Below are 144,179 nucleotides of genomic sequence, written 5' to 3' on the forward strand. Positions count from 1 at the left end.
CGTGACACCACATGCCCACAGCCCACTTCCCTACTTTAATGTAAATATAAATCTCATTAGGTTAACATTGCAAAATGTTAATCATCTGTTAGCTATCTATGCTTTTAATTGCTGCAGGTTAGTCGTCCATATTCTTACCCATCAAAAAAAAAACGGGAGGGAAGAAATCAATACATATATATATATTTACTGAACCTAATGAAAACCTTATTTCTACATAAATACACACATAAACACTGTTTTAGTGTAGCTACCTGGCAAATAAGAATCACAACAGTTATGTAGGTCAGTCAAGTGACTTAATTAAAGAACCAAAAAAGTGGGGCAGCAGTAGAGAGCAAGAGGAATTGGCGAGACACAGATAGAGCCACAGAGTAACAGCTGGGCTCTTAACTTAACCCTCGAATGCTCCAAGGTCACACAAGCAGCTGACCCTGTGCCCTGACCCTGAACTTCCTTTCGTGTCTGGGAAGGGATGTAGGCATATGCAAAGTAAGCAATTGCTATTTACAATGGCCACGTAAAAAAGTCAACTCCTTCTTTCCTTCTAAAAGAATATATGTTAAGATAAGACTGTTTTTGAAATGTTCACAAAGACCAAAAAGACTTTCAAACTACCCATGGAGCAAATTTTAGTTAAACTACATCGATTTTGATTGGCAGAGAGATCTACATATCTACATATGCAAATGCTAATAATAAATGGATTAAAAACATGCACTACATAAATTTGAAACATGTACAATAATCGAAATGATGGTTAGATAATGAGATATTTATTAAACATAGGCATGTTAGTGCTTTGTAACTCTCATTAATCCTCAGTAGAGAAGACTTACAGTAGTGCTTAAGATTTCTGTACCATGACAAGCTGCACACATGGCAGGTGATGGAACCGCTGTTTATACACCAATCAGCCATAACATTAAAACCACTGACAGGTGAAGTGAATAACATTGACTATCTCATTACAGTGGCACTTGTCAAGCGGTGGGATATATTAGGCAGTTCTCAAAGTTGATGTGTCGGAAGCAGGAAAAATAGGCAAGTGTAAGGATCTGAATGACGTAGACAAGAGCTAAAGTGTGATGACTTGAAAACTGGGTCAGAGAATCTCTAAAACAGCAGATCTTAGTGCGGTATGTAGTGGTTAGTATACACTGATCAGCCATAACATTATGACCACTGACAGGTGATGTGAATAAGACTGATTATCTCCTCATCATGGCGCCTGTTAGTGGGTGGGATATATTAGGCAAGTGAACATTTTGTCCTCAAAGTTGATGTGTTAGAAGCAGGAAAAATGGGCAAGTGTAAGGATTTGAGCGAGTTTGACGAAGGGCCAAATTGTGATGGCTAGACCACTGGATCAGAGCATCTACAAAACTGCAGCTCTTGTTGAGGTGTTCCTGGTCTGCAACGGTCAGTATCTATCAAAAGTGGTCCAAGGAAGGAACAGTGGTGAACCGGCAACAGAGTCATGGGCGGCCAAGGCTGGCCCGTGTGATCCGATCCAACAGACGAGCTACTGTTGCTCAAATTGCTGAAGAAGTTAATGCTGGTTCTGATAGAAAAGTGGCAGCAAAAGGGGGACCAACACAATATTAGGCAGGTGGTCATAATGTTATGCCTGATTGGTGTAGCAACAGTGGCTCAAGGAAGGACTACTGGTGAACCAGCAACAGGGTCCTGGGCACAGGATCCAAGGATCACTGATGTGTTTGAAGAGTGAAGGCTAGCTTGTTTTGTTTGATCCCACAGAAGAGCTACTGTAAAAGTTCATGCTGTCTATAATAGAACATACTGTATCGGAACACACAGCTTGCTGCTTATGGTGCTGTCTAGCCGCAAACCGTCAGAGGGCCCTTACTGACCACTTTCCACTGCGGAAAACATCTACAATGCACATGTGCACATTAGAATTGGACCAGCAATGGAAGAAGGTGGTTGGATCCAATGAAATTTTTTACACCATGTGGACAGCTGGGTGTGTATCCGTTACTTACCTGGGGAAGAGATGATACCTTGATGCACTATGGAAAGAAGGCAAGCCAGTGGAAGAGAATGTGATGCACTGGGTAATGCTCTGCTCTGCATCATATACACACCAATTATCATGAACCATTTCCTAATTTATGTAAGTGTTGCAACAGCAGACCAATTAAAGAAAAGCGTTCAGCAGACTGCAGTCCAAGATCCGAGGAAGATGTAAATAAGGAGAGGAAACAATAAGGAGAGAAAATATTTCAGTGAGTTACAGCTGCTTGTATACAACGTTTATGAAAATGAAGCTGAATGAAATAAAATAAAATAAAACGTGACTATTAAAATTTTAAATGAAATAAAATGAACGATTAACACATTTTCACTGATGGTCCAAAAGGTTTGCCTTTTGCAACCAGGTTTTCCAACCTTTAGATCATGTCTATTTATAACTAGGTTTTAATTCATTTTAGAAAAAAAAAAGATCAGATATAATTCTCAAGATTTGACTAAATATAGATGTGGCGATTTTCACAGTCATATAAATAATTGCTCTGGATCGACACAAGAAAAAACAATAACAAAAGATTTATCTCTAGCTCACATTGCCGATTTCCACTTAGTCTCTTAGTTAGTCTCTTTTTGAACAGGAAGTGACAAGGCCAGAGCAGCCTTTTAGTTGAAGCTTCACTTTCACTGCCCGCTCGACATCTGGGAATGTTCCACTGTACCCTAGCACCAGACAGGACTCGCTTTACACCTGGTTTCCGGTGCTAATCTCTAGATGACAGATGATTGCAGTAAAACAGCCCCATGTAAGCTCTCCCCAGAGCCTGGGAGAGAGAGAGAGAGAGAGTTGCTGCAGTCTCCTCTGCTAGGGCAGCTTTTTTTCATCCTTGGACAATTTGCCAAGCAAATGATGAACCTTAATCTGAAGCAGTGCCAAAAAGTACACACAAGAGGGAGGATATAGGAAACAATGACTGTAGCCAACAGACAAACTTCAGAGGAGCTGATACCTGTGTCCTTGGTGATCAGAGAACATCTGCATGCACATGCCCCCACATAAGCACAGGGGTCCGTGGTGCACAAAGACACCTGATCCAGAAAACAGGAGGAGCCCAGGCTTTGGTAAATATCATGCTGTTGATTCAGCTTTTGGAGTTCATCACTCTGGGCAAGACAAAGCAGCATGGGGTGTTGAGCTCATCCCAACCTCTATGTACATCTATTAACACAGCACCAATATGAAATATAATGCTATACGGCATTCCATATATTTTATCTAGTTCCGCATACATTTTTCAGCCTATGACTTTTCTAGTTTAGATTTGTTTAATACCAAAGGTAAAATTAACACAAGCTGACTGTCTGAAAAACTCAATTTTTTTAATGCTAAATTAATTTTGCTTGCTGTGTTCACACAAGATGAATCATTTTTTTGAGGGGGAATCGACTCTGTAGATCTGGGTTTGAGTTTTGAATGCTTGACACAAATAGTACAGTAGTACCCCGTTTATCGCGGGGGTTACGGTCCAAAACCACCTCCGATAAATGAAAATACACAGATGCCACCCCCAAATGCTTTATTATTATTATTATTATTGTTGTTGTTGTTGTTTAAGCCGTAAATTACCCTCCCACACTCTTAAAACACACACAGAGAACATTTGCAAGCATATAGCGTGATGAATTTGGGGTAAATTCACAGAAATATCACATTTATAGTGAGTACTGTATGTACAGCAATGCAATGTACATTACTGTATAGTAGCGTAGCCTATGCTTAATTTTTCAGTACAGTAATTAAAGTATTTACGAAACCTATAAGAATACGCAAAATTTTTCTGTTCTAAAGTACGTACAGTACAGGTATTAATTCTGATGAGCCCTTCAACACCATACATACAGTATGAGAGAGAGAGAGAGAGAGAGAGAGAGAGAGAGAGAGAGTGAGTACTACCCACCACCCACTAGGGAACCACCTGGTAACTCGTTAGTCAATTTCAACCGGCCCGAGCCGCTATACAAAGTATGCTTCCCTTTCCCCAACTGCACGCATAGCCATCAGCCAATCACAACCGTGATTAAATGAATAGGGCATTCCGATTGGCCAACAGGGTTGTCAGATTGGCTTGAAGATTTCCAGCCCAACCACAGCTTAAAACCCGCCCATTTCAAAAAATACCAGCCCAAAATAACTAATACAATAACAAACAGTTATAACAGTTAATAACTTTGTGATATCGGCTTAACGAGTAGAACGATTACAACAACCCGCTAATCAAGACTGAAGTCTGACTGGACAGGACTCTCCTGAACCTTATTGGCTAAACTGAACCATATAATTAAAACGTCAACATTACACATTACACTTTACTGTAAAGTTCGTTTGAATTATTGAATGAAAATTAATAAAATATCTATTAATAAAATGTTTATAGTCAAAAATAAAAACCCGCCAGTTGCATCAAAAACCTGCCCAGATTTTATCAACCCGCCCAATGCATTTTTCCCGTTGAGAGGTGACCAAAAGAATCCCAAATGGGCGGAAACCCGTCCAATCTGGCAACACTGTTGGCCAGACGTTCAGCCATACTGTATTTAGATTATCAGCATTCCCGCACCGCGCTTTCCTAAACAACGCTACGTGTTCTTTGTCTCTTGAGTACATACGTTATACGTTATACGTTGTTTTATATATTATTAACATTTTACTTCATTTTAATTAATGTTTATATTTTGTAATTGATAAGTATATATATATTTTTTTTATCAATAAATTACCTTATTTCAACCTAAAAAACAAGTCATTATAAGGTTTGCGGATACCGCGATATACCGGGAAAATCCGCGATATAAATTAGTTATGTTCCAAATAAAAATCAGCGATATACCGGGACCGCGATATATGAACCTCGAAATAGAGGGGGATTACTGTATTTAATATATGTATGTATATATATATATATATATATATATATATATATATATATATATATATATATATACACACACACAATATTTGGCCAAAAGTTTGTGGGCACCCATATGTGGTTCTTCCCCAAGTAAGATTTCCCTGCACTGGAAGTAAGAAGCCCAAACCTGCTCTATATGACAAAGGTCCTGGGAACAAATCAAGGTCCATGAGGACATGGTTAGCCAAGGTTGTCATAGAAGAAGTGACCTCAACTACACTAAACACTGTGGGGGAAATTGGAACACTGACTGCAACCCAGGTCTCTTTACCTGACATCATTAATGCACTAGTGGCTGAACAGTAAAGCAAATCTTACCAGAAAGAACGGATGCTATTATAGCGGCAAAGATGTACTGGTTTGGTGTCCATAAGCTTTTGATGGATAGATTAATAAATCTAGCCATGCATGAGTATTAAAGATAGGTATGGTTCAACCTGGTACCATTTGCACTTTCTCACATTCCACAAATAAATGAAATAGAAATATTATTTCTATGACAACAGAAGTTATGTCATAAGAGCACTGTAATGTAAAGAGTTTCCATACTTTAGACAAGGTTTTGTTGCCATTTCCATCAAATGCATTTTTAGCCTGAGTGAGATGACATCCATAACACAATCCAACTAATTCATCATGAATTATTATCGATAATTGCTTTATTATTAGAATTTTGTCAGTTGGTTGTTGCATATTACATCTAAGATCACAACAGTGATTGCATTCTATAATTCTTTAAATCATAACCTTAGCTACAGATGCATGTGAAGGCCAGGTGAAAATTTAACACACGTCAAATGAAGCTGCAAATGAGGAATGGTCTAAACCAGACCTCCAGAAAGGTTGAGTGTGGGAAGCCTCTGACGACTGACGTATAAATATTCTTGGTGATTTACTGTCCATGGCTTCATATGCAGGAGCAATTATCTTGATCCTCCTCACTGTCACAAAGCTGACCAGAGTATGTCATAGAACACTCAAGTTCATGCAGAGCTCTAATAAGGCAGGGGAGGAACGCAGGGTGATGAGGAGGAGAATAAAGAAAGGCATGCCGATAGCCCAAGCCTTAAAGCACTGGCATCACTTATATTGATCAAATAAGCAGAAAGTTGTTTGGGAATACACACAGCTACAGAGAAAAAGAGAGCGATAAAGTTGGGAAAAGTAGAGAGGGGAATGAATAGGTTGGCAAAAGAAAGAATACCTTCACATAGACTAAAAATAATTACCTGTCATATAAGCAAGAGAATGTGGAGCAGCTGGTTTAGCTCAGTGAAATATAACAGCCTGGAAAAATAATATCACCCTCTTTACATCTCCTGCTCTTCCTTCACACACCTTGTCTAATGGAATAACAGTAACACCAAACCCTATGAGACCGACAACGACCCTTCAACATATCATTTATTCACTGAGTCATTTATTCATCATCGGTATTTGATTTATCCTGGTCAGGATTACAGTGGATCTGGAGCCTATTCCTGGAAGCAGGAATACACCCTGGATGGACACTAGTCCATCACAGGGCACCATGCAATCACCCACCCACCCACCCACACACACACACACACACACACACACATCCTAACAATCTAGAGTAGCCAATATAGCTTCTAGCATGTTTTTAAGAGGAAACCATAAAGAAACTCAGATGAAGCAGACAGGATCAAAGCAGGGACCCTGAAGTCCCATGAGAAAACAAAGCTACCCAGATATACATGCCATATAGGCAAGCGTTATATGTATGGTGTAACACTGTGGTGGACCAGGGCCAGGATGAGGAATGCATCCACGTGCAGCTGAGGTGTGGTATGGCATGGTGTTGAGAGCAGCTGTGGAGAGGCCCAGCCTTGGGGAGGACTGCAGTCATTCCTCAGCTCCCTCCGAGACACATTCAGCCATCACACCCCATGACAAAACAAACAAGATCTGTGATGACTGGAGCATGGCCAGCTTTCTGCGGCTAGTGGAAGAAAAAGAATAAATAAATGGTCCTCCATCAGAGACAAGAATCCTGCCCAGAAGCTATTAGTGTTCCGAGAGCTATATACCCCCACTGCCGTCACCCAAACCCCTGTTTGTTCCATACAGTGTGCAAACAAATTAAATTACTCTCAGATGGAGAAATTGTGGCTTTTTGACCCATCCCACCATATGGAGAGAAATATGGGGGGGCTATATTTGTCCTCTGACCAAAGACACAGTATGTGCTCCTATATAAAGACTATGATATTTCTCCCATGGGTGTAAGCGAGTCACTACAGTTCGCCATCCAAACTCTGTCCAGGCAGAGAAGAGACCTATTAAAGACTTGTCATGTGTGTCACATCTCTCTATGAATCTGTGGGTGGGAATTCAGTTGGGAATGATTTTAGTCTTAGTTGTGACTACAAATGATGGCATTACAGCTGCAGTAGTTTACAATTTGCAGCAGAAGTGCCTAAAGGCTATAAATAGGGCCACTGACAAAGGCTAGGCAAGTGAATCTTATTTCTGTGTTTTGTAAGATAACTGGCTATAAATTGCCGTTATTACTGTTTTGCTATTGCCATTTTGACAAATGCTTCCCTACACTACGAGTTTGCACACAAGCTCTCAATGAAGCTGAATATTTGTGTCAGATTATAATCATTGTGTGGCAGTCTGGGAAAACCCATCAGAGATGCTGTAACTGAATTCAGCCAAAATAGAGGATTTTGGAGAAAATTTTAATCCTTTATCAAGATGCTACAGAATTGTTTTTTTGCCATTTAATATTTTAACTTTCTGAAAAGATTTTTCTTTGGGAAAGGAATTAGTTTAACTTGCAAAGATTTTGTCGGGAAATCAGTTTAAAAATCATGGTGGTAAAAACAGTCAGTCTGTAATGATACTGTATCTATAATCCTGGCAGCTAAATATAATTTACTTACACTGAGAGTGTAATGCTATGATCAGGTTGGTGTTCAGCTACCTGCTGTAGCAAAATGGTTGTAATCAGTTCAGCTTGCTATAAAAACTCAAAATGTCTGAGAAGGAATTAAATCTTTAAATGTAATTTTCAAAATTAGACTTTAAAATATTACATTTACTTCAGAATACATTTCACATATAGCCTATGTCCTCTTCTGAAGCAACTTACATTTATCCCTTGCTCATGGGCTTTGGTAATCTGGTGGTCCAAGGATTTGAAACCACAACCTTCCACTCAGTCATCCAACAACTTTTTATAGGGCCCAAAGTTTGTGGACACCTCACCATCACATCCATTTGCGCTTGTTGTACATCCTATTCCAGATTTAGTCCACCTTAGTTGTTATAATAACCTCCACTTTTTTGGGAAGGCTTTCCACTGGATTTTGGAACATGACTGAGGATCAGCCACAGGTGTATGAGTGAGATCCGTCACCATTTTTGGGCGAGGAGGCCTGGGGTACAGTCTGCGTTCCAATTCACCCTAAAGGATGTCCAGGACAGGGCTTTTTGCAAGCCATTCCAAGTCTAAACCATGTCTTTGTGGAGCTCGTATCGTGCATAGCTATAATGTCATGAAGGGAATTTGTAATATTAGAGCATACAAAGAAATCCTGTACAATTTTGTGCTTCTAACTTTGTGGAAATGGTTTGGAGAAGCTCTACATATGGCTGTGATGTTCATAAAACCTTTGGCCACATTGCGCATATTGTAAAAAATGTCAATATTTAAGAATGTTAAGCATTTTTTTAGGCTTTCTCCACACATTTGATTAAATATGAGTTAAACTTATTTTTAGTAGAGAGGAATTTACAGTGTTTTTGGCTTCAAAACACTGGAAACTTCAAGTCTTACTATAAATTACTATTACATTGGAAACTTTGTCTTACTATAAATAGCTACAGTGAAACTCATTAAAGTTAAATGAATAAGAAATACAGAATAAGGAACGAAAGTCAGTAATGAGTCCAAGGAATTTAGTGGGTTAAAATGTATTTTTAGAATGTTTACATCTTCATATCCCTTTGGATTTATACACCTATTACTACATAGAGAATCTCTCTCTCTCTCTCTCTCTCTCTCTCTCTGAAGATGTAAAATGCATGTACTGTATATACAAGTCTGAATCGCTGGACTTTTTAAACAACAACATTTAAACATTTTCTCTATCCTTCTTGAATGAATTCCACTCCAATTAAGAAAACACTGGAAGAAACATCACACACCTGTGGTTTCAGGCTTCTAGGCAATTTATCTGTGTTATGCTAACATGGCTAACACTTTACATTCAGGGCTTAATGCCAGGTCTTAAGACTGGAAACTGATATCTGAGGAGGGACTTCCCACAGCATTCCAGGGTTCTGGAGGTGATGATTAAGATGGCATAAACAGTGTTCTCTCTTCCGTTCCATAGGCCAACAGTTCAGTCTGGGTTTGGAAAGTTTTTCTTAAATGACTTCATTTTTTTAAAACCTTCATACAAATACAGCAACCACCAAGAGGGAATAAGGAAAATAAGCTTTATACACACTATATTACAGGGGCAATCTGCACAGGTTCAAGGCAGAGAGTAAATGGAATATTCTTCAGTATATATCCACTTCTTTCATCATGAAGCTCAAGTGACCAGAAGCTAAACTCCGCTGTTAACCTTTACTTGTAATTTATATACTGCAATCACAGGAGAAAGGAATAATAAACATGTGCACATGCTGTGCAATTATGATACATTTCCTCTGAATTATCCATAATTGTATTCAGTATTGGTAGAGATCTAAACACACCGCTGCATTTACAGCTGAAGCGATGAAGTATGGCTAAAATTATCGACACATGTTTTACCTGCAAACAGAAACATTTCCTGTAGAGATGCCAATTGATTGAAATGATATCACCTGAAAAAAATGTTTTAACTGTATAAACGTTAGACATTTACACAGAAATCACATTAGTGTCCATAGCACAGGTACCAGGATCGGGTAAACAAGCAGAGAAACAAACAAAAAAAAATGCTAAAAACTAACAGAATAGAAATAGCCTTTATTTGTCACATATACATTACAGCACAGAAAAATATCCCATCCTGGGAGGTTGGGGTCAGAGCCTCTGGAAGAGAGAGGGTTATAGGCCTTGCTAAAGGGCCCAGCAGTGGCAACTTGGTGGTGCTAGGGCTTGAACCCCCAAGCTTCCAGTCAACGACCCAGAGCCTTAACCACCGTTAACCACCAGAGCCATCAACGCCCCTGTAAATATTTAGTGTAAATGTTTAAGCTTAATGAGCGCTCTGATTTGTTATTGGTGGTGTTGGCTTTTCAGAAGCATTAACATGCAGGTATTCGGACCGACTAAGCAAAATAAAGTGAAAACTTTCCCAGTAGTGCAATGCTCAGTGTCCTCACTGAGAGAAAACAAAGACTCTATCCAGAATGAAATCATATCTTTTACATGCGATGAGAGAACACCACAGCTCATAACCAAAATGTAGGCCAAACAACATGCTGACATTTTGCTAAAAATGCAAATTAGAAGAGAGAAAAATGAATATTCTTCTTACACAGAGAATTCACACAGGCTTTCTTTTCCCTGAGTGTGTAGCTATTAATGCACTTAACTAGCGAGCTCATCTTTTGTTATTATAGTATTTTAACTATTACTTTTTAGCCTAGTCAATTAAATTTCCAGGCAACAAAAACAAGGAACTGGGCCAGACTTTGTAGGCTGTTACTCACCTGGTGGACTAGATAATGAAAAGTATTCACATATGCCACATATTCCTCTCTCTCTCTCTCTCTCTCTCTAACTAAAGGTGCACTGTCAATTAATTTCTCCCCCATGAGTTAAAGATCTCCCTATGAGGAGTGCAAGAAAAAGTTGTAAGGTAAAGCACTTTAAATTGGGTGAGACTGTTTATTAAGAGGAGGCGTTTAGAAGATGCCATGAGTTGCATTGACTGTTGAGGAAGGAACGGGCCTGTATTAAGATGAAAGACGGACTAAGCAATGCCTCATTTGGCTGCTCCCTCAGGAGGGCAGGGAATGCCACAGTGGGCATCTCACATTTATCCAGCATCAGCAGCTGCGTGTCCTCCCTACACCCCTCTCATCCCCTCCCTGCTGGGGCATTCAGCAGATCTTAATTTCACTTCTGGCTTCGGTGCTACAGCCTGGGCTCCAGCCACACAAAGGCCAAGGTTTCAAGTTGAACGTGAGAACCACCTCATCTCCTGACCCCCATCTACATATGAATAACCATAAAGAAATGATGGTGCTGAAAGAGGGGTGAGTGCAAATGAGAGAATGATAGAACACAGAGCAAAGCGTGCCTGCCATTTTCGAATCACAGACAGGATTCCCCCCCCCTCCTTTTTTAGATTGAAGTTTGCTCAGAGAAGAAATGAGCTGTGGAATTATTCATAGAAAAACATTGCTAAAGTTTAGTTGCATTCAAGATTTTCATACATAATGACTGAAGAGAGCTTAATTTGTCACTGACCGAGCAAGATATTTGATATTTTTGAAATCTTTTAAAAACCTTGCTTCAAAAACAAAACATCAAAAAATGAATTACAAGATGCTCTATTTGAGCTACAAGATGCTTTATGAGCTACAAATCATTGCCAGGACAAAACAGTCATTTAGATCTTGGCTCCAGTCCATCTTGAAGGACACTGCCTGTTTCTTGGCCAAAAGCTTGCCTTCCATTAGATCATTTATTGCCCCAGAAGCTAATCTGTAGGTAGAACTTAGATTGACCCCATTCATCAGGGGTCCATGTGCAGGGCTTCTGGTCTGTTGCTGGGGCTTGAGACAGAGAGGAAAAGTAATGAAAAACACTTGAACTGACCTGACTTGTTTCTCTCTGTGCAGTTACAAATGGGCCCCCGATTGTGTTGCTCAGCTCCAGCTGTGAACAGAGACACAATGCTAGTCATTAATGCAGAACAAACGTGACAGCATGTGTAACAAATTAACCTGGAAGTCACATGACACTGGAATGACACAATAAATATATACAAAGCTAATGAATATGTCGTGCTGATTGTTTGTTGCATCTGATTGGTCAGATTGTGGTCATTAACTTTCTATACCGGCAGATCAGACAACAGTGTCAGCTACGAGGCTAATCACAGGTGTATATTACGGAGCTGCAAGATTTTTTACACGATTCTTGCTAAAATCCATTACAAAATTTTGTTCTGTTTATTTTATTTGCATTTAATAAATACGTCCAGTTCAGGATTCATAACATCAGCTCATAGAGCAATATAAAATGATCATAATTGTTCTTCCATATGGCCATATTAATAGGAACACCTGTATACTGCAGTACAAAATCGTTCAAATACAGACTAATGCTTCAGTTCATGCTCACATCAAAACACTGACTTTGTGGCATTGAATACGTTTTCTTTTTCCTCTTTCTGATATTTTAACCTGTAGGATTTGGTGCACTGCACTGCTGCTACATGATTGGTTGTTTGGATGAATGAGCAAGTGAACAGTACTAGATATTAGATACACATACATATCTAAAACAAACTTCTTGACATGGGTTCTGAGATATTATTTGATTACGGTATTTTTAATAGGACATGTATACCCTTACACTTTGTTGGTAAAAGTGCTAAAGACAAGAAGGATGACAAAAATGTGTGCTTCATTAGAAACCATGGCCACAATGTGGAAAGCATCTCAGAGGCATTTTAGTCCGCAGGCTCATCATACAGATGTTTAAATAATCACAGAATGAGAGATGCACGCTGAATACATTGGCATAGGAGACAATATTATGATTGCGGTTTCCTGTAAATTACTTCCTGATGCAATAATCTGATATTAATTTATATCTATCCAGATCATGGTAGAGATATGAAAACTTTAAAACATGTGACATAAATTAGAAATGAATAAGAAAATCCTAGAGGAATCCAGAGGCTCATTAAATGATGGAAGTAAATGTGAACTAAATGACAGGGCGATTAAACGATGCACTTTTATAAGACATTTGCAATAAACAATGCAAAATATAACACTTCATTTCTGGCATTTGGCAGACACCCTTATCCAGAGTGACTTACAATTTATCTCATTTTATGCAACTGAGCAATTGAGGGCTAAGGGCCTTGCTCGGGGCAGCTTGGTGATCAGTAGTCCAACATTTTTTAAGCTATTCGTGGAAGACTTGAAGTTCATGTAGGTATGCAGAAGAGGGCATATAGCACTTTCCTCTATATGTGATTAGCTGACCCTGAGACAGAGCATGAGCAGCAGTTCAAAAATTATTTAGAAGGCTTCACATGTTAGCTTTTTATTAGCTGTGGTATTACAGGGGGAAAAAGTATGTCATGTTCTTCAATCAGGGCTTAGGGCTTAACAGGTTTGCTTTGCGCCTCTGAAGTTGGGGGATCAATTCCCACTCTTGTCCTTCCTGTTCTCCCCATGCCTCGAGGATTCCTCCGGGTACTCTGGTTTCCTCCCTCAGTCTAAAGACATATGTGGTAAGCTGACTGACATCTCTAAATTGTTAATAGTGTGTAAATTCGTGTGTGAGTGTGTGTGTGTGATAGTTCGATGCCAAGCATTGCCACCTGATCCAGGATCCCCCCCTCTATCTTGAGCAGCACCTCTCCTTCGATAGACTCCAGGTTCCACACAACCCCAGTACAGAAAATAGACAGATGGATGGATGGATCGATGTTCTTTAATAAATGAAATGGTAAACTGGCAAAATGCTATGGTTTAAGAGAAATAAAACACTTAGGGATGTGCTTTTATAAGAAAATAATCAATGGGATGGTAACATGAATCCGCTTCAATGCAGGCTGTAATACAGCAACCTGCCATTGATTTTTTTCTCTCTCTTATAACTGCACTCAATGTTGTGTTTTACTCCTTCCATAATGTCCTGCCATCTTAAACAAACAGTTTTCTTATAAATATACTCTAGGTCACATTCAAAAATAGTTTATATTTGAAAGTAAGGAAGGTTGTAGAATGTCGTATACAGTTAAAGCCTGCATGAGTGTTTATGTGAATTCAGGTAACATGACAACCAAAACTAGTAAGTGGAGATATATAGGGTGTGATATATTTTTTCATTGTTAGTCTTTTAGGATCTAGCAGCAAAAACAGCATCAATCTGCAGCCTGACAGGTTATTATTGTCCTCTCCTGCTATTACCCTCTCCTGTTTTTCCTCCAGCTTGTCAGCCCAGAATTACAGTAGGGTGCACTCCCTTATACTACAGTGATGAATGGCTGATGTTATCTGAGACTGAGAAAAACCTAACCCTAGGCTCCTATAGGCAGGGAGCATCACTGTAAAGATCTAAAACAAACCTATGTGATCGTATGTGTCTGTAGTAAGCACACTGAAAATGAAATCTGTAACAGCAGCATGGTGATGAACTAGTAGTCCCAGGAAAGCTATATATAGAGCATCGTTAAACGGATTTAAGGATCCTCCTTTCTGTCTGTATCCCTTTATCGCTCTCTCTCTCTCTCTCTCTCTCTCTCTCTCTCTCGGCAGTGCATTATTATGGCCCAGAGCAGCCTCCTCTGTCATTATTGCCCTGCACAGCTTTTATCATCCCTATAAATCTATTCCAGCAGTGCTTGCCTATAAAGAGGCAACCAGTGAATATCAGCTGTTCACTTCACCCCACAGAGAGAAAGCAATGGTAGTTAAAGGCACTCTTATATAGACTATTAGCAATGTCAACCATTTGTCTCGAATGAAACCTGGTGGGAATGATTACTGCAGCTCCCATCACATTTAACTATTCATCAAGATATAATTGAAAGGCAACTAAATGCCCACTGAGCACAGTCTGTTCAACAGGGCAGCAAGGTGAAACTTAATTAGATGTTTTCCAAGATGCTATTTTAAACATGAGACATGTCAAAGTTTAAGCGAGCTAATGGATCCAGCCTCCAGATGCTCTGTGCAACGAATTTTGACTTCTACTCAGCTTTTACAGATTTATACTCCAATTTCTCTGCATAGATTTTTAAAACAGAATTTAGTGAATAACTCAAAAGTGTGATTATTAACTTTAGAGATAAAAATCTTTGGATTAATCTAACAAGCTATAATTACTGGTCGTGAAGGACGTATGTAATATAAGATAGTAAAAGGTAGCAAAATCAGATCTGTGAATTGCTTCTCAACTTCATGCAGTTGTATACACACAGAACAATAGCAGTGTTTCCGCTTGCATTCGTTTTTATTAACCATTTTACCATTTAGCTTTTAAATCCATCATTGCGACAGACGGAAGCAGTGAAGGAACAAAGAGGTCAAAACAAATATTGCTTTTTAGCGAGATTACATCATTTTACTAGTGTGAGAAAGGAAGCTCCTTACCATGCCTAATACCAGTCACATAGGAAAGGCTTACCTTCCTACAGGGCTCTGTGCCCTCACATTGTATGCTTTTAGCGTAATAACTTAACTATATCACTCTATATTCAAAACACATGGCTGACATCAGTGAGATGATGGTTGATGCTCGTGAGATAGAGCAACAGAGGTCCGATCCTCCATAGTTTGGACTAAAAGCTGAAAAACTGACTCTGTACACTGTCTACTGGGAAAATTATGATCTTATGTTGTTTTCTGAAGCCAGCAACCAAAGCAGTAATAGTCTGAAATAACATTACAAAACATACACTGATCAGGCATAACATTATGACCACCTGCCTAATATTGTGCTAGTCCCAGTTTTGGACTCAACTATATCCCTGAAGGTGTGCTGTAGTGTCTGGACCCAAGATGTTAGCAGCAGATCCTTTAAGTCCTGTAAGTAGCATAGGTGGGGCTTCCGAGGAAAGGACTAAAATGATACTTTTGATTGATACTGACCACTGCAGACCAGGAACACCCCACAAGAGCTGCAGTTTTGGAGATGCTCTGATCCAGTCATCTAGCCATCACAATTTGTCCCTTGTCAAACTCACTCAAATCCTTATGCTTGGCCATTTTTCCTGCTTCTAACACATCAACTTTGAGGACAAAATGTTCACTTGCTGCCTAATATATCCCACCCACTAACAGGTGCCATGATGAGGAGATCATCAGTCTTATTCACTTCACCTGTCAGTGGTCATAATGTCTCATTGGTGTATATATAGCTGAATAGACTAGTTTATGTTAGCCCTATGTGTACATTGATGTCAAGGACAAACACTGTATCATCTCTTAATTGTCCTCTTAAATCTTTGCCTTAATTCTCAGAATTCCCTGTGATCTCATTACATATATTTTATAAGTGGACAAGATGCTGTTCCTGATAGATCAGGGTGCACCATAAAAAACAATGCAAGGATTCTAGACACTAGATAAAGTAAAATGTAAGACATATGTCAGACAAGTGCTCTGTATACAACTCCAACCACTGAATAGAAGCCAGTAAACTGTCAAATAAACAGAACAAATAAATAAGTACCCTGCTGTAAGCAATCACAGTGAGACTAGTGAGGCTTCACAATGGTCCCTGATCACAAATCTACTCCCTGATGCTTTGTGTTTCTCTTAGGGTTGCAGGACAAAACAAACTATGAGATTAATACCTCCAATCCAGCAATTCTGAAGACGGTTGCTTCATTCTGCAGACGCCTGTATTAGTTTCTATGGGGCAGCTGATTGCTCTTTGCCCCAGGACACAATGCAAAATTGTGCTTGTCTCTGACACTCAGAGAAGGGGAGCACGAGAAGTGACAATTTTGTGGCTTTTAGAAAATAGGGCTGCATACAGTGTGATGTATGCTCTATCAACAGGGGGTAAGGACTGTGGTGTAAAACCAAAAGAAACTGACCTCCCCAAATCCACAGTGCCTATTATCTATTCAGGGTTTTCCAGAGCGTATACACAGAGCTCCTATACATTACTGTAATTTCAGAATAACCCATGCAGCTGGTTAGTGATGCTTTCTGACATCTCAATAGACAGACTCATTAATTCACTGCTGATCTTTTCATTTGGGAGATCATTCACCAAAGATGGAGAAAATTTCTGGAGTGTTCTCACACCTACCAGACTCCATCCATCAGGCCATAATGGATACAACACCAGGACATCAGTTTTACTAGCCTTAAAGCAGGTACTATTTATGTCATTAATTTATGACAATGAATTAGTTTATATTGTGACCAGTAACATAGTCCAATCCATGTCCTATAAGATTTTTCATCAAGCTAAATGCTTTTTAATTCATTTATTTATTATATCTTATTTGAATATTTATAAACAAGAAAAAACATTTAAACATTTATAACTGAACTGGCCTGTTTAGCAGAATCTTGTTGCTTGATGTCCTCACAGCGGTATCTGTCTATCTGAAACTCCTTACTGCAAGAAGGTCATCTGACCCATTCAAACCTTATTTACCATGGAGAATGAGACACTCCAGATCCCATGAATATCACCAGACAACAAAGCTAACCACTTGTGAATGTCAGAAATGCCTAGAAAATGGTCTCAGCTTCTTCTATGAATGTGAAATCGCCTTCTGGATCACATCCAGTTCTCAAGACACCTTACTGTCTAATGTTTGATTGTCTAGAGCTAGGTCACACTGACCTCCACTGTCAAGAAGTGCTTGGAGCAGCTAGTTAAAACCCATGGAACTGCATACTGCCTCTCCAAATCTATTGAGGATGCCACTGCCCTAAAAAAAATACCCAAATAGGTGTGCATCAGTGTGCTTCTTCAGGGCAATGGCATTCTCAGTTGACTTGCCGGAGTGGTATAAAGGTCCATGGTAGCAGGTCTCTGGTTGTTCATCACTGGTCTTGTCAAACAAACCATGAAGCTTAAAGAACTGAAGTTGAGGATCATGGATTACAGAAGTCCTGATAGACAGATCTCATCTGGTCAGAATCTGTAACGTGACCTCTTCCATAGTGACTCTGGGGCCCAAACAGTTGGCTTGATCTACACCATATTAACACAGACGGCCCCCACAGGTCTGTACTCAGCCCCCTTTTGTACTCTCTGTTCACCTGTGACTGTGCTGTTCAATACAGCTCCCATGTCATTGTTACTTTTAATGATGATCCAACTATCAATTCAGCAAAATAAAGTACATGATAATAGACTACAGAATGTTCCATGGCAAAGTGCATGCCTCCATCAGCAGGGCTGTCATCAAGCTGCTCAGTATACATACCACAAATGACCTAATCTGGTCCCTCTAAAGCTAAACTATGACTATTTGCCTACCAGAGAGAATTACCTCATGAAGTATAACCTTAACATCCACACCAATTTCTAACCCTATACCACTGACAACATCCTGCACAGGTGTATTGTTTTGTTTATGGCAGTTGATATGTCGATACACCCACAAAAGTAATGCTCTTCAAACATTGTTGAGAATAATGACGCAGCTGATTACTAGGCATACAAGACAGCTACTGGAAAATAGTGCCTGGAAGATCCTTGAGGCTTGGCTAGCCAGCTAGTTTCTTAATGTAGATTTTAGGAAGCTACTTAGGGATCTTTATGTTGGCCAAATAGCAAGCAAGACATTTTGTTTTTTTGGTGACACCCCTAATATTTCATACATACATATATACATAAATATATACCTACACTATATTGGCAAAAGTTTTGGGACACCCCACCAAATCATTGAATTCAGGGGTTGGGCTCGACCCCTTAGTTCCAGTGAAAGGAACTCTTAATGCTTCAGCATACCAAGACATTTTGGACAATTTCATGCCTTGTGGGAACAGTTTGGGGATGACCCCTTCCTGCTCCAACATGACTGTGCACCAGTGCACACAGCAAGGTCTTGACTGGCCTTGAGTCATGACCTCAACCCCATAGAACACCTTTGGAATGAATTAGAGTGGAGACTGCGAGCCAGGACTTCTCATCCGACATCAGTGCCTGACCTCACAAATGCACTTCTAGAGGAATGGTCAAAAATTCCCATAAACACACTCCTAAACCTTCTGGAAAGCCTTCACAGAAGAGTTGAAGCTGTTATAGCTGTAAAGGGCGGGACAACTCCATATAACATTAATGTGCATTTAAAGGCAAATGTCCCAAAACATTTGGCAATATAGTGTATGTATATATTTACGTGTACATGTATGTATGGGAGTATTAGGGTTGTTACCAAAAAATCTAAAAGTCTTGCTTACTATTTGGCAAACATAAGGATAGATGTCACACAAGCCTAAAGTTAATATCTTCACTTTAGACAACCTTTTTACTGCTTAGAATTTGATCAGGAGCAAGGGGATCAGCTTCTGGGCACTGTGAATATTTGGTGATGCCATTTGGCATGTTCAACACTCCCTTCATACTCCAGGCATTTGTTAATTATGTCCTCTGGGGCAAGTTTGTCATAGCCAACATGGAAGTTATGAAAGATCATATTCAGCATGCTAGATTGCTCATTAAAGCTGCAAAGTGTGAATTTCAAATTCCCAAAATGTCTGTCATGGGGTCATTAGTAGTAAAGAGAAGGTTATCATGGATGGCACAAAGTTGGAGAAGCTACACGACAAAACATTAGGGACCTCTAGAAGTTTTTAAGATTCATCCATACAGGATACATACAAAGATATTCTAGATAATTATGTCCTACTGACTGTGCCAACATCTGGCAACACACATACAGTTGGGTATATAACGGGTCTAAAATTACACAATCAAGATGTGACTGAAGTGTAGACTCCCCACATAAATTCATTAAATATTGCATTAAATATTTAGGAATTACATCCATTTATTACATACTCCCAAATAACGTTACATAAACCTAACTTTTACATAACGCACCAATTCAGCTGAAGAGGCAGCCTGAAGCAGGAAAGTGAAGTTCCAGACTGAGGTCCAAGTAGATATTTATATTAAAATAAAAAAGCTAACACTTCAGCTATATTGGTTATCAGCTCTGTTAGCTATTCTAATATTAAAAATTGAGAAACAGCAAACAGCTAGGTAACATGAGCTAATTAGCTAGTCTGTTATTATGAAAACTATTTAGCTATATTAATTTTAATTCACTTCATAACTCAGTTAAAATCAACAGTTTAAATTGGTTCAGTGTTGCAGACTTCGTCTTGGGAAGTGGTAGCTCAGTGGTTAAGGAGTTGCACCACTAATTGGAAGGCTGTGAGTTCAAATCTGATGACCATCTAGCTGCTTCAGCAAGGCCCTTAATCCTCAGCTGCTCAGGTGCATAAATGAGATCATTTTAAGTCGCTGTGGATAAGGGTGTCTGCCAAGTAAATGTAATTCTTTTTTCATTTAATGCAAATGAGTAAGATGATTAGTAGCTGTCATAGTGTCAGACTGATCCTGTAACAATCTATGTTGGAAGTAGCGGCTGACATTGCTCAATTAGCTGAAAACAATAGGCTGATTAAAGAAGACAGCAGATTAAAATATTCTCTTCAAATATGCACATGCATATGTGATTTCCATGCACTTTTTCGAAGTCTGACAATGTTTTTTAGGTGATTCTTGTTCATATAGTTCTGGATTAACTTTCACATAAATGGTGCTAAAATAACACATGACGAGTTGTTGTTGTATTGTTTGCCTAGTACGCTAATTATTGCAGTCAGGCCCACTTGACATAGGACTAAGTATATTGTATAATTTTCCCTAACATTAATTTGACACCCCTGACTTTAGCACAATAATGTCATGGCAGCATTGTACTGCTTCATTTTCATAGCCTTTGTTTTTGTGTGTTCTCTTTAAGAGACACCAATCTCCACTTGTATCCATTTCTGCTACCAATCAAGAGGATTTCCTAGAAAAGAACTGCCTGATGAGGAAACTAAAGAATGGGTCAGCAACACATTGAAATGTTTCAAAGCCATGAGCTCCCTGAGATAATCCTTGGATGATGAGGCTTCCAACCAGGCTGGACATATCATCCACCCTCCCTAATTACTTGTTTGTTTAGGACCCCCTCAGTTCTGCATGCCACGCTTTAGGATAGTCACGTGTTGAAGAGTAGGTTCTGTTATGGTAGTGCCAAATGGAGTACAGAACAACACTTCCCAGCAGTCCCAGTGCATCACATGATCAAGTCACATGCTTCACTGATCACCTGTACCTGTTTCACACCGATCAGGCATAACATTCTGAGCAGTGCCAGGTGAAGTGAATAAGACTGATTATCTCCTCATCATGGCACCTGTTAGTGGGTGGGATATATTAGGCAGCAAGGCAACATTTTGTCCTCAAAATTGATGTGTTAGAAAAATGAGCCAAATGGTGATGGCTACACAACTGGATTAGAGCATCTCCAAAACTGCAGCTCTTGTGGGGTGTTCCCGGTCTGCAGTGGTCAGTATCTATCAAAAGTGGTCCAGGAAGGAACAGTGGTGAACCAGAGACAGGGTCATGGGCGGCCAAGGCTCACTGATGCACGTGGGGAGTGAAGGCTGGCCCATGTGATCCGATCCAACAGACGAGCTACTGTTGCTTAGATTGCTGAAGAATGCTGGTTCTGATAGAAAGGTGTCAGAATACACAGTGCATTGCAGTTTCTTGTGTATGGGGCTGCATAGCCATAGTCCAGTCAGGGTGCCCATGCTGACCCTCATGCACCACCGAAAGCGCCAACAATAGAAACGTGAGCATCAGAACTGGATGGAGCAATGGAAGAAGTTAGCCTGCTCTGATGAATCACGTTTTCTTTTACGTGGATCACATGGATAGCCGGGTGTGTGTGTCGCTTACCTGGGGAACACATGGCGCTAGGATGCACTATGTGAAGAAGGCAAGCCGGTGGAGGCAGTGTAATGCTTTGGCCAATGTTCTGCTGGGAATCCTTGGGTCCTGCCATCCATGTGGATGTTACTTTGAGACGTACCACCTACCTAAGCATTGTTGCAGACCATGTACACCCTTTCATGGAAACGGTATTCCCTGATTGCTGTGGCCTCTTTCAGCAGGGTAATGTGCCGATCCACAAAGCAAAAATGGTTCAGGAATGGTTTGATGAGCATAACAATGAGTTTGAGGTGTTGACTTGGCCTCCAAATTCCCCAGATCTCAATCCAATCGAGCATCTGTTGGATGTGCCGGACAAACAAGTCCGATTCCTGGAGGCCCCACCTCACAAATTACAGGACTTAAAGGATCTGCTGCTAACATCTTGGTGCCAGATCCCACAGCACACCTTCAGGGATGTAGTGGAGTCCATGCCTTCGATGGGTCAGTGTTGTTTTAGCAGCAAAAGGGGGGACGAACACAAGATTAGGCAGGTGGTCATAATGTTATGTCTGATCAGTGTTTGTCATTTAACTTATGAGTTCATGTACTTGCAATGGCTGCATGATGTCTAGATGTCATCAAATGCTGGGTTTCCTCCATTAATATGCTTTGCCAGGCCTTTCACAGCATCCACCTTCAGTTGCTGCCAGTTTGTGGATCTTTCTGCCTTCAGTTTTGTTGTTAGTAAGTTGATTTTAGGCGACTGACTTGGCCATTTAAGGACATTCCACGTCTCTGCCTTAAGGAGCTTTTGGGTTGCTTTTGCGGTATTTTTTGAGTCTTTACCCATCTATACTATGAAGCACCATAATATCGGTTTTGTAGCATTTGACTGAATCTGGGCAGAAAGTATAGTTCTATACATGGCATCCTGCTACTTCTATCAGCAGTCACATCATCAGTAAACACCAGTGACCCAGTTCCACTGACAGCTATACATTCACTGCCTCCACCATGTTTGACAGATGATGCGATAAGTTTGGATCATGAGCCTTTCCTTTCCTCATCCGTACTCTTCTCTTCTCATCATGTTAATCTTGGTTTCATCAGTCCAAAGAGTCTTGTTCCAGAACTGGCTAGGCTTTTTTCAAGCAAAATCTAATCTGGTCTTTCATTACTTGAGTGTTACCAGTGGTTTGCGTCTTGTGGTAAACCCTCTGTATTTACATTCATGAAGGCATGTCTTGATTCTAGACTTTGATAAAGATATGCCTACCTCCCTGAGAGTGTTCCTGACTTGATTAGATGTTCTGAAGGAGGGTTTCTTCACCAAGAAATGAATTCTGCAATCATCCACTTTAGTCTTCTGTGGTCTTCCATGCCTGTTGGAGTTGCTGAGCTCGACAGCACATTCCTTCTTTTTAAGATAGACCATATAGTCGATATGGCCACTCCTAAAGTTCTCCAGCTATCTCTTTGATAGGTCTGTTTATTTTTTTCAGCCTTGGTCTCCTTCACTTGCATCAACACCTCTTTGCACCACACATTAAGAGGTCCCATAAACAGCTATCAAATGCTGATTCAACACTTGGAATCAACTCCAGATCTTTTATCTCCTTTATATGTAAGTAAATAATGGCTACATCTGACTATAGAACTGTTTATCAGTTAATTTCCTAATTACTTTTGAGTCTGTGAAAATAGAGGGACTATGTTTCTTAAACGGTTAATGAAAATTTTTTTTGTTAAATCCGTTGACATAAAAATTGCAAGTCTAAATATCAAACACATCTTGATTACTGTGGTGATATTCAGACACCAAATCACAAAAATTGTGTCGCTGTCCAAATACTTACGGACCCAATTGTATATGGAATCCAATTTTAATGAAATTCTCCAGACTAAAACAATTGTTCGGCCACTAAAGGATGAGTTACTCAGCTAATTCAAACTATACTTCATACTATACTAATATTCGTAGTACAAAGTGCACAGACTGAATCCTTATTCAGCTACTAAAGTTAAAAGGCCATCAAAATATTGTTCTATGGGTCATCTTAGGCCGCAGCAAATTCTGAAAGCCTGGCTTACAGCTTCATTTATCTTTGAGGAACAGGCACCAAATGATCTAATCACCATAAGGTAAAGAACAAGGGTTTGTCATGAAGTTGTAGAGTGGCTGTGTGTAAAATCTCTATAATCCTGATCTAATAAACAATAACTCTGTAACACTGACGCTGTGACGTCACATACGGAAAAAATCATTTCTTCTGTGCAACAGTTCTACAAATAACTATAGCTATTTTACAAATAATAATAAATCACACTGAAATAATTACTTTAGAGATATTTCACATTAACATCTAAAAGCAAGTGTGTCACACCCACACAGCTACAGTCAAGTGAAATATCTATTAGTTGTATCACAGATCACAGCTCTTCACACAGAAAGATCTGAGAACATCTAAAAAAAAAACAAACATCTGAAGCACTGAACCTTATTCTGGTGTAAATGTTCCTAGCATGTTCATGAGTACACCCATCTCACTGCACAATGGGTTAATCTACCCATTTTTGCTAACACACACACTGCAGTCTCTACAAAGTTCATGATTCAGGTCAAATACTAAAACAAGAAGTTTCCTTTAACACTCCCCCCACCCAAAATACTGACCAAAATGGGTTTGTTTTTCTCTCGCCTTCCTCCTCATATTTCATACCTTCTGGTTTGAAGTTTCTCTCTCCCAAGTCTCAGAGGCAGATGCAGTAGAAGGGAGAGAAACCTCTTCAGACACTTGTTTTGTATTTCCTTTTTTTTTTTTCATTTCTTTGTCCCTTTTCAGATGAATCCACTGTCCATCCCTCTTCCCACTCAGCAGGATGTAAAAAAAGATGAGGCACACACTGAGAGAGAGCTAGACAGTGGAGTGCTACAAAAGAAAATATCTACTTCACCTCCCTATTTAGAGGCTGGGTTTCAGGGGAGCCAAGCAAGCCTGAGCAAGCATGTTCTGAAGTAAAAGACACACTTTTATACACATAGGACTTCCTATTTTTCAGTCTCTGGGTCCCACCTCCTCTCTGCCTCTGTCCCTCCCTGCATCTCTCCTATACCCCCCTCTCCCTTTAAACAGGCTTCACATGCTTAATAGGATTCAGCAAAACAGCTTGGTGTAAAATGCAGCCTGAATAACGGGTGGATAAAAATGATACACTGATTAGTCATTCAATATATGTATATAGTCAATTCATGTGGTCTAGTGAGAGATTAAAACAGACTCTGGCTTTACCACAGCCTCCGATGCATTCTCCCTGCACAGCTGACGAAGGAATTTTGACCAAAACGTTTTATTGCACTGGAATATTTAGGTAATATACAAAACATTACATACTACTGCTAGTTTTATTACTGAAGTACATTGCAGTTATTCTTTGTCATTCTTTGTCTCGGTAATGGACATGTTAATAAAAAAACATTTATAACAAGATCGAAACGTTCGCCTCACACCTCCAGCGTCCTGGGTTCGAATCTCGCTCCCGCTCACTGTGTGTGTGGAGTTTGCATGTTCTCCCCGTGCTTGGTGGGTTTCCTCCAGGTGCTCCAGTCCAAAGATTGGAGGCTCTAAATTGCCCGTAATGTGTGATTGTGTGTGTGTGTGTGTGTGTGTGCTCTGTGATGGGTTGGCATTCCGTCCAGGGTGTATCCTGCCTTGATGCCCGATGACGCCTGAGCACAGGCTCCCCGAGGATAGATCGGATAAGCGGTACAGACAATAAAATGAAATGAAATGAAACAAGATCGAAATGATAGAAATATTCTTAAAAGTAAATGTGCATTTAACATCCGGGGTCATATCCCTGAATTGTAAAATCAAGCCAGGAACCCAGTGACTTCACTAAACTATTGCAATCATCATTTGTGGTGCTTTTCCAGGCTTGTTCTGCAGCTTCTTTTTGGCTGTTGTTTATTTCGAGGGGTTTCTCCTTCTTCAGAAGGTTAAATGATGCTCAGCTGGGTTAAAGGTTTGATGATTGACAATCTAAAACCTTCCACTTTTCCCTATTGTTGTGTCTTAGGTCAACAGTTTGAAAGCATTTCTCTGTACACTAGCAGACAGAATGTTTCTGTAGAATTCATCCTGCTGCTACCATCATGAGTTACATCATCAATAAAGATTTAGTGAGTCAGTTCCAGAAGCATCCATGCAAAGCCCAAGCCATGACATGACCTACACCTGACTTCACCGATGAGCTTCTAGGTCTTCTAGGTCATCTCTGTATTAATTCCAGCCTCTGCTTCCTTTTCACTGCTGATAAGTGGTTTGTATCATGTTCTACGACCTCATTATTGTGGCTTCTTCAACGGTTTGAAGTCTTCTTCATTATGATACCTTCATCCCTGCCCTGTGGAGGTTGTTGATGATGTCACTGACTTTTTCTTCACAGTTTTCAACTGCTGTTGTTTTCCTTGACTGACCTGTTAGATGTCTGTTTGTTAGTCCACCAGTGGTTTCTTTCTTTTCTGTTTATTGCATATGCTATGCTCAATTCTTCTATAATGCTCTGATTGATTTCTGTCTTTTCTTGGCTGCAGAATGGCTTACTTTTCTCCAATAAACAGCTCTTTAGTCTTTATGTTGGTTTATTCTATTTGTTGCCACCTGAGGTTGTTTGTTTCTAGAAGACGGTGAGGCAATTGCCCTGATTAATAAAAACATGCTGTACTTTCTTTTTAGCTAAAACCTCAAGTTCAAATCACTCATTCATCTTTAGTATCTACTGATACCTGATAGACCACTGATAGACTGGTCAGAGTAATCCATTAAAGTGGATCTGGAGTCTATCCACTGAAACTAAGGACCCTGAGGTGTCAAAACTACCTGCTGCTAGTCTAAATATTATAACAACTGCCTCTTGCTTTCATGTTACACTTCATTGCAATTAACATAAAAACACAATTTGTATTTTCTGTCCATTTAGAGCATGCAGGCAAATTTTGGCTTCAAAGAGAGTCTGAAACTATTTCTTGACAGCATTAATCTAAACCTGGCGACCTGAAATGTATAAATGACATGCGGGTAATTACAATAATCGTAAGTGTCTGACTGGTAAACACATCTGCAAAACATAAGCTTGAGTATAGATAGAACATAAACTATACAGACACCCTTCTCCAAACCATAAAGTGACAAGTGGTGCAACTAAGGAGCCCAAACATTTTCCAGCGTTACAATGCCTCAGTGTGAGGTCCATACAGACATGGTTTGCCAAGGATGGAGTGGAGGAACTCGAGAGTCCTGCACAGAGCTCTAATCTCAACCACACAACAACAACACCTTTACTCACTAATGCTCTTGTGGCTGAATTCCCACAACCAAGCATTCTCAGAAGATGGAGTTCATTAAATCAGCACATATGAACATGATGGTTGTGCGTCCACAAACTTCTGATCATCTAGTGTAACTTTTGAGTCTAAGTTACAGACTTAACTATATCTGTTGTGCTACAGTATAAACCCTTCCACTGAAGCTGCACTTTTTTTTTTTTTACTCATTTTATACTATTCCAGAGCCAAAATAGAATAAAAGTCAAAAAAGTTCTATCTACTCTATCTAACTGGATTTTTAATATATGGCAAATATTTGAGTTTTATCAGCATCCCCTCATTCATTTCTGATGAACACCTTTGGGATGAATTAGAGCGGAGACTGCGAGCCAGACCTTCTTGTCCAACATCAGTGCCTGACCTCACAAATAGTCTTCTAGAGGAATGGTCAAAAATTCTCATAAACACACTCCTAAACCTTGTGGAAAGTCTTCCCAGAAGAGTTGAAGCTGTTATAGCTGCAAAGGGCGGGACAACTCCATATTACATTCATGTGCATGTAAAGGCAGATGTCCCAAAACTTTTGGAAATATAGTGTACTTATAGTATTTTTATACCATGAGGATTACACAGTCACTCTGTGACTGACTGGCTAAAGTTTTAAAACATTATTTACACTTACACTGGAAAAAACTCTCTCAGCTTTGCATATAAGAACTTACTAAAAGAAAGAAAGAAATGAAAACATAAAATGTATTACATAAGCCAACCTTTGCATCTAATACATTCGCATGTTATTGAACATTATTTTCTCCCACTAGCTTCACATCTGACCACCTGCTCCACGCAGAGCTAATTATTTTAGACAAATGCCTACTTTCTGCATTTTTTCTCTGGTGCTTGTTTTCTAAATTGTGTGATGAGAACGCTGCATGGAAACCCTACCTTCTGTATTTTAAAAGATTTCATATAAAATCTTCGAAGCAATGTGCAAGTAAACCTGTTAGTGGGTGGGATATATTAGGCAGCAAGTGAACATTTTGTCCTCAAAGTTGATGCGTTAGAAGCAGGAAAAATGGACAAGTGTAAGGATTTGTGCGAGTTTGACGAAGGGCCAAATTGTGACGGCTAGACCACTGGATCAGAGCATCTCCAAAACTGCAGCTCTTGTGGGGTGTTCCCGGTCTGCAGTGGTCAGTATCTATCAAAAGTGGTCCAAGGAAGGAACAGTGGTGAACGGGAGACAGGGTCATGAGTGGCCAAGGCTTATTGATGCACGTGGGGAGCGAAGGCTGGCCCGTGTGATCCGATCCAACAGACGAGCTACTGTTGATCAAATTGCTGAAGAAGTTAATGCTGGTTCTGACAGGCCAGGGCTGTTTTGGAAGTAGAAGAGAAACCAGCACAATATTAGGCAGTGGTCATAACGTTATGCCTGATCGGTGTATTTATGTAATATATTGAGTTTTGTCCTGCACACTAATGGACTCTTTTTACTGTCACATCAAAACAAGTTGACATCATTTTCTAGAAGCGTGTGTTCTTTTAGCCTGCCAATTTCATCACTTCCTTTCTCTATCCCTCTCTCTGACCTTAGTTTGTCACTTCACAGCTGCTCATTACTCACACCAGTGTCGATGTACACACAATAATCGGCTCTTATTAATCAACCTGGGTCTCTTTATGTGCCGGACCACTTGAAGGGTAAGTGCTTGAAGTGCTTGCACGGTAATTCATATTTTAAATTCTAAATCTACTTCATATTAAAACTAGAAATTTTTGACCACATTTTTTACACACAGTTATAAAAAGGAAATAATTTAATAATCACACTATATGGTTATCACACTAATCTAATATCGTCTCAGGGAGTTTTTCCTTGCCATCATCGCCTCTAGCTTGCTCATTAAGGATAAATTGATAAATGTATAATTTATGTCCTGAATTTATATATATATATATCTGTAAAGTCTCTTGTAGTCCACTGTTAAAAAAGCTATCCAAATAAAATTTTAAGCAATATATATATATAGCAAAACTATATATAGAAACATCAGACCCTATTTTACTATTATTACTTATTTCTATAACATAAATCCAAGTTCAGTTCTTTAAAAACCTGTTTTTTTATTCAAGCATATTATAATTACTGGTTATTTATGAAAGGTATATACATTTTTACTTTTCAGTGGAATATGCATGAATGTAAGTGGTTAAGCTGGACACCATTGCTGTCGGTTCCCTCTGTCTGACTGCAGGAAAGAGGAATTAAAAAGTGGAGGGCTTTGCTTCGCCGGCAGATCTGTCAGAAAGGTCAAAGGCCACAGGCAACAAAGGCAGATGAGAGCACTTGCACTGAAGTGAAGGTGGTGCGCAGACTGCACCAGAACAATGCGGCCTATAGAGGTGAGGAAGGGGGTGGAGGCTTGTCAACAAGGTGACCAAAATAAAAGCACTAAACTCAAGACACTTCAAAGCCTGAACATAAAGCCTATTAAAAGTTTTAAGAGACCCTAGCATGTAAGCAGCCAGTGCCCTAAGCCCTCAGCCCTATTAGTCACTTTTAATGTCTACTCTAAGCAGTCAAACAGGCGGGATTGTCTCTATACAAAAAACTACACGCCGAACAAAGCTGGGAAATTTACTGCTTTACAAAGGTTAGGTTCCACAACATTCAGTGACCTAAGAACCTCATTAAAAATATATACATTCAGGGCTAAAATGAAGTTGTTGTTATTTGGCACATTGAAATGCAAAACTTAAACTTCCGTTACTAATTATTAATTTAAAAACATTTCTTATTTCACATATTGTCTCACAATATGTTATTAACAACGTATTATTTGGAAGAAAATAAAGTGCACTGAACACTCTATTTTAATCACGAACATGCAATTTGTAATGAGATGCTTGGCTCGGTGAATGTTGTAGAACTAGACCCTGTGTAAAACTGTTAAATTCCTGGCTTTGAAAATTCTGCATTTGAATGTGCCAACTAACAATAACTTCAGTTTGTGAAAGCCCAGGAAAACCTTTCACGTGGTAAAAATAGTGAAATAACCTGCTGTATAGATAAAAAGGCCATTGAATTTACTTAATTCAAATTATCTCTGCGTAAACTCAATCACCTGAGCTGAGAATCAGTCCCGCAATACTCATGTTATACTTCAGCCACAATTCTACTACACTTTTTAATTTCCCAAATTTAATATTATAGTTATCTTTCCCATCAGCGCCAACAGCCTTGTAAGATTTCAACTGTTTTACGTTAACGCCTAAATGTGAACTGATCACGCTCGCTCTACATCATTCGATCTACTCATTAGAAAGTTTAGTATAAGCAATGAAATCATGTTATGTTGAGACACATAATACACAGATTACTTAAACTCTGACCAAATATTTCTCAATTTTTAGAAATCAGGATTTTAAAATTGGGTTACCACCAAAACTGGAATTCTACTGAAAGAAACCAGATCCACTTTTATAAATACTGTCGAATTTTAAAAGAATATAAAGTTAACAGTAGGAAATTTGTTATTACTTTGATGATCATCATCTATATCTGATACCTTATCAAAGTCACCTGCAGTATTTAAATACAAGCCTAGTAATCTCTTATCTGACTCAACTGACCAGATGTCTGGTTATTAGTACACCAGTTGTGGTTGTTGTTTTTTTGTTCTATTTTGGGACAGTACAAATTGTCGTATCGGCTCAGCCTCTTTTCTCAGCTTTAAAATGACTTACTTTACTCCAATAGGCAGCTCTCTGGTCTTCATGTTGGTTTATCTTTTTTTCAACAACAGTTGCAGTTTTCATAGGTAAAATAACTCAAACCGAGAGACATTCGGAGCTATTAATTGTTTAAACTATCAATCTAACAGGACCCACCTGAGCAGGAAAAAACCCCTGCCAGTTACATGTTCCAATATTTGTGGTCACTCTTCCATGTTCTATGCTGTGTAACTCAACTCGATGTAAATAACAGGAAATGAAAGCTGATCTATCATCTCATTTTTATCTTTTGATCTCAATCCCAAATGCCTTCTGTGTAAAGGAAAGAAATAATTGGCTTTGCTGTTTTAATACTTCCAGTGTGGACTGTATTACAAATGAACGAGCGATCAATTTCAATTCCATTTCATTATGTTTTATCCGGCAGTGACCATGCAGTGTGAAAAGTAATGAGGAGCAGATCTGGGCAATAAATGCACAGCAGGTAAATATTGTATATGTGGCGCTCTTACTTACACTATATACACCGATCAGGCATAACATTGTGAGCAGTGCTAGGTGAAGTGAATAACACTGATTATCTCTTCATCATGGCACCTGTTAGTGGGTGGGATATATTAGGCATTGAAGTTGATGTGTTAGAAGCAGGAAAAATGGGCAAGCGTAAGGATTTGACGAAGGGCCAAATCGTGATGGCTAGACCACTGGATCAGAGCATCTCCAAAATTGCAGCTCTTGTGGGGTGTTCCCGGTCTGCAGTGGTCAGTATCTGTCAAAAGTGGTCCAAGGAAGGAACAGTGGTCGTGGGTGGCCAAGGCTCACTGATACATGTGAGGTGCGAAGGCTGGACCGTGTGGTACGACACGCTTTTACTTGCCGCCACCAGATCTGCTGATTTGTGACAATATCAACTGTTAAAAGCGCTGTACAAATTGAGTAGTTTGTCTACATTTTGAATTTTGTTCAAAATGAGACTTTGATATATATATAACATATATATATATATATGTATAACCTTATAGGAATAATAGTTAGAGATACATGAAGGACAAGTTGCTGTCTGTGACTAATATGAACAATCCTGCCAGAAATGTGAAATACATCATAACAAGTTTACTGTGTCTGAAATAAAATGAGTTTTATATTATTATATTATATTATTATATACTATATTATATATTATATTATATATTGTCCACAGTTACTCACTATGGTGCCCCAGGTATAGATTAGGTTTAATTTACTTATAAATGAACTAATTTACTTAAATATGAAAACATTTTGAGTCCCATTAATACCTTCGATTTGTAAAATGTGCCTAAAATTTTTTATCTAAGGTGGTATTATTTCATATGTTAATCAGTCAGCCAATCAGAACACAGATTATTTACATTAAGAAGTTGGTCGTGTAAGAATTAATTTTATTTCTTGTACATGAATTCATACAGAAAGGCTTAATGAAAGTATGTAATGCAAGTAACGTGTCCATTAATTGACTCAAAAAATATAACATTTGTTAGTTAGAGAAGTGAATAATGAAGAACTCCAGTGTTAGAGAGATGGCAGCATTGCAGCACTGAACAATAAATAAATAAATAAATAAAACTGAAAAATGCAATATAACATTGTAAACTAAACGTAACCTCAAAACAGCTCCTTCAAAATGTACACAGATTAAACGTAACAATCATGCGTATCTGATCAGTATTATTCGCTCCATGCTCTTTGTCGCATTTATTCACTGACTCCAGAGTGAAAAATTTGCTTCACAAAAATCAGATCACTAAACCGAGGAATAGCAAATTGCAAGGAACCATATGCTGTTGCTCTGTCTGTGTGCAAGAACACAAAGTGATCCAGCACCGCTGCCGTAAATCTTTACTGCCTCCTACTGGCACTGACTGGAACAAGCGTTTAAAGCTTTGTAGATTACTAGCAAAATCTGGGTTTGCTGGTACTGCTTGGGTCAGTGCACGTTAACAATTTGCCATGTAAAACAATACATAATCTGTTAAAGGAATTCAGAGTAACTAGGAAGCTGTGGGTTGTGATAATTAACCAAAATGTGTTTTTTTCCACACCCAGGCATATGCAGATTAGACCAATGCTCTAACGTAAAAGTATACAAAAATATTACACAGGTTATCAATCATTCATTTCTCAATTAATTTACTAGTCATAGGAGATCACAGTGTGAAAACGATTCAAAACGTTTTAAATCGCTCACCTGTTCACGTTGTGAATGTCAGCGACAGCCTCCACAAAGTTCCACTTGAGCGAGCGAAGCAAATGAGTTCCATTACAGCATTGACAGCCATAACGTGTGATAAACAAACATGAAAACAGGCTGCATAACTAACCTTTAAAGTCAGATAAAAAAATGCAATTTGATAAAGAACCTTTCTAGCCAGTAAGAGCCACAGGATATCTTCTTCACCGCAACCTAGCGCTTCAGAGTCTTTTCACTCGTTGCTCTGAAAGGACTTATATATGTCCAGTCTTTAGGAGGGCATTTTCTCCTCCACATTCTCCCTTTTCTTTGACTGGAGCTGAAATCAATGGTCACGCAATTAAGGGCCATGGATCTGTCAAGCAAAGTGCATGGGGTGGAAGGTATTAAACAAATACCCAATAAGAGGTTCAATAACAGCAATAACCATGTTGAGTGGTGACTACAGAACTATCAAAACCAGACTAGACATTTATGTGTCAGGTGGTTTATTTCTGTTGAGAAGCAATTTCCAGTATTGGCAAAGGCCATCAATGATCTGTCTGGCGGTTGCGTATTGACTCTGTACCGGGGGTAGCCGAGTCAAGCACATGAAAGTTATAGTCCCTTTCAAACAGTTTAAAGATAGGAACACGTGCTTAGAATGGGAAAAAGGAGTCTCTAGAGGCTCCATCACTGATAATTAGCAATCAATCACAAATTAGTTTAAAAGCTTGAAAAGAACACTGAGAGCATTATTAGATTGCAGGAATTTGGAGGTCTCGGATAATGCCTTGAATTTTTAGAGGACTGAATGACCCCGGCAATTTATCGGCCACCAATCACTGCCATGAATCAAAGCTAAATCCGACTGCCCATACACTGAAATACTACAGGTGTCAGATGAGAACTATAGGGAGAAAAGGGCTGTTAACATCTTGTGTAATTAGTCTGTGAGGATTTTTACTAAAGTGCCTCAGGTTCATTACAGTGAGATTAAAGATCCTTCAAATCTTTACAACCGTAGGGCATAGCGTATATTACGTACAGCTCAGAGAATAAAATCAGTCCTCAGATCCCTGTATTCTTTTATTAAGATTATAATGCATCACTGTCTGAAAATACTCTCACTGGCCACTTTAATAGGAACACCTATACCCATGTTTATGCATGAATTATCTAATCGGGTTGTTATGTGGCAGCAGTGCACTGTATGAAACATGCTTTTATTTACTATGGGTTATTTATCACAGCTGGTATAATTGGCAAAAATAATATTAGTGATTACTGTAATCTTAATTGGAAAGCCACTGGTTAATTCAGGCATTTAATTTGAGAACTCTATGCCAAACATGAAATAAGATCGTTTTGCATTTTAACAGAGCTTGAAAAATTTTCATTGGAATTGAAAAATTCCAGCCAAGAGTAGCAGAGCTGGTCATCCTTTTCCTCTTATATAACTCCACAATCTCAAAGCATAGCCTAGAACAGAACCAACTAAATCTGGTTGTGGCATCCAGTTACATTCATATGCATTAAGTCCCAGTGCTGTTCCTGGGATGTATTTATTGTACATTTATTAATTAAACAATACATAAATATTTTCCAAAGCCACCATACTGGTCCTGGGACACATTTAAATTGAGCTGTATGTTTAAATGTATTTAAAGCAATGTATAATTGAGTAACACCATGACGTAGACTAATTGAAAATAATTCTAAGCTTTTTATTCATTTATTTATTTAGTTAATAGCCTAGCTCAAAAGGCCCAGCAGTGCCTCCACTTTCTGCAGAGTCTGAAAAGAGCCAGACTTGCCCCCTCCCATCCTCAACACCTTCTACACAAGGACAATAGAGATCAAGCTGATTAGCTGTCTCACTGTGTGGTACAGGAAGTGCACAGGGTCTGACCACAAGACCCAACAGAGGATTGTGAGAGCAGCTGAAAAGATCATCAAGGTCTCTCTACCCACCATGGACGCCTCAACCAACAACCGCTGTATCCACAAAGCCACCAGCGTTGCAGATGGCCCATCCCACCCCTTTTCATGGACTCTTCACCCTCCTGTCATCTTCCAGACGGTAAAGAATCATCTGCGACACCAGCAGTTTCCTCCCTAAGGCAGTCTGATTACTCTTTACACACCCTGCTGCCTCCCAGTGCTCACTTGCGCTAGCCAAACACCTAACCCAGTATGACTCAATACTTGTTGTTGTTGTTGTTCTACATCGACTGCTCCCTGTTTGTGGTCACTACAACGGACCATCCGATGCGCACTCTTCCTGATGCAACCCTCCCATTTTATTCTGGCTTGGAACTAGCACTGATAGTTAACCCCTCAGTGGCTGGGTTTATTGCTGCTGGGCCACCATTGACCCCAGTTTGACTTAATACATTACTGCTACATGCCTATTGCTGCTACAGTTTACATTAATGGCACATGTTCAGGATTTTTAGTGTCCTGTGTATTTATTGTTTTGTTGTGTGTATCTATTTTCCTGCACTTGTCTCAATGTATGTAGTCTTGAATACTGTATGTGTTGCACTGTCATCCTATAGAAACATTTCATTCCACTGTATGCAAACTATTTAGAAGAATGACAATAAAAACCCCACTTGACTTGATTTCATACAGTGCAAATGATTTCTGTTTAATTTTACTCAAGTTAGCAAACTACTGCTAAAATCTGTTGTATATTTACAGACATAACATAATTCCAAGCGTTTAATTCATCTGTTTGTTTGCCTTCCAACAGGCATTAACCATTAACCATTTGTTTATCTTTTACAACGATGTTCTGACCGAATTAGCTAAATCTGAGGCTGTTATTTTTTTAATTGATGAACACTAAGTGCACATGACCAACAGAATTAAACACCTCAGTGACTCTAAGTGCCCTTGCGGTGTTTAAATCCCTCTATAATTTTCCAATTAGTTTTATTTCCATCATTCCAGACAGCTACATGAACGCAGAATAATGATTTCCTGTCCAAGCCAAAATATTCTGCACACACTGCCTCACAGAATTAATATTTGCCCCCTAGCGATTTAGACGCCTGCACCAGGTTCTTAATTAGGTCAAGTCTTAAAAATAAATGCTCAGAAAATATCAGTAGTATCTTCAAATTCTCCAGTTCATATTTTTTAATAACTGCTTTGCCCTCGGCATATGAAAGTTCACTGTGCTAGGTGCAAACGTTTGTTTGAAATCCTTAAAAGAGCGTCTCGCTCTTGAGCGCAGGATTATGTTTGTTTGCAAAGACATCCTATACAATCTAGCTTGTTGTGTCAAAAGACTGACACTTAATTTGTTCTATATAACTCTTTCTGGGATTTATAATGACACAAGTTTTGCGTGATTAGTGGTTTCACAGTGGGGGGCATGTGCAAAGGACTATTTCTCTTCGTACATTTGAAGAGTTCAGCGTAAGAAACGCTTCTCAGCATGTTTTAACCCTGCTATTATCCTTGGGGTCAATTTGACCCCATTCGATGTTTAATGTCTCTAGTTATATGTTTGACTTTTTTTTTTGCTTCATAATTTAATGTGGACAACCAGGTAAACATAAAATTATCATGAAAATACACCGATCAGTTATAACATTATGAGCACTGAGAGGTGAAGTGAATAAGACTGATGATCTCCTCATCATGGCACCTGTTAGTGGGTGGGATATATTAGGCAGCAAGTGAACATTTTGTTCTCAAAGTTGATGTGTTAGACGCAGGAAAAATGGACAAGCGTAAAACACATAAAATGCATTCATCTGGTTGTTTTGGATAATATTGAGGTCACTATAACAATCAATTTTATAATCTTCAAGAACATCCATCTGCTTTAGAGCCCTAACTTAACATATGCATATGAGTGGAGGAAAAAACCTCATTTCACAGAGACCCTAACGAACAGATATGTCACTATCCTTGATAACAGAAACAGATATGTCATAAATAACATCTGTACTTAGAAATAAAATAAAAGCATTAAAAACAATAAAAAAAATGTGGGACAATCTTAATGTGGGACACCTTTGTGGGCTTTGTTGGAGATTTTGTGGGTTGCCAAATGTAATTTTATGGTGCAAATTCTATAGTTTGACACATTGAAAGTTTCTGCTTATGCTGTGATTTTTACTTTATAAATAATAGTTATAATATTTATATTTGTAATATACACTCACTGTCCACTTTAATAGAAACTCCTGTACACCTGCTCATGTATGCAATTATGATAATTCAATCATGTGGCAGCAACACGATGCATAAAATCATGCAGATACAAGTCAAGTGCTTCATTTACTGTTCATAGTAAACATCAGAATGAGGAAAAACGTGATCTCTGGGACTTGGCACGGTTGTTGGTGCCAGATGGGCTGGTTTAAGTATTTTAGAAATTGCTGATCTCCTGGGATTTTCACACACAACTGTCTCTAATATTTTCACAGATTAGTGTGAATTGTGTGAAGGACAGTTTCGTAGGTGTAAACACCTTGCTGATAAGAGAGGTCAAAGGAAAACGGCCAGATTGGTTTAAACTGCGAGGAAGGGTATAGTAACTGATATAATCACTTAAAGAATATTACAGTATGGAACCTAATGTGAAGAAGTAAGACTTTTGCCTACTTAATTGTTGTACACTGATCAGTTATAACATTGTGAGCAGTGACCGGTGAAGTGAATAAGACTGATGATCTCCTCATCATGGCACCTGTTAGTGGGTGGGATATATTAGGCAGCAAGTCAACATTTTGTCCTCAAAGTTGATGTGTTAGAAGCAGGACCGTTTTGGCAAAAAAAAAAAAAGGGGACCAACACAACATTAGGCAGGTGGTCATAATGGTATGCCTGATCTATGATTATTCATTGAGGCACCAAAATAATAATCTCCAATCCTGATATAGGATACTTATCAGCCTTTTGGATTTTGCATGCAGACCAAACAAAACCTTTGCATTAAAAATGTGCTCTTCTTCCAACCAAAACATGCCAATACATTATTCCCTCCATTAAAGAAAGACAACAGCAGCCCTTTCTCCCTGTAATTACCCAACACTTAAATAGCAGGATCTCAGAATATTTTTTTTTTACATTTAAATGATTGCTCGGGTGCTTGTTAGTGAAGTGTCTTTATTTACTTACAGAACTTAAGTAAATCACAAAGCAGTGCCTTAATACAATGTTATAATTTGATCAAGTTAATATGCATAGCATTATTATCAAAAGTGCTAAAAGAGTTGCAGAAATTATTCTGCCAATCATGTTCATTGAAAGGTCAAGTAACAATTTTACACAAGACTCAAGACGTTTTATGCTTCTGTCCCCAAACTCATTTGTGTAGAAAGTCTGGGTGAATTATACCATTTGTGCCATCGATCTTACCTATTAAGAGTAATTACCAATGCCCTGAGAATACCCTGCATCCAAAATAACCATACCACATATTTAAATAAATACATCCATCAGTTTATTGTCCCTATTCCACGTGTAAACGTAAAATTTGATGTTAATGTCCCAGAGGTTAATCACATAAGCACAAAAATGTTGATTAGAGTTCTAGTGCAGCTAAGACAGCAGAATGCACAGCCCTCCAGAGTGGTTAGCACACAGGTCAGGGAATGTCATTCCTGCTGTAGAGTCTCTCTCCAGCTGAAACTGTGATTGGGTCCATGTGTGAGAGGGGGGATAGGTGGATCTACCAGCTGCCACACACCAGTGTCTTGCTCTTCACATGAACATAAACCCAGATAAGGGATCTGGGAGGAGAAATGAACACATTGCATCATTTCGGCAGGACAGAACACAGCAAACTGGAAAAGATGTCTATTAAAAGCCAGACTGGTCATGAACAAATCAGCTGGCGTATCCCAAACTAAAAAAAAACACGCAAGATATAGCATAAGAGTCTAACCAAGTGTTTACTGTGGAATACTCTGAGCATCTTTGATGCATCATACACCATGGGCTATTTTCCAAAATGAAATGTCTGTAGAGAGGTTACATTTAAAAAGGTCATCAACAGGTAGGGATAATATTCTGAAAGGAAGGGGGGGAGTGAGGGAAGGTGTGAGGGAGGAAGGAAGGAAGGAAGGAAGGCAGGAAGGAAAAAAATAAAGGAAGGACGAAATGAAGGAAAAAATGAAGAAAGGAAAAAAATGAAGGAAGGAAGGAAGGAAGGAAGGAAAAAATGAAAAATGAAGGAAGGGAAAAATGAAGGAAGGGAAAAAGTTTAAATTAAGGAAGCAAAGAAAGAAGGACAGATAGATAGATAGAAAGAAAGAAAGAAAGAAAGAAAGAAAGAAAGAAAGAAAGAAAGAAAGAAAGAAAGAAAGAAAGAAAGAAAGAAAGAAAGAAAGAAAGAAAGAAAGAAAGAAAGAAACACACCTTCCTGACAACTTGGACAAACTCTTTGGCATTTTGTGGGGTGAGGCCCCGGAGCTGGCGTGTGCAGCCCTCTAGAGATGAAGCGTGGCCCACGATGAGAATGTTTCCTATCAACAAAAACACAAGCACACTGAGCACCTAGATATACCACAACCATACAATGATTAAGGAAACACACTTACTCAGCACTCACCCTTATTTTTGCAGGCTGTCAGTATGTCTTTGGTCACTCGGTAGCTGCGGCTCATGTAGGTGTCATAAGACTCAGACACATTTATTTTAGTGATGGGTATATGAGGTCTGTGAATATAAAATCATTTGTTTGATTCGTCTGGTATTAGCATGGTATGTAGATATAAAATACTAAATATTCAGATGATTTGTCTGTACTTGTATGTTGTGTCAACACTGAGATTGGCTGCAGCAAGGCCTACAGGAGATATCCATGCAGGCAAAGAATTTCCAGAGACCCATTTAGTCCATTCAAACAACCCCGGCTCCACTCGCATCTTCAACTTCCCTTCCTGCTTCATACCTGGACATGGAAAGGCAGAAAGAGGGCAAAAACAAAAAGAGGGTAAAAATATTTTCTTTGTATAGTCAACCCTTGAATTGAGGTATTGATTACACTCAATGCCATCAATAACTATATTTTAAAAGTGTTCACATATTTTACAAACAAAAAAACCCCCCATAAAATAAGGTATATTGTATATTAATTTGATCATGGGATTGTCTCACATTAGGTCAACATTTTAAAATATAACCTATAGCGCCACCTTGAGGAACAATATTAGTTTTGAGTTTATCTTCTAGGTGGACTGATTAGATCAAGTCAAGTCAAGTCAAAGAAGCTTTATTGTCACTTCAACCATATATAGCAGATGCAGTACACAGTGAAGTGAAACAACGTTCCTCCTAGACCAGAGGTGCTACACAGAACACAGACAAAGTACAGTGACGCAGACAAACATAGAGCTATAACATAGAGATAAAAAATTAAACTATAATTTAAAAATTAATATTAAACTAAAAAAAATTAAACTATACTTAAGGTGCAATCTTTAAGACATACAACAGAAGTGCACAGGAAGACAAGACAAGACAAGACAAACAACATATAGGCCGACTTTGTGCAAAGACCAAGACAATGTTAGACAATGAAAGAACAGCGTATACAGTGATCGCAGTTATTGCAATTATTAAAGTGACACATGTAACAAGACTAATATAAATATGAATGTAAAGTGAAATGTAAAGTGGCATGTGCGTGCAAACTGGATATCCATGGTTTGTTACTTGCATTCACTAACACTATGGTTTTACATTTTTTTAAAAATTTTTCTTCCATTTTATTTCCAGGTAATTACACATCAGCATCAGGTTACACTACAGTAGGTGGGTTGGTTCTAGGTGTGTATGTGAATGCATGTGTGCATAGTGCACTTTAATGTACTGGTGTCCCATCCAGGGTGTACTGTACTCTCAGTTCATGCCCAGTATCTCTTGATAGTCTCCTGATCCATGTGACCCTTACAGTGGCCGAAAAGTGCAAAAAAAAAAAAAAAACATATCCAAAAACACAAGGAGAATTCAGACAAAGTGGAAAAGGTAGGTATAGTTTGAGAATGCAATTCTTCCCTCTAATTGGACGAGACATATGTCACACAGGAAGTAGGAAATTGTGCATCTAACATTATTTCTTGTACATGTGTGGAGTTCTGCCTTCACTTTAAACCATTTTTTATTCGATTGTGCAACTTTAAATCATTTAGAGAAAATAACAAACATATATATTTATATTTATCAAAAAGTGGAATTCATTCAGTGCTACTGTGAGGAAGGAGGTTCATATGGCGTGATTTTGGATATACTGATAGCGTATCACGGAGTAAAGATTAGTTTGTGATCTCTAAAAACACACCAGGTATGTATGGAAGACCAAACTATTCCAGATTAAAGGATGTAAGGAGCGCTATAAGAGCAGAGCTGTGTTCATACACACACCAATCCACTTTCTACTGCTGCAGCTACTGCTGGACTTCCTGTAGATCCTGAGTGGCAGATGTCTCGTCCAATCAGAGGGAAGAATTCCGTTCACAAACTATCCCTATCTTTTCCATGTTGTCTGAATTTATTTCTGTACTTTTTTATTATTTATAAATATTTCAGCGGCATTTCAAATGAGTTACAGCTTAATTTTTTGGGAGATATTCAAGTTACAGTTACAGAAGTCAATACTGTTGGTAATAAAAGCATGGGTCCATTTCTCTAAGCCTTGTTGGGATATATATTATCGAATCTAGCTGTGTTTTAAGACACTAGATTTGTTAAAAATCTTTTAAAACACAGAAATTTTGAGCTAGGTCTGTGGTTTTCAGGGACTATTTGGACTAACTGTTCCTATTTTTTGCCAAATAAAATATTCAGTGTATTTGGAAGCCGAGAGGAACAATTTTTTATTCATCTAATTCTTTGTTTTTTTAATCATGGATGAGACACACAGATTTTTACAGATGAGATGAGTGGACCATAATCATTTGACAAGATATCAGATATACATACCATACATATGGTTAGTCATTTTGTTATTATGTAGGATTATGTCCAAATGGGAGCTTATAAATTATTGGATAAATGGAGCTGATGACCCTGACCTTCAAAATACCACTGAAAAACCTCCACAACATTTCAACTTGGCTAAAAATATTCTGTATTCTACAGAACCAAAAGCTTTATTATGACAAATTAACACCAGAACTGATGATTGAAACATGCCATAATACCCATATGTACACTGATCAGCCATAACATTATGACCACCTGCCTAATATTGTGTTGGTCCCTCTTTTCGCTGCCAAAACAGCCCTGACCCTTCGAAGCATTGACTCCACTAGATCCCTGAAGGTGTGCTGTGGCATCTGGCACCAAGATGTTAGCAGCAGATCCTTTAAGTCCTGTAATTTGCGAAGTGGCCACTGCAGACCGGGAACACCCCACAGGGGCTGCAGTTTTGGAGATGCTCTGATCCAGTGGTCTAGCCATCACAATCTGATCCTTGTCAAACTCACTCAAATCCTTACGCTTGTCCATTTTTCCTGCTTCTAACACATCAACTTTGAGGACAAAATGTTCACCTGCTGCCTAATATATCCCACCCACTAACAGGTGCCATGATGAGGAGATCATCAGTCTTATTCACTTCACCTCTCACTGCTCACAATGTTACGCCTGATCGGTATACACTTCTATATAAACAAATTGCAAATTAATATACATTTAGTAGGTAAAAATAGACTGTGATTTTTTTTTTATACATCACTGTAGTGGGTAGTAATATTTAATGAAGTTAAGTTACCTTTGAGAATCTCGTGAGTTGTCTGGACACAGCGGAGGCTGGGTGAGCAGTACACAAAATCAATAGCAGTATTATTCTCCAGTAACGCCTCACCTGCAACACAAATTCAAACAATGAAAGCTTCTCTGAAAAAAATAAATAAACATATACAAATAAAAATCTGTAGAGGAAAAAGTTTTCACATACCCACAGTCCTTGCTTGTATTGCTCCAAACACTGTAATAGGAGCGTCCATGTCATAATCTCGGTTTCCACCCCAAGCAGGCAGGAAAGGAGGCATATTCAGGTTACTTCGCACATATCTGCCTGCAGAAAGACCAAATTAGACTGAAGTCATGTGTATGTGTGAGTGAGAGACTGTTCCACTACCTTTGGCATCTGAGCACTGTGCGAGCCAGTGTTTCCCGAACACCACATCCATCCTCTCTCCATGACGACATACAAACAGGGTTCTTTTAGGGGACTGAGGGTGACTGTTAACTCTGAGTACCTGTACCAACACAATGTATTTTGCAGTCAAAATGTGAGCACGGCAGGGTGCATAAAAAAAAAAAGTGATTCAGGTCAACTTTTTTCCACCCTGACTGTGAAATTACAACACACACCGATCAGGTATAACATTCTGTGCAGTGCCAGGTGAAGTGAATAAGACTGATGATCTCCTCATCATGGCACCTGTTAGTGGGTGGGATATATTAAGCAGCAAGTAAACATTTTGTCCTTTGATGTGTTAGAAGCAGGAAAAATGGACAAGCGTAAGGATTTGAGCGAGTTTGACGAAGGGCCAAATTGTGATGGCTAGACCACTGGATCAGAGCATCTCCAAAACTGCAGCTCTTGTGGAATGTTCCCGGTCTGCAGTGGTCAGTATCTATCAAAAGTCCTGTAATTATTCTTTAAGGATCTGCTGCTAACATCTTGGCGCCAGATACCACAGCACACCTTCAGGGATCTAGTGGAGTCCGTGCCTCGATGGGTCAGGGCTGTTTTGACAGCAAAAGGGGGAATAACACAATATTAGGAAGGTGGTCATAATGTTATGCCTGATCGGTGTATATAACTAGGTTATTGTAAGTTTTTTTACTTTTATAAAAGGTTTCTGATTGTTTGTCGATTATTTTTCCTATGTAGTAATTTTACGTTGAGGGTGGAAAAGGTTCTGACATGATTTATCTTGGTTTCAAATTTTTACATCACAAAAACCTGCCATTTTAACAGGGCTCTGTAGACCTTATTTATTTCACTGTATATGTGTGTATAGAATACAATGCATTAAACATCGTAATTCTTATGTTATCTGATAATAAGTGATTTTAATGGTACCTGCATAGGTTGGCAGACCACATTCATAATAGATGAGTCTCCAGCTTTTGAGTTATCTAGGCACTGAATGCTGAGCAGACCATCCAGTGTTCTGCTCTCTTTGTTGCTTTTTTCCGAAGGCAAGGCACTGAAGAACGAATGCGACCTGTGTGTAATGAAAAAGAGTAACCTGACCTCGAGACAGCTGACAGCTTCTGATATGATATAAAACTTTCAGCAACACGGGGTCAATAAGAAGGTTGATTTAGTGTCTCTGTAGAATTTCTGTGCATATTTTCCCTCATATCTACATGAGATGTGTCCGGTTTCTGCCCAAGATGGACTGGCTGGAATGGTGCTGAGGTGTGGATGTGAACGTGTGTGAATGAATATCAAATTCTAATTTTATTGGTCACCTACACAGTACAACATATAGAGAAATACTTTCTGTCTCTGACATAAATTGTAGGATAATAATAATAATAATAATAATAATAATAATAATAATAAGAAGAAGAATATGGACAATAGAAAATAGAAATAGAATTATATATGGAAAAATCATATAGTATGTGTGTTTGTGTGTGTGTATCTTTCCCGATATAGTGTACCTTTTGCTGTGTAGAATTGTTTGTACAGAGAAAATTCATACAGAATTGTGTGTGTGTGTCTTTCCCCATACAGTGTATCTTTTCATGTGTACAATTATTTGTTGAGAGAAAATTCATATAGAATATGTGTGTGTGTGTGTGTGTTTGTGTGTGTGTCTGTGTTTGTGTCCTTCCCTATATAGTGTATCTTTTCCTGTGTAGTATTATTTGTAGAGGCAAAATTCATATAGAATCTGTGTGTGTGTGTGAATTGATGTGCCTCTCATGAAAGCCTCTCCAGATCGATTGTTACTCTAATTCGGATAGAGTGTTTACAGAAAATAAACAAATGAATGAATGAATAAACAAATTTCTTTTCTAAGTGAAATCATATTACCCGTTACTAAGTAAACAGAGATTGTGGGTGTCAAACATGCTCACCCATGGAAAACCCAAGTGTCACACTCGTCAGCACGATTAATGTAATTTTCAGGAAGCAGCCCAGAAAGCCCAGTGCTCAGAGAGGTGCCATACAGCCATCCCTCACTGGTGCTCATATGCTCCACCGGAGAGGTGAAAATAAAGTCCCCTGGTATCAGTTCCAGTTCATCTTCATTCTGAGGAACGTAAGGGTACATCACTTTCAGAGTCTGGAAACAAAGAGAGAAGAACGTTTAGACATGAATTGTGTAGACTTAATCTAGGTCAAATAAACCCAGAATGATTCGAAGAGAATTACTCTCCGTAAAATACCTCATGATTTGCAAATCTGATGTCCCGAGAGAACAGAACAGCAAGCCAATCACAACTGAGCTTGACTTCAATTCCTCTCGCCAATTTCTCCAAGGAAGCCAAATGGCTGCTTGGAAAGTTGTAGGCTAGAGTCACATGCAGCTGCTTCTTATGTGGCTCCACTTGTACTTCTGTGAGATGATGAGAAGTTTCCATTAGCTCACATCCTTTCAAACTCATTTCCTTTCCAATGTAGTGAAGCTGCACAGTGATCATTCAAATCAGTGAACAATTCATTATTATGTCATTTATCAAGTTGGGAATTTTTAGGTAGAAGTCATTGGATTTAGAGTAGTATTAATTGGACTGTCCTTCTTTAGGGACTGCTAAGAAGAGAGAAGGGTAAAAAAAAAAAAATCACTTTTTCTAATGTCTCTGAATAAAACTAGAAGTTTTGAATGAGGTTGCCAAATACTAAACTAAAATATATTTAATACATTCAATTCAATTCAATTTTATTTATATAGCAATTTTAACAATGGACATTGTCTCAAAGCAGCTTTACAGAACATAAGAAATATAGTACAAAAAGTTCAAGATTAATATTAGACTTATATTAAAATTAATTTGTATTAATCCCTAATCCCTAGTGAGCAAGCCTGAGGCAACTGTGGCCAGAAGAAACTCTCTTAGATGGTAAGAGGAAGAAACCTCGAGAGGAACCAGACTCAAAAGGGAACCTCATCCACCATGTCATTTGGGTGACAGGTGTGAGTGTGATTATAAATTATTATAAACAACAAAGAGTGTGATTATAAATGATTATAAACACCAGAGAGTGTCATTATAAATGATTATAAACCACAGAGAGTGTGATTATAAATGATTATAAACCACAGAGAGTGTGATTATAAATGATTATAAACACCAGAGAGAGTCATTATAAATGATTATAAACACCAGAGAGTGTGATTATAAATTATTATAAACACCAGAGAGTGTCATTATAAATGATTATAAACACCAGAGAGTGTGATTATAAATGATTATAAACGCCAGAGAGTGTGATTATAAATTCTTATAAACACCAAAGAGTGTGATTATAAATTATTATAAACACCAGAGAGTGTGATTATAAATGATTATAAAGACCAGAGAGTGTGATTATAAATGATTATAAACACCAGAGAGTGTCATTATAAATGATTATAAACCCCAGAGAGTGTGATTATAAATGATTATAAACACCAGAGAGTGTCATTATAAATGATTATAAACCCCAGAGAGTGTGATTATAAATGATTATAAACACCAGAGAGTGTCATTATAAATGATTATAAACCCCAGAGAGTGTGATTATAAATGATTATAAACCCCAGAGAATGTGATTATAAATGATTATAAACACCAGAGTGTCATTATAAATGATTATAAACCCCAGAGAGTGTGATTATAAATGATTATAAACACCAGAGAGTGTGATTATAAATTATTATAAACACCAGAGTGTGTGATTAAGAAAAATGTCCTTTCTAGGGTCATATACAGCCAGTTTCTCTTTACACCCTACGTTGTACCTGCTTTAGCTGCAGCTTCTGCGGCAAAGTCAAAAGCAAATTTCTTCAGGGTCTCAGCCACCTGCTCCTCAACGAAGAGGCCTATAAAATTGGAAGAGGTGTAGAGCTCTAAGGGCAATGGGCTAGGGAAGCGGCCTCTCCACTGGTTAACTGTAGACTGCAAAGCCCCACACAGAGCTTCCACCTTACTGTCTGCACACTGGGCAAGAGAGAAATATCAGAAATATGATAACGTTATGAGCATACAACCCATGATAATGGGGTACTACTCAAACTAACACCATCAGTAGTTTGAGTAGAACCAAAATATTGCTACAGATATGTTACCCTAGCAAAACCGGTTAATAGTAATGTTACGTTTTGGTATAATAGTACGAATAAGCAAATTATATGGGAAAGATCTCCTCAAACCTATAGTTGATATTCAGTTATCTGTTATACACCGATCAGCCATAACATTAAAACCACCTGCCTAATTACATGTAGGTCCCTCTTGTGCCACCAAAACAGCACTGGACTGGACTCCACAAGACCTCTGAAGGTTTTTTGTGGTATCTGGCACTAAGAACTTAGCAGCAGATCCTTTAAGTCCTGTAAGTTATAAGGTGGGGCCTCCGTGGATTGAACTTATTCAAGAGTTATTCAGTTGTTATACACTTCACGTCTCAGCGGTTTTAATGTTATGACTGATCATTCTTCTTGCAGAATAGTGGCCAGGTCACTACGTGATGCTGGTGGAGGAAAACGTTTCCTGACTCGCTCCTCCAAAACACCCCAAAGTGGCTCAATAATATTTAGATCTGGTGACTGTGCAGGCCATGGGAGATGTTCAACTTCACTTTCATGTTCATCAAACCATTTTGTCACCAGTCTTGCTGTGTGTATTGGTGCATTATCATCCTGATACATGGCACCGCCTTCAGGATACAATGTTTGAACCATTGGGTGCACATGGTCCTCCAGAATGGTTCAGTATTCCTTGGCAGTGACGCGCCCATCTAGCACAAGTATTGGGCCTAGGGAATGCCATGATACTGCAGCCCAAACCATCACTGATCCACCCCCATGCTTCACTCTGGGCATGCAACAGTCTGGGTGGTACGCTTCTTTGGGGCTTCTCCACACCGTAACTCTCCCGGATGTGGGAAAGACAGTGAAGGTGAACTCATCAGAGAACAATACATGTTTCACATTGTCCACAGCCCAAGATTTTCGCTGCTGGCACCACTGAAACCGACGTTTGGCATTGGCACGAGTGACCAAAGGGTTGGCTATAGCAGCCCGGCCATGTACATTGACCCTGTGGAGCTCCCGACGGACAGTTTTGGTGGAAACAGGAGAGTTGAGGTGCACATTTAATTCTGCAGTGAGTTGGGCAGCTGTGGTTTTATGTTTTTTGGATACAATCCGGGTTAGCACCCGGACATCCCTTTCAGACAGCTTCCTCTTGCGTCCACAATTACTCCTGTTGGATGTGGTTCGTCCTTCTTGGTGGTATGCTGACATTACCCTGGATACCGTAGCTCTTGATACATCACAAAGACTTGCTGTCTTAGTCACAGATGCGCCAGCGAGACGTGCACCAGCAATTTGTTCTCTTTTGAACTCAAATATGTCACCCATAATGTTGGTCACACTAAATTGGTCAGTGTTTCAGTTTCATTGTCCAACCCCTGTATATATATATATATATATATATATATATATATATATATATATATATATATATATATATATATATATATATATAAGTCAGCATTCTGAAACCAGAGAACATATAATGGACCTCAACATACATGACATAGGCTGATAACCTAAGCTGCAGTATAAACTGGAGATCAGCTGTCATCGTTACACACTGAACCACAATGCTAGCCTATATACATACAGCAAACGGAAAAAGCTCACCATGAAGAACTGACAGAGAGTGATGTGAGGAAATATGTTGTGGGCTTTGTTTTTGCCGCAGGTGAGGCGTGACTGCTGCCAGAAATGAGACAGCTGGTTTTGAAGTGGGCCACTAGGCCGTAGGTACAGTACATACTCTCTGGGTAAGGGGTCATCTAGAAAAGGGTCATCTACATGGGAGAAAAGCCTGCAGAGGGAAGATTAAAATAACATAACAGTATCATTAGACTATATCAAGTAAATGATGGTTATGTTACTATAAATATTCATTCATTCAAATTCATTCACTCATATTCACTATACAGTCAAACACTTATTCATTCCTATTGTCACTTTAGATCTACTGGCATTCTGGGAGAATCCAGAGAATCTAGAGGAAACTTACACAGACATGGCGAGAATTTATTGTCATCATGTCAATTTCTTTACATAAATCCCAATAAACTGCAATATTGGAAGACTACACCTCTAAAACATCTCCGTCCATCATTCAGAGTGAATAAAAGTGGGCACTGCTGCTTTTAATTGGCTCCAAACGTGTCTACAACTTCTAACAACTATAGAAGAACAATAGCTCTTTATAAGAACAGCATCGGAAGGCATCAGATCACAAAATCATAGCTTTTGACCTACGAATGATCCTGAAAAAATGTTCAGTAATTTTGTTTCAATTCAAGAATGTTATGCCTGATCGGTGTATATAATAATTGTTTTTTTTTTGTTTAAATAATATTTATGCATTCAAAGGCAAAACTCAACATTCACATTCACATGTGTATTTTACTTTTAGTCCTATTGTAAAGCATCAAAAGGCACATTTTCCTAAGATTTTTTGTATTAAATGTCAGAAATGCACTAGACTGAACAAGAATAATGTTGGGCTGTGATCCTCTAGGAACGGTATGACGTGACACACGGTATTGCCAGTGGGAGGCAGCAGAACACAGTAGGAAGGATCCAATTTGAGGGCGGTATGTATTTTGTATGATTGCTTACAGCAGTAAGGAAATGAAAAAGGGGTCTTACCAGTCACATGCAAGTTGTACATTCCTGCCTCCTGTAGAAACCAGCGCCTTTAACCTGCAATCAACATGGAGAGATAGCAGCACACATTAAATGGGCATCATTCTTTCATTCTAAGAGAATGGTGTGAAATAGCCTGATGTGTTTTGTTTTTGTTTTGCTATGTTTGTGGCCACCATATTGATTTTCCACATCTATTATCTGTCACGTCGCATTAATTCTAACCCCACACATCAAATGAGCAGCGTAAACAGAACAGACATGAAGTATATTGATGTTTCTTTGGCATATTGTAACACTGTCTCTTTTTCTTCTTGCACATGGCTTATCATGGGAGGGGTTCATGCTCGAGCTGACTAAAACTGTGTAGGCGGACATGAAGCTACAGAGCCAAGAAGTGATACTCTGTGTTCCATGATGTGACTCACAATCACAAAGACATGACATACAAGCGCTTGTATACAGTGTTTTAACTTAATGTGACCAAATTGAGAACATTAGATAGAGAGGGCTGTAGGATGAATAAAACAGCGCTCTGATGTTTTCGCATCAGTGTGTGGAAACAGTTAAGCTATGTGGGAGAGAAGATGAGTATACTGTTCCCTTGCATTGTAAGATAAAATGCAAAAGATCTTCTTTGGTCACTTACTAGCATGTGATATGATAGCAGATCAAATTCTAGAGTGAGAAAAGTCTAAAATTAGAAAAAAGCATAACACCAATAGAAGGTATTTTATTTGAACTGCATTTTATAATAATAAAATATACTATTCCATACCACACGGAAAAATAAAGCAGTCAACTTAAACTGAACCGACAGCGTCCGAGCTTTATTCTTTAGATCAACTGAAAAACAAGCCCTATATTCATACCACTCTTTCCACTACGACGTCTGACTGAACTGCCTCGGTTTCAACAGGGACTTGTATCATGGTGGATGTTGTATATCTAGGATAATTAATGCTGTCTGACCTGATGCATAATGAGATAATTAGCAAAGAATGATTTGAATCATGAGAAAGTGTGTCATATCCAGCGTCCTAGTAAAATAACAAGGAAATGAGCTTTACAGCGTATTAATAGCTGAACTTTTTTACGTCTTTTGCAGGACACTTTTGTAGTGGTATTAACATTTAACTGACAATGTTGAAGCATTTGTTAACATGAACAAACTTAATACATGAACTGTAGAGAAGCATAAAAAAGTGTTTATCCCATTCATAAGTACAATTACACTGAGATAACTTAATCAGCATGTTCGCACTAGTGAACTTTCCCAAGAAAATTTCCCAACTTTTGAGATCAGAGTTCAGTAAGTTATCCATATTCACAAGCATCATTTTTGCTAATTATGCTATTAGAGCTCAGTTTAACATTTATTAATGCTAACTATTACAGATTAAGGAAGCTTAATGAAAAAGCTCATGTATATACATATTATAGTCTATCTCTAATAATGCTTGTGGTAAGCTTCAACAATACTAAATGTGGTTGTTACTTCCTTTCCAGACTATATATTATTAGTATGTTAAAGTAACCCATTGCATGAGTGTGATATGATTTCATGCATCCATATAGACTCTCATAGTGGCTTTACTGACTGTTGAAGTGAAACCCCACAGTTTGCCATGGCTTCCCTTTCAAGTCTTGTTGCTGCTGAAACCAAGCCTAACCCTACAGGGTTCAATTCTTCAGCAATAACCCACCTTTTGTTTTCTTCAAGCCTAACCGCTTTTAACCTAGTACAGACAGTGTTCCAAGATAGTGTACATGCTACGCTGAAAGCCGGTGGTGTAATGTGAATGATAAAACAGTGGGTTGCTACTTTTCATATGGCTAATTTAAGAAATGCAAGCAAAACAGCTGTGAGTCAACTATTCCTTAAATCACATGTAGATGTGACAAGCAAAAAGGTAAAAAAAATTTTACACAAAAATTGTGTAAAATATGCAAAAAGGGGGGACATTTCATTTCATTAAGCATGGAAAAGTTCAATTAAAGCACAAGGATAATTACATAATTACAACACAGGAACATCAGTAATTTCTCATCTGCCTCTAGACCACAGCGGTAAGCTAACCATAATGCAATGACGAAAAAGGCCACACTTCCTGATTACTCTGAGAACTCTCTTGGCCTGTTTGGGCTAAACACAGAAACATGAAATCAGATATAAAGTAGATGAAACTACAGTTAGCAGTGTATAAAGGGACATACTCAACCTCTAACCAGTGGTGGAAAAATAATCTAATAATTCACGTGAATAAAAGTAAAATGAATGATTTGAACAACTAACCAAGAAAGGTAGTATTATCTGGCTAGCCAAATAAGGGTTTTACTATCTTGTAAGGTTCCTTAGCTAGCTAGAGCTAGCTGGCTCATTTTACATCATACATGTTTCTATAGCTACACAGTTAGCTATCTAGCAAGGATGCAACTAATACATCGTTGTAAGATTTGCCTAAAGGCTGTAGAAGCATTTATAGATATTTAACACAACATAACCAAGAAAAACTACCGAAGTGGCATCTTCAGAGCTTTCAAACTGTATAGCATCAGAGATCTGGCTAGTAGTCTGGCTCACTCAGCTAGCTAATGCAAGACAGATTATCTGTCTCCACTGCATCAGGCATTGCTGCTGCTGGCTAAAAACATTTAGCTGTGTAGACTTTGCATAGAAAACTGCTTCTAATTATTTAAATTGAACTAATATTAGAAGAATCACTTTCTTACAGTCTTTATGGGTCTATAACTATAACTGCATTGTTCACTTACAGATACGTGTAACCAAATTTAATGTTTTAAGGAAATGTTAAAAGAGTAAAAGGAAAAAGTATTATGATTTATTTCTACTCGAATGAAATTCCCATATGAGCAACCTAGCAAACTGTACACTGTTGAACTAAATACTAAATTTGCACACAATTTCTGAAATATAATGAGAAATCAATTTTAGGCAAGAGTCATAGATCAGCTGTTCTATAATAAAGAGTGTGAAATATTCTAAAAGGATATGAAAGGGGTCTTCTGCAGTGATCTAGCACTCGAATGAGGGCTGTTCGTCAAACAGTTTCCACTCGCGATGAACAGAGTAACCACAAATGGGGGGGGGGGGTGTTATAATTTTCCGTTCATATAACAAATCAAAAAAGGCTGTGATCAGCGAATGTCCTCGTGAAAACTTCCGTTTCTGTCTACCAATATGGAATAAAAAACATAACAGTGTACCGAGTTACGTGTTCACACAGGAACGTTACATCTGAAAGTCTATCAACTCTAACGAAGATTTAGAATTGAGATTTTTGTGAAATTAATTAGTCGTTTGTAAATACAAATAAAACTTAATTTAATTGAATTTTTTTTTTTTTTAAAAACCTAGGTTAAGGAATCATGCAAGAGATCCATTCAGTCACCTAGAGTTAAAATCTTTGTTAGAATTTTTTATTAAAATTGCCAAGGTTTTACTCCAGTGTCAGACACTAAGGGTTTGAGGTGTAGACACACAAAGTCTTTTGGAAAATCTGGTATTTTGAAGCATTTGCCAGAAAATAAATGTAACTTGAGAGTTTGGGTTAAGCAAACAATCAAATCTCCCAAAAATAAAGACTCCTGCTAACTTTTTTTTTTATTATTATTATTAAGTATGTAACTTTGTAAGAAGGGGCAGGAAAAAGCAATCAAAGCTTCTCTCTTCGTGGAAATGGTTTATTTATTTATTTTCATTTATATGTTTGTCAGCAATTTGAATTATTTACTTAAATTAATGGGATATTAGGTGGCAAATGGCAAATCTAGCAGGGTTTAGAGGTCTCTTTTACATAATTTTGTTTGCAAATATTATTGAAGCTAACATTTAATCAAAAGTTAGACACATTATTGCCTTTGGAAGTTTTACACAAAAAAACACAAGGTGCTGTATTGAAGTGTTTTGTAATGGATTACACTGAATGTTATAGAAATTAAATTATTTTTAGCAGGATTTTTTTTTCCATTTTTTTTTTATTTTATTAACAATTTTCTATTATTATTATTATTATTATTATTATTATTATTATTATTATTATTATTACATTAGTAATGGGTATGGAAAAAACTTCTTCCGTTCGTCCGTATGTATACGTTAAAACACCGTCTATACGATTTGCTAGTCATCTAAATTAGCTGCCTACCTTCCTGCTAACAAAATATAAACATAGGAGCGTCAGTTTTCAGTCTGTTGAAGGTATTGCAGATTAGTATTTGACATAAACTTATTCAGTGTGTACAATCATTTTGGAAATCGTGTTAAAACATTCATTTGCATTTACCAAATTAATCACAAAACTTGCCCAGAACTATGTATTAGATAGACACCCGATTAGCTTTGAACAGCTAAGGCAGCATAGTACACTATTAGGGGCCATCAACACCAAAAAACTTTGCATCTATAAGCATTGCTTTATATGCTTATAGATGATATTTGTATTAATTGCACATAATGTGATCGAAAAGAGCGTCTATCCTCATTAGAACCTGGCTGAACAGATGGTTTGACATAATTTGTCTCCATATGCAAGCCTTGTGAATACTGTGCTCTACAGATGGAGAACATGAACATAATTTCGATCCTCCTGTGAACCATAAAGCACACGATTAAATGACTCCAATTGCACTCTGCATCTGTAGCAACAAAGTGTTTTTTAAGCGTTTTTAAATTAAACAAGGTGACGTTTGATTCATATTTAACTAATATCTGCTGGAACAATGCCTAACTCACAGTTTGTTGGATATATATATTATATATATATATATATTCCAGTGTGTAGTTAGAGCTTGCTGACCTTCACTCTACGTTTACGTTTATGTCTTTCCGCCTCCACGCAGCTGTCCATATAGACACTACCACACCTTCTCCCTGCTGCTCTTCAGAAGGGAAATCTCTCGGCATCAGGCCCGGCATCCTTATGCTTCCTGTTTAAAGCGATGCTTTTTGATAAATGAAAGAGCAGTTCTATTCATAACCATCCCACATTCACACTACGCTAGGATCATATATTCTTTCTTCATATATGTTCTTCTGATGTTCATGAAGAGAGACGGAATACAAAAAGGGTAATGATCTTCTGTCCTCTAACAGATCGAATCAAAGTCCATCGCAGTGATCTTCTCAGCATTCAGAAATTCACAGACACTAACCACACTGGGGTACGTTGCAAGTTTAAGACACTTTTCACATGCAAAGTGTGAACAAATCTACCCTCTGCACTAATTATACTTGGCCATCAGCCCCAGCTATGGATTTAAAAACAAATAGCAAGCTTCCTTTTTATTCCATTTCTGGACACAGAATGTATTATGCTGGAGGCGCTGTGGCAGTACATTTCCATCAAAAGCAAACAAAAGCCAAACTGTGCCAATGGGGCTTTCCTTCATGACTGTTATAAGAGCTTATTGTAAGGTTGTACTGGCAGATTTTAGCATAAAATTTCATTTGAGTACATGTTTGATTCATACTAAAACCGTGGGGCAGGGGGGTTACAAAAAAAATCAACCGTTTTATTTGAAACAATACACAGTTGTTTAGAAGCGCATCATGATCATTTTAACTAAAATATGTAAAGTAGCTTTTCTAAATTCAGCATGAGTGGGCAACATGTATACTGAGTTCCTTTAGTTTGGCAGATCGAATCAAATCATATCTGCTCACAGAAATATTTCTTAGAATAGTATATGGAATCTGCCAAGGACGATGGCAAAAGGTCTAAAAGTAAAAATAAAAAATAAAAAAAATAAAAAAGGAGGAGAAAAAGAAGAAATAGAAGAAGATGTCTTGCTGTGTTCAGAAGCTCTGCTTATGATAGTAATATGATAAACTGTCTTCCAACTGTCCAGCAGGACAATACTACTAGTCTTTCCATTTAAAAAATGGTCATGTTCTTGATTGTAGCACCAAACACAAATCTAATATATATTCTCCATCATCCTGCATGCATCTCCCAGAGCTTGAGTGTGAGGCAATGCAGCAGCAGGTTGGAAGGACACTCACTTTTGGACACACGCTCTTTATTTGGCAAGGGCATAGCAGACACAGATGGTGGACTCACAACTGAGAGGATACCCACACAAACTCTTCTCTACAGTAATGGTGGTGAAGCAAACTGCAAGAAAAAAAGGCAGCCTTTACCAGAGCTTGTCAGTGTATTTCAGTGGGGGTTTTTTTTCACCATTACTAAAATTGTCTTTTGGTGTCAGAGTGTAGCGCTGTATCGGATTCTGTTATTCTGAGAACTTGAGTTTGCATGTGAAGGAACAGCAGCAATGGGGCTAGTGCAAACATGTTTCCATTGGCTCGAGTATAGCCCATGAAACAACAGCTGCTATGTCTGCCAAACATGAGCTCGAATCAGGGATTGACAAGAAGCACACAGCTGTCCATCCAAAAACATGAACCACAACACCTGCAAGCACAACTGTGACTGCTGCCCAGCCTACAGCTGGTCTCAACCAAGAAGTCTTCCAAAGGACAACGTGTACACCATTTGTTTCCAAAGAAAGGACACTAAAATAGTCAGACATGGAGAAACACATCAATAATATGCTCACTTAATTAAATAAAAGCGAACTGAGCAAGTTGTGTATCGGTACGTGTATCATGTTTCACGATGAAAACCAACAGCAGCCTCCAAACTAAACCATAATGACACTGCATGAACTCAGTGTCACACTGCTTGGAGAAAATGACACATCTGTTAGCCCTTGAGGCACAATATCTGCTGTGATATCTCCTAAATCTAAATAAAAATGAAACTATCTAAAGATAATGAAATGTTGGAGAACACCAGATGGAATAAAATGCTTTGATGTAATTCTACATTCATTCAGTATTTTGATAGGTTCTACTGCCCTAATCTTTGGTCATTTTAAAAGTCAGGTTCTATTTTAGAAAGCTAAGAAGCCTTGACTATACAAGAAACCCCTGAAGGATTGTACAACTGAAAGGAAATTAACTAAAGGAGTGTTCTTTTTGCTCAAAGCAAAGGCTCAGAGATTATAGGGAGGCTCTCTGTTCATAAAATAAAGAGGTCACAACCGCCTTTAAAACCAGCTGCAATGCTTTACGCTCCCTCCTTTGGCAAATACTCTTGTGTCAAACGAAGATTGAAAGACAGCACATCGTGACTTGAAGTTGTCATTGGGTGATGAGCACAGATGCTATCTGCCCTTATGTTTCCATTCTACATTTAGTTATTAAGCATGCGATGACATTTCTGAATGTCTCTCATCAGACTCTTAGTTTGTGTCTTATTGGAACAAGTTCTGAAAGTCTTTTAAACAAATATGGGACATTCCTTTTTCATTTGGGAGATCAATAAAATGGGCCAACGCTTTAAAAACGAGATGATGAAAAGGGGTATTAATAAATGGCTGCGTTAAAGCTCAAAGGAAAACTCCACCCTGAAATATTTAGTCGGTTTACATTGATATATTTGTGATTGTGATGTAAGTGGTTCTCAAACTAGGGGTTTTGACTCCATGTGTGGACACATGATTGATAAATGCGGCCATTTACCCTAACCTGTGATTTAGTGGTTGCCTGCCATTCTGATCTCATAGGTGGGCATTGTAGTGGTAAGGAAAAAATTTGAACATAATGGTTAGGTTTCACAAAAACAAAAAGTGCAAGATGTTCTTCTCTTCACCATATCCGAGCAATGTTAAATGCCATATTAATGGGAAATCCAGTAGAGCAGAGAATCAGTGGAGACAGACTGTAAGTCTGGACTAACATTTCCACAACTGCGCAGAGTTACAGCAGACATTCACCTCAGCTAGGTCGAGAAGACAAATATGATGGACTTAATGGTTTTATTAGCATGAAAGTTGAAGTTCTGAAACTTTGTTTGCTTAAGTAGAGTATACAAAAATGAGACGCTAAAACATCAGGGCTGCTGTTGTGATGGTTTAAAAAAAGAGTTAAAATTTTTAAGGGTCTTAAGGGTTGTTAATTAGACTGTCAGGGTTCAAGTCCCAGCACTGCCAATTAGCTGCTGTTTTTGGGCCCTTGAACAAGACCCTTAACTTTCTCTGGTTGGCCTTGCACTGACCCCAACTTCCTAACAAGCTGGGGTTATATAAAGAAAAGCATTTCACTGCACTGTAATGTATATGTGACAAATAAAAGCATCTTTTTTTAGCAAGTAAAAGATAAAACAAGGGGTAAATCCCACTCTGAAAATGCATTGTTGGTGATGTTAATAAAACCTTGTCGAAAGAAGTTTAAACTTTGAATTAAAGAAGTTCATTTTGAATTTCAATATGAAATAAATTTTAGAAGCCATGTTATGTGAAGATATAGTGTGCTAACATTAACATGTAATAAGCTTAACGTAGAGGGGCATGGTGGCATGGCAGTTAACACATTTGTTTCACACCTACAGGGTTGAGGGTTTTGAGGGTTCGATTCTCACCTACACCAAGTGTGTGCATGTTCTTACCATGCCTCAGGGGTTTCCTCTACTGTCCGAAGACGTGCATGTCTTGTGTGCAATTGTGCTTTATGATAGAATGGCATTCTGTCTACGGTGTACCCTGTAGTTGCCCCAAGTTTCCTGGGATAGGCTACAGGTTCTGCCTCAGCAGGATAAATGGTGTAGAGAATGAATGGATGGATGGAATGGAAGATTAGGGTGGCTTTTTTCCTTTAATCTACAGGCTGCAAACACAATGGACCTATTCCCAGAACAATCAGGAAACATTCATTTTCTTCAGCAAAAAAAATCACTTTTTCTTTTTCTTATCTGTTTCCTGATATTTTAGGGATCAGAGGAACTTTAAGTAGGTACAATTTACAGGGCCAATGCTATAAAAACTCTGAGGTAATGCTTACTCTCTGCAATGCAAGAATTTACAGTAAAGTGAGTCAGAATTCATGACATGTCCTGAAAGCAAGAGTTGACTTGGGTCTTGAAATAACAAAGAACAAAACAGAAAGGGCCGAGATATGTCTAAATTAGCTACTGCAGTGACCACAGCAAGATGCTATTCATTTTACAAGTGAAATTCACTTTAGAACTAAAACTCCTTCTAAGCTGAATTTGGAGTAGTAAAGTGGGTGGAGTCAGACCTGATGTGTGAGATCCACACATGATGTCTTTCCATTGTTCTGAGACTAAACCGCTTGTATTTCCTCCCTTTACTTTTTTTCCTACAGCAGTCTGGTCGGCTTATGAATCATGTACCACAGAAGTACAATGCTTAACTCGCAACTTAAACACTCAAATAGTTTAATCATTTCTAGTTCATTTAGCTAAACTTTCACTTTTTCAGGTAAAGCAGGAGGTTTCTGCCCATGAAACAGACCACTAGCAAATCACTCTTGAAAAAATACCCGCTCTGCTAATGCACTGCTAACTAGCCAAAGAGTAGAAATGTGGCAAGCTGGGAGCATAAATTAATGAAAACATTACAAAATGATTTCTAGCATAGTTTATTAAATTTGTTTATATGTGATTGTAATGAAAGCTGTCACTTTGCTGAGAGCTGTATAGCGGTCACACTACCTAATAAAAACATGTTACTGAACAAAGGAACATGGCTAAGATTTCATACGGTGAAAGTATTTTCTAACATTTTAATAGAGTTTTCCTTGTCAGGGCTTTCCTGTCTTTCAGAAGTGAAGCTGTTGGTGCATCTGTTTACAGATGCTGTAACGTAAGTGAAAAGAGGAACAAACTCGTTTCACTGACGTTTCTCAACATTAAATGTGACCACAAACAGGTAACAGTACAATGTGTCTCTCTTTACTGAATAAAAAATTGTAATCATTTGAAAATTGCTGTACAGTAAGAAAAATAAAATATTACAGGAGGTGCTGTTATGGAGGAAAAAAAAAAACTTTGAGGGGGAAATGCATCATACCACCCCGTCGCTGATTAATTAATTTCCTATTACAACACGTCCCTTCACGTATATACATAATATATTCTCTGTCATATTCTCTCATGTAAGTGGGCTTGTAGTTCTGACATATGGACATTTTCAAATGTGCAAAAGCAGATGACTAGCTGTGCAAAACTGAAATAGAGGGAGTTTCTGATCCTTTACAGTGCCAATAAAACAAGAAATGAGATTTGGGTCAGACTCAGTCACTTACCACACTTTAGTTTTTATTTTTCACAACAATAACCAAATCCAGCTGATTGCATAAGTAAAAAAAACAACCTTCTAACAACGAATAACATCCACAAACATTGTGTGCTAGTCTATACCATGGAGTTTTAGAACTTCTAAAGTGTATGCCAATAAAACGAGAAATGGGACCTGGATTAGAGTCAACCACCCACTGCACTTTTGCTTTTCCATAACAACAACCAAAACAAGTGTGGAACAGAAGATCGCATCTTACGGAGTGGAAATACCTTGCATATTGTCAACATTTAGTTAGTATTTCCTTTTATAAAAGTACAAGAAAGCAAATCTAAGCCTATTTATTGACATTTATTAATTATAAATAATAATAATAATTTCAAGATATAATTTCAAGGTATGAAATAGTCTTGTTCTATTAGTAGATTATACTAGTTTTAGCATTTATTTGTAGAAAGATGCAAAATTACACCAATCAGACATAACATTATGACCACCTGCCTAATAATGTGTTGGTCCCCCTTTTGTTGCCAAACAGACTTGACCCGTCATGCACTGTGTATTCTGACACCTTTCTGTCAGAACCAGCATTACCTTCTTCAGCAATTTGAGCAACAGTAGCTCGTCTGTTGGATTGGATCACACGGACCAGCCTTCACTCCCCACGTGCATCAATGTCGCTGGTGCGCCACTGTTCCTTCCTGGGACCACTTTTGATAGATACTGACCACTGCAGACCAGGAACACCTCACAAGAGCTGGAGTTTTGGAGATGCTTCGATCCAGTGGTCTAGCCATCACAATTTGGCCCTTGTCAAACTCGCTCACATCCTTACGCTTGTCCATTTTTCCTGCTTCTAACACATCAACTTTTAGGAGAAAATGTTAACTTGCTGCCTAATATATCCCACCCACTAACAGGTGCCATGATGAGGAGATAATTAGTCGTATTCACATCACCTGGCACTGCTCACAATGTTATAACTGATCGGCCTATCTCCCAGTAGATTAAGATAAGCTTGAAATGTCTAGAAATAGGTTTAATCATTTTAGATTTGGTTTACTACAATCTTATACCTCAGAAAGTGGAATGAACCTTTTTTTATTAGCTTTTTAGAGCTTTTGTTTCCTGAAAAATCCACTCAGCATGCACTTCATGAGTAACAGCTTTACATCTGCACTTTTATGCAATTACTCAGTCAGCCTATCATGTGGCAGCAGCTCAGTGCATCATGTACAGCAAATACAGATGAAGAGCTTCAGTTGATGTCCACGTCAAACTTCCGAATGGGGAAGAATACGATCTCAGTGATTTTGACCATGGCATGATTGCTGGCTGGTTTGTGAATTTTTTTAGAAACTGCTGAGCTGATTTTACACACAATAGACTATAGAGTTTAATCAGAATGGTGCAAAATGAAACAAACAAATAAAAACATACATTGAGGAGTAGATCTGTGGATGGAAAGGAGAATGGCTAGACTGGCTCAAGCTGACAGGAAGGCAACGGTAACTTAAATAACCGCTCTGTACAATGGTAGTGAACAGAAAAGTATCTCAGAACATACCATTTAGGTGGATGGAATGCAAGAGCAAAAGACCACATTGTGCCCTACGCTTCTCAACCAAGAACAGCAATTTGAGGCGCATGGATTCACCAAACTTCACTTAATGATTTCGTTCATTAACTTGTTAAATAGTTAAAAGCCTGGCCGATGTTCTAAACTTGAATGGCGAACATTACCTGAACCTCTTTTCTTTTCTACTACTACTTCTTCTACTACCTACTACTTTTCATCGTACTGTGGACACGTGTCTGACTGACGGGATAAGCTGCAAGAGAGTGCACGTGCCTAATAAAATGGACAGTGATTGTAGAAGTTTAAGTGTCATATAAACCTTACAAGCAGACTAACCGAAACTAAAGTAGAAACAAATTAAAAAACAGTGTATTTTTTAAAACAACGAAGTTGTTCTCAAAATCTCTAAGCTCACCTGCATTCATCACATCTTACATGTTCATTGACAACAGGAATTTCCTCCAAACTGTTGATTTTTGTTGGATTATTGATGTATCTTATTCTGGAATATGGCATAAAATATTTTTTACTAACAATACATGTTTTTTCCCCTCTCTCTTGAATAGAAACACTATATTCCGACAAACCTTTCCATAAATGTCTTTTCTTCATAGTGTCTTCACAATTAAATTAAAGACCATATTATTATTATTATTATTATTATTATTGTTATTATTGTTATTACTGGTTTTATGAAGAGTGCAGATTTTTTGGAAGACGTCTTATTGGTGTTAATAAATGTAAAGTTACAAAAAAAAAAAGAGATAATAATAAAGTTCCAGTACAAATAAAATTACTTAGAATAGAAGAATATCAGCAAATGTGTGCCTTAAACTGGAAGATTGGTTGCAACATATACATATTAGTTATAGTCTTATAAATGACCTGTATGGTCTTTAATCTCTAAAGTCATTATTCAGCAGCCATGAAAAGTTAAAGTTGATGAAATGCATAAAGATAAAAGCACTGACACAGATAGGAGAACCCCATAAAGCAGGTATAATGTATAGATATTCGTGTAGCGGACCGTTAGAGTACAGTCACGCACTTACGCTCTGTTGTGAGGGAAGCCCATCGATAACAGCACGTCCAAATGCGAGCCGTGTTTCACAGCGTTGTGTCGGTTTGGCCGAAGTCTGCGTGGAATAATTTTGGAATAAATGTCTTCTTTCGATGCCATGCTTTAAAATGACAAGTTCACTTTACGGTCGTGGGGAATGAAACGGCAGAGACCAGCTACAGAGAGTTCCGTCTGACCATGTTGGTTGCCCTCGTCCCCCGCTACTGTGAGGCGCAGCACGTCCAGGCGCTTTTACTGTAATAAACACACCATTACACACAGCTTCAACAAGCTGAACACCTCCTACTGCTCTACTACCACCACACGGTGGCGTACTAAATGGACGGCATCCAGTACAGAAGTGTGCACCATGGCAGGCACATTTTCACCTTGAGAAGAAGAGTGGAAACTTATGTGATTTGATTCAAAATTTTATTTCAGTGTACAAAATTCAGATTTCTGGATCACTGACTGCAATTTGCCCATCCATGTTCACTAAAAATGGCAATAACAGTACAGAAGTCTTTTACTATTATATTATATTATTTATTTATTTGAGGTGGCAGGGACAACAGGGAAATTCTGAACTAATGTTTCTTGATCATCACTTAAATTTCCTTTCCTGAAGATCTTGCTAAATGACAGATAGTGTTAGCTGCCTTTTGTATATTAGCTAAATATGATCAATATATCATTTAATCTGGAGTACAGTACGGTACAGAATCAGAATAAACACATGGTCAAAAGTAATACACAGCAAATAACAGCCTTGACATCAATTCTGACTTGAAAGCATCTTCTTTTTCTTATTATTATTTATCGTGTTATGCTGTAGTCCATCAAATTATGGTACTGGATCAAGCTTCACTTGCTGTTCATATAAAGTCTGCACTTCCAACCATAATGTTTCATAATATATATATTTGGTGGGTTTTTTTTTTTTTTTTCAAACACTACTATTTACATACAGAATACATTACACTCTTTCAACATTTCGGGTTATGAGCCTGAGGTCATTATTGTACTGAGACACAGGGACAGGAAGGGTGTACAATGCTGGCATTGATAGCACTTTAAATAGACAATTGTTTGTGCTGTGTGAATAACACAGCAACAGGAGCTCAATGACTCTTATATGTGGCCAGGGTTTACACTGTCCACATGCCCCAGTCGACACTTCAGCCTGTAATGATAACCTCTTGTACATTATCTCTTAAGCTTGTCACAGAAATGCAATCTGATTTGTGATATGTTGTCTTATTACAAATAATTACTTCTACACCACACATTAAGATGGACTGTAAGGCACAACCAGGCAGAAAACATAGCCAGCCTCCTGGAATGCACTCTTCATCTCCACCTAATGGTACAACAAGCAAACAATCATTATTATTGTCGATGAAATATCTCACTTACTAGCTGTTTTAAAAAGAAATATCTTATTTGTTATCTTTACTACACATATACACCGATCAGGCATAACATTATGACCACCTGCCTGATTTTGTGTTGGTCCCCGTTTTCGTCAAACTTGCTCGAATCCTTACGCTTGCCCATTTTTCCTGCTTCTAACACAGCAACTTTGAGGACAAAATGTTCACTTGCTGCCTAATATATCCCACCCACTAACAGGTGCCATGATGAGGAGATCATCAGTTGTATTCACTTCACCTCTCACTGCTCAGAACAGTAGGTCTGATCGGTGTATAGCTGTATTTAAATAAATATGGTATACAAAAAAAATATAAAAATTTACCAGTCGTTCAGAATCCATACACAGGCCTACCACAGCACCTCCGCTGCCAGGTAATTTCACAGCAGAGCCAAACTGTATGTACATACAAAAGACAAGTAAACTTCCATATCAGCGTTCATCTTCAATAAAGATGGCTGTCTTTTCAGTTTGGATTGGTTGCCTGCTTTTAGCCCAAATATAGATGACATATGGACATAACTTTTTTCCTGTTAAATTAGACTCTTTGCACAAGAATATCCATGCTTGTTTATTTAGCCAAAGATTTTATCCTAAGTTAGTAACTAAAATTCAAATGTTCATCAGTTAAACTAAAAAGATAGATAAATACATAAAATAAAGGGGATTGACTGAGAGGGTATGTCAATTTTAAGAAGGTACGCAAGACAAACAAGACAAGTGAAACAGGTTATATTATTTTATTATTTGTCGAACTTTTGCAAGTATATAGTAATAACAGGTAATTGGAGAAGACCCTGGACCACCCTGTGATGTGTCCACTCAGAGAGGGGCTCTGAGTTCTGACAACAGGAAGCTATGGGGCAGATGAGGGATAACGGTCTTGCTCAACAACATAACATTTGCATGGTTGGTAGTGCTGGAGTTTAAATTTCTAAATAGCCCAAAGCCTCAACTACAGTGTCATGACCATCCTGGTTTCCAAGGAGGCTGGAACAATTATCTGCACCAATTTATTTCCTTGACTAGCACTGTAAGAGGCAAGGCATGGTGATGCCTGTGGTTTAGTACAAAAGAACAAAAAACATCAAGGCTAATTTTAAACCAAAAGCATTACCCATGCAGTTTCCTATTCTAAGTAGTGTAGCTTTTTAAACCATATGGAAATGCCACTGCAGGAATGAAGCACACACCCTGTTTTTCCTGCTTGTTGTATGGTTCAAGAAATGGCGTTCCTGCAATGTTTTCGACTTGAGAAAAACAAAACATTGTAGACACGTTCTAGTTTGTCATTCCTACCCTCTCTTTTTCATTATTGTCTTCTATGTTGTTTACTTTGCTGGAGAGACGCCATTGCCATTTATTATGTAATCTGACACGCCCACACAGGGAGCTGGAGTTTTCTAGTATTTAGCTAGAATTTAATTTCAGTAAGGTCTTGGTTCACATTACACATATATGGAATCATTAAAAAGATTAAAATTATAGTGGGTTTAGAGACAAAATCTATATCCTCGTCATGATTTACCTGTCTTGCCATTTGTACCATCTGAAGATTTCCTGAGCCTAAACAGGCGTCAGTGTAAATAGACCTTTAGAAAAAAAAAAGATTGCTTTACTTCGTAGTTCAGAATGAACCTCACACTATATCATGTGTAAGAATGGTTAGATGTAAGTGTTGAGGATCTTACCGTCTCAGTTCAAAGTTTTCATCCATAAGCTGGGCCAGTCTGGGCCAGTCCTTAGATTCAAAGGCTTGCCTGCATGAGGAAAAAAAGGCATCCTGCTACAAAAGTAGTTTGTTCCCACACTAATAATCAATAAATTCTTTCTTCATTTTCAGTAATCACCATATTCTGATCTGTGGCTTATTCCAGAAACACTGGGTGCAAGGCAGGGATATACCCTGGATGGGACGTCTGTCTATCTCAAGGCATTATTTAGGGCTGTCACTAACAACACATCAGCTAAATAACAGCAAGGTGGATGTGAAATGGATTTTGGGTGAGAATTTAGGAAGATAAATGCATATATCTAATATATCTAAAAGAAAAATTTTATTTAAAGCAGATAAACCATATTGCCAAAAGACAAATAAAACAAAAGTGTGTTCATTTTCGGGCCAGCCAGGGAGAGGATATGATGACTAAGGAGAGATATGCTGAGAAATTTATTGTGTTATTAATTAGAGAGAATAAAAATTAAAGTATAATTTTAAATAGCCTATATGACCAAAACTTTGTGGACACTTTTGCAGTAACTGACCTCACTAACACTCTTCTAGCTGAATGGGCAAATTCCCACAATTCAAAATCTAGAGAAAGCCTTCCCAGAAGACTGGAGATTAATATAACAGCAAAGGGAAAATTAAATATTTAAAAACTGCATATAGGTGTTTTAAACCTATAAGTGCCCAAAAATGTTTGGTCAAATAGTATATCTAACTGTACACCGATCAGGCATAACATTATGACCACCTGTGTTGGTCCCCATTTTAACAGCCCTGACCAGTTGAGGTATAGACTCCACTAGATCCCTGAAGGTGTGCTGTGGTATTTGGTACCAAGATGTTAGCAACAGATCCTTTAAGTCCTGTAGGTTGGCCTCCATGGGTCCCACCTCACAACTTACAGGACTTAAATGATACTTTTGATAGATACTGACCACTGCAGACCAGGAACAACCCACAAAAGCTGCAGCTGCTACCTAATATATCCCACCCACTTACAGGTGCCATGATGAGGAGATAATCAGTCTTATTCACTTCACCTCTCACTGCTCAGATCGTTACGCCTAATCGGTGTATAACTGTAGCTATACTATTGAGTTATACCGTACTTGCTATATACACTTATTTTACATATTCAATTGTCGTTCTTTTTGCCGCTCAAATCCAAACACCATTAAATGGAGGATTGTTTTGTCTTGTTTTGTGTCTTCAATCCTAGCCATTTAAGCTACAAAACTATGCTCATACTAATGTAATCTTTCATTTTTGTAGTAAAATAAAGTGCAATGGAAGCTTTATAGCCATTTACATGTAAGTTATGTTTCACTCTTTAGTTTATTTGTTATGCGCACAGCCCATATTCAATCATACACACCTAGGATCAGAGAATCTACGTATCTCTTAGAGGTGGGAGGAAACAAGAAAACACAGAAAAAAACACACTCACAAGGTTTGTTTCATGGCAACGTGATATCAGAGTGGGATGATTAACAATATCTAAACAAATGGTCTAAATGTGCAGTGACTGAACAAACCTGGCCTGGTCTGTGAGCTTAGCAAAGTGTTTCATGGCTTCTACCACTTCAGGTTCACCTAGTCAAAGCCAAGAGGGACATATAGAGATGAGCAGGAGAGCTATGTTAATATCAGAAGAGTTTGTGTTCTCTCTGTGTACTTACCCTTCAGCCAGCGCTCTCTAACATTGCTGTGAATACGGCCAGAGTCACTCGGATCCCCTAAGTAAGCTAACCAAAACGTGGGAAGACTGCTCATATCCATAGAGATGTACTCTCCTGAACAAATATACAGATATGATCAAGCTCCAGATGTGTGGAGGCTTAGACTGAGTATAACACACACAGCATTTCATTATGTGATTATGTGTGTAACATAGTTAACGGCGTGTTTCTCTCATTTATTTAACTTGGTTCTAATAACTTGAATTTTTATTATATGTTGTTCTAATCGCATAATAAAGAAAGAAAATAAATAAATTGTGAACTGACTTTCAAGTCAGATGAAAATTCAGTCAGTGACATCGAAAATTCATGACGTTATGCTGAAAATCTTAAGAAACAATGAGTGGCTGCTTCGAGAAATGAAACAAGGAAAAATTCTAATTTAATTAATAGTGTTTGTGTTTTTTTGTATTTCCTAATTCCATATATATATATATATATATATATATATATATCTTTGTCAATGTATTCATTAACATAACTAATAACATTAATTAATTCATCATTTAGTAGTGGCCATGGTGGATCCAGAGTTTATATTAAAGGGAAAGGTGTGAACAAAACCTGGATGGGACGAGTGTCTAGTGCGGTGTCATGTGAACATATATTCACATTTAAGGGAAAATTAGCATAGCCAATCCAGCTACTGCATCCTGTCATGTATAAAAACACAATTCCAGATTATATATTGCTAAAAATATTCTACTCTCCAAAGTGATATCTGAACTAAATCATTAAAATAAATTCATTACTAAGCTGTAAATAGAAATACATGGTCAGAATCAGTACCATAACCTTGCTTGTCCATTATCTGCTTGTTAAAGTCCATGTACACCAAACCCTCATACACCTGCAAGAGCATCACGATACAACAACATAAGAAAAACAGATAACACTAAAGAATTTACTGAGTGATGCAAGACTAACCTGTACCACTCTGTCCTGCAACCCAGCCGTGATGAAGAGCTCGTCCGTCTCCACGTTCAGGATAAAGTTGGCTCGGATTGGTTTAGGAAGATCCTAACAACAAAGGCTCCAAAATTACTGTATGAACTTAAGATTAAAGATTTATATGCGGAAAAAATGGTACACTTACGTCTTCAGTGAGGTTGTAAAATTTTATCAGGCACTTCAAGGTAGCAGATACAATTGCACTTCACATAAAACACAACCAGTAAGAAAATTATGGGCTGTAAATGTGAGTATTAATGTACAAGCTGCATGCTAAATTTTATTCATCAATGTAAAAACAACTGAAAAAAAAAAAACTTCAAATATTATCCCAATATCTTGTTATATTCTTGGTGAAGAATACCTACCTACTTCCAGCTAGGCCCTGGAAATGACCAGAAAGATGCATGGCATATGAATTTCAGCTTTAAAGCAATACACTGAAAGATCTGTAGAGAGCAATGCAGGTCAAATTTGAACTCACCACCTGCCGTGGAATGTTGGTGTCATACTTTAGAGTGAAATTTTGCTTGGTAAGGCCAATGCTGTCCAGATAAAAAGGAGATCAAGATATCAGTTAATAAAGATGTTCTTTGGGTTACTTGATAAAACATTTCTGGCAATTTTAGCTCATTTTTTATATAACTGAGCAATTTAGGGTTGAGGGCCTTGCTCAAAGGTCCAGAGATGGCATCTTGGTGGACCTGAGATTCAAACAGTTGGGATTCACAACCTTCCGATCAGTAGTCCAACCCCCGTACCCACTAAGCGCAACATCAAACCAAGAAATTCTACTACAATTAGATCTTAAGTTCATTTTATATATAAACCATGAGCCAACCTTTTTAAATGAGATCAAAATAGCATTTGAACACTTGCACAATTCCAGCACACTAACATTCCTATTTGGAACATGATTATAAACATGTTAGAACAGCTAATTTACTACACGTTTGCCATAAATTGCCTTGGGACCAGTAGGTTAAAAATTCACTAATTGAAAGGTACTCCATGTACAATAACCCAGCAAAGTAAAAATTTGCTGGGTTCCTGTACATGTATGAAATAAAACAGCAGACACACTTGCAAAAGTTAAAACAAGAAAAGTGGACATTGAAGAGAATGGCCAGGAGATGAGTATGACATACTCTATATTGCCAAAAGTTTTGGGACATCTGCCTTTACATGCACATGAAAGTAATATGAAGTTGGACCGGTCTTTGCAGCTATAACAGCTTCAACTCTTCTGGGAAGACTTTCCACAAGGGTTAGGAGTGTGTTTATGGGAATTTTGATCATTCCTCTAGAAGCGGCATTCCTCTAGAATTTTTGAGGTCAGGCACTGATGCTGGACGAAAAAAGGCATGGCTCACAGTCTCCTCTCTAATTCATCCCAAAGGTGTTCTATGGGGATGAGGTCAGGACTCTGTGCAGGCCAGTCAAGTTCCTCCACACCAAACTCACTCATCCATGTCTTTATGGACCGTGCTTTGTGCACTGGTGTGCAGTCATGTTGGAACAGGAAGGGGTCATCCCCAAACTGTTCCCACAAAGTTGGGAGCATGAAATTGTCGAAAATGTCTTGGTATGCTCCTATGTTCCTTTCACTGGAACTAAGGGGTCAACCCCTGAAAAACATCACCTGAACTCAATGATTTGGAGGTCTGTCCCCAAAGCATTTGCAAATATAGTGTAGAAGAGCCCATTTTAGGTTAGAAGAACTTGTGTGAAGAACCACTCTTATCTTCTGTATGAACAACCATCTGTATTGCTGACTTGGTTTACACAACCATACTGAACTAAAATTTGGAACATATTTTAAAAGAATATAGACAGTACTAGTACAAGTATTGAAGTAATAGGCTGACTAACTGTAATAACAAAAGAGCAGTGGCATCAGGAGATGGATGTATAGTGGATTGTTTTGTTTTGGCTTTGATAATAGACTCTAAGATAACTGGACGTGTTGTGGACACTTTGTTCCAGAAGTTCAAGAAGAATGCTGTAGGATGTGAACACACAACGTCAGCTAAAGTGGGTAGTCTGATAAGACATAGCATTAAACAAACACAAGCATGAAGAAGCAGTGTAAAGTGTGTTGGAAAAATGAAGTAAGTTCAGTAAAAAAAAAGGTTTGAGCAACAGCACATTTAGAAAGGACAAAAAAAACAGGCGAGAAAAACCAGCAGCAAGCATTTGGAATCAATAAGGAACACCAAATTCCAGTAACTACATTCGCAGTCCATTCGATACAGGATCAATGAGCCTGGTCTGGTGCTCTTTTACTTCTAACAGAGTCAGTGAGATTGTGTTCATTTATGTTTCATGCATTCTGTATGCAAACTTGCAGAAGATTGCAAACAAATTGTTTAAATGTCTATAATGGATCTTTCAGCACGATAACACTCTGAAACACACCAGCTGCCTTTTCAAAGAATGCTTTGCCGAAAAAGAAAATAGAATGGTCTTTTCACATCCCAGACTCCCCAGGGAATCCAGTGAAGAGGGAAATAAGAGGTCATCGATGTTCTAATGTGTATGAATTGAAGTCTTTACTGCCTGATACTTAGAAAACAATTTTGTTACAGAAAGTGGTCATTTCTATACCCAGTCAAGGTCAGTTTTGCCAAGGAAAGGACTGTTTGTAAATGTGTGGTTTAAAATAATTGCATGGTTTTTAACTATGGGTAAAATATCCTTCGGAGAGTCTGAAAAAGTCTAAAACATTTCGATATGTGTGACATGAAGTCTTACCCTTGATTTGAGCAGAACTGATAAAACTTCTTACAGGTAGCCTGTAACAGCCTTAGACCTCCCAAATACCTGGTGAGAGGAAAACATGAGCCAGTGTTGTTCCACAATCGTGTCATACAGGATATATCGTCTGCACACATAGCAAACAGAAACGGGAAGTATTACTGGAAAAAAAAAAGAACAAACCCTTCTTTGTGACTGATGCGAAACAGATCCTGTAGGCTGCCGAACTCTGTGGGATCATTCAGTGGATGAGGAAGGAGGACCTAAAAAACCCCAAACATGTTAAAGGAAATTAGACCAAGTCTACTTAGGATTTGTAAGGTTTTCTGTTTATATCTACCAGAGACTGGCTTTCTATTAGTGTCACTTCGGCCCAGAAATTAGAGATGGTCATGGCGATGGTTTTGCCATTGAAGCCGTCAGAGGGATTTCCCATCAGCCCTACCCTGTGGGGGGGCAAACAGTGATAAAGCAGGACTCAAAAGATTAAAGCTAGACCATATTCATGATGGTTAGACTATATTGTGTCTGTGTGTGTGTTATCACCAACCTGGCATAAGAGCGGAATGTAATGGGTTTGGCTGGAAGCTCTTGCTGTTTAGTTGTGTAGTGTGCGAGCCATTTTGTGTAGTCAGACAGACCCTGTAACGTAAGACATAAAACTAATTATCTTTACCTAACCAGATCAATCTGATTATTATGGCAAGTATTAGCACTAATACACATGTTTTATTTTGCAAAATGCACCTAACAAACTGAAAAAAATGCCAAGGCTATACATTTTAATCAGAATCTCACCACTTGTCCAATTAACTGGAAGCCTGTTGGTAGCTTCATTCCATACACAGGCAATTGTTCTTCATTTATAAGCCATTCCTAGGAAAGAGTACATGAATAGACCAAGCAATGTTAGCTGAAAATAATTCCATAAATGAAAATTTGGTGTAGTACTTCAATGTTTGGAAAAGCACTTGGTTGTTGTTGTTGCAGTTTTTTTATTTTTATTTTTTGAAGCAATGCACTGACCCACAACCTGCCGAACGTCCTGTATTCAACATCCGGCTGCTTGAGCAGGAAGTCTGAGAGGTAAGATAGCGTCTCTTTTCGGAGGCAGTAGAAGACCACGCTGGCCAGGCGAGATGTTGTGACGCCCTCTTCTGGCTTCTCAAGGAAACGCTGGATCCTATAAAGCAACAAGCGAAATATAATGTACACGATGTGCATATCCAGGCACATAAAGAATCTCCTACACTGGAATTATTTAATGCATATTTAATAAATTTGGTTAATTCGCAAAAATGAGTTTTAGTCATAAATTTACAAAAGGTTACCTATAATAATATATTTCATATTTCACTACAAGGCCAGAAAAACAGTTATCTGAGGAATGCTGTGAACAAAAATGTATAGTGATACTATATTTTTTTAAACATTGCATGGTTTTGGAGCAATCCTTACCTATGAGAATCTGGACATACTTCTACAATGCCTCTGGTGTAACATTTCTCCCCTTCTTCAAGCTCATAATATATAGCCAACTCTCCAGACTGAAAAATGAAAACACGAGTTTGATTAACTGAGCCATTCAGTTGCAAAACACTTTCAACATATTGTTTTAATACATTAAAGAGCTAAAAGTTAATGCAGGTAAAACTGCAGCAAAAAGCAATGAGTTAACAACATTATAATTCATTTATTAAAATATCGGTTTCAAATTGGTCACCATATCATATTGATATTAATAGTTTTTTCATTTTACTACATTGCTGATGCACATACTTTGCCTAAGCAGCAGTTGTTCTTACCTTAGACCTAAAAAAACGAATAACTTGAGCAATGTCAAAGTTCTGATCAGAACAAAGCATGTCTCCTGCAATCTACAGACACAAAACCGCATCATTAAAAGCACAACATGCCTAGCAACAATAAGGGGAAATACTAAATGCTGTAAAGGTAAATGTAAATCGAGTCCATGCCGTACCACCATGATGTCGTCTTGAAGATGGCGGCTTCGGATGGCCAGCTCCAAGTCAGCGACGGCCCCGAGCCGATCCTCCAAAGTGGTGCTACCATCATTCACCACATTCTCCACTGGGAAATCATTGGCAGTTGCCCAACGCTCATAATGTTTGTACCTTCAATGTTTTCAAGAGTCTTTTGTAAAAGCTACCTCAATATTACAACATTTAATACAAGGACTATGATAAAAATGTACTTACTTGTCTGCATTTGTGACTAAATAGACTTCACTGAAGAGTTGCCGCCTATAAAAGACAAGATAGATGAAATGGCCGCCTGAAATGCATCCATTCAAAATAATAACAATTACATTCAAGCAAGCTTACGTGTTGACTGTTTCCCACCAGAAATCTAGAATTTTCTTCCCCCCAACACCAGGCAGCAATGCTTTTGGCACCCCGGCAAGATGTGCGTACAAGCCTGTGACATCATTCTGCCATAAAGAGAAAAACGGTAAACAGGATCATAAACTTCCTATTGACTCAGGGCTCAACACATTTTCAGCTTCGCAGATGAATGAGGCAGATTAATCAAATCAACATAATAGGACACTTCAGAAACAGAATTTTTTGCAGGGTCATCTGAGGTGTTTTTTATTTTTTGCTGTTGAATAACAAATACACTGATAGAGCTGATGAAATCACATCAAATTTCAGTAGTAATATAAATACCCCAAGGCAGCAGATTTACTGACTTTGTGGTTGATAAACGCTTCCTGATCCTCTCGGTTCTCCAGATTTCTGTATTCTGCATCATTTGCGCCTATTGCACGATTAAAATCTAAAATCATGATCTAAAAATTCAGTCTAAAAGTGATTCAAATGAGGAGGCTAAGATCAAGTTCTATGGCCAAAAATCCCTACAGTGGTTCAGAGGCTATCCAGCATCATCGCCATCTCACAGTTCCAGGATTCTTGGTTTGATTCATGAGCTTGGGTTAGCGTCTGAGAAGAGTTTGTCACATGTTGTCCATTTGGTGAATTCTGGGTTGTCCAGAACATCTTTAAAGAACATCTGTGCACAAAACATAGACTGATGCATTTCCAGCTTGTGCCTAGTGTTCCCAGGATAGGCTCCAGATACACCAAGAGCCTGACCAAGATAAAGTGTTTACTGAAGAGTAATGAATATTCAACAGTATTTAAAGCACAGCCTGATTTAGATATATACCACAGTCATGTGAAACAAAGCAAGCAAAGTGGACAAATTTACAAGAATGAGAGTGAGGAGCTTTCCATGAGTGTATAATCAAGATGTGGACAGGTCTAACAAAACTGGACTAACTGGATCAGCCATGACATTCTGAGCAGTGAGAGGTGAAGTGAATAAGACTGATTATCTCCTCATCATGGCACCTGTTAGTGGGTGGGATATATTAGGCAGCAAGTGAACATTTTGTCCTCAAAGATGATGTGTTAGAAGCAGAAATGGACAAGCGTAAGGATTTAAGCGAGTTTGACAAGGGCCAAAATGTTATGGCTCGACCACTGGATCAGAAAACTCTTGTAGCTCTTGTGGGGTGTTCCCGGTCTGCGGTATCTATCAAAAGTATCCTTTAAGTCCTGTAAGTCATTTTAAAGAATCTTCTGCTAACATCTTGGTGCCAGATACCACGGCGCACCTTCAGGGATCTAGTGGTCAGTATCTATCAAAAGTATCCTTTAAGTCCTGTAGGTTGCAAGGTGGGGCCCATAGAGGCCACTTAAAGGATCTGCTGCTAACATCTTGGTGCCAGACACCACAGCACACATTCAGGGATCTATTGAAGTCCATGCCTCGACGGGTCAGGACTGTTTTGACAGCAAAAGGGGGACCAACACAATATTGTTATGCCTGGTTGGTGCACATTTCTTAATCAGTAACACTTTGTCCAAAGTCCAGAATTCCCTCCTCCCTCATTCCCTTGTAAAGCAAATGGCCTCCCATGGGACGTGTTCAGTAGGTTTACATGGACGCAAATATTCCTACGTAATCAGCATTAAAACGTGTAACAATGTGCGTGTGTGTGTGTGTGTGTGGAACGCATTCAAACTCTTACGTCAGAATACGCCTGATTTTCCACGTCATCAGTTCCGAAAGTTAACTGTTACTTTACGGTTAATGTGAACAGATAAAACATCAACATGATAAAGACTGTAGTTCTGTACCTTAATCTGCGTCTCTAAAAGAGTACCATGACCTGCAACGAGTAAAATGCAAATCATTGTAAAGCCTGCTATTTTCTGTGTGCAAGAGAGTTTGCAAGATGTTCAGAGTACATAGTTCAGTTACAACCCGGAAGTGGGCGTGTCATTACGTGTCTTAAAGCTCCAGCGTCCCTAAAAATATTTTCCTGACTACAACCACAGTGATCCTCAAGCAGATGATCTAGGTTTGTTTATTTATTTGATTGTTTGTGCTTTGTTACAGTTATGGAAATCACATACAAAATTGTTATATTCCTTATAGATACCAGCTGTGGAAATAAGCATGGTCCCAGGTCCTGTATTAATGCGTGTAATACACTGTTATAGACATGTAAACAGTCTCAGATAACCATTAAGGCGATATTGTACCTGATGTTAAATGCAAATAATCCAGTTTGAAATTATTTATACAATTGCATGACATTAAACTTCAAACTCAATTAAACTCAATTTCACAGACAACCTGTTGACATAATCCTACAAAATGACTCAAATATTAGACATACTATTAGATGTATTATTTTTTGGCTGTTTATTAAAAGACATCAAGCTTTTCATTTCTTGAATTTACACAGAAATAGCATTTTATGTCAAAGTTAATTAAACCCATTCAATTATACACCGCTCAGCCATAACATTATGACCACCGGCCTAATATCAGTGTCGGTCCCCCTTTTTGCTGCCAAAACAGCCCTGATTCTTCGAGGTATGGACTCCACTAGATCCCTGAAGGTGTGCTGTGGTATCCGGTGCCAAGAGGTCCTGTAAGTTGTGAGGTGGGACCTCCATGGGCTTAAAGGATACTTTTGATAGATACTGACCACGCAGACCAGGAAAACCCCACAAGAGCTGCAGTTTTGGAGATGCTCTGATCCAGTCATCATGGTTGATATCAAACAACCAATTAAATCTATGTGTGTATGTATGTATATATAGCTAAAAGACAACACACCTCACATTCATATTCAAGCAATATGCTTTAATATCAAAACAGGTAATTGTAAGCTGGAATGTTATCATTTTCATCTCTCCATTTGGATACTAAAATAACCCCCTCAAAAAGTATAATCTGACAATTTTTTGGGGGGGAAGATACAAAAATGATACCAATGAGAAAATATTTTCCACTCAATCAATACATATCAGAGGACTTCTACTGTTTTTGGTATTAAATCAGGTTGAAGAAAACAGACATTGTGAATGCTTATGCCTAGTATTAATGTATGATTTAAGTGCTTAGATTTAACTTTCTTAACATCTTACAAATTTGGGCTGTTTTATTAGATTTCACTCGAATCAAGATTTGCACTTTGAAATTTAGAGCAAACAGCGAACATATTTTTCCCAGCACAATTCGGCTGAACAGATTCAGACCTCAAATGACTTGAAACTCAAGGCTCGTCTTACGCCTCCGTTATCATGTCAGTGTTTTTGTCAAGAGTGTTGAAGACCTTTAAACATACCCTGCAGCTCTTTAGATCCGGTAGCAGCTATCAGCACAAAAGAAAACATTTCGATCAGATGCAGTCACAGATTTATGTGACTGATGTATTACTGTGAAAAACAGATGTGGAAATGTAATGCGGAAAGAGAATTACTTTAAAAAGCAGACAGAAAACTATTTTGTCCTGGATGAGGGGTTATATGCTTTGATAAATAAAATGGCAAAAAAAAGAAAGGAAAGAAAAAAAATGAACTGCCATCCTAATTGTAGAACACAGTGAAAAGTTATTCATATTTCATACACACACACACACACACACCCCCAACATCGGTTCATTATGAATGAGCACAGAATCAAAAAACTAACTTCCTGTTCTTGTTTCACTGATTTTCGATGTTTTAAATACAATATTTAACAGACTCTGTAAGGTTACAAAATATATTATACTGGGACAAACTTTCAAGTTCCTCCTCTAATTTATTTCAGGGGTCATGAAGGTCCAGATTGAGGTGAGATGAGACCATGTGGCGCGATGATATCGGTGTCCTCGGCTTCAGGTCACAAAGCTCAAGGTCCGTTGGTAATTCGTGTTAGGATGTGATTCGTTTACCTCTTAGATTCATTTTATATAAACATATATAACTTCCTTTGCCATACAAACAAATACACAAATGCTGCACGCCACTGGGAGAGACCTGGACACTGGTTGTACTGTGTCCAAACTGTTACACAGGTAGGCAGGCAGGCTAGAAACATTTCATTTAAAAGTCTTTAGAGTATCTCATACTTGTCGACAACAAAGGAAGTCTCGGTGGAGAATTTCACCGGGCTGTCTCCATCTACCTGGGTCACTTTGGCCACCTGTAGTAACAGGAAAGATATTCGTTTTTTATGTTCGTCATAATTGTCACAATAACACAATAAACACTGCAGCTCACCTGAATGCTGGAATAGGTGCGTTTAGACACGAATGAGACATTCACTGGGAAGAAGTCGTTTGGCCTCCCGGCTATGCTGAACTCCAAACTTCCGCTCTTGTTGTTTTCATCGATGACGGGCAGGCACCATTCAAGAATGTTTTTCCTGCTGTCATGGCGATACTCACCATCAAGATCTCCAACAACAGGGGCACCTACTCCTGACCTGCAAATTTGAGATGAACGGTGTAAGGAACGAAAAAATAAATAATGACAGAACATACTGTTAGAGTAAAATAATTCACAATAAGGTGGTGAGATGTGGCCTGACACACCTGATATTTTCATCACATCACATTTATTAATCTTACACCACTGTGCTTGGGCAACACTAACATTTTTTAAATAAAGTATGAACCCACATACATCTTATCCATTTATAGTTAAAATTAAGTTTAAATTAAAATTGAGCATTCAATAGCAGCGTGACATCAGGCACAACATTATGACCACCTGCCTAATATTGTGTTGGTCTCCCTTTTGCTGCCAAAACAGCCCTGACCTGTCATGCACTGTGTATTCTGACACCTTTCTATCAGAACCAGCATTAACTTCTTCAGCAATTTGAGCAACAGTAGCTTGTCTGTTGGATCAGATCACACGGGCCAGCCTTCGCTCCCCACGTGCATCAATGAGCCTTGGCCGCCCATGACCCTGTCGCCGGTTCACCACTGTTCCTTCCTTGGACCACTTTTGATAGATACTGACCACTGCAGACCGGGAACACCCCACAAGAGCTGCAGTTTTGGAGATGCTCTGATCCAGTGGTCTAGCCATCACAATTTGGCCCTTGTCAACAACTAAGTGTAACATACTCAGAGAAATGTGCATACATGAGCTCACAGATCCCCACGATTGGCTAGTATTGTAGTGACTGACAAAGAGAAAGTGTACGCCATCCCTCTGGATGTGCTTTAACTGAACTTACGGCACAGGGATGGTGATGACTACATCATTGAGTTCAAGGCCCTCCTCCTGGAGCTCATATTCAATGTTGACGTCGCAGTTGCTACCACTTTCTGAAGGCCAGCAGTTGACTACAGATTAAAAAAAAGTTCAGCATTAATAAACAAATAGTGAACATACATTTCTGACACACATCTAAAGATAAATTATTCATTTAAACTTCAACATGTATTAAGTGAAGAGGAACATACTGGTTAAAGGGATGAGGGACTCGTCTGTGGTCTGTAGCCTCCACTTCAGCACACCCACATCATTGTTCAGGGGAAAAGACTTTTCTGGGTTTTTCAGTCCAATCAAAGACTCCGCAGTGAACAGCTTCTTATCTACATTAGGATGGGTCTGGGGAAAAAACGAATGCCTTTAACGGCAAAATACACAACACCTGCCATAGTGAAACACCAAAATGCACAAATACCTGCAGTTGCACTCCTTTCTTGTCGTTGTTGTTAATCTGCAAGCGGATGCGGCCGTATTTATCGTCCGAGACTCTCAGCGTGATTATACCCAAGATCTCCATGTTCTGCAGCCCACCATCCCGTCCACAAGTCAGAGATATCTTCTCCTCTATCTTCAGATGTACACTAATGTACAGGAGTAAAACATGAGCCTCACTCTACTCTCCAAAGACTTTCAATCTACTATATGCTTAATAAGCATACAGAATTATTGTAAGAATATGAAATATACCTTTCTGTGTTCACTGGAGGCTGAAGGACTTTAGATACTTCTGAAGCTTTCTTTCCTGCACTGGGCAAGATAATATTTTCCCCCTCCGACTTGAGTTTGTCTACAAAGTTGTCGAGCTCCTTTCCTTTGGCACCCAGCTTCAGCGCTTTACTGGGACCACTAGGCCTAGATATGACACAACCTCACATTAATTCTGATCATAAAAGTAAGTAATGCGTAAAAGACAAAAATGTGCTCTTACGTATTCAAGTCCTTTGCCTATAAATATGCAGTACACACACCTGACTGATACAGGAACCGATTTAGGCTTCTCTGGTTCCATCACCGAGTCTGTGATGATGGTAGCAGTGCTGCTCATTCCTGAACTTCCAAAGCCTCCGAAACCTGGTGCCTTTTTACCGGCACGCTCTGCATCCCGTCTCGCCTGCTGCAGCTCTTTAGCCTTCCGCCTCATCTCTGCGTTTGCTTCTCGTTCTTGGGTCTGGTGTTTAAAAAAAAAAAAAAAAATCATTAACAGATATGGACAAAAAAAACAGTAGCCCATTTCCCCAGGAAGTAAACAGATTTCACATGAGAGTTTTATATTCCTAGTACTACACTACCTGCTGCACTACATACACCAAACATGTTGAGAGTTGGCTGAAGGTAGGTTTTTTATTTATTCTTTTTAAACTTGGCGGTCTGCAACAATGCTTAGGTAGGTGGTACGTGTCAAAGTAACATCCACATGGATGGCAGGACCCAAGGTTTCCCAGGAGAACATTGCCTAAAGCATGACACTGCCTCCGCCGGCTCGCCTTTTACCCATAGTGCATCCTGGTGCTATGTGTTCCCCAGGTAAGAGACGCACATAAACCCGGCCATCCACGTGATATAAAAGAAAACGTGATTCATCAGACCAGGCCACCTTCTTCCATTGCTCTGTGGTCCAGTTCTGACTCTTGCATACACATTGTTAGTGCTTTCAGTGGTGCACAGGGTTCAGCATGGGCACCCTGACTGGTCTGCGACTATGCAGCCCCATACGCAACAAACTGTGATGCACTGTGTATTCTGACACCTTTCTATCAGAACCAGCATTAACTTCTTCAGCAATTTGAGCAACAGTAGCTCGTCTGTTGGATCGGATCACACGGGCCGGCCTTCTCTCCCCACGTGCATCAATGAGCCTTGGCCGCCCATGACCCTGTCACCGGTTCATCACTGTTCCTTCATTGGACCACTTTTGATAGATACTGACCACTGCAGACCGGGAACAACCCACAAGAGCTGCAGTTTTGGAGATGCTCTGATCCAGTGTTCTAGCCATAACAATTTGGTCCTTGTCAAATTCACTCAAATCCTTACGCTTGCCCATTTTTCCTGCTTCTAACACATCAACTTTGAGGACAAAATGTTGACTTGCTGCCTAATATATTCCACCGACACTGTCTGTGTTAATGTACCTAATTAGCTAACTAGTTCCCTAATACGCATCTACATTATGCTAGTTATTCTAGCCAAGTGAATTAAGTTGAAAATAAATAAATAAAAGTTTGGGACTATGTAGCACCCTTGTTAAAGAGAATATATTGAAAATGACAGTATTTATCCTAATTCTCAGCCACCTCACCTCTCTGACTGCACGGAAGACCTTCTCCTCGTGCGAGTCCATTTCAGTGAAGGTTCGGATCTGGGCCAGGTTAACATTTTCCCTGTAGCCCAAAGCAACAATTTCATCAAAAGCGAATATGAGATCAAAGCAGTGTTCGGAGATCTCGCTCTCCTCCAGTACACGGCAGTATTCGGGGATCTGAAAACAATCACAGGCATTTATATAAACCACGGCAATCTCGTAACTGAATGGAATACCACGAAGGGTAATGCAAAGGGGTGGGGGTGATCATTTCATACCACACGAGAGAAGAGCCGCAGCGTCTCCAGGTCCTCCAGGATGTTGCTGTTCTTTGTGGTGACGAGAACCATATAGAGTTTCTCTAATGGCTGGTAGACATAGCGCACGCTGTCTGTCTCTACAAAAGTGTGCTGCTTTCCGGTGCTCATCAGTTTAGGAAAAGCAGCCAGGAGACCCTCGATGCGAGTGCGGGTCATCTCCACAAACTGCCGAGACACTATGGCTTTTCCTGACTTGGTGCATACTGCAGCTGCCAAGAGCACCTAATAAAGGAGGAAAAAAAAACATTACAAACACAAGTTCTTCAGTCCTAATGCTCAGATCTCATTCTTATAACTTTTTTATTTAGTGTCTTTATTTAACAACGATTGAGGAACAATTCCCTGTGACACAAGACTTCATATTTCTTTCATAAAAGATGTCTCAGGTGAGTTCAAGCAGTGTAGAGCATGTAAAAAATAAAATAACACTATAATAATAATAATAAAAAAAAATTCCCAACACAGAATAAAGATGAGCTTCCGCCACCCAAAATATGAATACATAAACATTCAACCATCGATTACATCGTAACAGAGCCAGGACTTTAAAATTTATTTTAATACCTTGATCTTAATTAAAAAAAAAAAAAAAAAAAAAAAATTATATATGTATGTATGTATATATATATATATATATATGTGTGTGTGTGGTCAACAATTATCATTTTTATTTTATTTTTAAGACATATTAAAGTTTTCTGAAATTCTAATGTATAAGAACAGACATATTAATGTTTAAATTATTTATTTATTTACTTAATTATATATATATACATATATATATATATATATATATATATATATATATATATATATAATATTTATTGAAAATTATTATTATGAACTACTTTTATAGAAAATTAATCAACACCTTCTGACCAATCAGATCTAAGTATTCAACAGTACCCTGGTAATAAATAGATAAATAGATAGATAGATAGATAGATAGATAGATAGATAGATAGATAGATAGATAGATCAACCTTTTAAGTAAAAATATGAAACGTATGTCTTTATATGTACCTGAGAATGTTTAATCATCCCTGAACTTTATCTGAATGTATACGCTGATCAGCCATAACATTATGACCACCTGCCTAATATTGTGTTGGTCCCCCTTTCGCTGCCAAACCAGCCCTGACCCATCAAGGCCTGGACTCTGAAGGTGTGCTGTGTGGTATCTGGCATGGTAGATGTTCTGCTGGGAAACCTTGAGTCCTGCCATCCATGTGGATGTTACTTTGACACGTACCACCTACCTAAGCATTGTTGCAGACCATGTACACCCTTTCATAGAAACGGTATTCCCTGATGGCTGTGGCCTCTTTCAGCAGGATAATGCACCGTGCCACAAAGCAGAAATGCTTCAGGAATGGTTTGATGACCACAACAACCAGTTTGATGTGTTGACTTGACCTCTAAATTCCCCAGATCTCAATCTAACCCAGCATCTGTGGGATGTGCCGGACAAACAAGTCCCATCCATGGAGGCCCCACCTCGCAACTTACAGGACTCAAAGGATCTTGGTGCCAGATACCACAGCACACCTTCAGGGATCTAGTGGAGTCCATACCTCGAGGGCGAAACACAATATTAGGCAGGTGGTCATAATGTTATGGCTGTTCGGTGTATCTCTGTGTGCCATTTACAAAGCCCATCACTATTCACTCCAGGTGACTCACTTACTTCCGTCAATCTTCAAGCACAGAAGGTCATACCTTTTAATAATAACCTGGTTAAAATAATGATAACTGTTTAATCTACATATTTATTTCTACCTAGCATACAACGTTAGCTAAAGCAGCTAGCTACAAGCAGCTAGCTAACATTACCCATGATTATCAACACCCATGACTAGCTCGCTATGACATCCGAGATATATAATGTAGTTAATATGAAATATTTGTTTATAAAAAGCTCTGAAATGCTCGCGCTGTACTGTCAGACTGAAGAGTTGCGCAGTCTGCTGTCACTAGTTAACTTAGCACTGTTAGCAGGAAGCTAGCTCACTAACTCTGTTCCGCTTTAGAACAAGACATACAGTTACCACGTACCATTTTGGATCTGTCTTAAGGTGCTTAATTCCACAGCCAAGAAACTCAATCGCTTCCGAAGAAACACCAATAAACGCCTGATTAGATCGACAAGGTCTTTGTTTATTTTCTTGTGAGGCTCACGCAACCAGACCTGCAGCGGTACAGCAAAGCAGAGCCACGTCTCCAACCGGAAAAAGTTCCATTCTGAAACAGGTTTCTGAGAGGCGCTGGAGCTGCAACAGCGCCCCCGTGTGGACAGGAGACGCAATTCCTACAGGGATTTAACTTCAAACATATTAAATAATGAATTAATTAATAATGGTTAATTTACTAATCATTAAAAATGAAGTTGATTATTATCCTAAAAAAATACAATTTAATAAAATAATTTTTATTCATTTTCCTTTCCATTCTTAAGCGCTGGTGCTGCAAGAGAAGAGAGTGTGGTGGTGCAAGAACAGAGAAGAGAATGTCCTGAAGTGTTTTATACCAGAACTATAATTTAAAAATGAATTTGATTATTATCCTTAAAAAATAGAATGTCTTAAAGTTTTTCATGGCTCTTATACCAGAACTATAATTTGTATTTATTTTTCTGTCTCCTTTCTGAAGCGCTGGAGCTGCAACAAAACTTTAACACAATTCCTACAGGGATTTATCATTTTAAACTAATTAAATAATTAATTAATAATGATTACTTTATTAATTATTGAAATTATTGAATGAATTATCCTAAAAAAAAATATGTCCTGCAGTGTTTTATGGCTCATATACCAGGATTATAATTTTTATTTATTTTTCTGTCTCCATTCTGATGCGCTGGAGCTGCAACAGCGCCCCGTGTGGACAGAAAACACAATTCCTACAGGGATTTATAATTTAAAATAATGTATGCGTAATGTATACTATTAAAAAGACAAACGAATTAAATAATTTATTTGTAATGAAAAATTTATTCATCATTGTAAATTAAGTTGATTATCATACCAAAAAAAGAGAGAATGCCCTCAAGTGTTTTATGGCTCTTATACCAGAACTATCACTTTTAGTTATTTTTCTGTTTCCATTCTGAAGCGCTGGAACGGAACTGAAACAGCGCCCTCGTGTGGACAGGAAACGCAGGAAACTACAGGGATTTAGGAAAAACTGAAGAATTTGAGTAACAAAGCTAAAAACCAAAGGATAAAATATTATTAGGTCCCTTTTTGCTAATTGCTATTTGCAGCCAGCTTTTTGTTGCATGTTTTGTCTAATTTGTTTTCTATTGTTTTCTAACTTTGATGGTGCTGAATTTCTGTTTAAGAAATTATCTTTGTCTTGACTCACAGTGAGAGTGACATTTTGGCATTTAAGCTGTGAAAATTATGAAAAAAATGTGTTGGAGAAAATATTATAATACTCGAAATATTAAGATAATTTAATTTAATTTAAATTAAATTAATTTGTTAAATATCACAGATTCAACATAGCTTATTAATGTGATCTGAACAAACCACTGAAATTGAAGCCTTGAGTTAAGTATTGTGTTAATGTAGGCGAATCACAGAAGAGATTTCAAAGGCATGTCAGTGTACAATTCAATCAAACTCTGCCATTTTCCAATTCCATTCATTTAATAAGAGACATGCAATGGTTAGCTACGTCCACTGTTACTATGACCACTTAGTTTTAATCTGTGACATCCAGTGGAAAAGAAAGCATAAAAGATATTACACATAACAGTAGAAACAAATCTCTGATAAACTTGCTTGCTTCAGCAGACCAAACTTATAAAGCACATGAATATCCTAATGACTAACCTAGCTAAATTGTTTTTGAGAGTTATGCCTTTAGCTCTCAGAACTGACCTTACTTTAACTGGTTTAGTCTTAGAGCGCAGTATATAACACTGTTATTGACTGACATAGAAAGAAACAAAGCCTTCACTTTGCTTTGAACACTGTAATAATTGACACTAAACCACATTAAGGAATTTCCCCCTGGGATTAATAAAGTTCTTTGAATCTTGAATCTTGGGTCCAAAGCACCCTGGCCAGCACCATTCAATGCTTTTGCCTTGCACATTTTGTTTATTCAAAAATAAAGGGAAAGTTACAGCACACTTTGGTTTCAAACTCCTTTCCGGTGAAAGTAAAGGTCAGTTCACTTGGAATTGTGGATGTATGTTTTTATAGGCTCTAGCCTCACAAGTATTGAAAGATCAGAGAGGTTTATACTAAGATGAGATGAGAGTCTTTACTAGGGAGCACAGATACTCAGAATACCATCAGATAACAGACAGGAAGTGAAAGCTCTAGGGTCCACTCCTGGCGCTTTATACATCCTGAATAACTCTCTTTACACATATCCATGCTCGTCCTGTGAAGAAATGTGTACAAACCCACTGATCAGACATAACATTATGACCACCTGCTTAATATTGTGTTGGTCCCCCTTTTGCTTCCAAAACAGCCCTGACCCGTCAAGGCACGGACTCCACTAGATCCCTGAAGGTGTGCTGTGGTATCTGGCACCAAGATGTTAGCAGCAGATCCTTTAAGTTCTGTAAGTTGCGAGGTGGGGCCTCCATACTTACAGGACTTAAAGGATACTTTTGATAGATACAGACTGCTGCAGACCGGGAACACCCCACAAGAGCTGCAGTTTTGGAGATGCTCTGATCCAGTGGTCTAGCCATCACAATTTGGCCCTTATCAAACTCACTCAAATCCTTGCTTCAACTCCTGCTTCTAACACATCAACTTGGAGGACAAAGTGTTCACTTGCTGCCTAATATATCCCACCATCTTAAATGATGCCAGAAATAATGATTGTGGGAAAAACAGTTTGGAATTGTCCCACTGATCCCAAATGTGCTGATCAAATATCTGCAATCAGAAGAATGCTAGGAAAAAGGACCGGCGAACCTAAGGGCTCTGAATTAGTATGTCCATTATCTTATCTAAGTGGTCTTGTTGACTTTAAGCCTACAGATAGACAGCTTTTGCCCTTCGCCACAGCCCATAATTATGCAATGATTTTCAAGTACACCAGCTACATACCCACACCCTGGTCTTTATCCAATGATCAGATAAAGTATTTGAGTGTATTTGAATATCGCTGACGCTGAATATCAGCCCACATACACTCAACAAACTTTGTCCGAATGGTTTTGAACGAAAATTGGCCGGAGCCCCAGTGGAGACTTGTGCCAAGGGGATTTTGGACGGAACAAGGCCAGAAGCAGGCTGCTTTCATCCAGTCTCAGTCAAATGTAAACTGAAAGATTATAGGATGCCTCACAAAAATACGTGGGAATGCAGAACTAAGCAGAATGATTGATCTATTTGACTCAACCAGGATGAATAAAAATCCTTTGAGTCTGGCAACAAACAGAGCCACTCCTCTACACTTTTAACCTCAGTATGTCAAAAACATAATTCTTTGTCATATCAGGTATAAAAAGGCTTGAAATAGAGATATTGCAATGCATACATATGTTACACCTTGCATGGCCTCCTGGTTTCCATGGAAACAATCCTGAGAGTGTGTAATGTGGTATGAATAAAATGAACTAGGAAAGGAAAGTAATGCACTCTAAAGAGAAGAGATAATACACCTTGTTTGTTGCTGAGGAAAATCTATTTAGGAATCTCATTCAGGACAACTGATTCTGAAACATTCAAAATGTCAAATCATAAAATATTTATACTGGGAACATTGGGTATATGAGGCAGTTTTTGAGTAGCAAATCCACCCAGCAGAGCTGATAGGAAACTGGAGAACCCAGATAAAACCCATATAGATACAAGAACACATACTAAAGCACCACACTAACAGCAACCTGGTCTCAAGATTGAACCCCGGACTCTAGAGATATGGCCTGCGAACTACATAGATAAGATATATATATATATCTTTTTGTATATCTGACCTTATGAGAGGAGTGTTATTTTTGACTCCTATTTTATCTTCAATGTTTGTCAGATTTGGGGGGATTTTTACAGTATGAAAACACACATTTAAGATGATATGTTGATAAATACGCTAGCTGAACCTTTGGTGCTAACCAGCAAGACAACAAAAGCTATGGCAGTAGCTGCACAAGCCAAGCTAATACTTTAAGTGAACTTTGTCATAAAGGGTAATGTGTACACAAACATAGTTAACAAACTCATTTGGTTAGTTTTTGTGCCTTGGATTTTCCATTTAATAATATGTTTTTTTAATATTATTATTATATTTTCAGATTCTAGGATGTTATGCTTATCCTGGGGGTAGTGGTGATTGAAGTGGTTAAGGCCCTAAGTTGTTAATCTGAGGAATTGGGGTTCAAGCCCCAGCACCACTAAACTCCACTGTTGGGCAACTGAGCAAGGCCCTTAACCCTCCCTACTCCAGGGGCGCTGTATCAGAGCTTCCCCTGTGCTCTGACCCCAACTTCCTCAGCTGGGATATGCGAAGAAAAGAACTCCACTGTGCTGTAATGTATGTGTGTGATGACAATAATGCCTTCAGTTTTTCTTCTTCTAGTTACAACTATCATTGTAAAGTCTTGATGAACTTTCATTAAGTCGAAGCCAAATCATCATGTTTTCTGGATTGATCTCTCAACTTTTTTGGATTTTCCTTGGCCAATCATCTGCTCTTATACTGATCTCTTCCTTTCTCTAATTTTACGTTGTGTGTCGAGTGAAAGTTGAAATGCAGAGAGAGGTAAATTAAAAACAAAATGTAGCAAACAATTTGACTTCCTGAGACTCCTGTAATATATTATCCACTATATTGCAGTAGTAACCATTTGATAGGTGACACAGTATTATGCACAATTATATGTAATTAAGTGGGGCCCAAATCACTGGTATTCATACATCTAAATAAAGATTTACAACATATAGAGCAGCAAGGTTATGATATATTCTGTAGGTTATACTAATGTGCTCTACATAAAACATTACATTAACAGTCATTCATTCAGAATAATGGTGGATCAGGATTTTATTCTTGGAACACTGGATGGGACACCAGTCCATGGCAGGGCACCATGTACACAATTATTTACATCTAGGAGCAGTGTATGGTAGCAAATATGGTAGCAAAGTGTTTGGTAGGTGGCAGGAAAACTTAGGATACCCCAGAGGAAAACCCCAAAAAAAAACACAGGGAGAACATATAAAGCTTCACACAGAGATTAACCAAAACTGGGGATATTGGACAATGTCATGCTTATCCATAAACACATGGATGAGCGAGTATGGTGTGAAGGAACTTGACTGGCCTGCACTGAGTGAATGAATTAAAGTGGAGACTGTGAGCCAGACCTTCTCGTCCAACATCAGTGCCTGACCTCACAAATGCGCTTTTAGAGGAATGGTCAAAAAAAATCCCATAAACACACTCCTAAACCTTGTGGAAATCCTTCCCAGAAGAGTTGAAGCTGTTATAGCTGCAAAAGGCGGGCCAACTCCATATTACAGTCATGTGCATGTAAAGGCAGACGTCCCAGTTTTGGCATGGGTCTCAGTCTCCACTCTAATTCATCCCAAAGGTGTTCTATCGAGCTGAGGTCAGGCCAGTCCAGGTCCTCCACACCAAACTCGCTCACCCATGTCTTTATGGACCTTGCTTTGTGCACTGATGGGCAGTCATGTTGGAATCATCCCAAACTATTCCCACAAAGTCAGGAGCATGAAATTGTCCAAAATGTCTTGGTATGCTGAAGCATTAAGAGTTCCTTTCACTGGAACTAAGGGGCCGAGCCCAACCCCTGAAAAACAGCACCTGAATTCAATGATTTGGAGGGGTGTCCCAAAACTTTTGGCACTATATCGAGAATATTTGACAATAGGAAAATATACATAAATTGACTTATTAAATATTAGAAAGTAAATTGTTACCTACATAGCATTAGTATTTCAGTATATAATACTATTATTAATTATTAATTATTATTAATATTATTATACTTCTATCAGGATGCCACACTTATGGTAATGTACACACAGGCATATAAAGACATACACTATATTGCCAAAAGTATTTGCTCACCCATCCAAATAATCAGAATCAGGTGTTCCAATCACTTCCATGGCCACAGGTGTATAAAATCAAGCACCTAGGCATGCAGACTGTCTTTACAAACATTTGTGAAAGAATGGGTCGCTCTCAGGAGCTCAGTGAATTCCAGCGTGGAACTGTGATAGGATGCCACCTGTGCAATATGCATTATAAGAACGTGGAAGTGTTTGGGAATGACAGCAACTCAGCCACGAAGTGGTAGGCCACGTAAACTGACAGAGCGGGGTCAGAGGATGCTGAGGCGCATAGTGCGAAGAGGTCGCCAACTTGGCCCCTTACTTCCAGTGAACTTGACCCCTTACTTCCAGTGAAAGGAACTCTGAATGCTTCAGCATACCAAGACATTTTGGACAATTCCATGCTCCCAACTTTGTGGGAACAGTTTGGAGCTGGCCCCTTCCTCTTCCAACATGACTGTGCACCAGTGCACAAAGCAAGGTCCATAAAGACATGGATGACAGAGTCTGGTGTGGATGAACTTGACTGGCCTGCACAGAGTCCTGACCTCAACCTGATAGAACACCTTTGGGATGAATTAGAGTGGAGACTGAGAGCCAGGCCTTCTCGTCCAACATCAGTGTGTGACCTCACAAATGCGCTTCTGGAAGAATGGTCAAAAATTCCCATAAACACACTCCTAAACCTTGTGGACAGCCTTCCCAGAAGAGTTGAAGCTGTTATAGCTGCAAAGGGTGGACTGATGTCATATTGAACCCTATGGATTAGGAATGGGATGTCACTTAAGTTCATATGCGAGTCAAGGCAGGTGAGCGAATACTTTTGGCAATATAGTGTATAATCATGTCGGGGATTTCCTGAGGAATAGTGTTCATTTAAAGAAAAATAATTTTGCTTTTGAATAATGCTGCATTCTCTACACTACTGAGGCCTCACAGCTTTTAAGAGCCCTAGATTCCACACTGAGCTCAGATTTCTGTCTGTTTTGTTCTTGGCATGTCTGTGTGAGTTATCCTGTTACTTTCCATATTCTAGAAATATGCTGTTAGGTAGACCAGCTACTTTAAATAGCCTGTAGGTGTGAATTAGTGTATGAGTGAGTGTGAGTGTGTGTGTGTGTGTGTTTGTATCTGACTAACAGGGTGTATTCTTGCCTTCTGGTCAGGCTTCTGAGTCACTGTGAAAGTGTTTTCATTGTTCTTTATCAGGATAACAACAAAATTAATACAGATTCTTTATATGTTCAGTTTATTACTTCATGCTAAAATTCAAGTAATGGATTATCCATGTGTAGGAGTAAAAAAAAGAAATACTGAATGTTGATCAGAATTACATAATAGGACGTAACTAATAAATAATAGAGAATGTTAATTATTTGACATTGTTGAACAAATTTGACTGATATTCTTGACATGTATAACTTTTAGAAGTTTAGGACTATTATAATTTGCATTTTTTAAAGGTTAGAAATTTAATAATTTGGGATTTTGTATACTAGTTTGTAATATATGAGAGATATGCTGCGCTGAAAATGGCAAGTAGTCCTGTGAGCAACAGAAGTCAGGATAATGGTGTATTTTAACTTACAGTAATGGTTTTGAGTAATCTGAGATGATTTCATAAAAACAGCCATTAAATGATTATCCAATTGTGTTGGTGTGTATTTCCTAAAAAATTTCAGCTTTATTGCATATGATGTATTATTGAAAGTGATAATTCATAAAATAAAATGATTATTGCTGAGCAACAAGGATATGCAGTTTTAGGTTTTGCATGTAATTCGAAATGAAAATTTATAACTCCTTGTACTGTTATAGAGATCGTATTGAATCACTCAGCTTTTCTGCATAGAGGAGGATTTTGTGACCACAGACCCAGTGGCCAGCCCCATGGAGGGGGCTGCTTGGTATGTGAGGGAGGGGTGAGAAGGAGGAGATGATGGTGAAGGGGGAGGGTAAACACACCAGGCTGAGCCATCTGAACAGAAACAGGAACAAGAGCGTGAGACATGAAAACGTGAAACTGATCCTTCGTAGTAATTGCACAGAACACCGAGCCTGCAATGAAGAGCAGAGGAGATATGCATTTTTGAAGAACGTGCCTGAAGAAACATGCAAAATTCCACGGCCAGGAGATATGGCATACAATCCTGTTCCTCTTTTCTTTCTTGTTATGGCTCAGAACTGAAAACAAGAATACCTCATGCTTCATATACCAGAGACTTACACACATGTTGGTCACTTTATTTCATTCTAAAGAGGATTTAGTTGACTGAGGCGTCCTATTCTGAAGGATTTACCAAAACAAGCAGAGATCTGGATTGTCCTCGTGTCTGAGGGCAGCCTCCCATCACTGGACCAGACTGCTCAGTGGAGGCTGCTTTTGTTTTGTTACTGACTAAATGTGCCCACCCTTCTGACGGGGGCTCCTTCATTTGGTTATGGTCTTGTCTCAGTCTATCATATACCACACCTTGGGAAGAAACAGCATGGATGGTTAGGAGAACAGCTCAAGCATGGGAGCTAAACCGATGAAATGGTATGAAAGAAATTCTATACATTAAGTTCTTGGCTGCTTTAGTTTCTTTTTCTTGCTCTTACACCCCAATCTCCCTGTCAGATAATACTAAAAACTGTCTCTATTATTATTATTATTATTATTATTATTATTATTATTATTATTATTATTATTATTATTAGAGGTGGCACCGATCCGAATCAGAGGATTGGATTTGGTCCAATACCAGCAAAAGATAGTGGCTCAAATATAGTATGTGAATGAAAAACAATGAATTTAATTACATCCTGTGACAAATGGAAACAAAATTGAATTGTTTCTTACAGTGGATAATCTGGTTGCATCACTTTCCATGTGTGTCTGAGCTGTGGGTGTTGGTGCTGAAATAAAACTGCCTGGCAACCATAAACCATTGTATCTTGAATAGTCGGTCGTTTTCATCCATCTGAGTCATGCGTAGAATTTTGACGATGACCTCATTAAATGTTTCATGTATGGATGCATGTTGACTCCATAGATCAGACTAATTCAAATATAGAATTAATATTTATTGAATTAATATTACTAAAACATTTTATTCAAATTAGTCTGTAATTTGACTGTCAGGTCTTATTAACCCATGCTGAATTTTCTGTTATGTCAGTCTACAAATCTGTGTTCCTTAGCAACTGTTACTGTAACTGTGAAAAGAATAGAGGACTGTGAAATGAAACTAAGATTTTGTAGAAGTGTCTTTGAGGTAGAAAACGATTAATCAGTTTATTATGCCAACAACGGTTCAAGAATTGTAGATCAAATGTTGTCCTTTAAAACTTAAAGCTGCCTGAGGTAGCATATAATTAACCTTTATTTACATGTATACATAACAGACTGGAGATTCAGTAATATGAGCCAAATTAATCTCATTGTAGTAGTTTGAATGGGGTTCCCCATTTCACTTCTACTGAAATTTTGTAAATATACATTACTGTGAAATATTTCAGCATCTTATGCCAGTAGTTCCCCTAGAATGGGAGTGGAATTTAAGCTCTGTATTATATCCGACTCCTCACGTAAAGTAGTAGTTACTTAGTCTCCTGAATAAAGCACTCTTTTGAGTAGGCATGCTTCAACTGCCTAAGCTAAATACACCGATCAGATCATAACATTGTGAGCAGTGAGAGGTGAAGTGAATAAGACTGATGATCTCCTCATCATGGCACCTGTTAGTGGGTGGGATATATTAGACAGCAAGTGAACATTTTGTCCTCAAAGTTGATGTGTTAGAAGCAGGAAAAATGGACAAGTGTAAGGATTTGAGCGAGTTTGACGAAGAGCCAAATTGTGATGGCTAGACCACTGGATCAGAGCATCTCCAAAGCTGCAGTTCTTGTGGGGTGTTCCCTTTCTGCAGTGGTCAGTATCTATTAAAAGAGGTCCAAGGAAGGAACAGTGGTGAACCAGTGACAGGGTCATGGGTGGCCAGGGCTCATTGATGCATGTGGGGAGTGAAGGCTTACCGTGTGATCAGATCCAACAGATGAGCTACTGTTGCTCAAATTGCCTAGGAAGTTAATGCTGGTTCTGATAGAAAGGTGTCAGAATACACAGTGCATGACAGGTCAGGGCTGTTTTGGCAGAAAAAGGGGTACCAACATAATATTAGGCAGGTGGTCATAATGTTATGCCTGATCAGTGTATGTTCTAACATTATGTTCTTCTAATAAATCATTTAGAAATTCTCTTGCTGCTTGCTTTACCTCTACAGTCTCAGCTCATCCAGCCCTACACACACCCCTAAAGAGGAGTACATCACTGGCCAGTCTGAAGAAGTGGGTGAGATTTTAGGAAACCACACAGAGCAACCACAAAGTCTGAATGGTAAGATGATAATCTGTACAGATCAAAAATCACCATTCTTCTGCTTCTGCATCATCCACCATTCCCTTTGCTCTCATTATAGCAGATGCAGTGAAGCTGTCATCCAATGAGCCAACTCCAGGACCAGAGAACACTGGAACAGGAGATGGGAGCTCCTGGGAGGAGCAGCTTTATATCCAGCAGGAGCAGCTGGAGAAGGAGATGCAGGAGACTAGGAAGATGGTGACAAGGCTACAAGTCAGTTTCTTTTGTACTTATACATATAAAATACACTATATGGCCAAAAATATGTGAACACCTGACTATCACTCCTGTATGTGAACCTTTCCGAAACATGTTCCAGTATGGCAATGCTTCTGTGCACAAAGTGAGGTTTATAAAGATAGAGGGTCATGGGCGGCCAAGGCTCATTGATGCACATGGGGAGCGAAGGATGGCCTGTGTGATCCGATCTAAAAGATGAGCTACCGTTGCTCAAGTTGCTGAAGAAGTTAATGCTGGTTCTGATAGAAAGGTGTCAGAATACACAGTGCATGACAGGTCACTGCTGTTTTGGCAGCAAAAGTAGGACCAACACAATGTTATGCCTGGTCAGTATATTGTGTATCCATTGCCATATTGTTACATTACCTTACTTAAATTCACTCGTATGCTTTTTTCACTTTATCATTTTAAAAAAAAAAATTTCATACTGAATATAATCTATGTTCCACAGTGGGAAATAAGGACCAGTGGATTACCGCTGAGTTTCAGATTCCTGTCGAAAAAGCATTCAAAGTCATATCCTGTTTATGACCCTGTTTGTGATTTGAAGAATCTGCAGAAAAGAGATAAAAGCAGACAGACAAACTATGAAATGTAGATGTTTTTTTATTTTATTTTATTGAAGCTTAATACATACAGAATTTATCTCTTCAGGTTTCTCTTCTTCAGCCTTCTTTCTTCAAGCACCTGTGCAAAAAAAGTCACATAGAGGCAACAACTTTCCTTAGCGTCACACATCACTGACATTGTCCTATCCATGTAGCATCTACATTTATCCACAATAAGTTCCCTAAAGGTCCTGAACGTGCAGAGATTTAAAAAAAATAATAATTAAAAATTAAAAACCACAAGAATTTACACCACTAACCTTTGCATGTATATTACTTCACGCAGGCTTTGCTGCTTCACGGGTCACTTCCTGAAGATGAGCAAACAATTTCTCTGTTTGGAGACAGTGCAATCAATGCCGAGCAGCAGCTGGTAATTTACTTGCATATATAATGGCCTGATTGTTCTGAGGTAGAGAAATACTTTATTGACTTCATGTAACTGCAGACAGATTATAATTACAGTTTAATCTTTTTGCTGTCTTTTACAGATATTAATACGCACTCGCCTCGATCAGAGCATGGAAGAGTCCCTGGATCTGAAGGTGAGTATTCAATAGTATATAAATACCTCAGCTATATATTCAAAGAAGGCTTATTTAGGCTTATTTACTTATTACTATTTAATATGTTTAATCATTTGTTTTCCAGAGGGAATTGCTGAGGTACAAGCAGGAAGCACGTAATCTTCAGGCAGTTAAGGTAAACCAGAGCAATTTAGACCTAATAACTGTAGACTGACTATCTATAAATGCTCAAAGGTTATTAGATTTTTCAACCTATTTTCTATTAACTGCACCTGTATGGTATATGTGGTTACCACAGAGAAGATTTTCAAAACATTTCCATGTCAAATTATTTCCTTTTCTTTTTCTTTATTTTCAATTACTTTTCCATTCTTAATCTTTTGAGACTTGATGATGTGGTTGCACCATATTAATGATAATAGTTATGTTAAATAAATACATATTTAAAAATGCTGTTTCTTACTATTCTGAGTTGTTAATTGCATAATAGTGCATGAGGAACTGACATGTAACAATGTGGAGCACCTCATGTGAAAGCCCCTGTGAATAAGTTCTTACTATAGAAACTATGACATTAGAATGGACATATTAATATGTCCCTGTAATTTGTTTACCTTTTATAGAATATTTAAACCACTGACTCATCAAATTCGATGGCGCTGTGGTAGACATTTATTCTCTGTCCAAATAATTGATCTTTCCAGCTTTTTCTAAGAATTCTTTTCTGTGGTCGTCACACACATGCTCAGCATTTAGCAGCTGGACATAAGACTGATAAATATGCTAATACAATGTCAATGTCAGTTGTCACTTTATTGAGTTAGTCAGAAATATACTGACCGTTTGAGATGGCTCAAATGTTCCTCCACAATTTCAAACTGCAGAAAGTTCGGAGGCCTTAATCTTCTGTCTCTTTCCTCTATCTGCCACTCCAGGATGCCTTGCAATACCGTATGTCAATACAGGAAGACTCAGTACTACAGCTTAAACAGGAACTACTCCGATCCAGCATGGACAAGGAGGACCTAGAAGGGCAGAATGTGAGTAACTTTAAAGTACCATTTGCTGTAGCAAGATGCTCGATATGGTATCATGCAAATATGGGCATATAGATGTGTACTATGATGAACTATTTATATAAACAGCCTGTGCTTCCAGATGGAACTGCAAAGGAAGCTGAGTGATAGAGACAGATTGCTGAGTGAATACAAAGTAGGTGATATTCCTCTTTGCTCAAAGAATTTTATCGCTTCAGACGAAACACTGATTTGATTAAGTGAGGCTTCTTTGAGACTGATTAAAACGTTTCTTTCGCCTGCAGAAAGAACTTGCACAGAAAGACAGACAACTTCAGCAGCATCAGCCTAAACTGGAAGAGTCGGCGTGTACACTGAATGAGACTAACCACCACAGGGTAAATTACCGAGCTAATATCAAATACAGAGCTCCTTATTTTATTACATTATTTTGCAATCGAACTTGACTGAAGTCTTTTGAAGAACAGTAGAATGATTCAACACAGGTCTTTTTTTCTCAGTGTCTAATTCAATGCTTTATTGATTAGATGTCTAGTTGTGAGAACAACGGCTACAGCCATATGATGGAATCATTGCCTTCATCATTTCAGCATGGAGTAGTAAGTCAGGATATATATGGAGAGTTTAACCATAACTGTAAGAGGATGTTTGAGATTTTGCCCAGGGTAGAATATTTGCCCATGGTATTTGTGTGTATATGTGCCAGGGTGATGAGCTGCAGCTGGTGCGGGATGCTCTGCGCAGTCTGAGGAACAGTTTCAGTGGTCATGATCCTCAACATCATACACTGGACTCTCTGGAGCAGGGGGTGTCCAGTCTGATAGACCGTGTCTATTCCACTGACTCTAAGAGGAGGCAGGACAGGAAGGCAAGCATCTAGTTCCTGCATTTTTTCAATTGCATTGATTTCTAATATATATATATATATATATATATATATATATATATATATAAAATTTTGTTTTTTCTAAAAAAAACAGGGTTTGAACAAATCACCAGGAAGAAGAGCCAATCATACTGATCGAGAGTCGTGGCCTCCTAGTTCAAGTGAGACACTTTTGACACAAAAATTAAAATTTATTTAAGAATTAAAAGACAATAGGGAATGCTCGTTTTAGTGTAAAGCAGCCAGATACACACTCTCTGAAATGTTTGATTCATTTTTATTCACCACAGCAAATTGCCAGCACTAACAATTTTTAAACATTTATTAAAGAATGAAATATCAAATTTTGTGTATGTTTATAAGTATATTTAATGACATGACAGTAGATAAAAACAGTCAGAACCTCAAAAGCCTCTTTTTCTTCCTAGATGAAAAATGCAGTCATGTTTAAGATACAAATAAACATCTCTTCACAGGAAACCTCACCTTATCAACAGTTTAGGTTTTTCAGTATGCTTACATAGAGTATCCACCCTAGAGGTGTCCATTATAGTGTCCACTACATAAATGATTGTGTATTATAATGAGCATGTTAATATAAACCTACACATTAATATAGACCAAACAACTGCTGTTGTAGAAAATTAAAAAATAATCAGATTAACTAAAATCAGATGAATCTTCTGACCAATCAGAACTGAGCATTCAACAGCACTGTGGTATAAAACTCCATTGTAAATGAATTCTTCTCCTTTTTTTCAGAAATACCCCACTCTCTCAGTAGTCCTGTGCTCAGCACCTCAACCTCAACCAAAGTACTTTACTTCACAGATCGCTCTCTTACACCCTTCCTAGTAAACATCCCTAAAAGGTATCAAAGTCAGACATACACCAATCAGGCATAACATTCTGATCAGTGAGAGGTGAAGTAAATAACACTGATGATCTCCTCATCATGGCACCTGTTAGTGGGTGGGATATATTAGGCAGCAAGTCAACATTTTGTCCTCAAAGTTGATGTGTTAGAAGCAGGAAAAATGGACAAGAGTAAGAATTTGAGCGAGTTTGACAAGGGCCAAATTGTGATGGCTAGACCACTGGATCAGAGCATCTCCAAAACTGCAGCTCTTGTGGGGTGTTCCCGGTCTGCAGTGGTCAGTATCTATCAAAAGTATCCTTTAAGTCCTGTAAATATCTTTTACGTTCTGTAAGTTGATCTGCTGCTAACATCTTGGCCAGATACCACAGCACACCTTCAGGGATCTAGTGGAGTCCGTGCCTCGATGGGTCAGGACTGTTTTGGCAGCAAAAGGGGGACCAACACAATATTAGGCCAATATTGGTCAAAATGTTATGTCTGATCAGTGTGTGTTATTCAACATCCTTAGTTCTCAGAATTTGTGCAACATTTAAATAAATTGTCTATTTTCAGACTAGGGGAGGTCACACTTCAGGATTTTAAAGCTGCTGTTGGAAGATACAGCAATTTCAGATATCACTTCAAGTCTCTGGACCCTGAATTTGGAACAGTGAAAGAGGAGGCAAGTTCAGCTTAAGAATCAGTGTTTTTAAAAATCTCAATTATGACATTAATGTTGAGCATAATGAAGCCTGTTTGCATTGTGTTAATCAGGTGTTCCAGGACGACGCTATAATACCTGGATGGGAAGGGAAAATTGTTGCATGGGTGGAAGAAGATCATAGCGAAAGCAGGTAACTGAAGACAGAAGACCTGTGAACTATAACCTGACCAATGTGTTCATTTTATACATGTTTATACCTCAGATCTACACAAATCTGCACCATGTCATCCCATATAATGCAATGGTCCATTTTTGTGTGACACCCGATTGTTAAAACAACTGTTTACAAAATCATTCTTGACCTTGCTTTTAAAGTAACAACTGATATTTTTGGAAGACGGCTTTATATAGATACTAGATGACTGTATAGTAGCTGCCAAACTATTTGCCAAATGAACATACTAAGCATTAAGCCTAAGTATTCACCCCCCTACTCCCCTACACCCAAGCCTGAAATCTAACCAGCCGATGTGTCCACTCTCAGTGCCCATTCCAAGCCTAGATAAAATGAAAGGGTTTGTCAGAAGCAGCTAAAACAACAACAAGAACACAAAGATCATTACAGTGGAGTGAATGGAAAAATCGATACAGTTTTATAAATTATTAACAAATACAAGAATATAAAAAGCTGTGATTGCACAAGTATCAACCACTGGTGAGAAAGTAAATTAGTTCTACCAGCTGTCTTAGTTTAATGGAGCCCACAGATTTCCCCCCTCACTTTATTAAGGGTTATTTTATGTAGCTATATGACATATAATAATCCCACTTAAGTCTATTTGAATTCCAGGATTGTAAACATTAAAAAATGTGGTTAAGTGGTTAAGGCTCTGGGTTGTTGATTGGAAGGCCTAGCTCTGCCAAGCTGCCACTGTTGGGCAACTGAGCAAGGCCCTTAAGCCTCTCTGCTCCAGGAGTGCTGCATCATAGCTGCCCCTGCACTCTAACCCTAACTTTCTCAGCTGGGATTTGTGAAGAAAAGAGTTCCACTGTATGTGTGGCGATGATAATAATAATAAAGCCTTCATAAATGTTGCGGGGGGGTGGGGGGTTTGTGTGAATACTTTATCAAGCTACTGATTCATCATATGTGTTTCATATAAGTCACAGCTTCCACTGGCATGCTGGAATATCTTGCTGAAGCCATTAATTCACACAACTAATTCCTGCTGTTTGGCTTTAATTTTTTTTATTTTAATTTTTTTTTTTTTTTTTTTTTTTTTAGATTTCTTGTTATTCTATTATTTGGTGATTCTGAAATGTGAACCTAAAAGTAAGAAAGATGGGACCAAAAAACAACAACAACAACAATAATAATCATTTTAATACGAAATGTCTTTTTAAAAATCATTTTCTCTGTAGTGTGCATGTCTGTCCAGTGTCCAATCAAACCTCCAACATTTGTTAACCTCCACCATGTTATTAAAGATGCATTTCCTGTACACCTTCTGAGTTCTTTCAACTTCTTCAACATCAAACTTCTTCAAATCCTTTGCATTTTACGTTCTGCAAAACTTGCAAAATGGACATAACATAAAGTACTTACACAGATTATTAAAATCATGGAACTGAAAAGGAGTGGCTGGTGTAAATGGTGATTTGTCGTATAGCTCCTTGTTAAATTCACAGCACCGCTGCCATAACAGTCAGTATGTGTTTCTTCTTGTTGAATGTTGCATGGCACGTTTCCTCTTTCACTCGTTCAGGGAACCGAAGATGAAGGAAATACATCTTCTCCACTTCTAGCAGTATGTCATCCTAAATAGAAGTTTATAGTTGCTTTTAATGTTATGGAATGTCTAGGAATCAATTTAGATTCTGTTATCATTTACATTCTAACAGCTGTTGCTCCTTCAGTAATTGAATTTGTTTAATTTAACTTTACAGTTCTAATCATAAACGTATTCAAGCAATTAGAGCTGCTTTAGATAAAGCCACCTAACAAATACACAGGAAATGTAAACCAAGTGTGACTAACCTGGCTGATGCTGAGCTGGCACTGGGAGACAGAGCTTATTCCGGGTAGTTCTACACGCAGCTTTATCTTCCTGCTCACTGAACACACCATCATTTGATGTTTTGGCTGCTGAGGCTGCACAAATTCAGTGCTGGAGATCACCTCGATCAAACCTCCCCGGACCTTGTCTTTGTCCTCCTGCCCCAGATTGAGCTGAATGCTGGACTCTTCTTTTATTTCTCCCATTCGTAGTGAGCAGATTTGTTGAAGCAATGACTCGGCTATGGAAAGAAATTTGTAGAACTAAAATAAGTCAACAAAGTCATAGGCTTCAAAATCACTGGGGAAGTACTTAGTGACTAAAATTTGTGATCAAAGTGATCAAAGTAGAATCGAATATAAAGGCTTCCTTATAGATCTGGAAACAAGTTGAAACCATTACATTTTTTGGTACCTATTTGTCATTTACCTGGTTTAGTTTCAGGATTATTCTGATTTAGTGTCCTGGTCTGACGTAATGACATTAGCCGGTGTTTCATATCCTGTACAGTGCCCTTTAGTTTGGCCTGCATGATAGTGAAGTGTTGGGACAGGCTCAGTTTATAATGTTTCTGGATAAAGTTTAGAGCCAGGAGGCGTATCTGCTCCTTTTCGTCTGGGTTTTTCTCTGCTCTGTTCAGAACCTCTGGGTTGAAGGCCACCTCCACTATCCGGTAGTTCTCTGTGAAGCAAACAGGATAAGATCATTAACTGCTAATAAAATAAAATCAACCCCAAGAAGTGGGATGCAAATGCTTTTTTTTCCCGCTTTTATTTATCCCCTATAAATGTAGCTAATTCATATTAACTTTTGTCTGCTTTGAACTAAGTCCATCATATGTTGCTATACACCTATCAGACATAACATTCTGAGCAGTGAGAGGTGACATGAATAACACTGATGTTATGATCATTTTGTTCATAAAAGTTGATGTGTTAGAAGCAGGAAAAATGGACAAGCGTAAGGATTTGAGCGAGTTTGACAAGGGCCAAATTGTGATGGCTAGACCACTGGATCAGAGCATCTCCAAAACTGCAGCTCTTGTGGGGTGTTCCCAGTCTGCAGTGGTCAGTATCTATCAAAGGTATCATTTAAGTCCTGTAAGTTGATCTGCTGCCAACATCTCTTGGGGCCAGATACCACAGCACACCTTCAGGGATCTAGTGGAGTCCATGCCTCGACAGGTCAGGATTAATTAGAATTGCTTCATTGATCACAGGTATATAATAATTCCTTAAGATATTTATCTCTCCTGTGCTATACATATTATTTTGGAGAGATGTAAATTGTTTGCCCAGCAGGGAGATCACATCCTACACTGTTAAAAATTGAAATATGCATGAAATTTATTTTTACGTATGTAAGATATAAACAGGGTGGGAGAACAGGTAGTACCTTCGCGTTCAGAAATGGTCTCCAGTTTTCCACCACACACAGGAACAGGGTCAGTTGGAGAGGCCGGTTCAGGCACGCGCTTCCATCCACACACGTTCACATACAGTGTCCCATCATGCGGCTTCGGGAAAGCATCACACACACTTTAGATACTTGACCACTGTAGAAGTTTTTTTTACCTGCTATACCATATAGAGATGTTTACCTGTACAGATGTGCGGAGGCAGCTGTTCGGCTCGGGGGGTGAAAAATATTCGGCACTGTTTCGCATCTGGCGCTCGATAAAAGTCTTGTACTCATCAGGATTACTCTGGACCATATCATCCAGCATGGACCAGAACTGGTTCACATGGTTTAGAGCAGTGTTCGGACGTGCGGACATGTCCATGCCTTAACACGTTATATTTAGTTAACTTGTGCTTAACAAAACCCAGTAAACGACTAGATATCTAGTTAGTTAACGCCGCGTTAATTATCTGCTTTGGTCGCAAATGTTTCACTTCAGTAGAACTAAACTATCGAACAAATTAGACGCAACACACAACCTTAGTTAGTATCATCCGTTTCCATAGAGACGAGTCCCAAACTACCAGCTAAATCCCAAATGGATCCCTACTTACTATACTGGTGCACTTTGTAGGTTACACCCTCTGTAGGGCACTATTTTCCAAGCAATTTGAAAGTCAGACAATTTTCACTGACGTCCAATAGATGGCGCTTGTTAGCAGCAAAACATACACCAGGCTGCCAAAAGTTTTGGGACAATTAGGTATTAGGCATGTGTAACAGGTTTCCTAATATAATTGACTATGAACGTAATTTTGGGTTGATTTCCATTAACTCAAATGAGGGTGAGTGAATTTAGAAAATGAAGTATAGTCACCCGATATAGGACCACAGAGACATTTTAGTTTTACTTTTAAAACTCTGTTACGATGTCCACAAATGCTGATGTCCACAAATGCTCTTTGCGGTTTAGGGCCTGCTAAATTAAAGAAGCAAATAAATAAAACAATTAAATACAAATGTCTTACATACACAATGCAGTGTTTATTATAAAAAAAAATCTTAATATTCTACACTAAAAAACAATCCATATTTAGAAGTTATAAACAGGCCAAGGTCAAATACAAAAATCAAAACCAGCAAGAATACTCAAAATTTGGCAAGGGTCAGAAACACAACAAGGACGAGGTAGAAAATAGCTCTGGACTTATATCACTACCAGTGAGGAAGGAGCTTTAAATACACTGTGAAGAGAAAATGGCTATATGACAAGAAGTTTAGAATTTGTAGGAGAGGGCCCTCTGGTGGTGTGGCTGTGAATTGTTCCTGATAGATATAACATTGTAATGGTGGAAATATTGGAAAAAAATAACATTGCTCCAAAATAAAATAAGATAAAATAGATAAATAATAAAATTATTTTATAATTAATAAATAGTAAAATATCTTCAGTATGCAACTTGGGTGATTATGTTCTTTTACAGCCAGTTTCTTAGGAAGTCTGTATAGAGGTGGGGAAAAAAGGCATAATTTTAATAATAATAATAATAATAATAATAATAATAATAATAATAATAATAATAATAATAATAATCAATACTTCTATCTGATGTTAATACTGTTCACAAAGTTGACCAGTAACCAGCCTTTTTGTACATTACTGCAACATACCTCTATTGTGTCATAAATCCAGCCTAAAAACTCAGCCACCTTTGTGTATACACCTGGATGATTAGGCTCTGCACAGCCTGTTCCCCAACTAACAACTCCAACCAGCCTCCAAACATTATCATCCTGGCAAACCAGTGGGCCTCCACTGTCTCCCTGTGAGAAAAAAGACAATTATTACCATCTTCCTTTTTTCAAAGAAGTGTTAGGAGGAAGTCTGTTCTGATCAAAACTTTACCTGACAGGCATCGATATTACCCTCTGTGTGGCCGGCACAGAGCATCCGTGGCGTGATCTCTCCGTTATACATACACGAGCTATTGCACTTCTTTGTGCTTATCAAGGGCACTTGAGCTTCTTTCAGTGTATCAGGAATATGAACTGTGCAGAGCAAAATAAACTGATATTTGTTTATTTGCATCAATCAACCTGCCTCCATGTGCATTTATAAGACTTTTACTACTAGAACAATGTTACATTAGATTTTTAGGTATTTCTTCCACTAAATATTCCATTAAATTTCTATTTATTTCATTAATTCATGTATACTATATAGAGCATGTGTACTCTTACCCTCATCAGGCTGTGTGTATCCCCAACCAGAAATCCAACACAGTGTTCCTCCTGGAAGTTCATGGTTATACTGGGGTAGGCACACTGGCCTTATGGTGTCTGTAAATAATTAAATATGCAAAATATTCCATTATATTCTTTTAGATGAAAGATAAAATGACTACATTTACAGCCCTCTCCAGAATTATTGCCACCATTTATACAACTAAATACATAAATTAATAAAGAGAACGAACAATTATAAGAGCTTAAACATATAGAATGCTGAATATGGTTATTTTTCCACAATAATTTATTTCCGACAAAACACTGGTTTCAAAATAGTCAATAACTAGTATTTGGTGAAGCCTTCTCTTATTTCATTGGGTTGCCAGTGTGATGCAGTTATTTTAAACAAGGCATATGCTACCAAATATTAAATGTTAAAACTAATCTGTTCCAATACTTTTGTGTGGACCACACTAAAAATGTGTGGTCTGAAAACAAAAGGTTCCATTTTTCTTTGCCTTTACCTATTCAATGTCTAATTGTTAGTACATTATCTCTTTCTTTTATTTTTCAGGACATTCTAAATTCTTGTATTCTCAATGCTTGTGTGATTTTACCCTCTTTTCTAGGCTTCATAGTGTTGGTTTATCCTTTCAAACAACAAATATCTTCACTGGTGAAACCCGGGGCTTAAACCAAATAGTAGGCAGAAATAAATTGATAAGTAGAGATAAAACAACAAAACAAAATGTACATATTTGGATAGTTTACTGTATCATCTATCTGACAATAAAGTATAGTGAACATTTATTGTGCACAAATAGCACTGTGTTCTTGAAGGGTGCTGATACTTCTGGAGTTTCTATGGATATTGTACTACTTTTCAGTGTGCTATCATTAGGGCTGCAACTAACAAGTATATTGATTATGATTAATCGATAGATCTTTTGTTGATTGATTTAATCATTGATTTGTTTTTTACAATATATTAAAATATTGAAAATTGTGATTATGGTTTGTTTTCATTTAAAACAAGACGAAATCAATATAGGAACTGACAAAAAATGAACAATCATTTGAGCCCATGTATTTTATAACCTACTGAGTTGACATGGACTCCATGTTTTGATGAAATAACGATAGATAAATAGGTAGGAAAGCATGATTCATGCAGATAGATTGTACTTTCTACATTATCTCACAATGACCACAAACAAATAAATAAAAATTTTTAATATTGCTCACATAAAAACACATACCAACAATTTGGCGTAATAGCACTATTCCCATCCAATGTTTTTACAGTATAATGAAGTGATGTAGGACATGGTAACATCCTTCATATCACAATCCAACTAATGAACAATGAAACCTGTATAATAAATTTGTCAAATAGTAGTTGCAGCCCTAGCGAAATAAAAACTGCATCATAGGGACTACTCATGTGAACGACCGCCACCTGAAAAATTCAAAGGATTCCTCAACTTCATCAAAGCAATATCACTGTCATGACTCCTGTGATTGTAATTCTTATTGTAGATGATTTTTTCCACACTGTAGCCCATATACTGAGCCAACTTAGCTGCATTACGAGTGACAATTCCCGCGTAAACCACCCAACTGGAAACCTGATGCAGTCTGTGGCGTAAAATGAGAAACATAATCAGAATGCACATTAACAAGTTCAGGCAGGATTTAATTTGATTGAATTGCTAACGTAGTGGTTCTTGAGGCATCTTACGTGGACACACAGTGAGCAGCTGTAATGATCCACTGGCTTGTTATTATGGATCCTCCACAGGTATGACGATCTATGTAGTAGAGACTCACTTGCCATGGCCATCTGCCTAGCGTGGCATCTACACCACCAATTATCCTGGGTACCTTTGCCCTGGTGCCACAATCTACTTGGAGTAAACAAACCAGGCTGAATTTCAGCTCAACATTTCGGTTGCTTTATCAGAATCTCTCATATGCTTCTTCCGGATGTAGATCATTTTAAATGAGGTATTACCAAAACATTTCAAAGCTATAATTTTCCCTGTGCTGCAGCTTCCCCTAAAAGAAAAATGCAAACAAACAATTATTAATATTTTAAGTCTAGGAGCGGTTTCTTTCATAATGTCTACGGCAATAATAAGTACCTGTATTGCCATAAATGTTCCAATTTGCTTCGATGTTCTGAGGTGATTTGAACAAATCCATCTGTGTAGCTTTGCCCAATGTCCGTCAGATTCACACCTTTGTGTTTGGTTAATCTATAAACAGTGATCAATTAGGTCAACAACAGGATTTATAGAAGTAATTAAAAATATCATCAGTTTTCAAGTTCTCGATGTAATAAAATCAGATGTGTTCATTTGGTTGGCCCCCTAAATTTCATCTTATAATGCTACTAGTTTTTAGAACTGCATTTTATTTTTTCTTTATTCTCTTCCTTATTTATTTATTCTCTTCCTTACATTGTTCTGTGTTTGGGCATTTGGTATTAGTTTCTATATTTTATTCTTTTTGACTGACAGTTTAATCCTATAAAGAGATTTTACAAGACTCCATTTGTCCTTCTAGTGTGTGAGTTGGAAAGTAATTTTAGAGTTCACTGGGCTTTGAGACAGGCAAGGTTTCCACGTTTTACATAATCTTTGCCACATTACACTAGAGGCCAAAAAAGTACAAGGCACTTTTCTGCCATACCCACATGTAACAATGCTGTGGTCTTATTGTCATTTCTGCACAGGTTTGCTTCCTAGGTTCAACAATATGGCCACCTAGGACTCCATTTCCAATTAGCCATCACCATTGCATCATACGCACACCTTTGGTTATTTCTACCCTGTTGTTTCTACTCTTGTATAAATCTCTTCTTTGTTTCACAGCTGTAATACTGTAATAAGTCATTCCTTCATGCACTTTCATCTTGTCTTACCCAAACCAAAGTAACAACAAAGTGTTGTTCCTCACCTGCTGCCTTGCCTTTTTTCCTGCATGTCTTGGTAAATTCTTAATAAATAGAACTGTAAAAGTCCATAGAAAGCAGACACAGCTGTCTAACAAATAAAAGTTGCTGATAGCTAGAAGTGTGTGTGTGTGTATGTGTGTGTGTGTGTGATGGAGCTGTCAGCTTTCCCCACCTCAGATGACCGAGCTGTCGGCACACAAGAGTGCCTAATGAAGTGTTCCAGCGCTCGTAGCACACAGGCAGCCACGTTTGCAGTTTCTCCAGCTGGATCTCTAGTAAAGAGTTCTCAGCACTGATTCTGTAAAACACTGAGCCCTTTTCAGTCAAAACCCCTCTAAGCACTGGCCAACAATGGAGATCATACACAAAAGTTGGCCACAAAAAGTTCATTGGTGTCAATTTGGTTCAAAGATTGGGACTAGGATGAGGGAAACTTGTGTGATTAAATATTGTTAAATATTTATTAATATGTGGTAATGAGGAATCACACAATAGAAATAGATTTTTTTGTTACATTTCTAGCAATAACACACTTACAAGGTGCATTAATTCAATTCAATGTATTTGTATAGCGCTTTTAACAATGGACATTGTCTCAAAGCAGCTTTACAGAAGTATAGAAACAGAGAAAAAAACTTATAAAGTTTAAAGTTAAGATACTATTTTATCCCTAAAGAGAAGCCTGAGGTGACGGTGGTGAGGAAAAACTCCCTGGGATGATAAGAGGAAGAAACCTTGAGAGGAAGCAAGCTCAGAAGGGAACCTTTGGGTGACACTGGACAGTAAATAATGTAAATGTTGATAATGTCCTTTCTATACAACAGCAACCAACAGCTCTTGGGGAACTAACAGGTGAGTGTAGTTTCTGAGTCCATTATAGACACTAATTCCCTGCTGTCGCAAGCTGACAGATGTAAAGGCAGTTCTGTGACAGTGTGATAGTCACATTATTTTCATATTACAGCACAGTCTGGCATGTGTTCTTCAGCTTATACCCAACGATTAAACTATTTAATTTATAAATGAACAAAACAGTTAGCATTTAATGGTTTATAGTTATATTGTGGAACACTCAAGAGACAAGCTAGCTAAACATACCTTTCCTGGGGTCAGTCACAGTGCTGTCATCTGATATATTACAGAACGAAGTCTCCTTGGTGTCCTCTAACACTGTAGGACTATTTGAGATAGGCTTTAAAAGCAATTTGACTACACAGAAATAGACAAATAAAATACGGTAAATGTCCAGGTTGGAATCATATATTCACAAGGTTAATGTTAAAAGCAAGAGAAGTCTTACCTATAAACCAAACGCTTATAGTAACACCTCCGAGTAGTCCTAGAGCACAAAGAGCTGCCAAAACTCGAATCGCTTTTTGAATAGAAACTTTTGTAAATAAAACCAAATCAAAAAATTTCCTGAAGATGAGAATGGGAACACCCAAATGTACATAATATACAGTATCACTGGCCAATTTATGTACACTTGTTATATGCCATGTATATATAAAATGGTATTCTATAACAGCATTTCACAATAAAATAATCATAATTACGTGATCAGAATATGTATGTTAGCTATATGTAATGAAGTCACCTGGGTGTGAAGATTGTAGCTCGCTGACCCAGGAGCTGCACCTGTCTACATTTCTGCTCATCCTCTCAGCCTGGAAAGGATGTGTGACCACCACAGGGTTCTCAATGACCTCCACAGCACTTTCTCCAAGACTCTTCTGGGCAGTGACCTTATAATGCAATGTTTCTAATTAATAAAATATTATTGGAATTCTTGTTCTGCTCTGCCCAATCCCAATTTCTCACTCGCTAGGCAAAGTGTGATCTTTGTCTATGACAGCAGCAATCTTTTTACATCATTAGTGTTATGAAGGTTTGCTAATGTTACACATGTTTCTGTATGTCCTTGTATTAATATGTTGAGATTCAAGTTTGCTAGAACTATAGATATTGAAAGAAGCTTATAAACAAGTACATGTCTACAGTATATTTAAAACAATAATATATACAGTATATATAATAAATGCAAAAATAAATAATATTAATAATAAAATTAAATAATAAAAACAATAATACAGTATATAATAAATGCAGGCAATTAGGCAAAAAAATAAAACTTTTTTTGAATTTTCAAGCAATTTAAGTATATGTACATACTACGTATAACTATAAATAAACATCAGGACCATTTTAAAAGGATAAGCATGAGCTCTCACCATGTTTTTTCCTTGGTTTTGTTGTGTAAGTACCAAGCGTGGTTCTAGCAGGTCCTGCTCTTCTTCACCTTTGCATTTACATCACTGCCACATTCTCCTGCTGCCTGGTGCATGGCCATTTAGGAGAATGCAACTCAGGATTTTGGTTTTAAAAAGAAATAATGAGGTCAGCAGTGGAGCAAAGAATGAGCCTGTTGTTTAATGTAGGGGTCATATGGCCCTAGTCTGAACGGATGAATAACTTCTTTGTATTGCAAAACATCTCCAAAGATATTTCCTTGTCACTGACATGATGGAGTTTGGTTAGTAACACTCCCTAGTACTTGTGCCAACAGTGTTCACTTTAAAGTAGCAGTGATTATCTGATGATTCACAGCTTTTAATTACAAAATGTTGAAAAGCTGAGGGAAGGGGTTCGATTTCAACACATACGCACAGTAGGCTCTTTACAATTCAGCAGCGCACACCTGCTTTTGCAACTGAATACACTATACACATTATTACGCAATGATTGGACAAGGAAAACCTTTTTAATAAAATTTTATTTGAATCTTGAATGTCCACTGGTGACAAATTTAATTTTCCACATATTTATTACATTAAGATGACAAAAAAATCATAAATGTATGCAAACACACAATATAAACCTTAAAAATTCTGTAATACATTTTTTTTTAAATATATTTTTGTAATGCAATAATATTTTGTCATTTAATCTATTTTTGTAATACATTTACTTTATATATTTAAAAGCATATTGGTATATAAAAATTTAATTTCCAGTGCCTTACAGTGCATTAGTATGTAACACCTTGAATACCATGTCTAGAAGTATTCATGGTACATATTCATATATTTTGTAGCGTTTGTTGAGAGTGAATTATATCTCATGAATCAGTAAATACACTATATTGCCAAAAGTATTTGCTCACCTGCCTTGACTCGCATATGAACTTAAGTGACATCCCATTACTAATCCATAGGGTTCAATATGACATCGGTCCACCCTTTGCAGCTATAACAGCTTCAACTCTTCTGGGAAGGCTGTCCACAAGGTTTAGGAGTGTGTTTATGGGAATTTTTGACCATTCTTCCAGAAGCGCATTTGTGAGGTCACACACTGATGTTGGACGAGAAGGCCTGGCTCTCAGTCTCCGCTCTAATTCATCCCAAAGGTGTTCTATCGGGTTGAGGTCAGGACTCTGTGCAGGCCAGTCATGTTCATCCACACCAGACTCTGTCATCCATGTCTTTATGGACCTTGCTTTGTGCACTGGTGCACAGTCATGTTGGAAGAGGAAGGGGTCATCCCCAAACTGTTCACACAAAGTTGGGAGCATGGAATTGTCCAAAATGTCTTGGTATGCTGAAGCATTCAGAGTTCCTTTCACTGGAACTAAGGGGCCAAGCCCAGCTCCTGAAAAACAACCCCACACCATAATCCCCCCTCCACCAAACTTTACACTTGGCACAATGCAGTCAGACAAGTACCGTTCTCCTGGCAACCGCCAAACCCAGACTCGTCCATCAGATTGCCAGTTGGAGAAGCGCGATTCGTCACTCCAGAGAACGCGTCTCCACTGCTCTAGAGTCCAGTGGCGGTGTGCTTTACACCACTGCATCCGACACTTTGCATTGCACTTGGTGATGTATGGCTTGGATGCAGCTGCTCGGCCATGGAAACCCATTCCATGAAGCTCTCTGCGCACTGTTCTTGAGCTAATCTGAAGGCCACATGAAGTTTGGAGGTCTGTAGCGATTGACTCTGCAGAAAGTTGGAGACCTCTTCGCACTATGCGCCTCAGCATCCGCTGACCCCGCTCCATCAGTTTACGTGGCCTACCACTTCGTGGCTGAGTTGCTGTCGTTCCCAAACACTTCCACGTTCTTATAATACAGCTGACAGTTGACTGTGGAATATTTAAGAGCGAGGAAATTTCATGACTGGATTTGTTGCACAGGTGGCATCCTATCACAGTTCCTGAGAGCGACCCATTCTTTCACAAATGTTTGTAAAAACAGTCTGCATGCCTAGGTGCTTGATTTTATACACCTGTGGCCATGGAAGTGATTGAAACACCTGATTCTGATTATTTGGATGGGTGAGCGAAAACTTTTGGCAATATAGTGTATGTACACTATGTTGCCAAAAGATTTGGGACACCCATCCAAATGATTGAATTAAGGTGTTGTTTTTCAGGGGTTGGGCTTGGCCCTTTAGTTCCAGTGAAAGGAACTTACCAAGGCAGGCATACCAAGACATTTTGGACAATTTCATGCCTTTGTGGGAACAGTTTGGGGATGACCCCTTCCTGTTCCGATATGACTGCACACCAGTGCACAAAACAAGGTCCATAAAGACATGGATGAGTGAGTTTGGTGTGGAGTAACTTGACTGGCTTGCACAGAGTCCTGACCTCAACCTGATAGAACACCTTTGGGATGAATTAGAGCGGAGACTGTGAACCGGGCCATGAACATCAGTGCATGACCTCACAAACGTACTTCTAGAGGAATGGTCAAAGAATGGCGGGCCAACTCCATATTAAATTCATGTGTATGTAAAGGCAGACGTTCCAGTTTTGGCCTGGCTCACAGCATTCTGTCCTGCACTGGGAGTCCAGATTGGTCCCAGTGACCTGTCTGGCTCTCTTTATCAGTTTGATCAGTCTACTAGCATCTCCTGTGTGGCATGTCCTAGCATCTGATGCCATTGCCCCAGTGTACTGCTGCACAAACACCTAAACTGAGGTCTTAGGTAGATAGTGACTCAGAAGGTCTATATGCATCATCTTGAGCTAAGAGGCATTATCACTGTCATGCTTTTTGCTCTGGTGAATGTGTGAACCCTGTGACAGTTCGTGTATGACTCGACAGTCTGGACTTTTCTAGAGAAATTTCTTATTTTACACTTAACATTACAGCCTGCTTACTTAACACAGTAGCATTAATCCAGGCTCACACAGGTTCCCACTGCAGTATGAAAGTTCAGCACCAGTGAACTACAGTACTCTGTGTGCAGAATAGAAAGCAGATTGCAGATGTCTGTGTGCTTCTTTTTCCAAAGCAACCTTGGATATGAGAAAGAGCATGGTGTAAATAAAACTTGTGTTGGTCACCCTTTTGCTTTTGGACTCCACTAGATCCCTGAAGGTGTGCTGTGGAATCTGGCACCAAGATGTTAGCAGCAGATCCTTTAAGTCCTGTAAGTTGCGAGGTGGGGCCTCCATGGGGACTTAAAGATACTGACCACTGCATTACCAGTAACTCTGTTTTATGTTGGGCCCCAACACTGGTGATTAAATCATTATTTTTTTCCATAATATACACAGCATTACCTCTGTATACAATACAATTCATAATTTACTCTATTGCTGAACTATTCTTTCTTTGCGTAAATCTCTTCTTTCCCATCCATTTACTTTGTGTCATGGGGAATAAATAAATCTGAGATCTGAGCTAAACTTTTCAGGCTTTAGGTACAAAAGTTTATACATGTGAAAGATCTACTACAGTCTTGTTCAAATCACATAGGTAATTAAATGCGTTCCTCATATTTTGCTGAGTGAATGCTTCTATGTAAACAATGTAATGGCTTATTAGTCACCAAATATATCTTATGTTTAAATAATTAATGACCATATTAAATACTTTCCAGAAATTAATGAGCCACACTGGGTTTCTAGTTGCTCTATGGGTAAACTGTTAAATTCACATGGGTGGGCTAATCACAGGAGTGTAGGTAAAACTACAAAACATTTATGATGCAATTTCAGATGTGTACCAACAAAGAAACATCATACCAATATCTGCTTGTTTTAAAAGGCCAGATTATTTATTATGGCACCTATTTTTGTCATTCAGATACATTCCATAGTCTAATTTGGTCAAGCTGTGCATAAACATTTTAATGTCGTGTATTTTTTCATGTGTTATATATTTAATCATTTACTGTAGTTCCTTGAATGTGTTACAAACGGTGGGGTGAGGATTACCAGGATGTTGTATGAGAGCATATAGTGAAGTTTGCATGTGGAGTCACATTGAGCCAACGTTAACTCATAGCATGTTGTCAGAAGTTAGTAGGGTATTCACTTGAAGTCACCTGAGCTGAAGCAGTCTGCAAAATAGCCAGCTACCGATATGTGATGTCAGATGAAGTAGCAAGGCCAGTAAAGAGGAAATAATTTAGCAAAATTTAGCAAAATTCAGGAAAATTAACCTCTAGCCACTGGAACCAGTGTGTGGGATACCAACACTCATGCACCTATACAGTTTATTGGCAATATAGAACACAATTGGAAATAAAACACAGAGGGAATGATGAGAGGGAAGCATTTCTTTTTGTGTATGTGATTAGTGAGAAAACCTTGGAAATGCATCTATGGTCAAAGGTCAAGGTCTTATAGTCCATAGGTCTTATAGTTTGTTTGTTTTTGAAATTAAGTAATCATTAAGAAAGTAATTAGCAGCCAGGTATTACTCAGGAAGACAGCTAAAAAAAATCAAGATGTGTGACAACCTCTATGAAAGCAGAACTTTGGTCCACACACTTAGATCACTTTGGTGTGTTTCTACATACTGCCAAGAAGAAAGGAAATCAGCTATTAAGAGAAGCAATTGTTGCTGCTCATTGGACTGAAAAGGGTTGGTAGGACATCTCCAAACTGTTTTAAATTCACCATTCTACAGTGAGGAAGATGTAATAGTGTTTACAAATGGAGATCCTTCAAGACAGACACTTTCCCATTATCCCACGACTGGGACATAATGCACAATCGACTCCACTGTCAACAACCAGAGTGTCAACATCCGAGTTCAGCAAAGCAAACACTTTAGATCTGTTCCTTTACCGATGAAAATACTATTCATAAAAGGTTTGACTAAAAATAAGTTTTCAGCTTAACACTAATTGAAAGTCTGTTCCATAACCGTAAGAGAAAGCTCCATTCCATACTGTAACCTTCACTATTTGAGGTACCAAGAAATACCTCACCTGCACCTTTTGACTGAAGTCTGGCAGATGATAAAAGACCAAAAGATGAGTGCTTTATAGATAACAGTATTTCATAATCATTGCAGAGACAGTGAAGTGTGGATAGGGGTGATGTGGTCCTATCTTCTGGTTCTAGTAATGAATCTAGCTGCTACATTCTGGACTAACTGGAGCTTGTTAATGTACTTACTGGAACATCCAAAAAATAAAATAAACTCTAAACTCTACTCATTTCTGCATCATGTGGTGACATTATTTTTCTAATGTAAGATGGCTATATGCATGCCTTTGCGACATGTTGACATCTCCACAAGCAGGACCAGATTATATGGGCTTTTTATCAGTAGCAGTTATATAATTCCACTATTCAATTTTATTGGATATTAGACAGCAGCTCAACCCTCTTATATATTCTTTCATGCTGTGTGTAATGCATAGTTAATATTATTTAAAGAATGCCAGGCACAAGAGCATGCTATAATTTGTTGTGAAAATGATCATTTTCATTGTTTTCACCTATATCAAGTTAACGATTGCAGCCAGAGCTGCTTCCTCTAAAATTTTCCTTGTTTTAAGACATTATGCCTTGTGGTACTGCCATCTTTTCTCAATCAAACAAGTGCAAATGAACAAAAAAGATAAAAACAACACTGGGCAAACATAATATCATGTAATCTTAGATGCCAGTGCTAAAATCCTTATTTGATTTAATATTTGAACACTTCCATGTTAATTCATCATTACTACAAATTGTAGAAAAGCTCTATAAAGTGTATCCTCAAAGCACACCACCACCAAGCTATCGACTAAGGCCTTTATCCCTCAAATACTCAAAATCGTATCTTGTCACCAGTGTAAGTGGCTTTGGAAAAAGTGTCAGGTAATGAGAAAAAAATTGGTATATGAAATGTATTGGTTATTGTATACAGTATATATGAGATATAAAATGAATTGTTATGAAATTATTAGATTAACACCATGTGTGTTTGATTTTTGTGTACATTGTATTGAGATATACTATATTTTCTGGGATATAGTGAAAGTGATAAGCTTTTGCCAATATTTGAAATATATAAAATGAAAAAAAATTCTTTCTTCTTTCGCTCCTAGAAGCCAAACACAGAGAGAATAAGGAGGAGCCATTTGGGCCATCAAACAGGACAAAACATAGACCTGGACAATTCTATTGATTTCTCTTGACTATTCCCCACTTGCTACCTCTACCAGACTTTTTTTGCACAGCATATAATACACTAATGAACACATCAACACTTTATTCATAATAGTCATACTGTTCTACCACCAATCTGCAATTTTGCAAGTCTCTGCCTGATATCTGTCCGATTTGCCCACAACTATTAAAATGGAACTGAAACAGAACTCATGTTCAACCATTTATTCCAGTACTTTGGCTTACCAGAGGACATGATGCCGAGGCACACAAATCACATGATATGTATGTAAATACTTTACCTGATAGAGTCTCATGTCAGGATATCATCCCCCAAATGAATGGACAAATCCATTTTGTAGTGCAATGGATCAAGTATGTCACCTAGAATTACTACCTCACTAACATCACTGATTGTTCAAGATTCTTTATTTTATTACATATACATATGTTGCTCTTATTAAGAGCAACTTACAAATTATCTAATTCTTTATGCAACTGAGGTTTAAGGGCCTTGCACAAGGACTCAACAGTGGCAGCTCAGTAGTCCAATACATTAACCAATAAGCTTCCCCAGTGCTTGGGTTCCTCTATAATTACATTCACGGCATCTGCCCTTATTCAGAGCGACTTAAATTTCTCATTTTCTCACTTCAAATCTCATTTTATTCAACAGAGGGTTAAGGGCCTTGCTCAATGGTTCAACAGTGAGCACTTGATGGATTGGGGAATTGAATTCACAACCTACTGACCTTAACCACAGTGTAACCACTGAGATACCACATCTTTTTGATTGCACATCTGATTGCACAAACATGAACTTAATCACCTTAATATCTGTATTAAAGCATAGACAATATGGTACAGTTATTTGTCCATAAATTATATACAAAAATTCAAGAATACACACCAAACAGACTGTTGAATTGATAATATACAGTAATGACACCCAATCTTCTAACCCATCAAATGATAAAACATACAGTTTGTACACACTGTCAGGCAATTTATTTTCATTATACAGTAAGAGTGAAATGATATTTGATATTAAACATGCAAACCATAACACATTTCCACCATAAGAATTTATCAAAATGTCTTTAAGACAATACAAAATATATCTTTAGATAAAGGATATCCCATTTTTTTTGCTATATAATGCAACCAAGAATTTTCTTTTTATCAGCATCATTATTAAGGCATCAGCACACTAGGTAAAAATCACAAACAATAATCACTTATTTATGTCCAGTGTTGATCTTATTTTCGTTTTTCTGATTTCGAGCAATCTTGAGAATGGGCAGTCAGTGCCGCACATAGCATAATGTCTTAAAACATGAAAAAATCTTTCATCTCTGAGACCATAAATCAATGGACTAAGACAACGTGGTGCAATCATAAAAACAATGAACATGGAATATTTGATATTCATAAGCATCTTTGCTTCAACTTTCCAGAAAGCCATTTCAATATATGGGTTCAAAAACTGCACGATGCACAGAAACAACTGAAATGCATGAAGCAGCACAGTTCTGAGACTCTTACTGGTTGATTTCCTTTTTTCACATGAAGCAGCTCTGGCTGCAATCATGATCTTGATGTAGGTGAAGACAATGATAATGATCAAAAAAAGGAAAAGGATAATAAAAATGATAGCACGCCCATGTGCCTGCCATGCTTCCCCTAGCATTATCTCCGCAGTACACACTGTATAGGAGTACTGAGCAGCTCTTGGGATTATTGCCCAATATCCTATAAAATTGAACAGTGGAATTATAGAACTGATACCCCATATAATAAAAAGCCCATATAATCTGGTCCTGCTTGTGGAGATGTCACCATGTCTCAAAGGCATGCATATAGCCACATAGCGCTCCAGACACATAGCCACTAAAGTCAACGGTGTACAGCAGGCAAGAAAAGTCAAAACCGTACAAATGATACTACAAGGAATTATATGCATGGTATACTGAAAGTACGTTCCAACCGAAAGCAAGTCAGTTAACAGCATAAGAGCCGAGTCCACAAATAAGGTTTGTGCAAACAAAATGTACCGAGTTTCATCCCTAAAAAACTCCTTTTTCAGAAATGTGAATATCATCAAGCAGTTTATACAAAGGAAAACCCCAACCAGGACCTGCAACAACAAGATTTTCTCATTCAGGGGCCTTGAAAAATTAAGTAACAAATTATTGCTTGAGTTGCTGTATGCTCCTGCACTCTGCATGTCTGTAAAATAAACAACTATGAGGTAAAGATACAACAGTACAAATACACTTGTGTGTCTGGGGAGGACATACACAGGCATAAAGTATTCCAGTGTGTAAAAAGCAACATGTTCATGTCTAATGCCTTTCAGGTATTTATACTGTTCTAGTGATGGGGCGAAACAAAAACAATGGATGTAAAAGATGTAATCGTGATGAGAGAGCAACCGACGTTGGTGCTGATAGCATTAATATTTAATGATTTTGTTTATGCTGAACTTTTAATTGAAAGTCTGTTCCATAACCGTAAGAGAAAGCTCTGTTCCATACTGTAACCTTCACTATTTGAGGTACCAAGAAATAGCCTGCACCTTTTGATTGAAGTCTGGCAGATGATAAAAGACCAAAAGATGAGTGCTTTATAGATAACAGTATTTCATAATCATTGCAGAGACAGTGAAGTGTGGATAGGGGTGATGTGGTCCTATCTTCTGGTTCTAGTAATGAATCTAGCTGCTACATTCTGGACTAAATGGAGCTTGTTAATGTACTTACTGGAACATCCAGACTTAAAATAAACTCTAACTCTAAACTCTACTCATTTCTGCATCATGTGGTGACATTATTTTTCTTATTTTAGCAATATTTCTGAGATGAAAGAAGGCTATCTTGGTAATATTCAAATTAGTAATAGTTAGTAATAGACAGGCTGGTCCCTTAACTTTAATAACTGACTATCAGTTCTCATTTATCAGACTATAAGTGACGTTTATTAGACCTAAGGCTTTATTTTTATTTGTATTTTTATTTCATTTTTCAAAGCCATTGAATGAGAAGAGTTTGTTGATACAGGACCTGTTTGTTTTTTTTCTTTGTAAACTGCTTGATATTCACATTTCTTAAAAAGGAGGGAAGAAAACTGATAGAAACCTGCTGCTTTAATATTGCTAAGTGACTTGCTTTCAGTTGGGACTTATTTCTAGTACCCTGTGAACATGGGTATTTGATCTCCCAGTTTTCTAATTCAGAATTATTTCACCTGTTGTACAGCACTGATGATGGTGGCTAATGTGTCTAATGTAAGATGGCTATATGCATGCCTTTGCGACATGTTGACATCTCCACAAGCAGGACCAGATTATATGGGCTTTTTATCAGTAGCAGTTATATAATTCCACTATTCAATTTTATTGGATATTAGACAGCAGCTCAACCCTCTCATATATTCTTTCATGCTGTGTGTAATGCATAGTTAATATTATTTAAAGAATGCCAGGCACAAGAGCATGCTATAATTTGTTGTGAAAATGATCATTTTCATTGTTTTCACCTATATCAAGTTAACGATTGCAGCCAGAGCTGCTTCCTCTAAAATTTTCCTTGTTTTACTGCCATCTTTTCTCAATCAAACAAGTGCAAATGAACAAAAAAAGATAAAAACAACCCTGGGCAACATAATATCATGTAATCTTAGATGCCAGTGCTAAAATCCTTATTTGATTTAATATTTGAACACTTCCATGTTAATTCATCATTACTACAAATTGTAGAAAGGCTCTATAAAGTGTATCTTCAAAGCACACCACCAACAAGCTATCGACTAAGGCCTTTATCCCTCAAATATTCAATCATATCTTGTCGCCACATCAACACTTTATTCATAATAGTCTATCCTACCACCAATCTGCAATTTTGCAAGTCTCTGCCAGATATCTGTCCAATTTGCCCACAACTATTAAAATGGAACTGAAACAAAACTTATGTTCAAACATTTATTCCAGTACTTTGGCTTACCAGAGGACATGATGCCGAGGCACACAAATCACATGATATGTATGTAAATACTTGAGACTGGCCATTAGTCTCATGTCACTATATCATCGCCCAAATGAATGGACAAATCCATTTTGTAGTGCAATGGATCAAGTATGTCACCTAGAATTACTACCTCACTAACATCACTGATTGTTCAAGATTCTTTATTTTATTACATATACATATGCATAACTTACAAATTACCTAATTCTTTATGCAACTGAGCAACTGAGTCTTAAGGGCCTTGCACAAGGACTCAACAATGCCATCTCAGTAGTCCAATACATTAACCAATAAGCTTCCCCAGTGCTTGGGCTCCTCTATAATTACATTTACGGCATCTGCCCTTATTCAGAGCGACTTAAATTTCATCTCATTTTATTCACCAGAGGGTTAAGGGCCTTGCTCAACGGTTCAACAGTGAGCACTTGGTGGATTGGGGAATTTAACTCACAACCTACTGACCTTAACCACAGTGTAACCACTGAGATACCACATCTTTTTGATTGCACACACATGAACTGCATGAAAAGTGTGATTTTTGTCACACATAGGGAATGTGCAGGCAGCACAGATAATTGTCGGGAACTGCCAAAAATTGACGTGGAATAGGCTTGGCAGTTGACCCCCATGTTCCTATCACCTTGGCCTGGGTTTAGCTTTTATATGTAAATGACTACAGTGAGCTACTGTATACAAATGCAAACCAGGGTAGTGTGGAGAGGGGGGACTCACTGATTGAGAGTGGGCTTATTACCCAAATGTATTTTAATTATAGACTTTTAAATTGTTGCTTGAATTTTAAATTGAGATTTGTCTTACATCGTGTCCTAACTACACGCGACGTGATGCTGCGACACGTGATAAAATGTATCTTTTACATGTTAATCAGTTTTTGTCCTGACCAGCCTAACTAGTTTTAGAAACTGTTTCTATTTCTGCGACGTCGCGGCTGACAGCTCCTGTACAGAGATCTCATACAATGAAAGTTCTGCGCATTATTAATATTAATCATCAAACATGGATTAGGAGAGACTGATTATAGATGTTTAATAGCAGAAATATATATCCCTCAAGTTTTATAAGGAAAGCCATAAGAAGTGGAGAGGTGTATCTCTCTATGCATGTTCGCTCTTGTATGTAAGTATGTGTGTGCGGACTGTGATCTCTTCAGCTGTGGTACGAGAAAGCACACAGAGAAAAACTGTTATGATTGGCTGTGTTTTGTGATTGATCGCTGGAGTCATATCACGTCGCATCTAGTTACGATACGGTCTTAGGGAGGCAAGACTAATTACCTTTTGTACCACTAAAAGACACAAATATTAATAATAATAGACAAATAAGTGTGTGTGTGTGTGTGTGTGTGTGTTATATATATAAAGCATTGAAAACGTGGATTTTCTTCATTTTGGTATGGTTTTATATCAATCAATCAATCAAATCTTTATTACAGATTCAAGGTCCAATAATTTAAAAAAGCAGAAAAGAAAACACAAAACACATACAAGGGAACAAAACAAAACAAACAAACAAATAAACAAAAAAAACATTTAAATCAATGCATTAAATAAATACAATGGTGCCAGTGAATCCACAACTTGGACTGATAACAAGTGGTACTAAACTTTATATTTGATAGGCCCATGATAATCTCATTCTCAGAAGCATTGAGCCGGCAGATAAATTTATACATTAGATTATGTAACATGGCTTTACATGTGTTAACTCCCACACTCACAAACATTTCACTTGCACTATGCCATCTAGGTTTCCTTAATAAAATTCTCAATGCATCATTATAAGCTACTTGTAGCCTCTGTAAGCTAGACATTCGATAATTTGTCCACAATTGTGCAGTATAGAGTGATGTACAATATACTTCAAAGAGTGACGTCTTCACTTTGTCTGAATATGAATTAAACTTGCGTAAAAGAATAATAGCCTGCATATACAGGATGCGACGTTGCCATTCAATGTCCTCATCATCTGTCATATGCTCAGTTATAAAATGACCAAGATATTTCACCTTTGCACACACAGCAAGGTCCTTGTCAGACAATCTAAACACTGGAAAGTTTAGACTCTTGTCTTCCTTGGTTCTACAAATCATCACAACACTCTTACTATTATTATATAGAATATCATTTTCAAGACCATAAACAGAACATGAACATGGTTAAAAGCTGTTGAAGACCAGCACTACAAGGGCTAAGGACCACAAGATCATCTGCATACATAATGTGGTTCACCAAGCGGTTCCCAATCATTCAGGCAATTAGATAAATCATCCATATAAAGATTAAAAAGAACAGGGGACAATATTCGTCCTTGTCGTACACCATTGCTAACCCCAAACGGAAACTTTATTACCCCATTTTACTTGCATCATCTGGTGACCATACCAATAAGCTAAAATTCTCACGATATAGTCTGGGACCCCTCTCTGTCTCATTTTAATAAATAACTGTACATGATTAACTCGATCAAAAGCTTTTGATGCATCAATAAAACACATGAGAACTGATGAGTTTTTATCTCTATACTTATTTACTATTTCCTTTAAAGCAAATATGCACAAGTCAGTACCATGTTTGGCCTTAAAACCAAACTGGTTATCTGTAGAGTTTATCCATTTATCCTATCCAGCAAGATTTTCTCTAATACTTTAGACAAAATACTGGCTACAGCTATGGACCTGTAGTTATCTATACTTCCCACCGAACCAGCTTTATCCTTAATAACTGGTACTAACAACATTGAATCTGGTAACACACCATGAAACATAAAACCACTAAAACACACAGCTAAAAGGGTGGCTATCCTCTTACTACCATATTTGAGATGTTCAGCTGAGATATGATCTAGACCACATGCTTTGTTGTCGGGCAATTTATTTATCGCTTGGTAGACCTCGTGACATAATCAATATTGAATCGTTATCCTTAACATTATCAACAGTGTATAACTCATTTTGCACACAATTAAAAAGAGTACAGTAATGCGATCTCCATAACTCTGCAATATTTTCTACTCCAGAAACTCCTTGTAAAGTACATGGAAGAGATATCTTGCAATTATTTAACGCTCTCACTTCTTTCCAAAAATCAATATTATTATTATTTAACAACTTCATAGCCATAGAATCAGCTCTCAAGGTTTGTTCTTGCCATAATTTACAGGCTTCCCGTGCTTCAGCATGGTACTCTTCAACTTGCTTGCTCCATCCAGATCTAATATTATTTACCTTATTCTTATGTCTGAAGTACAACTTACTACAATCATACAAAACATTTACAATTTTATTATAAATAGAGCATAAATCCCTCCCATGATTAACATCTTTACAATTTACATCACTACACAATATTGCATCCCTAGGTAGATAAATATTACTCAAAGATTTTTCTGTATCAGCATAATAAGCTAAAAGATCCCCCTTTGTAAGTCCTGACCAATCCATTTTTGCAGTATTCACATTATTTTGATTGTTTGATCTCGCTATAAAATACTCCACATTTAACAGCATAGAAACAAGTATATGATCAGTTGTTGCTGTATCATATAAAATACTCATACCCTTCAAGGAAGCATGAGCATCAGCTGTACTAATACAATGATCTATCCAAGATGTAGTATTCCAAGCCTCACTAACATAAGTATAACTATGTTCAGGCAAGAGCACTTTACTAGACAATATGATATTAGCCTCTTGACAGAATTGAACCATATGTTTAGAAAATAATGAATTTCTGTCTGAAATATCTGCATTCATATCCCCAATAACATATACATTACTTTCAATAAAAGAATTAATAAATGCTAATCTATTTAAATGTTCATCCTCATTATAGTATAGGTGTATATACATTTAGGATAACAAATTCCTTGTCCTTTATATATATATATATGTATGTATGTGTATATATATATAATAAATGTTTTTAAAAACCATACCAAAATAAAGAAAATCCACATTTGTTCAATGCTTTATCAATTCAGTTTATTTATCCAACACATTTAATGAAAGTCAAATAAAAAAAAAAACTCTAAGGCTCTATGGACCAAATTACAGAACAGAAAATACTTTTTATTGTATACAGCTAACAAAGTATAAAGCAAATGTGATGCGCATGCGCGAGCGTGCAGCAGCCCGTTTCAGTTGCTCTCCTTAATTTATGACTAATTTACCTTTATTTCTTCACTCTTCTTTTTAACTTTTTTTTTCTTGTAACTAGTAATAAGCTCTTCCCTCTCAAACCATGCGACTTGAGAGAGTTTTTATTGTTATTTTCGCCTCTGGACTTTTTAAGGATTAATAAAGTTCTTTGAATCTTGAATCTTGAAAGGATTACATGAAGTAATCCTGGTTACGTCACTTCGCATGTGAGGAGCCTCCGCCAATCAGATGCTAGGTCATGGTGACGCGGTATGTTCCTCCAATCACAGACGAGGTCACGATTCAACGCGCGGAACCAAAACATGTAAACAGAGATGTTACTCTTTTCTGGGATTTACTTACCGTTTTCATTTCTACCTCCGCGCTTTACATTTATCTCGCTGCTTGCAATGGCATTGTGAGTCAAGCGGCTGCTCGACAGAGGAACTGAAGAGGAAGAGGCGGCTGCACAATCCTAAAATCGCTGTAAGTCTAAATTCTTCTAACGACATAAGCCATGCTTTCATTTGGCAGAACCAGTGTAAGTTTTGTAACAGCATTTTTCCTTGTATTTTGTAGGAGTCCGTCCGCTACACAACTCTGAGGAAACTGTAGGCGCTATGACCCGGAGCACGGGAAAGATATGGGCTAACATGGACTCTGTTGTTTCAGAAGCAAATAAACACGTTGTTTTAACTCTGTACTTTTTGCCTCCACAGATTAAGCTCGCCATATAATGAGACGGTCACCTCATTTTAGTGGGAGCACTGTCCATAAACCCGGAATTGCGCGATGAAGGCCTGGATAAAAATGACTTTGTTGGTGAGTAATTTACATTTTGTTGTCACCATGTTGTTGTTCTTAATTCTGTTTTTGTTATTTATCTATGTAGTTATATTTGGTTGATTTTCTTTTAACAAACCATGCGCAGAAATTTCCGGTACAGCCAGGCAGAGCTATAGCAAGTGTGTCTGCAGCTCATGAGACCTCAGCCCGGAGTCGCCAGAGGAGGAAGAGGGTAAGACAGATTAGAATTAAATTCGTTTTACTTATTTCTGTTGCATTAGTATAAACTGTAATGATGCACATGTTGCTTATTATATGTAACAATTGTGTTTTCAGCTCTTGAAGGCGAGGCAAAGTGTACTGGCTGCGGACGAAGCGGGTTTCTGGAGGGGAATCACCGCTGACATGATGTCAGATGAAGAAGACGGTGCCGTTGATGGAGTCTCGTGGTGGATTGTGAGACCTCCATCATTCCGCAGCCAGGAGTTCAGCAATCTGAGTGCTAAGATGCAGACGAGACTAGAAGCCAGTCCAAAGTGTGCAGCACTGCATCACCGGCATCTGTGAACTGGGCTTCCGTCTAACAGAACACCACCGCATACCTACGACCCCGAGGCAGCAAAGACATTTGACATTTGAAGATAATCTCTGGCTCCTTTTTGTGTGTTTATTTTTCCTATGCCTATTTAATAAAACTCTTACATTTTAGCAACATGTCTCTCCCAAAGGTCTGTTTTCCTAATATTTACTATTAGCCTTTGACACCTATACTGTTATAATATATCTTTAACGAGATATATATGTATATAATGTATGTGTGTGTATGTATATATGTGTGTGTGTGTGTGTGTATGTATGTATGTATGTATGTATGTATGTATATGTATATATATGTATATGTATATGTGTATATATATATGTATGTATATATATGTATGTATATGTATGTATGTGTGTATGTATGTGTGTGTATGTGTATATATATATATATATATATATATATATATATATATATATATATAATCAGAAGGGAGGGGTTTACTCAAAACGGTATTATAATATGAAATGGATTTGTCCATTCATTTGGTGGATGATATAATGACATGAGACTAATGGCCAGTCTCAAGTTCTCTATAAAGTATTTACATACATATCATGTGATTTGTGTGCCTCGGCATCATGTCCTCTGGTAAGCCAAAGTACTGGAATAAATGGTTGAACATAAGTTTAGTTTCAGTTCCATTTTAATAGTTGTGGGCAAATCGGACAGATATCAGGCAGAGACTTGCAAAATTGCAGATTAATGGTAGAACAGTATGACTATTATGAATAAAGTGTTGATGTGTTCGTTAGTGTATTATATGCTGTGCAAAAGAAGTCCAGTAGAGGTAGCAAGTGAAGAATAGTCAGAATAGTCCAGGTCTATGTTTTGTCCAGTTTGACAGCCCAAATGGCCTTTAGGAAGAAGCTCCTCCTTATTCTCTCTGTTTGGCTTCTATGAGCAAAAGAGGAAAGAATTTTTTTTTTTATATATTTTAAATATTGGCAAAAGCTTCAGATTTTTATCACTATATCCCAGAAAATATAGTATATCTCAATACAATGTACACAAAAATCAAACACACATGGTATTAATCTAATAATTTCATAATTAATTTTATATCCCATATATACTGTATACAATAACCAATACATTTCACATACAATTTTTTTTCTCATTACCTGACACTTTTTCCAAAAGGGAGGGGTTTACTCAAAACGGTATTATAATTGCCCAGACTGACCAATAGCAACACATGTCTCAGCCAATCACAGGTGATCTTTCTGTTTTGAAAGTTGTGCTTTCATCCAATAAGTACTGTAAAACATTCAAGGTGGTTTCATTCATATGCTAATTCACATTTCACACCTGGTACCGCCACACATCTCCCTCCCCATACACCCCATGGTATGATAACAACTGTTTCTGTCGATCAGGAACTTCCCAGGCTGTGAATTGTCCATAACTGCCGGTGATTAGAGAGGTCATCAGGCATTCACAGGGACGAAAATCTGCCTTTTCATGCAGTGATAATCACCTGCCTTATAAGCACCCTCATGGCATATTCACCTCATGAAGTATTTGTTTAGCTCTGTATATTCACCTGAGGTGCCGGACCTTATATTAATGTGTGTTGTTTCTGGTTTTGACTGGTGTTTCAGTTTTTTTAAAATATATCTTTGACCTTTGATACCCTATTTGCACATTGCCTGGCACACTGTCTGTTCTCTGTTTCTGATATTTGACTAGTGATTTGGATTTGTTTGCTATAGCCAGTTGTTAATAAAAGCATTCTCGGCCATCTCTTCTATCTGACAAGATGGAGGAAATTTGAAAGGATTTTAGAAGTGTCATTGTTACAACATCTGTTTTCATCACACAGTTTAATAATCACACCATAATTTCCAGTTATGTTTAAACTGGTCTTATATTTTGTTTCAAACATTGTTGAGAAATGGTGTTCAGTAGCACAAACAATACTGTCTTAAACAATTTAATGTCTGCATTCATTGTCAGTGGTTTAAGAGTAAGAGCCCACGACCAAAACGCATTCTATTTGGACAATTTATATACCTAAGTGTCATTTCTTAACATTGTAATATGTCATTTCTATATATGTGTTAAAAAACTGCATAATGCACACAGAGGCAGTTGTGTACAATGATGCACCACCATTTGTAGACTCTTATTGGTTGATTTTTATTTCTCATCTGCAATTATGATCTTGATTTAGGTGAAGACAATAGACAGAAAAAGATCACATGTATTAAAGCTTTATAATGAGAATACAGAATAAAAATCAAAGTGTTGAATAGCAAATACTGAAATGCAGCTGAGATGTGTCCAGTGTGGATTAAATGCAATGCCAAAGACCATGTTTGGTGGTTATATGGATATAATTTGACATAGAAAAGCATATTTAGGATGGACTGAAAAGATTTTGATTTTCTCTCAAAATGATGAAGAACATGATATGGGAGTAACTGTTTCTGAATTTTGTAAATATCTGTATTAAATCATAGACAATATGGTACAGTTATTTTTCCATAAATTATATACAAAAATTCAAGGATACACACCAAACAGACTGTTGAATTGATAATATACAGTAATGTCACCCAATTTTAACAGCATCATTATTAAGGCATCAGCACACTAGGTAAAAATCACAAACAATAATCACTTATTTATGTCCAGTGTTGAACTCATTTTCATTTGTCTGATTTCGAGCAATCTTGAGAACAGGCAGCCAGTGCCGCACATAGCATAATGTCTTAAAACATTAAAAAATTTTTCATCTCTGAGACCATAAATCAATGGACTAAGACAACGTGGTGCAATCATAAAAACAATGAACATGGAATATTTTATATTCAAGAGCATCTTTTCTTCAACTTTCCAGAAAGCCATTTCAATATATGGGTTCAAAAACTGCACGATGCACAGAAACAACTGAAATGCATGAAGCAGCACAGTTCTGAGACTCTTACTGGTTGATTTCCTTTTTTCATCTGAAGCAGCTCTGGCTGCAATCATGATCTTGATGTAGGTGAAGACAATGATAATGATCAAAAAAAGGAAAAGGATAATAAAAATGATAGAACGCCCATGTGCCTGCCATGCTTCAACTAGTGTTAGCTCCGAGGTACACACAGCATAGGAGTAAAGAGCAGCTCTTGGGATTATTGCCCAATATCCTATAAAATTGAACAGTGGAATTATAGAACTGATACCCCATATAATAAAAAGCCCATATAATCTGGTCCTGCTTGTGGAGATGTCACCATGTCTCAAAGGCATGCATATAGCCACATAGCGCTCCAGACACATAGCCACTAAAGTCAACGGTGTACAGCAGGCAAGAAAAGTCAAAACCGTACAAATAATACTACAAGTTATTATGTGCATGGCATACTGAAAGTATGTTACAACCGAAAGCAAGTCAGTTAACAGCATAAGAGCCGAGTCCACAAATAAGGTTTGTGCAAACAAAATGTACCGAGTTTCATCCCTAAAAAACTCCTTTTTCAGAAAGGTAAATATCATCAAGCAGTTTATACAAAGGAAAACCCCAACCAGGACCTGCAACAACAAGATTTTCTCATTCAGAGGCCTTGAAAAATTAAGTAACAAATTATTGCTTGAGTTGCTGTATGCTCCTGCACTCTGCATGTCTGTAAAATAAACAACTATGAGGTAAAGATACAACAGTACAAATACACTTGTGTGTCTGGGGAGGACATACACAGGGTACCAGAGGACATAAAGTATTCCAGTGTGTGCAAAGCAACATGTTCATGTCTAATGCCTTTCAGGTATTTATACTGTTCTAGTGATGGGGCAAAACAAAAACAATGGATGTAAAAGATGTAATCGTGATGAGAGAGCAACCGACGTTGGTGCTGATAGCATTAATATTTAATGATTTTTTTTATGCTGAACTTTTCTTTATATTTTTAATGCAAATTTTCTTCTCAATATCAGAATATGACTAGTACCATTAGATTGATTTTTTTAATGTGTAACAGTCGTCATTCAGTCATGAATTTACAAACAAATCATAAATTTGAGGTAATCTGAGCTTTATCCATTGTCCCCAATCTAATCCAGTATGGACCATTTTAAATTCTTTCATTTCTCACTTTTTTTAGATTTAGATAGTTAGGTTTAGATAAACGTTTCAGTAGAGTTTATTTCAGGACATATGATCCTTAAAGTATATGAAAGGCATTAAGTACTGAGGTATTTCCTGCTCTCCTTGTCTGTAAGAATGCAGAAGGTCTCCTGAGGATATGGTTCCTTAAAGTTGCCAAGGGTCTTCCACACATACTGAAGGAAGTAAACTGGCATGAATACTGGGGGTAAATTGTCAGATGCAGTGTCTTTGGGTGCGCCATAATGCTTAAACACTTAATTAAATAGTGGTTTTCATGGCTGTGAGAAGTAAACGTTTAGGTAAATTAAAGCAATCCAGTGGTCAAGTGTCTAGTGGTTCATGACAGTGCAGAGATATGACAATATTTAAAGCTATTTCTTGAGCATGTGAAGGCCATTCTGACCATGCAAAATTGGTCATGCAGACCCTTTAAATACATGCCAGTATTTACAGAATATACGGTCCGAGCATGAGTAGCTACTCCTTTACACTGAGGTGAGCTGACTCTGCAGAGGTAACGTACTACATTGTTTTTACGCTTTAGGTGCAGAGATCGACTCGACTTTTTCTGAACTGAAGTTATGACTGAAGTTGATGTCTTTTTGGTGGTAGTGCAGCTGACACATCTATCAATGCAAAGGAAAGATGGAAATTTCTTTCTGCTTGCAAATGGCTGTGTATTGATTGACAAATTTTTTGATCAACTGGTAAACAAAAATGTTGACTTTTCCAACTGTGTGCAAGAAACAGATATGGGGAATATCTTCAGTTGTTCGAATGAAACAGCATTGGCCCTCACCTGCATGGGTTCATGGGTTGCATAAGCACAGACCTAGCTGTTAAAATGGTGGAGGATTTAATTGAAGTATATGCTCACTGCTCTCATATTGGTTGGTGATGATGATTCTGCAATTGCTCATTCCATTATTTATGTCAACAAACCTGAGCAAGGCAAGTTTTTCCAAATTGGCTATGCTGAAATCCAAGCACTGAAAAGTAAACGGTAGAAGATAACAGCACTAACTAACACTGATCCCTGCAACAGGCTTCTGATATACAATAATCAAGAACAGGTGTCTCACTAATACATTTGAGAACATTGCCAGGTTCTACTGTCAATTTTGCATCGCTGATAGTTTTGTACTCACTGCATATCAACTTAGGCCTATGTGGCCTACACTAAAACTAACTAAAAAAAAACAGCCTACAGTTCTAAGTGCTATGGGTCACAATATGTTATATTTAGTGCCATCCTTTTGAACACTGGTCTATGATCATACACTGTTCAGCCATAACATTGTGAGCAGTGAGAGGTGAAATGAATAAGACTGATTATCCCCTCATCATGGCACCTGTTAGTGGGTGGGATATAGGAAACAGGAAAAATGGACAAGCGTAAGGATTTGAGGGAGTTTGACAAGGGCTAAATTGTGATGGCTAGACCACTGGATCAGAGCATCTCCAAAACTGCAGCTCTTGTGGGGTGTTCCCGGTCTGCAGTGGTCAGTATCTATCAAAAGTGGTCCAAGAAAGGAACAGTGGCGATCCAGTGACAGGGTCATGGGTGGCCAAGGCTCAGTGATGCACGTGGGGAGAGAAGGCTGGCCCGTGTGATCCGATCCAACAGACGAGCTACTGTTGCTAAAATTGCTGAAGAAGTGAATGCTGGTTCTGATAGAAAGGTGTCAGAATACACAGTGCATGACGGGTCAGGGCTGTTTTGGCAGCAAAAAGGGGACCAACACAAAATTAGGCAGGTGGTAATAAGGTTATGCCTGATCAGTGAAAACTATACTGTACAGCCAAAATGTGGACACCTTACTCAGCCTTACTCCTCACAGCCATGTTCCTCTGTAGTGGAAACTTTCCCAGAAATGTGGAGGGTATTATAGCAGAAAAGGGGGTAGTATTTACATCAGTCAGGCATAACATTCTGAGCAGTGCCAGGTGAAGTGAATAAGAATGATTATCTCCTCATCATGGCACCTGTTAGTGGGTGGGATATATTAGGCAGCAAGTGAACATTTTGTCCTCAAAGTTGATGCACAAAAAAAGCAGGAAAAATGGACAAGCGTAAGGATTTGAGCGAGTTTGACTGGGCTGAATTGTGATGGCTAGACCACTGGATCAGAGCATCTCCAAAACTGCAGCTCTTGTGGGGTGTTCCCGGTCTGCAGTGGTCAGTCTATCAAAAGTATTCTTTAAGTCCTGTAGGCATGGAGGCCCCACCTCACAACTTACAGGACTTAAAGGATCTGCTGCTAACAACCTGGTGCCATGTACCACAGCTTACCTTCAGGGATCTAATGGAGTCCATGCCTCAAAGGGTTGGGGCTGTTTTGGCTGTGACATGCTTCGTGACATTAAAATAAACATGTTGAACAGAAAATAAACAAGAAAGATAAAAAGCTGAAATTACAATGAAGTATGCTTTTTTCATCCTAATTTTGAAATGAGTGACCGATGATTGTCCAATCACTACTAACTAAATTAGGCAAATCCTTCATTCACCACTTTATCAGTGTCAGTGTCGTAAGTGACAGTAGAAATACTCCTGAGATATATATCGTTCTGAAGAGCTTGTTTTCCGAACAAGATGAGTTACCGTGAATTAGGATCCAAAAGTGTGGTTCAAGTAAATAATTAATCCTCATGTTAATATTTTCCTAGAACATAATTAGCCCGAGTTGTTTACTCTATGGTAGTCTCATGGAGCCAGACGTGAATCACTACTGGGAATAGACACGGCTGGCAGTGAATTGCAGATAAACAAGTGCTATCTACGATATATCCCGTTGCTTTACATCTAAGTATGACCTGACCCAATACCCTTAACATAAAACTGTGTGGCTAATTATGTCTTAAGGAAAAAACATCATTAATTATTAAATTGGGTATCAAGGTATTTGAAACTTAATTAAGGGTTAGTTAGGGAAAACAAGTTGGGTGATATGAGACTTTTCACAGGGTTAATTTCTATCAGGGTTTGAAGGGGCTGTGGTGGTTTGGGGTTTAGTTAAACATCCATTTTTAAGACTTAACTCATTTGAAATGGTGTTGTTTATTTTGGACATTAAGCTTCGTACTTCTCGTTGGAGATGATATCTGCCCCATATGACTACTCTTAGAGTAAACCGCTGTGGCCAATTATGGTTTATGAACATATCAACATTATCATTAATTATTAAATTGGTCTGTATATCTGGTGAATGGAAAACAAGCTAAAAGCTTGATATGTGACTGTTTATTTGATATTTTACTGCATAATTGGATAAAATACAAATGATAATACTTTAATACAAATTGCAGTAGTTTAATGACCTTTAAATTGACCAGCATGGACAAGAAAACACACTCACTTTGCCTTGACTTTGTCTTGATAAGTGCTTTGTGTACTATACTAAAAGACTTTGTAGTACTGTGTAGTATAATCATGAACATTGCATAAATATTAACATTTATGTTAACACCTGAGATGACAAAAGTATTTATGGGGTACATCCAAAAAAGTTTCAACCGCAACCTTTGTTTGTTGAGTCTCAAAATGACCTCTCAACACAACCTGCTGTTTCTTCGGTCACTCTTGTAGAGCCACCACCATCTCCTCCAAGAATGAATGTTCAGAGTCCTCACCTCCCAGTGTCACCACTGTCACCACCAGTGTCAATACTACTAAGCAAAGTATTCAGTTTTAGATACACCTTTCTGTTGGTCTCTTATCCCTGATATACAGCTCCAGAAATAATGAAGAGATCATTCCAAATTCTCCTTCAAATCTTTATGTATGTGGCAGCCATTCCATTTGAGTGTCTGTTGAATTCCAACATTCTGCTTAATAAAGTACTGATTAGTACTGTATAATGCACAGTGAGGACGGTTCGAAACAGGCTCCTAGAGTCAGGCTTGTAGTCATGCAAAGCTAGAAAAAAAGCCCTTTACCAATGAGAAGCAAAGAAGAGCCAGATTGAGGTTTGCAAAAGATTAGGATTGGACTGTAGAGGACTGGAGTAAGGTCATCTGCTCTAATGAGTCCAATTTTCAGCTTTGTTGAACACCTGGTCATCTAACGGTTAGACAGAGGCCTTGAGATGCTACAAACCACAGAATCTCACACTTACTCTGAAATTTGGTGGAGGATTGGTGATGATCCTAGGGTGCTTCAGCAGGGTTGGAATCGGGCACATTCATGTTTGTGAAGGAAGCATGAATCAAACCATGTACAAGGTTGTCCTGGAAGAAAACTTGCTTCCTTCTGACTTCCGTTTTTCCAGCAGGACAATGCTCCATGCCACACAGACAGGTCAATCAAGGTGTGAATGGAAGACCATTATGTCTTAGTTTCCCTCTCTTTTTGCACCAGAAGTCGTCCAACAGCAATATAAACGATTGGTGGAAAGCTGTGATTGAGAATCAGGGTTATTCCACTAAATATTGATTTTTTTTTGGTTGAGAGGGGATTATGGTGTGGGGTTGTTTTTCAGGGATTGGGCTCAGCCCCTTAGTTCCGGTGAAAGGAACTTTTAATGCTTCAGCATACCAAGACATTTTGGACAATTTCATGCTCCCAACTTTGTGGGAACAGTTTGGGGATGACCCCTTCCTGTTCCAACATGACTGCAGACCAGTGCACAAAGCAAGGTCCATAAAAACATGGATGAGTGAGTTTGGTGTGGAGGAACTTCACTGGCCTGCACAGAGTCCTGACCTCAACCCCACAGAACACCTTTGTGATAAATAAGAGCAGAGACTGCGAGCCAGGCCTTCTCGTGCAACATCAGTGCCTGACCTCACAAATGCTCTTCTAGAGGAATGGTCAACCTTATGGAAAGCCTTCCGATTAGATTTAAAGCTGTTATACCTGGTGGGCCAACTCCATATTAAACCATACAGATTAAGAATGGGATGTCAGTAAAGTTCAGGTACATGTAAAGACAGACGTCTCAACACTTTTGGCAACATAGTGTAGATAGATAGATAGATAGATAGATAGATAGATAGATAGATAGATAGATAGATAGATAGATAGATAGATAGATAGATAGATAGATAGATAGATGAGAGAGACGCAACCTGCTGTTTCTTCTCTCGCTCCTGTAGAGCCACCAACATCTCCAAGAATCAACGTTCAGAGTCATTGTCCTTACCTCCCGTCTCATCAGTAGCAAAGCTTCACAGCTTTTTGTTGTTTTCTTCTCCCTGATATAATTAATACTTCTAAATTTAATTCAGGATGGAATGTTTTCTATGAGCAAAGCAGGCATTCTTATTCTGTTATTTAGGTCTACAGACAAATGAATACACATTGATTTATGTGGTGACCATCACACTCATATTTGGACCTTCCATAAACATCTAAAGCTCACGATTGTCTGTATGCTTTAGCATTAAGAATTCACCTTTATTGAAACTACAGGACCTGGAAATAAAACCTGTTCCAGCATGATAATCATGTTCTCTGGAGTGATGAGTCACATTTCACTATCTGGCAGTCTGATAGACAAATCTGGGTTTGGCAGATGCCAGGGGAATGCTACCTACTGAACTGAAGTATATTGAATATTTTAGTGGAAGTGAGATAATAGAGTGAGGCTGTTTTTTTTTTATTTTCAGAATTTGGGATAGGCCTGTTAGTTCCAGGGAAGGGAAATGTTAATGCTAGGTAATGTTCTTTCCTGTTGCAGCATTACTGTTCCTCCTGCACAAAACGAGACATCAGCAAAGACATAGTGTGGAAGAACTCGAGTGGCCATTGATCCCACTGAACACTTTTGGCTTCTCATCTTACATCAGTGCTTGACCTCACTAATGCAACTTGAACACAAATCCCCACAACCACACTCCAAAATCTAGGAAAGCCTTCCCAGGCTTTAGATTGGAGTTTATTATAACAGCAAATCTGTAATAGGACATAGGGGTGTGATATTTTAGGTGTCCAAATACATTTGGCAACATAATGTATGTTAACAATGTCAACTCTCTCCTTGACCTTCCACAAGATGTCCATTTATTTCAATACATGTCTTGTTCTCTTAAGCTCCAGAATAGTATTTGTATTGGTTTAGGGTGCATTCAACATAAATAATGTTATAGGGAAGGGGTTTTTAATCTGTGGGCCGTGACAACATAGCATTCATTGAATAACTCTCTGAATAAATCGTCTGATTCATTTGTGTTGAAGTGTCACTTGTCTGCATCAGTAGCGTACAATACACTACTACAGCATTCAGTGACCACACAGCCTATGTTAAAATGGAAAAGGTTTTAAAACTAAAGCCATCACAGACCTGTGAGAACTTTTCAGATCAAGTCAAGTAGAACTCAGTACTCAGTTATTCCTCTCATAATGTTAACATAACCATTAAGCTGCTGCTTTGACGTTTGATCAGAATTCAGGTGTTGTTTTTCAGGGGTTGAGCTCGGCCCCTTCCAGTTCCAGTGAAAGGAACTCTTAATGCTTCACCATACCAAATTTTGGATAATTTCATGCTCCCAACTTTGTGGAAGCATCAGTGCCTGACCTCACAAATGCACTTCTAATGGTCAAAACTTCTCATAAACACACTCTTAAACCTTGTGGAAAGCCATCCCAGAAGGGTTGAAGCTGTTATAGCTGCAAAGGGTGGGACAACTCCATATTACATTCATGTGCAAGTAAAGGCAGACAACATATTTCATTCATATGACAAGGAAAATAAAAAGGGCTCTCTACTAATTCAGGGTGCGTTTTTCCCCATTTTTCCATTTTAAAATATTATAGTGGGTCTTGAGATTGATTGTACTTGTCTAGGTGGGTCCTGGAATGAAAACGTTTGGGAACCCCTGTTATAGAGTATGTAAGGTGGGTAATTTATAGCTCATATTCTTCTTTTTCTTCTTGGTGGCGTTGCATAGCAAAGCATCACTATTGTTATCTAACTTAACCATTATTATAAACTTGCCTCCCACATCGTTTATGCTACAAACATGAATGCAGGTTTAAATTGACCGTCTTTTATAAGCGATCAGATTTATGAAATTTGAACAGCAGACAAAAAAAAAATCTGGCAGAAAAATCCCTTTCACTTACTCTGATGGAACACTTGGAGTCTGGCTCAGAATGTTCATGACTCAAACTCCAACTGTTGAACCTCACACACAAGCCTGAAGCCCTTTTTATCTCCCTCTCAGTCTGTCACTGTAGCTGTAACAGAGAATCTTTATCTATCCCTCTATCAGTAACACACACTGTCTCCATCCATCTCTCTATCAGTCAATCAGTAGCACAGAGACACTGTCTCTCTCTTTGTTGCCATATTTCTTTCAACCTACTTGTATCACTTCCTTCACTAATTATGTCTTTTGCACCCTAAAACTCTATCTATCTATCTATCTATCTATCTATCTATCTATCTATCTATCTATCTATCTATCTATCTATCTATCTATCTATCTATCTATCTATCTATATACACTATGTTGCCAAAAGTGTTGGGACATCTGTCTTTACATGTGCCTGAACTTTAATGACATCCCATTCTTAATCTGTATGGTTTAATATGGAGTTGGCCCACCCTTTGCCGCTATAACAGCTTTAAATCTAATCAGATGGCTTTCCACAAGGTTGACCATTCCTCTAGAAGTGTATTTGTGTGGTCAGGCACTGATGTTGCACGAGAAGGTCTGGCTCACAGTCTCCACTCTAATTCATCCCAAAGGTGTTCTATCGGGTTGAGGTCAGGACTCTGTGTGCAGGCCAGTCAAGTTCCTCCACACCAAACTCGTTCATCCATGTCTTTATGGACCTTGCTTTGTGCACTGGTGTGCAGTCATGTTGGAACAGGAAGGGGTCATCCCCAAACTGTTCCCACAAAGTTGGGAGCATGAAATTGTCCAAAATATCTTGGTATGCTGAAGCATTAAGAGTTCCTTTCACTGGAAGTAAGGGTCCAAGCACAAACCTTGAAAAGCAACCCCACACCATGATCCCCTCTCAACCAAACTTTACACTTGGCACTTGGCAAATTCATTGATTTAATATCTATCTATCTTATCTATCTATCTATCTATCTATCTATCTATCCATCCATCCATATATCCATATATCAATATATCCATATATCCATACATACATCCATACATGCATATACACACACAGTTCTGGAAAAAAATCACTCATTTTTATCAATCTATCTGTATCACTCCATCTCTGTCTACCAGTAACACACTTTCTCTCTGTCTACAGTACCTACCTATTTCACTATATTTTCTTTCTACTGATACATTGACAAATGAAATATAAACACACTTGGCTGTGTTAATAGTTTCCATAGACTCCATTGTTGAACCCCAGTGTGTGAAACTCTTGGGAAGCTGGCAGAATATACCTAGATGTCTGGTCTCACATTCATTCACACTATGCATGTCAGCACTCTTTCAAAAACTCAACAAAAGGAAACACACAGGCTCTGTGCAGGTGACATGTTGACAAACCAGGCCATTTTTTCTTGGTTGTCCTGGTATCTAGTTTCTGTTACCTGTGCTCTTCTTTTTTATTGTTTCCAGAGAAACTAACTGCTTTCTCATTTCTTGGTTGATCGACAGTGATCAGTTTTCAATGTCCATGTCCGTGAACAGATTGTTTCAGCTGTGGTGCTTGGAGTAGGTCTGACTCACATTCAGTGCACAAATCTAGTGCTTATATTACCTTCCAGCAAGGTAGACATTGACAGAACAAGCACACATCACTTAGATCTGATTCAGATGAAGGGAAAATCCTGAATCTCAGACTACATTGTGGTCTGTAAAATAAATTAACTGAATATGAATTAAATATATAAGAAAATAAATTAAATATGAGGCCATTGATGCCCTGATTCCATCGACACACTCGCATCTTGTCCTTCTTCGGCCATTATTGGCCCCAGTGAAAGGAACTCTTAATGCTTCAGCTTCATACCAAGACATTTTGGACAATTTCATGCTCCCAACTTTGTGGGAACATTTTGGGGATGATCCCTTCCTGTTCCAACATGACTGCACACCAGTGCACAAAGCAAGGTTCATAAAGACATGGATGACAGAGTCTGGTGTGGAGGAACTTGACTGGCCTGCACAGAGTCCTGACCTCAACCCGATAGAACACCTTTGGGATGAATTAGAGTGGAGACTGCGAGCCAAACCTTCTCATCCAACATCAGTGCCTGACTTCACAAATGCGTGTCCAGAGGAATGGTCAAAAAATCCCCATAAACACACTCCTAAACCTTGTGGAAAGCCTTCCCAGAAGAGTTGAAGCTGTTATACCTGTAAAGGGTGGGCCAACTCCATATTAAACCCTATGGATATTATTCATGTGGATATAAAGTTCATGTGCATGTAAAGGCAGACTTATGTAATGGCAATATAGTATATATATATATAACTGCAGTAACTGCCTGATAAATTAGCGGCATTTTACTTATCCAGTTTTGCAGATATCAAATCCACTTTCTCCCACACCAACAAGATGGAGTTCAGTCAACATGACTTGGTTCCAGTCATGTAAAGTCCACTGTTTGTGCATCTTGGCCCACTGCAAACTTTTCTTTCTATTTGTCAGCCTTCATAGGGGTTTTTCTTGGCATCTCTGCCTATGAGACCAGCTGACCTGAGTCTCCTACACACAGTGCTTGTGCACACTGGTTTCTCTCTTGTTTTATTTAATGATGCAGCCAATTCAGGCGCGGTCTGTTTCTCAAGGAAGACATTCGTAAGTACTTCTTGGGCCGTCTTCTTGGCCACTTGAGCCTTCTACAGCATCTTCTGTCCGGAATGGATCCAGTTGCAGCATGTCACTGGAGACTATAGTTTACACCTTTTAAAGAAATCCTTAATTTCTCAGCTAAATCTTGTCAAGAATAAGATTTCTTTCTCAAGCCAAGTATATAAGCTTTTGCTTGGCCATTTTTAATTCTTATTTAATTTTATATATAAGCTAAGATGATTGGCTCACCGGACATTTATTGAATATATATGACACTGGACACTCTAGTAAAGCCTGTAGCAAGTATCATGTGAGTACATAGAAAGAAAAGATAAGATAATATAAGATAAGATAAGATAGAATTGCATTAATATTTATAAATGAAATAGGCTATATATACAAAATGATTGCAAAATGTACAAAAAGGCGCTAAAGAATTAAGACCATATTGCACGATATGATATTTCACATTCCTGATAAGAAAGTGGTAAAGCAAAAATAAAATTTTATATGATCTATTTCGTGTTTACGTATAAATATGCAATCACGTGTGGTAACAGACCTTTAAAAGCAGTTTGAAACCAAATACAAATTTTACACCAAATGTCAAAAAAAGAAGATAATAATAATAATAATAATAATAATAATAATAATAATAATAATAATAATAATAATCCTGCTCCCGCTCACTGTGTGTGTGGAGTTTGGAGTCTCTAAATTGCCCGTAGTGTGTGAGAGTGTGTGTGTGCCCTGCGATGGGTTGGCACTCTGTCCAGGGTGTATCCTGCCTTGATGCCCGATGACACCTGAGATAGGCACAGGCTCCCTGTGACCCGAGTATAGACCGGATAAGCGGTACAGACAATGAAATGAAATAATAATAATGATAATAATAATAATAATAATAATAATAATAATAATAATAATAATAATAATAATAATAATAATAATAATACAGTCAGTTGCAGAACCGTGTTTATAGATGCAGTAACAAAGTTTAACCGCTAGATGGAAGTGTTAAATCATTAATGAAAGCCAGTTTCCTTACTGTAAAGAAAATGAGAAGATATACTGTAATACTACACAGAAACATTCATATGCACATCTACTGCAAATATACCATAGCAAAAGCTACCTATGAAGGAGAAACCTGGAGTTTTCAATATTCAGCATCACTAATAAACATATATAAGTAATATTCAGCATCACTCTTTCCACTGACTATACTGAACTAATATTAGTGAGTACACTTCATGTTTATGTGTTTAAAAAGAAAGATACTTACCTGGCAAGGCAATACTATGAACCCGGAAGTGAGGCTCAGCCATTGCACTTGGGTTGTGCTGACCTTCCCCAAATGCAGGAATCTTGACTGCATAGTTTGGGGTAGTTAAGTGTTTAAGGATCTGGGTCACTGACTGGAAGATCAGGGTTCAAGTCCCAGCACCACCAAGCTGCCACCGTTGGGCCCTTGAGCAAGGCCCCCAACCCCCCCTACACTGCATCATGGCTGACCCTGCACTCTGACCCCAACCCGCAAGGATGGGATATGTGAAGAAACAATTTCGCTGTACAGTAATGAATATGTGACAAATAAAGGGAACTTAACCAGCACCTTGATAATATAATATATAGGTATTTATAACTATTTTTATTTTGTATGTCCAAAATTTTTAATCCTTTAACTTAGAAATAGCTTCTAATCCCAAATATTTTACACTCGTTGTATTAACATTTTTATCTTTTACCTTGACCAAAAATACTATAAATTGAAAAATACTACTTCTACTGTGTTATCTTATTGCAGTATAGAAATGTAGGCTTGTTTACCGATTGTTTTACAGCAATTATTAGCTGTTTTTATCATCTCTACCACTAGAGGGACATAGAACCAAAACTTTCCTACCTGATGCTACCAAACAGGCAGAACTTTATGACCATCTGCTTAATATTGTGTCGGTTCCCCTTTTGCTGCCAAAACAGCCTTGACCAGTATGCACTGTGTATTTTGTTGGATTGGATCACACGGGCCAGCCTTCGCTCCCCACTTGTATCAGTGAGCCTTGGCCACCCGTGGTCCTGTCTCTGGTTCACCACTGTTCCTTCCTTGGACCACTTTTGATAGATACTGACCACTGCAGACCGGGAACAGCCCACAAGAGCTGCAGTTTTGGAGATGCTCTGATCCAGTCATCTATACATCACAGTTTGGCCCTTCGTTAAACTCAAATCTTTACACTTGTCCATTTTTCCTGCTTCTAACACATCAACTTTGAGGACAAAATGTTGACTTGCTGCCTAATATATCCCACCCACTAACAGGTGCCATGATCATCAGTCTTATTCACTTCACTTCTCAGTGCCTGATTGGTGTATTCAACAATAATATCAGTATAATATTTCAAATCTAGAACGCTTCTATAAACTGTAAAGACACACCCGCTGCACGTAGTCTCTTTTATATCTTTATTATTTTTTCCACACCCCAGACAACATTAAGAGTAACACAGAGCTGTGTTCGAGCCCACAGACAGAGAGGAGAGAGAAATGAAACACACCTCAATCTGCATCAATGCCATCACACAGTTCAAAAAAGACAACTTTAGGCTGAAAATACAGAGAGAGAAAGAAAATAAAATTACAAGAATCCAAAATAGAAATAACTTCCAAATCCTAAAAATCAAATGCACAACTGAGAAAATCATATGCGACAAATCAGCTTTAATCGGGCACCTTTTAGGGTTTTTTTTTTATTATAAAGAACTGGTGCTGAGGTAGACGACGAACTAAACGACAATTCACATGTAAATCAGTTTTAACACAAAAGTAAAATGTCACTGCAAGAAAAGAATCGTGATTTGAAACAGATTTCATTTGGTCCAACACGGATTCTCAGTGCTTTTTTATTCAATTTTACGATTGAAATTTTAAGTGAATGGCACATATACGGGAGCACTGAGCGAAAATGGCTGCTTTTAGGTCGAGAGAAAATAAAATAAATAAAAGACAGTGACACGGGGATGCCACTTTCTCAAACCTGTGCTGTGCATATGGTTTTATTGCAAACCCTATAACAAAGATCCTTCCTTTACAGAAAAGCCAAACCGTTTTTTTTTTAATGTTCTTCACACATTTTTATCATGTAGTCTTTATTTTTAGTGCTTTTTTCCCCCTTATGATTCATTTATTTCCATATGCTTTTCAAATAATGTCACATATCCTTGGATAACGGTTTGAAATGGGATCACATACTACATATTAAAAACATACGGTCGTGCCGGATTTTTCTGTAAAGGCTAATCTGACAAGTTTTCACAGTGTACAGTTTTTTGTTTACCCCCTTGCTTAAAAAAGTTTATAATAGACAAATAAAACTAAAAAAACAAAATGTTTGTATGTTTTTTATAACAATTATTATTGATTGCTTTGCCAGAATTCATTTTTATCCTTGTGATCTGGTTGTGCAGTAAGGAAATCCTTACATCCCTGTTTTGTCACAATTCAAATTCAGTGGAGAATTTCCATAATATCTAAAATGAAGCAACATAATTAAACAAAAAACAAAAACAATATTAAAATAAAATAAAGAGACTTTAAAGAACTCTTGCTCTGGATGACAAACAAATAAAAATATTTTATGGATTTATGGAAGATTATTTTCTTTTCTTATAAGTAATGAGTTTACACACTGAACAGTTTGACCACAATAATTCTTTGACTCACACTGCACACGCACACACACACACACACACACACACACACACACAAAAACCTGCATATATAACGTGTTTGGAATCTCACAGTGAGTATGCTGTGACCACAATGCAAGCAAACAGAAGAAAAAACAAAAGAAAACATTTCTGCCTTTTCTGTTAGGTATTTTGTGCTTTGTGATCCTAATAGGCCTGTGGATCTTGGCATATAATCATTAATGAAAGAACTGACACCCAGCAGCTGTGACCACGGTACAAAGCTTTACAAACATCTACTACCGAACATCGTCAACATTGTAAAAGAGGCACAAAAAGTATCACCAAAAACAAAAACCAAAAAAACAAACACGATGCAAAAATTACTGTAAAAGTACACTCACTCAACTATAAACAGCTGGACAGATTTTACACGTTACAGAAATACAAAAATACACCATTTCTTTTTCTTTTTTTTTTCTTATCAAAGTGCCACGTTTGGCTCTTTCTTTTTTTTTTTTGCTTTTTTTTTTTTTGCTTTTTGCTTTCGCATGTAAATGTCCCCCACCACCACCCCCATTAGTAACGTTACACACAATTTATGTACTGGACGTAGCAGAACTGCATGTCGCTTTAACAATTCCACTTTACAATCATTTCCACATAAAAAGACAAACACTTTTATTCTTAAGCTCCACCCTTTATACCACAGCCCATTAAACAGCTTAGAAAATAAAAACAAATACATCAGGATAGGGTCTGTCTCGTGTTTTTTTTAAAACCTTCAGTCGGATATGGAGTGCGAATGTCATGTCGGTCAAAGAAATCACCATCTCTGAGAATTGAAAATGACTGCGAATTATAAACATAATCACATGTGCTTTTGCTTTTGTTCAAAACAAAGAGGCATGAAGAGGTAGCACACAGAGGGCTGAAAAGCGTATGGCTGAACCTGATATTAATGCAAAGAGTATCTTTGTGCAGCTCTTACTGAGTGCGGGTTATGACGATTACGACTAATTATAATCCGTGGATAATCCATTGTGCAGCTCAATAAACCACAACACACACACACACACACAAACACACACACACACACACACACACACACACACACACAAAGGGATTGTGCTGTTCTTTATATTTGTTCTGATTATTTCCCAAAAACAGCATGTCCTGAAGTGTTCTGTTACTCATACCACAGAAATTTGTCGGTGATTTACATTTTTTTATTTACTCTTACAATTTTTTTTAACCCAAATTTACTTACAGTAATGCTGTAGAGCATCCGTGAGTTTGTTCCTGTTATCGCTTAAACTATAGCAGCTATAAAAAGTCATCCCTTTCTCTCTCTCTCTCTCTTCAAGTTAATGAGAAAGAAATGCGGCAAGTCAGAAAGCTTACGGTTACAGGTTTAGCTCAAGCACTGACACCGCTTTCTGCATCAGAAA

The 144,179-nt window shown here is 38.1% G+C and overlaps 10 protein-coding genes across 17 annotated transcripts in view; 2 read left to right on the forward strand and 8 right to left on the reverse strand.

The window, feature by feature from the left end:
• Positions 1-37,977: 37,977 nt before the first annotated feature.
• On the reverse strand, positions 37,978-62,784 carry ubash3bb (ubiquitin associated and SH3 domain containing Bb). 2 transcript variants are annotated; one of them, XM_058414514.1, is made up of 14 exons: positions 62,507-62,784; positions 49,754-49,807; positions 48,728-48,914; positions 46,820-47,018; positions 45,264-45,433; positions 44,952-45,160; positions 43,942-44,086; positions 42,988-43,108; positions 42,805-42,924; positions 42,619-42,711; positions 39,651-39,795; positions 39,454-39,560; positions 39,261-39,367; positions 37,978-38,632 (listed from the first exon to the last, which is right to left on the reverse strand). In XM_058414514.1, exons 1-14 carry the CDS (start codon positions 62,632-62,634, stop codon positions 38,498-38,500), a joined length of 1,920 nt encoding a protein of 639 aa, XP_058270497.1. In that variant the 5' UTR covers positions 62,635-62,784; the 3' UTR covers positions 37,978-38,497. The 2 variants fall into 2 exon arrangements, with proteins under 2 accessions (XP_058270497.1, XP_058270498.1); XM_058414515.1 differs by having other exon boundaries at positions 62,503-62,601.
• Positions 62,785-63,427: 643 nt separating this feature from the next.
• On the reverse strand, positions 63,428-75,447 carry gkup (glucuronokinase with putative uridyl pyrophosphorylase). Of its 2 annotated transcripts, none has more exons than XM_058413585.1 (23): positions 75,289-75,447; positions 73,468-73,574; positions 73,342-73,386; positions 73,104-73,257; positions 72,928-72,999; positions 72,581-72,669; positions 72,149-72,305; positions 71,921-71,998; positions 71,673-71,764; positions 71,463-71,568; positions 71,306-71,385; positions 71,120-71,188; positions 68,850-68,910; positions 68,734-68,750; positions 68,511-68,568; positions 68,342-68,434; positions 68,204-68,264; positions 67,355-67,468; positions 67,211-67,268; positions 65,638-65,706; positions 65,475-65,538; positions 64,271-64,342; positions 63,428-63,874 (listed from the first exon to the last, which is right to left on the reverse strand). In XM_058413585.1, exons 1-23 carry the CDS (start codon positions 75,343-75,345, stop codon positions 63,803-63,805), a joined length of 1,845 nt encoding a protein of 614 aa, XP_058269568.1. In that variant the 5' UTR covers positions 75,346-75,447; the 3' UTR covers positions 63,428-63,802. The 2 variants fall into 2 exon arrangements, with proteins under 2 accessions (XP_058269568.1, XP_058269567.1); XM_058413584.1 differs by lacking the exon at positions 75,289-75,447 and adding an exon at positions 73,836-74,236.
• Positions 75,448-76,285: 838 nt separating this feature from the next.
• Positions 76,286-83,572, reverse strand: arcn1b (archain 1b). The gene is made up of 10 exons (XM_058413586.1): positions 83,392-83,572; positions 81,295-81,558; positions 81,014-81,193; positions 79,683-79,882; positions 79,402-79,566; positions 79,130-79,295; positions 78,906-79,053; positions 78,677-78,785; positions 77,710-77,914; positions 76,286-77,632 (listed from the first exon to the last, which is right to left on the reverse strand). The coding sequence occupies exons 1-10, from the start codon at positions 83,392-83,394 to the stop codon at positions 77,543-77,545; spliced, it is 1,530 nt and encodes a 509-aa protein (XP_058269569.1). The 5' UTR covers positions 83,395-83,572; the 3' UTR covers positions 76,286-77,542.
• Positions 83,573-91,338: 7,766 nt separating this feature from the next.
• On the forward strand, positions 91,339-98,858 carry dixdc1a (DIX domain containing 1a). Its single transcript, XM_058414101.1, has 15 exons — positions 91,339-91,926; positions 93,653-93,765; positions 93,848-94,002; positions 94,924-95,010; positions 95,129-95,182; positions 95,289-95,339; positions 96,100-96,204; positions 96,323-96,376; positions 96,486-96,578; positions 96,729-96,800; positions 96,908-97,069; positions 97,182-97,248; positions 97,850-97,958; positions 98,520-98,628; positions 98,721-98,858. Exons 1-15 carry the CDS (start codon positions 91,904-91,906, stop codon positions 98,802-98,804), a joined length of 1,338 nt encoding a protein of 445 aa, XP_058270084.1. The 5' UTR covers positions 91,339-91,903; the 3' UTR covers positions 98,805-98,858.
• A 1,429-nt stretch (positions 98,859-100,287) lies between these two features.
• pih1d2 (PIH1 domain containing 2) lies at positions 100,288-102,926 on the reverse strand. Its single transcript, XM_058414102.1, has 5 exons — positions 102,268-102,926; positions 102,063-102,183; positions 101,097-101,348; positions 100,649-100,908; positions 100,288-100,428 (listed from the first exon to the last, which is right to left on the reverse strand). Exons 1-5 carry the CDS (start codon positions 102,448-102,450, stop codon positions 100,294-100,296), a joined length of 951 nt encoding a protein of 316 aa, XP_058270085.1. The 5' UTR covers positions 102,451-102,926; the 3' UTR covers positions 100,288-100,293.
• A 186-nt stretch (positions 102,927-103,112) lies between these two features.
• Positions 103,113-109,641, reverse strand: tmprss5 (transmembrane serine protease 5). Of its 6 annotated transcripts, none has more exons than XM_058414094.1 (13): positions 109,488-109,641; positions 108,854-109,001; positions 108,557-108,643; positions 108,355-108,465; positions 107,429-107,564; positions 106,442-106,555; positions 106,312-106,355; positions 106,039-106,204; positions 105,757-105,935; positions 104,310-104,408; positions 103,975-104,117; positions 103,740-103,892; positions 103,113-103,569 (listed from the first exon to the last, which is right to left on the reverse strand). In XM_058414094.1, exons 1-13 carry the CDS (start codon positions 109,488-109,490, stop codon positions 103,561-103,563), a joined length of 1,392 nt encoding a protein of 463 aa, XP_058270077.1. In that variant the 5' UTR covers positions 109,491-109,641; the 3' UTR covers positions 103,113-103,560. The 6 variants fall into 6 exon arrangements, with proteins under 6 accessions (XP_058270077.1, XP_058270080.1, XP_058270079.1 ...); XM_058414097.1 differs by having other exon boundaries at positions 103,114-103,569; positions 108,557-108,595; XM_058414096.1 differs by having other exon boundaries at positions 103,117-103,569; positions 108,557-108,628.
• Positions 109,642-116,888: 7,247 nt separating this feature from the next.
• Positions 116,889-117,881, reverse strand: LOC131367738 (odorant receptor 131-2-like). The gene has a single exon (XM_058413212.1). It carries the CDS (start codon positions 117,879-117,881, stop codon positions 116,889-116,891), a length of 993 nt encoding a protein of 330 aa, XP_058269195.1.
• A 6,231-nt stretch (positions 117,882-124,112) lies between these two features.
• LOC131368052 (uncharacterized protein C14orf93 homolog) lies at positions 124,113-125,354 on the forward strand. The gene is made up of 5 exons (XM_058413889.1): positions 124,113-124,321; positions 124,415-124,446; positions 124,555-124,657; positions 124,767-124,853; positions 124,958-125,354. The coding sequence occupies exons 3-5, from the start codon at positions 124,628-124,630 to the stop codon at positions 125,186-125,188; spliced, it is 348 nt and encodes a 115-aa protein (XP_058269872.1). The 5' UTR covers positions 124,113-124,321; positions 124,415-124,446; positions 124,555-124,627; the 3' UTR covers positions 125,189-125,354.
• A 2,487-nt stretch (positions 125,355-127,841) lies between these two features.
• LOC131367739 (odorant receptor 131-2-like) lies at positions 127,842-128,834 on the reverse strand. The gene has a single exon (XM_058413213.1). The coding sequence runs from the start codon at positions 128,832-128,834 to the stop codon at positions 127,842-127,844; it is 993 nt and encodes a 330-aa protein (XP_058269196.1).
• Positions 128,835-143,494: 14,660 nt separating this feature from the next.
• Positions 143,495-144,179, reverse strand: part of zbtb16b (zinc finger and BTB domain containing 16b) — a 42,357-nt gene continuing 41,672 nt past the window's right edge. Inside the window, exon 7 of the mRNA XM_058413503.1 lies at positions 143,495-144,179. This exon is cut by the window's right edge and continues 1,822 nt beyond it. The gene's annotated coding sequence lies outside the window, so the exon portion shown is untranslated.

The sequence above is a fragment of the Hemibagrus wyckioides genome, linkage group LG17 (assembly GCF_019097595.1).
Source record: "Hemibagrus wyckioides isolate EC202008001 linkage group LG17, SWU_Hwy_1.0, whole genome shotgun sequence".
In the NCBI taxonomy this organism is placed as follows: Eukaryota; Metazoa; Chordata; class Actinopteri; order Siluriformes; family Bagridae; genus Hemibagrus; species Hemibagrus wyckioides.

What these genes read in the sequence shown, in the direction of transcription:
- pih1d2 (XM_058414102.1), bottom strand. Translation starts at nt 102,450, where the DNA reads ATGGACATGTCCGCACGTCCGAACACTGCTCTAAACCATGTGAACCAG. An exon ending in GCCTCCGCACATCTGTACAG is followed by an intron (nt 102,184 to 102,267) that starts GTAAACATCTCT and finishes GCTTTCCCGAAG; the next exon opens with CCGCATGATGGGACACTGTA. An exon ending in TAATCCTGAAACTAAACCAG is followed by an intron (nt 100,909 to 101,096) that starts GTAAATGACAAA and finishes TTCTTTCCATAG; the next exon opens with CCGAGTCATTGCTTCAACAA.
- LOC131367739 (XM_058413213.1), bottom strand. Translation starts at nt 128,834, where the DNA reads ATGCAGAGTGCAGGAGCATACAGCAACTCAAGCAATAATTTGTTACTT.
- LOC131368052 (XM_058413889.1), top strand. Translation starts at nt 124,628, where the DNA reads ATGAAGGCCTGGATAAAAATGACTTTGTTG. An exon ending in GGATAAAAATGACTTTGTTG is followed by an intron (nt 124,658 to 124,766) that starts GTGAGTAATTTA and finishes AACCATGCGCAG; the next exon opens with AAATTTCCGGTACAGCCAGG. An exon ending in GTCGCCAGAGGAGGAAGAGG is followed by an intron (nt 124,854 to 124,957) that starts GTAAGACAGATT and finishes TTGTGTTTTCAG; the next exon opens with CTCTTGAAGGCGAGGCAAAG.
- LOC131367738 (XM_058413212.1), bottom strand. Translation starts at nt 117,881, where the DNA reads ATGCAGAGTGCAGGAGCATACAGCAACTCAAGCAATAATTTGTTACTT.
- tmprss5 (XM_058414094.1), bottom strand. An exon ending in GCTGCTCACTGTGTGTCCAC is followed by an intron (nt 105,936 to 106,038) that starts GTAAGATGCCTC and finishes TTTACGCCACAG; the next exon opens with ACTGCATCAGGTTTCCAGTT. An exon ending in ATACACACAGCCTGATGAGG is followed by an intron (nt 104,118 to 104,309) that starts GTAAGAGTACAC and finishes TGCTCTGCACAG; the next exon opens with TTCATATTCCTGATACACTG.
- dixdc1a (XM_058414101.1), top strand. Translation starts at nt 91,904, where the DNA reads ATGGGAGCTAAACCGATGAAATG. An exon ending in GTAATCTTCAGGCAGTTAAG is followed by an intron (nt 95,340 to 96,099) that starts GTAAACCAGAGC and finishes CTGCCACTCCAG; the next exon opens with GATGCCTTGCAATACCGTAT. An exon ending in GATTGCTGAGTGAATACAAA is followed by an intron (nt 96,377 to 96,485) that starts GTAGGTGATATT and finishes TTTCGCCTGCAG; the next exon opens with AAAGAACTTGCACAGAAAGA.
- gkup (XM_058413584.1), bottom strand. Translation starts at nt 73,931, where the DNA reads ATGATTTTAGATTTTAATCGTGCAATAGGCGCAAATGATGCAGAATAC. An exon ending in TCCAGTTAATTGGACAAGTG is followed by an intron (nt 71,765 to 71,920) that starts GTGAGATTCTGA and finishes CTTACGTTACAG; the next exon opens with GGTCTGTCTGACTACACAAA. An exon ending in TTTACAACCTCACTGAAGAC is followed by an intron (nt 68,435 to 68,510) that starts GTAAGTGTACCA and finishes CTTTGTTGTTAG; the next exon opens with GATCTTCCTAAACCAATCCG.
- ubash3bb (XM_058414514.1), bottom strand. Translation starts at nt 62,634, where the DNA reads ATGGCATCGAAAGAAGACATTTATTCCAAAATTATTCCACGCAGACTT. An exon ending in CTCTCTGTCAGTTCTTCATG is followed by an intron (nt 47,019 to 48,727) that starts GTGAGCTTTTTC and finishes TCTCTTGCCCAG; the next exon opens with TGTGCAGACAGTAAGGTGGA. An exon ending in TTGTCCAAGTTGTCAGGAAG is followed by an intron (nt 38,633 to 39,260) that starts GTGTGTTTCTTT and finishes TTCTCCTCCCAG; the next exon opens with ATCCCTTATCTGGGTTTATG.
- arcn1b (XM_058413586.1), bottom strand. An exon ending in CCTCCAGTGAACACAGAAAG is followed by an intron (nt 79,296 to 79,401) that starts GTATATTTCATA and finishes CCTGTACATTAG; the next exon opens with TGTACATCTGAAGATAGAGG. An exon ending in AGAAAGGAGTGCAACTGCAG is followed by an intron (nt 79,054 to 79,129) that starts GTATTTGTGCAT and finishes TTTTTTCCCCAG; the next exon opens with ACCCATCCTAATGTAGATAA.